Source organism: Silene latifolia, chromosome 8 (assembly GCF_048544455.1).
Source record: "Silene latifolia isolate original U9 population chromosome 8, ASM4854445v1, whole genome shotgun sequence".
Lineage (NCBI taxonomy): Eukaryota > Viridiplantae > Streptophyta > Magnoliopsida > Caryophyllales > Caryophyllaceae > Silene > Silene latifolia.
In genome coordinates, this window is record NC_133533.1 from 10,351,189 (window position 1) to 10,490,808 (window position 139,620).

Here is a 139,620-nt window from a genome sequence, read left to right on the forward strand (position 1 = left end):
GAATATGGAGATATGCAAAATATTTGGAGATTATTCTGTGATATCATATTGTTACATATATGTAAATTGTATATTTAGTTGACGTACTTGTAGGAGGAAAATAAGGATAGTCAAATATCTTGCTAACTGCATCTTCTATATAAGTAGGATGTATTACGTTGATTAATTGAATAAGAAAAATCATCTTCTTCTTCATATATGTACTGGTTTTTCTCATGGTATCGTGAGCCAGAGACAATTCTTCAAAAAAAAAAAAAAAAAAAATAACAAAAATCAAAACAACACAACGAAGATACAGAGAAATAGTGATTTCACCATGTCTGGTGAAGGGGCATTAATAGTGTCGAAGGAAAGTCCAAAGACTATTCCTATAACATCGCCACTGTATTTACATCCTTCCGAAAGTCCAAATTTGAATCTGACGCAAATTACTTTTGATGGTAATAATTATAATATGTGGGCTGCAGCCGTGAAAAACGGATTAGATGCAAAGAATGCAGAGAGTTCAAACCAGCAGTTCACAAATGAGGAGATAGCAAAATTGCGAACCTTATTGAACGGCAGTCCTGACGGTAATGAAAAATTACAAGGTATGAAGGTTACATTAGATGTCGAATGGTTGATTGACAGTGGGTGTTCACATCACATGACTGGAAAGAAAAATTTGTTAAAAAACATCAGGTATGAGGACCAATCTACTGTCAGTTTGCCTGATGGTAAGATAATGAAGGCTGACATCCATGGAGAAGTCGAATTGGGCAAGGACTTTGTCTTAAAAGACGTCTTATATGTGCCAACACTTGCTTGCGATCTCATTTCTGTTCAACAACTAATTAGTGAAAATAATTGCGTAGTAACTTTTTACAATGACCATTGTGAAATGCAGGACCGGACTACGAGGATGATGATTGGACGGGGTGAGCATAGGCAAGGGGTGTATTATTACAAGCCGGAAAAATCAGAGAAAGCAGGACGAATAGCCGTAAGCAAGGAAGGGAGTTTATGGCATAAGCGGCTTGGGCATCCTTCTAAGAGTATTTTATCACGCTTTTCTTCTTTAGTTGGACGTAATTTAAGTTGGGATTCCGATATTGTTTGTGATTCATGTTGTAGGGCGAAACAAACTCGCAGTGCTTTTCATTCCAATAATAATCGATGTGATGCTTTATTTGGTCTTATTCTTTGTGACATATGGGGGAAATATCGAATTGCTAGTTTAACCCGAGCACATTATTTTTTAACCATAGTCGATGACCATAGCAGGGCCGTTTGGGTTTATTTGATGAAAGATAAAAGTGAAGCTGGAGATTATATGAAAATTTTTCATCAAATGGTAAAAACCCAATTTGAGACTTGTGTTAAAATAATCCAAAGTGACAATGGGACGGAATTATTAGCCGGGTCTATGAAGCGCTATTATGAGGAAAATGGGATATTATTTCAAACTAGCAATACAGACACACCCCAACAAAATGGTAGGGTAGAAAGAAAACACCGTCATATACTTGAAAAAGCTCGGGCCTTACGTTTTGAAGGGGGGTTGCCTTTATGTTTTTGGGGCGAATGCATACTTACTGCTGCTTACCTTATAAATCGTACACCTACACCATTATTAGATGGGAAGACCCCGTATGAATTATTGTATCACAAGAAACCAAATTACGATCATGTTAAAATTTTTGGGTGCTTGTGTTACGTTCTAATAAAGACAAACCCGGGATAAATTTGGAGAACGGGGAAACGTTGTATTTTCTCGGGTACCCACATAGTAAGAAGGGATGGAAGGTGTATGATTTAAAGGAGAGACGGGTTTTTGTGTCACGAGATATTATTTTTTATGAACATGTGTTCCCTTATTTGCTGTCTAAAAATGGCGAAACTACACAACAAGGGGGAGAAGCATCCGTGCTGCAAAATCATCAAGATACTACCTTGTACACAGATGACTTTGAGCTAGAAGGAACCCCTGTTGTGAGGGGGAGAATTGCAGACAACATAGTGGCAGAGGACCCTGCCACGGCAGGAACACATGAAGCTGATACTTTTGAGGGTATTGGTGGCATACATGGAGCTGATACTTTTGAGGGTATTGGTGGCATTAGTGGAATTCCAAATGCTAGCACAGGAAATAATGAAAGCCTTGACAACAATATAAACAATAAAGAAATAGATCAATCCGTGACAAACGTGAATGACAGTGAGATGGAAGAAAGAATGGGTAGAGGTGCAAGAGAAAAGCGAGAACCCGCTTGGAAGAAAGATTATTATTGCAAGTCAACGCGAATAATACACCCAAAGTTACATGCTCATCCCGAACAAAGCAAATCCTCGTCGTCAGGTACGCGATATCCGTTAGTCAATTATGTTACTACTAATTGTTTCTCTAAATCACATAAAGCTTTTTTAGCACAAATTGATAAGCACAAAGAGCCTACTCATTATTATGAGGCGGCCAAAAGCTCGGAATGGCGAGAGGCGATGAGAAAAGAGATAGATGCCTTGGAGGGAAATGGTACTTGGAAAATAGTGAACTTGCCTGAGGGTAAGAAACCCATAGGGTGCAAATGGGTTTACAAAATCAAGTACCGCGCAAATGGAGAGATTGAGCGGTATAAAGCGAGACTTGTGGCACAAGGGTTCACTCAAATAGAAGGAATAGATTTCCATGAGACATATGCGCCGGTGGCAAAAATGACGAGTGTGAGATGTATGTTAGCGATTATGTAATGAAAGGATGGATCATTGAACAATTGGATGTAAATAATGCTTTTTTACACGGAGAACTGGAAGAAGAAGTTTACATGAAGATTCCGCAAGGTTTTGAAAGAAAAAGCGGGAACAAAGTATGCAAGTTGATGAAATCGATTTATGGGTTGAAACAAGCCTCACGTAATTGGTTCGCTAAGTTAACAATTGCCATGAAAAATTACGGGTTCGTGCAGTCATTGGCGGACTACTCTCTCTTCACACGTAATAAGGATGGAGTTTTCATTGGGGTGCTTGTTTATGTGGACGACATGATCGTGGTCGGTAACGATAAGAGAGCATGCGATAATTTTAAGTCTTTTTTGGATGCACAATTCGGCATTAAGGACTTGGGGAAACTCAAGTTCTTCTTGGGCATAGAAGTTGATCAGGGAGCTAATGGATTATTTTTGAATCAAAGAAAATATGCCATTAGTATAATAGAAGAAAGTGGTATGGCAGGGGCAAAAACTGCGTATACACCAATACAACAGAGACATAACTTGTCTTTAGCAAAGGGATACGTACTGAAAGATATTATGAAGTATCGGAGACTGGTCGGAAAATTGGTGTACTTAACAATTACAAGACCGGACCTTGTGTATGCGGTTCATGTTTTATCGCAATTTGTAAATGAACCAAGGAAGGAACATTGGGAAGCGGCATTACGAGTGGTGCGATATTTGAAAAGAAATCCGAGCAAAGGAATTATTTTCAAGAAAGAAGCGGATTATCAAGTAAAGGGATATTGTGACTCGGATCATGGAGCTTGTCCGATCACAAGGAGGTCGTTGAGTGGTTATTTTGTATCAATTGGAGGGTCACCAATATCTTGGAGGGCAAAGAAACAAGCAAGGGTGGCCATGTCAACGGCAGAGGCGGAATACCGAGCAATGGCGGGAGTAACTAGCGAACTGTTATGGATAAAATCATTCTTGGCTTCGTTGGGTGTCTTCCATACACAGCCAATGAAATTATATTGTGATAATGAGGCGGCACTTCATATTGCAAAAAATCCGGTGTTTCACGATCGAACAAAACATATCGAGATGGATTGTCACTTTGTGAGACAACATTTAATTTCGAATACAATAGAGACGTCTCACGTGCGTAGTAAAGAGCAAATAGCGGACTTATTCACAAAGGCGCTAGGGGGAGAAAGTTTCGATCACTTGCAGTACAAGTTGGGACTCGGCTTACCGAGTGCTCCAACTTGAGGGGGAGTGTTAAATTAAGAAAACAGAATATGGAGATATGCAAAATATTTGGAGATTATTCTGTGATATCATATTGTTACATATATGTAAATTGTATATTTAGTTGACGTACTTGTAGGAGGAAAATAAGGATAGTCAAATATCTTGCTAACTGCATCTTCTATATAAGTAGGATGTATTACGTTGATTAATTGAATAAGAAAAATCATCTTCTTCTTCATATATGTACTGGTTTTTCTCAGGAACTGACTCTCTTGACTCTCTCCAATAGCTCATCTGGTATCCCATGGTTCACCAACTGAGGAAAAATAAGTAAACATTGTCATATACTCATATATTCAAGTTAGTATCACTATACGATTTAATAAAATAAAATGACTCATTAAACTGTATGCAATTCTTATACTGTGAATATGTAACATGACATGAATGAACGTAGAAAATACCTGAAAAAATCCCCATTCTTCACAACCATTGTGGAGCTGAGCCATGGTAGCGGCCCTCTCTTCGCCGTTAAGCTTAGAAAAGTCGATAACCGGAACACCCATTGGATGAATTGAGTAGAGAATTGTTGTTGTTATGAAAAAAATGAGAAGAGTTAGAAAGTAAGGTGTATTTTGTGTTGTGTTTGTAAGAGTTATGTTGTAAGGTGTTATTTATAATGGAAATTTTCTTCCTTTGAAATGGGATTAATTAATAATTAATTAATTGACTTGTAATAACTAACTGAATGTTTTTGCTTAAATTAGTAGGTTTGATTAGCTAAAGTGTAAGGTAGTAGGGGCGGTGACACCTTTTTAATTCATTAATTATTAATTAAGCTAATTATTAGACATTAATTACATAAAGCAAATTAATGTCAATGTTGCAAGTATACGTTTACTTGCTTAACTATAATACAAGCATCCGAGTACTAGTACTAGTACTAATTACTCTGTTTCAACGCGAGATTTGCAATGATAAATATTTTTAATTATACAAGTTTTTGTTTGAGACGATATATTCGTATTAAATTTAAAACGAGTCAAGTTAGATAGATGAGATAAAAGTAAAATGTTGAGTGATCAGCAAAAAGTTTCTGTCATATACAAGTGGAGTGTTATTTGACTTGATATAATTAAAGACGAATATACTCATTTTAAGAGAGACTAATTATTTTAATTAAGTGCTTTCTTTACCAAACAAGTATTATTTGGTCAAAATTATGGTTGGAATAAACCAAATGAAAAGGGACGAGAAGAAGATAGGAACTTTCATTAGGTAAGGTGTAGCTTTAAAGGTGTGATTATTTGAAAATGATGGCTTGATTAAGTGAGGTTGTACCCAATTAGGAAGTGAGATCTTGGTGATTATCATCTTGAACTATTTTCAAACAAAAGTGGTTAAGATGATATAGATTGGGTTGTAGTTGGTATATTTTCTTTCAGTTGTTTTTCTTTACGGTCACAAATGATGACGACCCTAAATGTGACAACTTTAAGATAAAAAATAACCACTTATAAAATGTTATCTATCGAATAATGGTCACATTTTTCTCATTAAAATGGACATATTTTGATCCGTCACAATTTGTGACGAAAAAGAGCCCACAAATAAGAATTTGCAATTTTCTTAGGCTCTTATCGTCATTTTCGAGTATTGGTCTGGTTATTTTCGAGTATTGGTCAACCTATCGTCATTTTCGAGTTGAATTGGATGTTTTCAAGTTATTTAGGGATAACGATAAGTTTTCGATAATAAACATACGGGCCGTGTTGAATAAGTTCGGGTCAATTTGGGTTTCGGGTCAAATTCACCTCCTCGATTCAGGTGCGGGTCAGTTTGAGTTATTTGGGACGGGTCACTTTTGCCTGGTCTCTGCCTAAATACATGTTCCGGGTGTAATTCCGAAGCAGTTATTTGTTACCACTCGTGGCTTGTAGAATGACGTCTTTGGTTGAATCCTCCCCTTGGCCTCTCCTGAAACGATGAACAAACTGAGGGCTCGGCTTTGGCCGAGCGTACTCACTCCGACGCTCAAGTCGGTGAACTTAAAGGGATAAGTTACGTGTTACTTGGCTAAGTATATATTGTAGAGAGATAAGGAAGATATTGTGCAGTTATGAGGTATTTTGGTTAGATTTTCGGATCCTTTCCTCAATGAGGGTTGAGGAGTATTTATAGACTTTCACCTTTTGTCACGTAGTGGCCAAGTGGCCAAGTGGCTAGCAGGTGGAAAGACTGTCTTGCCCTCGGCCGAGGGACCGTGGCGGCGGAGGCCTGGTTGGTTCCATGCCGAGGGGCGGATATGAGTATCTTTGATATGCCTCTCGGTTGGCTAGTTCTTGAGACCGAGTAGTAAGTGACAGTGCCGGCGAGCTTACGCGGCTTAGTTATCATACTGTTTGACTTGCTTGTCTTTTAGCGTTGACCTTGGTCAAGATGTTGACTCGGTCAGCGGGTGCAGAATATGCCCCATCAATTTGCCCCCAGCGTAGTCTATGCCGTGGTATGGACCTTCGATGAGTGTTGAGCGTATTCTGCGCATGTTGAATTCCTTCATCGACGAGCTTCTTACTCGGCTTGATCATATTCAGGCCGTGCCGTATCGTATCCCCCCTCCACATGGTTGTGTAATGGACATCCAATGTGAAAAAGAAAACAGGTGCTGGCCGAGACCAAGGTTGGGAGTGTCGTTTGCTTCGATTGCCCCAGCCGGTCTTTGTCAAGCTTGGTTGATCGGTGGCGGCATTTGTGCAAGTGGATACCAAGGGGCGTGTTGAAGACGATTGGTAACTGTTGCATTGATTGACATTCAACTGTTGTGTCGATTGACCTTCCGTGGCTGCATGTCTGACACGTGTCTCAGCGTTGATTGGCTTCGTGGGCTTTGCTCTATAAATAGAGCAGTATGCCCCTTAAATTTCCGCACAAAGTTCATCACTTCAAAAAAATTTCTTCTTTCTCAGATTTTCAAAGGTTTCTTTCTCTTCGAATCTTCAGAGTTGTTACTTCGGCGTAGCACTTTTCCTTCAAGGTAAACAAACAAATTTTTCAACTCTTTCTTGTTAAGTATTTGCTGTTATGTCTTCTGCTGATGCCAGACCTAGTAACCCTGCGCCGGGGGGTTCCCCGTTGCGTCTTGATGAAGAGGAGGCGGCGCGCGTCGTCCCGATAAGATCCGGGGGCCCGGGTCTCCTTCTCGGAGGTTGATCCGAAAGTTTTGGAGGATTGGGAGGATGATGAAGGCGATGATGACTTTGATGATGACGGTGAGGAAAGGACTCCTTCGATGGGAGAGGCCGCATCTCTGGATCACGGCGAGGGCTGTACAACCTGGTATTGATCGTGCACGGACCGATAAATTCGTCGGTTGTTCGGTGAAACTCTTTTCGAGGGTCATTTCTCCTTCGGTGAGGGGTACAAAATTGTTATCCCCGAGGAGGGTCGAGCGATCTGTTGCCCTCCCCGGGCCATATCGGCGTATATATCGTGCACTGGAGTATGGGCTCGGTTTCCTTTGAATGAATACGTCACGACCATCGTCAAAGCTATGAACGTCGCTGTGGCTCAACTGCATCCGTTGGCCATTAGGACGATAGTTGGCTTCGTGTGGCTCTGTCTCTTTAAGGGGGAGGTCCCAACAGTTAACTTATTCCGCCGGCTTCATCATCTTGGCCAATCGATCCCGGTAAAGTGGGGTGGTACGGCGTGCGGACGGAGCGGGCTACGTTTCCGTGTCCAAGATTACTTCTTGTAAGGACTGGAAGCGGCGGTGGGTGTACATCCAAGTGTCGGAGGACTACCCATTGCCTCGGTCTTTCCAGAGCCTTGTTAACTTGCGGTGCGAGAACCGGGGAGAATATGAGAAATATATCTCCCGGGGTAAGCTTAAGATGGACGCTTTGAAGGTCTATCTTAACGCGGATGAGGAGCGGGCGATGCAGCTGTTCGATGCTGAGAAGGGATGGGTGCCCCCGACTCAGATTATTCTTCGGGATGAGTTTGCTTTGCCGCGTCGGCCTCATCCGGCCCTCAACCAGGTGAGTAGGGTCGGTGTGAGGCCCATCTTTCCCGTTATGCTCCTGTTTTTAGAGCTTTGTTTTACTTCTCTTATTTAACTCTTGTCTGGTTTCTTTGGACCGGTTTGCCAGGATTTGTCCGAGGGGGTCTTGAAGAGGTTGGGGCTTGATAAGGACGGGAAGGTCGTTCAGCGGCGTCCTAAGGCTGACTCCCGTGATCGTAGACTGGCTCCCAACGAACTTATGGACCAGCAACTGAAGGCATTGGATCCGGCGGTGGCTCAGGCGCGGGTAACTGGATGCGTGCCGAAAAGAAAACCAAAGGCAGCGTCTAGGTCAGCCACGGCGTCAATCCCAGCTCCCTCTTCGATCCCGGCGGTCCAGACAGAGCCGGTGGAGGTCGTCGATATTACCGATGAGGAGGTAACTGTTGCGAAGGGCCCTCCTCCTCCCAAGAAGAGAAAAGAGCCACTGCCTGCTTCCACCGTTGCCGGGGAAAAGGATGACTCGGCCGGCCCTCCATTTAAGAAGATCCAGACTGGTACGGATCTAACTTGTGGTTCAGACTTAGCTGGTTCATTAGGCATTCCCGATGACAGACTCTCTGACGTGTCAATGAATGTTGACATGGATGCTCTGTGTGAATTTTTTGTAGATCCGCCGTCGGCAGTCGCCGTTCTCACTGAGCGGCAATTAGAGAAGCGGCCTGAGAAGGCGGGTGATAGAAATGTCACCGCTGACTCCTTACTTCGGAAGGTTCCCCCCACCGAGCTTGTGGCAGAGGGCACGAGAATATACAAGAGGCTGGCGAAGTGGACTCAATTGGCCGGCTCCCATATTTTGGAGCAAGAAAAGGTCATGGCTCAAGCTGGGCCACTGATCGAACGGCTTAAGCTTGATCTTTCTGCTGCAAAGGGGGAAGCCGGGAAGGCTAAGCTGGACCTCCTTGCTGCACGAAAGCGTGAGGAGGAAGCTGAGAAACTGCTCTTGGCCGAGAGGGCCAAAGTTGAGGTTGCTGATGCCGCCGCCGCCAAGTTGCTGGAGGAGCGGGACAGGTATAAGGGCGGTTACGACGCCGTTGTTGCCAAGAGGGAAGAATGGAAGGATCTGTATTTGGCCCAGTCGGAGGCACATAGGGGCACAAGGGCTATCCTTGCCCAAAGGGAGAAAGACATTGAGATGCTCCAAACTGAGGTCATCCCTAACATGTGCGCCCAATTTCGGGACCAGGCCGAGGAAGCGACCAGGGAAGCAATCAAGAAGCTCGTTCCTGAAGGCTCCTTCCCGTGGCAAGAATTTGACCAGCTTCTGGATGAGATGGCCGATGCTGCGGAGAAAGCGGCTGCGGAGAAGGCGGAGGCGGCGAAGGCTGCTCAGATAGCTGAGGCCAATGCGGCCTACGATGCAAAGGTGAAGGAGGCCAAAGAGGAGGCTGAGAGGCTAAAGCGGCAACAAACCGAAGCCGCCAAGTCACCTCTCGGGTCACCCACCAAAAATGATCTTTGCGATGTCGCCGGCGGGCAGCAAAGAACAGAGCATAGGGAGACGGGCGGTCGTCACCAGGTTCCCCCGGCATCTCGGATAGTTTCAGCTGTTCGGGGGCCAATTATTAAGCCTATCCTCCCTGCCATCTTTTGGCGCTTCAAATTATATGTATGTAACCTTTTGTTCTCCTTTTCCTTGTTTTTTGTAAAACTTTGGTAGGTTGTGTTTTGGCTTATCCCTATGGGGACGGCCGTCGTCTGTATTCTCCTTGCTTGTAATCATTTTTAACAAATTTTGTTTATTGGCCCTCGGCTTGGCCGGGGCTTTGATCACAATCCTTCACTTGTCTTTTTACGTTATTAATTGAGCGCTTTTTCGTTTTTACCTTCGGCCTTACCGAGGCAGTTAGAATGCGTATCTCAACTGTGTTTAACGTTTTCTGAACATGTTGGCATGTTGGTCGCTTCCTTTTTCACTCTCGGTCAAGCCGAGGCGTCCGATTTGCGCTTCCCAACCGCCGCTGTGAACATGTTAGCGTATCGACCGTTGTGTCCCCTGCCAGGCCTTCGGTTGGCCGAGGCGGCTAGAGGTTACGGCTCGACAGCGTTCGTATCTGTAGACATATTGATCGCTTCCTCTGCCAGGCCTTCGGTTGGCCGAGGCGGCTAGAATTGCGTCTCAACTGTACTTATACGTTCCTAAGGCATGTTGGTCGCTTTCGCGAGTATCAACTGCGCAGGTAGTGACTGCCGTGACGTCTACTTCTTGGGGTGACTGCCCGGCTTGGGCCGTGGCGTCTACCTCGATATGACTACGGAGGGGATAAACACTTTGATGGAAAAATTGGAAGGTTCTTTATTAGATATAAACACGCGTTGGGGTGCCAACAATAGTTTTGGACACCTCCGCCGCTACACAAAGTATTTCCTTAGGTCGTCGGTGTTCCAATGGCTCATCAAAGGCACACCCTCCATGTCTGTCAGCCGGTATGTACCCGGCCTCATCTCTTCAACCACTTTGTAGGGACCCTCCCAGTTGGCCGTCAATTTACCATGAATATTTCCTTTGTTGGTGGCGGCGGAATTTCTTAGGACTAGATCCCCTACTTTTAAGTCCCTTTTGTGGACTCTTTGGTTGTAGGCTCTTCTCATCCGGTTTTGGTATACTGCCAAGTTGAGGCGTGCTGTATCTCGGCTTTCTTCGACCAGGTCTAGGGAGATTCTCAGACCTTCCTCATTTTCAACCGGGTCAAAGGTGGCCGTTCTGAATGTCGGCACCGTTGCTTCAATTGGTAGGACTGCTTCAGACTCGTAGACTAAGTGGAATGGATTGTACCCCGTTGCTTCTTTCTCCGTGGTCCGAAGGGACCACAGGACGCCGGGTAGTTCATCGGCCCATCTTCCCTTTAGGTCTTCAACTTTCTTCTTCAAACCGTTGAGGATCGTTTTTTTATTGGTCGCCTCCTTTGTCCGTTGCTCTGAGGGTGGCAGACGGAGGAGTATGCAAACTTGATGCCCAGCTCTTCTAACCAGTTCATTATCAGGTCACTCCAAAATTCTCGGTCGTGGTCAAACACCATGACTTGGGGTAACCCAAAACGAGTTATGACATTTTCCCAGATTACCTTTCTTACGGCCGCCGCCTTCGCGCAGTACCGCTGACTTCAATCCATTTGGTGAAGTAGTCAATGGCGACAATCAAGTACTTTCTTCCTCCGGATGCCGTTGGAAATGGCCCTAGTAGATCCATCCCCCATTGTGCAAAAGGAAGGGGATTAAGTACCGGTTGCAGGTCTCGGGAAGGTGCATGTATCACCGGAGCATGCATTTGACAGTTGTTGCACTTTTTGGTTTTGGCTCTGGAATCCTCAAGCATGGTGGGCCAGAAGTAGCCGGCTCGGAGAGCTTTGTGGGCTAGTGTTCTTGCCCCCATGTGATGACCACAGATGCCTTCGTGAATTTCTGTCAGTATTAGCTCCGCGTCGGCTGGGCCGACACATTTCAAGAGTGGCCTTATCACGGACCTCCTGTATAATTCTCCTTCAAACACCAAGTACCTTGCCGCGATCCTCTTTATCTTCTGCGAGAGATTGCGATCCGCCGGTAACTCATTTGTCAGTTTATACTTCATTATCGGAGTCATCCATGTCGTCTCGGCCTCTATGTCGCCTACCATGCAAAGTGTGTCAGTGATGCTCTTAGTATTCCTGATGTCCACTAGCACGGTTCGGCTGACATTCTTGATGGTTGAACTGGCAAGTTTTGAAAGAGCGTCGGCTCGGTTGTTCTCAGATCTGGGAACGCATTGGATTTGGAAAGATTTCAACTTTGCTGTGTCGGCTTTTACCCTTTCCAGGTATCTTACCATCCCGTCGTCCCGAGCCTCATACTCTCCTCTGATTTGGTTAGTAACCAATAGTGAGTCTGTCTTCAACACAATGTGTTCTGCTCCGGCGGCTCTAGCTAGCTCGACTCCAGTTATCACCGCCTCGTATTCGGATTCGTTGTTTGAGGCCGAGAAGGTAAATTTCAAGACGTACTCAAACTCGTCCCCGTTTGGGCTGATGATAAGGATGCCGGCGCCTGCGCTGTTCGTCGTGGAGGACCCGTCGGTGAATACTTCCCATACTCCGGGGTTTGGTTCTTCTTGATATGTGCACTCGGCCAGGAAGTCTGCAAGTGCCTGTCCCTTTATCGAGGGTCGCGGCTTGTATTGAATGCCGAAGTCGGATAGCTCTACCGCCCATTTGATAAGCCTACCAGATTGTTCGAATTTTTCTAATGCCTTCTTCAACGGCTGGTCGGTTAAGACCGTCACGGGATGTGCGTCGAAGTAAGGTTTCAGTTTCCTTGCGGCAACGACGACAGCAAAGGCTGCTTTCTCAATCAGCGGGTAATTTCTTTCGGCGGACAACAATGTATGGCTGACAAAGTAAATTGGTCTTCTTTGCTTGTTCTCTTCTTCGACGATCACGGATCGACCGTGGCCGAGGTAATCACTAGATATAGATATAGCGTCTCCCCAAAGATCGGCTGGACGGGGTCGGCTTAGTGTCGAAGGTGAGCTTTCGGTTGCACTGAAAGCCGTGCTCTGTTGCTCCCGGTTGAAGTCTTTATTCCCTTTTAGCACTGTAAAGAATGGAGTGCTCTTGTCGGCTGGCCGAGAGATGAAACGGGCAAGAGCTGCCATCCTCCCGGTCAGCGTCATTACTTCTTTTCGGTTCCTCGGCTCTGGTAGGTCCAGTATTGCTTAGACTTTTTCTGGATTTGCATCAATTCCCCTGGCACTGACAAGTACGCCGAGGAACTTGCCGACCCGGACACCGAAGTTGCACTTCTTTGGGTTTAGCTTCATCTTGTATTTCCTTAGTGAACAAAATGTCTCGTGTAAATCGGCTAGGTGCTCGCTGTCAGACTTGCTTTTTACAATAGCATCGTCAACATAAGCCTCAACGTTTCGTCCTTTCTGATTTTGGAACACTTTGTCCACCAGTCTTGTGTAAGTTGCGCCGGCGTTCTTCAACCCGAACGACATCATTTTATACATGAATGTTCCGTCTCTGGTGATGAATGCGCATTTAGGCATGTCTTCTTCGGCCATGAATACCTGATGATACCCTGAGAAGGCGTCCAGCAGGCTCAGCATAGTGTAGCCTGCCGTGGCGTCAATTATACTATCTATTCGAGGCAAAGGATAACAATCTTTGGGGCATGCTTTATTAAGATTGGTAAAATCTACACACATTCTCCATGCCCCCGATGATTTCCTCACCATTACAACGTTAGCTAACCACTCAGGATAAGTACAAGGCATGATAAAGCCCGCCGCTAGTAATTTATCTACCTCGGCCTTGATGGCCTCATCCTTCTCGGCTGAGGAGTTCCTCATCTTCTGCTTGACAGGGCGAGCGGTGGAGAGTACGTTCAGCTTGTGAACAATCACCTCCCGGCTCACGCCTGGCATCTCGGCCGCTGAGTAGGCGAAGACATCTTTATTCTTCCTCAGCAGGTCCAGGAGGTCGACTCTGAATTTTGGTTCCAGGTTGACACCGACAGTTACGGTGCGGCCTGGGTCAATCTCTACCTCCTCGGTCTCCGCTCCTTCGGCCATGCCGACGGTGGTATCCATGCGTTCGCCCTCCTGTTGCAAGGATGGACTCTTCCCCTTCTCTGATTTCTTTGCCACTTTGAAGGATTGCATGTTGCACCCTCTGGCAGATACTTGGACATTGACCACTTCGTCCTTCTCGTTCTTTGAGACGAGCTTATGCGCTTCCCCCCGGTCCGAGACATACATCAATGTCAGGGCCCGGATGGACATCACAGCGTCGGCCTCACTCAAAGTGACCCGGCCTATGAGAATGTTGTAGGCGGACGAGCCGTCAATGACCACAAACTCAGACATAACATTCTTGGCCGCACTCCCTTCGCCGAACCTCACCGGCAGCCTGATTGACCCCAGGGGTACCAGGCCGGCCCCAGAAAAGCTGTATAACGGGTTAGTGCAGGGGCTCAAGTCTTCAACCTTCAGACCGAGGTTGAGAAAGCATTCTCTGTACATGATGTTCGTGTAGGCGCCTGTGTCAATCAGGCACCTCTTCACCAGGTGGTTGGCTATGTCCAAGTGGACTACGAGTGGGTCGCTGTGCGGGGCGATGACTCCCTCGTAGTCCTTCTTCCCAATAGTTATATCGGGGATGCTGGAAGCGGGGGCTTTTGTTTTGGGCACAAAGTTGATGGCCTGATATAGTTCGTTCAGGTGCCGTTTGTGCCCATGAGCGGACCCACCGTTCTCGTTGCCTCCGATGACAACATGGATTACTCCTATCCGTTCAAAGACGGATTTCTTATTTGAGTCGCCGGCATTAGTCTTTTGGCCTCCGGCAACATATTTGCCGAGGCTCCCCTTCCGGATCAGCTCTTCAATGGCATTCTTCAGATGCCGGCAGTTGTCAGTTAAGTGACCGGTGTGGCCGTGGTACTCACGATCGGCTCGTGTCACCGTCCCCCCTCGCCTTGGGAGGCCTTTCCCACTTCTGACCCTCGTTTTTGCTCAGGGCGAAGACCTCGGCAGCAGATACGACCAAGGGGGTGTGATCATTGTACCGCTTTTGGTAGTACGGCCCTGAACTCCCCCCGGCCTTAACCGAGTTCTGTTTCCTGGCGGACTTGTCAGACCGTGACCTATTATTGTCACGGCGTCCTTCATCCGGGTTGTCCTCCCGGTGGCTCTTCCTTTCTGAGTGCTCGGCCTCGCTGGGGCCTACCCAGGTTTTGTGGTAGTCCTCCACCTTTATGGCCTGGTCGGCCAACTTCCTGGAAGAGTCTAGATTCAAGCCTCTGCACTTGATGAGCTCATTTTTTAAGTCCCCTCTGGGGAGGCCTTTCATCGGTCGGTCACGAAGGCGCCGATTCATTGCTCACTCACGAATCTGCTGAACCTTGGCGTCGAACCTCTTCACATAACTTCGGAGAGACTCGCCTCCCTCTGTTTGATAGTCCGGAGGTCCGACGTCCCGACGGCCCTTCTCTTATTGCAAGAGTACTGGGCCAAAAATATGTCCCTTAGGTCGCCATAACAGTATATCGACCCGTTGGGTAGCCCCTTGTACCAACTTTGTGCCATCCCATGTAGGGTCGTTGGGAAGACTCGGCACCAAACCTCATCAGGTTGCTCCCACACCGACATGTAAGACTCGAAAGCCTCGGCATGGTCGGTTGGGTCACTTTTTCCTTTGTATGACAGGGGCGGCAACTTTAGCTTAGTTGGCACCGGGACATCTAGGACATAGGCACTGAGGGGCTGTCTGACCACGTGTCGAATGACACGCGGCGATCGGCTCCTCGCATCCTTAGTCCGGCTCCCCTCCCCGTGGCGGGAAAGGGCTTCTTCTCCGACTCTGGTGAGTCGGGCTTCTTCTCCGACTCTGGTGAGTCGGGCTTCTTCTCCGACTCTTGTGAGTCGGACTTCTTTCACTCCCCTGGGGCAGGCCTCGTTGGTGCCGCGGCGACGCTGTCCTCCCGCGAGTGCGGGAAGGACTCAGGTCTACCACTGGCACTCTGGGTTCCCCCGGCGTCTTGACATGGTCAGCTTCCTCCAATGCTTCGTTCAAGTTTCTTGGAGTCACATTTTGGGCCCTGGTTTCCGGTGGGGGTGTCGTCGCTCTTGTCGTTGTGACAGTGTGAGTCGGCGTGCTACCCAATAGGTCCAGGAGTAGCTTTAGTTTAGCTGCATCAACCACGTGTCCCATGATGGTGACTTGGTCGGCGGGCAGCGGTGTATCTGGTATTGTTGGCATCCCGTACGCCGGTTGGATTACTCGGTCGGTGGGGGACTGCACAACCCCAGAATTGTGGACGGTATCATCTTGGTAGAATTCGGTTTCGTCAGTCACAATTGCTTCTGGCTGTTTCGACATCTTCTTAGCTTGTTGGGTGGGTTTTTTTTTGTGTTTTTTTTTTTTTTTTTTTTTGTAAGGGATTTAATTAGCTTTTAGTATGCCTTCCCCACAGACGGCGCCAATTGTTCAGGGTGTAATTCCGAAGCAGTTATTTGTTACCACTCGTGGCTTGTAGAATGACGTCTTTTGTTGAATCCTCCTCTTGGCCTCTCCTGAAACGATGAACAAACTGAGGGCTCGGCTTTGGCCGAGCGTACTCACTCCGACGCTCAAGTCAGTGAACTTAAAGGGATAAGTTACGTGTTACTTGGCTAAGTATATATTGTAGAGAGATAAGGAAGATATTACCAGATTATGAGGTATTTTGGTTAGATTTTCGGATCCTTTCCTCAATGAGGGTTGAGGAGTATTTATAGACTTTCACCTTTTGTCACGTAGTGGCCAAGTGGCCAAGTGGCTAGCAGGTGGAAAGTCTGTCTTGCCCTCGGCCGAGGGACCCGTGGCAGGCCGGCAGGCCTGGTTGGTTCAATGCCGAGGGGGCCGGATATGAGTATGCTGATATGCCTCTCGGTCGGCTAGTTGCCGAGACCGAGTAGTAAGTGACAGGCCGGCAGGCTTCTGTCGGCTTAGCTGTCCTTCTGTTTGACTTGCTTGTCTTTTAGCGTTGACCTTGGTCAAGATGTTGACTCGGTCAGCGGGTGCAGAATATGCCCCATCAATACAGAATTAAAGAATTAGAAGAATCTTTCCCTAAGGCTAGACCTGATAAATGGTTCAACCGGTTCGGGTTCGGACCGGGTCCATTATTCTCGGGTTGACATATATCGGGTCGGATTGGGTTCGGGCCATTCTTGTGTCGATTATTATAAAGTTATTTAGGGATAACAGTCAGTTTTCAACAATAAACATTTGGGTCAGGTCTTATAAGGTTCCAGTCAAGCTCGGATCCTCAATTCGGGTGTCGGGTCGAGTATTGGTCTGGCTATTCGGGTCGGACCAATTTTGCCAAGTCTTCTAAGGCCTTTTTTTTCGGACTTACTCAGTTCTTATAAGTTCAGTTCAGGTCCATTAAGTCCAATTTTGTTCATTTCAATTAAGTTTAGTTTAGTTTAGTTCAGATCAGGTTAGATCAGTTCAGTTTAGTACTTTAATTTATTTTCGGTCGACCATTATGTTGATCCAAAATAAATTAAGGCTTGAAAATCAAGAGTTGAGACACCCTATTTTTTTTTTTTACTTTTTAACTTATTTCAATGGCCTAAATATTAGGTGAAAAAACCTTGTCACTAATTGCTTATGATGTGCTTATAGTAAATCATGTCATCATTGTCCTTAAGTTATAACGACTTTCTTGAAATCGAAATCTTAGTCGACTGCAAACACTCATGACGTTGACCAAGACATTATGAATTTATTACTAATAAATTTTCATGCCCATATTTGACTTTGTACACATGAGGCTAAGCTTTTAAATGTAAACATGTTTAACTAATTTACAATAGTAAGCATGGTTTAAGGCTCAAGTATCTTCAAAAGTCCACTTCAACTCAATTTTTTTTTTTTTTTTTAATGATTGATCGACCTGACATTTCATCCTATTTTTTGTTACTTCCATTTTGTCAACTAATTATCTTGTGATTTTTTTAATCAATACCTCTCCTTTGTGACGTGTTACAAATTACGACGGAGAAAATATGACCATTTTATAATAAAAAGTAGTAATCATTATCAAATTCTTATATATCAGATAATTGTTACATTTTATTATAAAAAAAAGGTCATATTTTTCGTCACAATGTTGTGACACGTCTTAAATGAGAATTTGTGTTTTTTTAATAAGATTAATCTATGTTAATTTTGTGGAAATCAATTGGAACACTTGGCACCATAGATAGTCTTCCATGGTTCCATCTTTAGATTTTGACTGAGATTAAAATTGCTGAATGCTATGAGAGATTGTTGACCATGTGGCACCGTCATGGTGGACCCGTTTTACGTATATAATGGGTTAACTAACGTATTTGTACTCCGTACTTGAATATGTATAATTGTATATACATATGGAGTATAACACTATATCTATATAACACTAGTAATAGTTAGAGCTGGCCGTCAGCCCGGGCTGACCCGGCCCGTCTTAGCCCGTTATTTTATGCAGCCTGGCCTGAATCGGCCCGGCCCGGCCTTAGCCCATCGTTAATCCTGGCCCTGGCCCGGGTCCTGAAATTCCAGCCCGGCCCGGCCTTGGCCCGCCATTTTAGCAAAAATAAAAAATAAAAAAATAAAATGGTAAGGCCCGCCAGCCCGGCCCGGCCTTAGCCTGCCTCTGGTCCGGGTCAAGCATATCCCAGCCCGGCCGGGACAGGCCAAGCCCCTCCCTTCCCCCTGGCCTGGCCTGGGTTTGACCAGGAGAGCTCGGCCCGCCCCCTGGCCAGCCCGGCCCGGCTCTAGCCCGGCCCGAGTACAGGTCTAGTAATAGTAAATGACTTATATTAATAACGAAGTAAATGTAAACGAGTTATGTTAGATTTGTTTACGTTTACGTGTAACAATCGCAAATTAAAATTTAAATTTCAATAAACCCTTTTTAGCTATTTAGTAAGTGATGGTTAGATTTGATCTCTTCGATTATAGAAGGTTCGACACCTTTTTCAAAGTTTCAATAAAGTAAAAGTATGGAAGTTTGACCATCGGTACCACATCACAATACACCATGTATAATGAGTAATAACATATTCTTTTCTTTAGATTTCACTTCTTTTCAGTCTTTAAAAAAAAAAACTTCTTTTCAGTGGTAGGTTATGCCTTAATCAATAACATAGTAATTGATATGTACAAGTATAAGTATACCATACCATTCTTGCAAGAAAATATAACCATACCATAACTTGGGCATTAAAATATAGTTCATATACCGAGTAGGGTTTATAGTAGATTTAGTAAAAATGATTCGACCTAAGACCCAATTCAATCTGTATGATATGATCGAAACTAGATTTAACCTGAAAAGTACGACAAAAGGCCAGATTAACCCAAATGAAGGTGACCTGGTTCGGAAATAATGATTGTAACTCGAAATAATTAAAAATGATTGGTTTGAAACAAAAATCCATATAAAACCTAACCCGAATTTACCAAATGCAAACTCAAATAATCCGACTCGATGAAATGACTATGCTTAAGTTGATAATATGCATCTATCCGAAAATAACCAGATCCCAATTGACTTTACTCAAATAATTTACTTATCGACCGAGTCAACCCTAAAAGTAGATTAAAGATTTAAATTGTGTCCTTGGACAATGTTCCAACTGCCAACTAACATTTGACTAAACGATAACCGTTGTAATTAGTGGCATGAACTAGGGGAAAACAGAAACTAGAAGCCTATTGAATAATTGATTGTGATTCAAGAAAAGAGTACGGTTGAAATGTATTATATTATTAGTTGCAATAATAAAAATAATAGTAAAGGTAGCTTGTAAAGCATGGCCGTAAATAATGTCCAAAGACCAATACACGTAGTACACACTAATATTAGGGGCCAACAGTCAACCCTATGTACCTTATTATAATGCATTGATCAACTAATTATTATACAAACTATAGAATAAGTCGGTCTTACGCTGAGACGGTCTATTATTAAAATGAATAAATGATTAAACAAAATAACATGAAAGTTGTATCGTACAAGTGTTGTTAGCCGTGGGTGACGACCGTTAGCTGGCTATTTTTAGCATATCTGAGCTATGATGCTGGCAAAGCATTGGATATGTTTACTTAACCACCCTACATGCATCACTCTTTGCATGCATTATTTCTTTTTGGAATTTGTCTTTTTTTTGGTTGATTGTTGTAGATATATATAATTACAATAATACGTTCTCCGTCTTAATCATTTAGTTGATACCCTTATAAAAAAAAAATATATATACTTCTTTCTCATTGTATAATTTTTTCCCCAAATTAATCGTCAGATTTTTAAAACCGTATCTTAAGCTTAAATAATGATCAAGTTATCCTCGTTTTCTTTACATCAAGCCGATTAAGGGATATATTTGTTATTTTATCACCTTTCTAATTAAGAAAATCCAATGTAAATTAAATCATAAATAAGTTACCCTCTATCAATTTACATTGATTTATTTTCTTATATTTTTTTATTTCCTTAAGAGAAAATTATATAAGAAAAAAAAAATGTAAATTGATAGAGGGAGTAACAAATGAGTTATTTAGGAAAAGAAAAAAAATTGAGGGATATTTTTTTCTCTGTATTATTAGGTATATACGACATTAATAAGCTTAGCGCCAAAGTAGTAATTGAATATCGCTTAAATTTTTTTTTCATATAGAACTCGTAGGGATAAGATGATCTTCTCTATTTATTTATCTCCATTTCATTAGTTAATCATTTTCTCAAATAGCTTTATTAGAATAGAGATATGATTTTTCATACATCATTATCTATTACTTGAAATTGTGGCTGTTATATTATTGTTTTAAGATAAAATATGATTGTTAAAAGAAAATGAAAAGGAGAGGAATGAAAATGATCCAAACTAAAACTAGTAACAATAATCCTAATTAAATAAAGATGTGAATTTTGGCGAGTTATAAAGTGGAGGATAGTGATTCGTGTTTGAAATGACACCATATTTTTGTAGCATAAAATATACATACAATAGAAACTATTTTACTTTTGTTTGATTCAGTTACAATAGACATCATAAACTTTTTAAGCGCAACTAATGTAGAACTCCAAAAGTAAGTCATATGTACTTTGTACATTTTAATTTATCAATTAGGGTTACAAATTGGTATCTTATGAGGCGGTTCTACTCTAATGAACTTAAAATGGATTCACAAACTTAAAAAGCCGCCTTACATAAGAATTTATATTAGTGTTGTATATTTTGTGCCCTTTATTTTGCGTTTTTAAAACCTTTACTAGTAGTTTACTTCCTCTTCCTGTTCTATTCTAATGTTTCGTTTAACAAAAATAAATAAATAATTTCTTCCAATTTAAAATTTGTTATATCGGAATCTTAAATTTACTAAATATGTAGTTTTTTGATTATCTTTATTTGCACCACGCAATATTGATAATCTAAATATTTAAAAATGTGTATCCTTACACCTAATTTGACACTTTATTTTGATTGATCAAGTATAACTTTTCGATTTACAATCTTTCCTTTTGGTCCATTTTAATTTGTTATATAATGTTCATTACAATCACAATATGCATGGAGCACAACTTTCTTAACATGCATCTTCCATATTCTTCCTCCATATATTTTGAAGGGCTGAGATAATTAACAATAAGAGGTCACAACTCACAAGCTTATAATGAAAAAGTTTCCGTCACAAATTGTAATTTGTGGATAATTAATACATTAGTCAAATGAGTAGATAATTACATGTAGTAAACTTTCGAAAAATAATAAAAAATAGTAGTAGTTCGTGAAAAGGACGGATAAATGATGTATGGACCATGACATTACGACAAGTACACATGATCCTCAATTAAGTACGTAAGTACATACATACTCCCTAGACTTGTTTTTGATCCTCATCTTGTATTGATAGTGCTTTGCGAGAGACATTTTATCAGCTACCATGTGATATTCACAAAAAATGATATTAGAAAATTTAGGATTATACTTAAAATATGGATCGGAAATAGAATTACTTAGGTACACCGATTATATAATATTATCATATTCAATACCTAATAAGATGTCTCATTTTCATCTTTCATAGATCGATATACTTTAATTTCCTATTTAAGGAACTTGTGACATCTCACACAGTCACACTGTTCAGCTCAGCTCAATTCAATTTACTTCAATTCAGTTCAGCTTATTTCGCCTTTATTCATCTCAGCAAATTTCAATTCAGTTCAGATCAATTCTCAGTTTAGCTCCATTCAACTCAAAATAACAGGGCCTTATATATGTCGTACACTAACCTATCTAGTAACGGAGCTATTAGTTAAAGCTTGAGTGTCAAAAATATAAATAGAAAATATTAGAGAAGTTGAAAAACTATTAACTCGACAAAATTCACTAAAAACAAAAATCAACACTTTAGATTTTCGGAATTTTCTTTACTGGAGACGAGCAACCCTACTAACGTTCGCTTAAAATTATGTTTTATTTATCATGATCGTCTAGTACTACTAGATGCCTTAAATTTAGGGGTCAGACAAAATGATTGTACTAGGGGGGATGAACTGCAGCCATTTAGTTAGGGCATGGCTTTAGAAGTACACTCGTAACGTAAGTACAAATGAAGTTGTAAGATCTTGTATAGATTTGTTCATTAAACTAGGTAGCCATTTTTCCCAAACCAGGGTGTTTTAACTTTAGCAATTATGACTTGGTTAACTCCATAGCATCTTTGACAATGATCAGTTTGTTTCTCTTGTGACGAGCCATAAATTGTGATAAGAGAATATGTAACCATTTTATGAAAAAAGTTAATCATCTAGAAATTTTTATTTATTAGAAAATAATTATATTTTATTATAAAATAGTTATATTTCTCCATTACAAATGAAAATTTATGTTTATGTTAAATGATTATAGAGCTTTACTCGTAGATTAAGGACGTACTGTTTTATCAAATGATCATTACTTCTAGTCTAGAGGTAAATATATACATTTTAAAAAACCTAATTGAAATTTAATAATCATGATCAACTAACTCATCAGGTCATATATGCCTTATATCTAGGGGTCTGGTCAGACAATATAGTCTTAGGGGGAATGAACCGTACCGCAGCCTAAAAGCCTAAGATCTTGTAAAGATTTTGTCAATTAGCTCAATTATAAGTTACGAATTCTTATAATAATTTCTTTTAAAAGAAAATAAACTAGGTTAATAGAAATCAAAATTATAATATTCTCGCTCATGAATAAGAGCGGGAATTCTTATAATGTACTCCCTCCGTCCCGGTCATTTGTTGTCCTTTAGTTTTGGCACAAAGACCAAGGAAATGGAAGAAGGTCAATTACTAAATGACAAGTGGAATGAATTGAGTGTGAATGATCAAATTACTCATCAAATTCATTCTTAAAATAGAAAGGACAACAAATGACTGAGACACCTTAAAATAGAAAAGGACAACAAATGACCGGGACAGAGGGAGTAGTTGGTTATCTTCAATTAAAGGTGGTAATTGGTAAATGGGGAAATCAGGCCGGACATGAATCGAGTCAGTTTAGGTCAAGTTATTTTGAACATGTTATACATTTTGGATCAGGTCGGATCGGGTCATTTCAGGTTTCAGGTGACCTATTGTCGGGTCACATTGATTCAGGGATGATCGTATAGGCCATTTTGGGCGGTTCGTTTTCGGGTTAATGGCTAAAGCACTTTAGATTAAAAAATGTACGGAATATTTATTAGGTACAGTTCTAACTTCTAACCAATGAAACTTTATTTAGATATATACGGAGTATATAACATTAATATGACTTAGTACTTGTTGTTTCGGGTCATTTTTGGGCACTTCATGTCATTTTGGATTGGGACAATTACGGAGCTGGTTTTTTCTAGTCAGGTCAGTATTGAGTCAATTAAGATTCGGGCTGGGTCAATTCGGATTTTGGGTCATATTCGGACCAAGTAAGTTCAGGCCACTTTCGAATCTCAGGCCAGTCTTATAAACTCGGATAATTCAAATCGGGTCAGCTTTGACAAGTCTACTTTGAATGATTTGTGCCGGATACTTGTTGATGCGAGGAGAGGACTGCTTGTAAGGAAACGTGGGCTATAATTTCTGGGCTTATGGGCTGAATACTTGGGCCAAAAACACAAGTTAAATATATTTGGAAATGGACTGCTTACTTTTTCAGCCCTACACAAATTCTTTCATAAAAGATAAAACTACCCTTTTCGTATTCTTTCATGTGTTTTGGTTATCTTTTCCGTATCGGAACATTTATTTAAAAAAAAAAAAACTTGGCTATGTACATTTTCAGTAGGTGGATTATAGTCCGATGTATTACCACCAATTGCTTAGTTTTTGAGCATTATAATAAAGTTTTCGAGTTTTATTTTAAAGTTTATGAGTTCATTCAATTAGACATTAAGCTCAAAAAATTACAATATAACTCAAAAACATTACATATAAGCTCAGTTAAATTTGAGTTTTGACGGCAAAAAATTAAAATGTCACTTATAAACTTTAAAAAACTCAAAAAAAATATACATAAACTCAAAAACTAATGAGATATAAGGTAGTACATCCGATGTATGTTCCTAGTTCTCGTACATTTTTAAAAACACAAAAAAGTGATCTTCCCGTATGATTTTATAGATTTTAAAAGATTCCTCCCTTTAACCAACTGTCGGAAAATGAGTAACTTCTCGGTTTATATTTCCAGAGACTTCATCATTCCATTAACTTGGGAAATTATCAAGCTAGTAGACAGTAACCCATTCATCAAACCGTCTTCTAGAGGAAGATGACTTGCTTTCGATTCGTCAAGGATATTCTGAAAAAATCACATCCAAGATCGAAAACCGACATAAAAGCAGACTGATTTTAAGTAAATAACTATAAAACCCAAAAACTGCTAAAGTCTAAAGTCATGATAGATGATTAGTGAATATACTGACAACATCACAAGTTCACATTCCTAAATCCTACTCCTAAGAATCAGTACAAAGTGCTAACACCCATAATCTTCATTTCATTAATTACTAATAACATTAAAACTTAATCAAGCACCAAAATCTCGATGTCGGAGCTGTTGTTGCCATCTTCAGGATCAGCAGCATTGGGTTGATGCATATTCTCAAAAATAGGCTCACAGATGCTCTCAACCTCTTTCAGTTTATCCACAATCTTTGTCGCATCGAGGAACAAATGATTCCAATCTAGCCATTGAATCGTCTGCTCGATAACATCCCCGAGCTTCCTCTTTTCCTTTCTCCCAATCTTCATCTCATACCTTCTTAATCTCTCCTTCGTCTCCAACACATAGTCTTCCAACCTATTTTTGGCCTTAGCCGTCTTCTTGCGCTCCTGTTCTTCGTCTTTGTACTTCTTAGCATCGCTCATCATCTTATCGATTTCATTCCTTGACAACCGACCACTGTGATCAGTAATAGTGATTTGCTCCTTATTGCGCGACCCATGAAGTTGGGCTGACACAGTGAGGATGCCATCATCATCAATGTCGAAGCAGACATCAATTTTTGGTACTCTTTTTGGAGCTCGGGGAAGGGAGTACAGGCGAAATCTACCCAATAAATTGTTCTTTTTAGCAATTGTTTCCTCACCTTCATAAATCGTGATATCAACAGATGGTTGGTTGTCATACGTAGTTGTAAAGCCTCCTACCACATTTTTAGTTGGCAGCGTTGTGTTTCGAGGAACTATAATTCTAAAATCACCACAATGGAGCCCAACGCCAAGAGATAGCGGAGTCACATCAACAATCACGGAACTTAAGCTGAGACTTTTGCCGGCCAATATTGCTGCGTGAAAAGCAGCACCATAGGCAATGGCTTCATCCGGGTTAATGCTTTTGCAAAGTTCCTTTCCCTGAAAAAACACTTGTAACAATTTTTGAACTTTAGGTATCCGGGTTGACCCACCCACGAGAACAACGTCATGGACATCACTTATTTCCATCTTAGCATCACTTAAACACTTCTGGACAGCTAAGATACAATCTGAAAACAAGTCCTTGTTCATCTTTTCAAAACGAGCACGACTTATAGTGGAACAGAAATCAATTCCATCACAAAGGCAATCGATATCAACAACTGTTTCGACAGTTGAAGAAAGGAGTTTCTTAGCCTTCTCACAAGCAACTCTCAACCTACTCATAGCTTTAGGATTCCCAGTCACGTCTTTATTATGTTTCCTCTGAAATTCAGCTGCAAAGTGATCCACCAACCTGTTGTCGAAATCTCGCCCACCGAGATGGGTGTCTCCACTAACAGCTTTCACTTCGAAAGCATCCTTTCCAATGGAAACCAAAGATACATCAAATGTCCCACCACCTAGATCAAAAACCAACACGATTTTTGAGAGACAATCACCAGATTGAACCTTCTTGTCGAGACCATAAGCTATGGCCGCTGCAGTGGGCTCATTAATGATACGCAGGACATCAAGCCCTGCAATAGTGGCAGCATCTTTAGTGGCTTGACGCTGAGCATTGTTGAAGTAGGCAGGGACAGTGACAACTGCGTGTTTCACTGCAGAACCAATATACGCCTCTGCTATCTCTTTCATCTTGAAAAGTATCATTGAGGAAATTTCCTCAGGGGAGAATTGCTTTTCTTCACCTTTGTAACTGACCTCAATTAAAGGCTTCTTGTCGTCGTAGGAATCAGGAGTAGCGATCACTTTAAATGGCCAGAGCTTCATGTCATTCTGTACAGTTGTGTCATTGAATTTCTTGCCTATAAGCCTCTTTGCATCTGTGAATAGTTCAGTAATTGTAGCTGCCTATAATCAGGAGACTCAATGCAATTTGTAACAGGGTTCTCATCAACTAATTACAAAATCATTAACCACAGCATCAAAGATTTCTACCTATAATCAAGGAATGTTGTTTTGTACTCCGTATATATAGTTCTTATACGGAGTATTAGATTGTACATATCTTCGGTCAACTAGAAATAGTCTCTATGTGCACAGGGTATGGATGTGTAGCACACCCCCTACCTTGGAATCTGCGGGAACTTTTGAGTTACTGGGGTAATGTATTGTTATATGATAAAACTTGCACCAAGAATTTACATTTACCAAGTTCAATTTTTGCGTGAAATGAGGCACAAAGTTAGTGTGACTACAAAGGGAGCAGGGGGCAAGGAACCAAGACCAAAAATCCACAGTACCCGAGTTGTCACAAATCACAATCGTATCCATACAAACCAAAGAATAATGAGTTTTCAACGACAATACGCTATATGATATCATCCTACGAAACTGACTTAAGAAAGCATAAGTTATGGCGGTCAAAGCATAAACTTTGTATGTTATCCCTTTGTTACAATCATCTATTTCCCATTGCTTGAAATTTCCCTTGGAAAAAAAGCTAGTGAGTGCTTAATTCTAAGTCTTCCCTATGATACAATTAAAATCGCATAGACCGACTTGTATTTCACAAATTTAAGAACATAAACAAATTTTTCAAATCATTTTACTCGAATCCTTGATGATTTTTGACAAACAAAAGAACTCTGGAGAGATAGTTTCTCATTAAGTTATTGTCATACCCAATTACCCACTACTACCCCTGTATTTTTTTCGTACCCGTTATTATTGCTTGACTCAAAATGTTTAGATTTGCTCTATGTCATTATACAACAAGTACAATCTTACTCTACTTTTATAAACATGTGTGTCAAATTAACAATGAACATAACATCAACCCAAAACAACTACTCCTAGCTACTCCCTCCATCCCGGTCATTTGTTGTCCCATACTCCCATTCCACTTTAAGTAAGAAAACTAGATTGATCCTAGACTCCTAGAGGGTAGGACCAACCTATCTTATCATTTCGAATGAGTGAGGTGAGTTGAAGCCACCGGCTTTCAAGCCACCTGAAAAGAGATAAGTTGTCATATTCCACTTTGGGTGTCTTAGTCAATTATTGTCCTTTCTATTTAAGGATTGCATTTGATGAACAATATCTTTCACACACAATTTGGTCTACTTGTCAATCTTATAATTGGTCCCTCCTGTTTTCTTGGTCTTTGTGTCAAAACCAAAGGACAACAATTGACAGCTCACTAATTAACAGTAAATGAATATCTTTTTTACAAGCATTGATTCAACTCAGAGTGTGAAACCGTCTTATTCTATAATTTGTACTACTAATATGAACTAAGCACTCAAAGTAGATGAAATATAAAGATAGCATCTCAATTATTTGTTTACTTTTTGATTTCCAGCAAAAGGTATTTTAATAAAAGGTAAACAAATAATTGAGACGGAAGGAGTATATGAGTAGAACAATACCAAAGATAGTATTGGAGGCATTTGCCGAGGCTTGGTTTTTGGCGGCTTCACCAATAAGCCGCTCGTGTTGGTTGAATGCAACCCAAGACGGCGTCGTACGGTTACCTAAGTCGTTGATGATAATCTCGACTCGATTTTGCTCCGGTTGCCATACGCCTACACATGAGTATGTCGTCCCGAGATCTATTCCTATTGCCGACCAATGTTTTTCCCCTTTCTCTGCCATTTCTACTTCTCTTCCAATTTATTTCTCCTGGTTTATTACTGAGAAGCGAAAGATCTTTTGAGTATTTGGGCGGGGTTTCATCGGGGGTTAGTTCGGGTCGAGCCGGGTTGTTTTGGGTTTTGGGTGTTTTTTTGGATATGTCGGTCTGGTCATTTTCGAGTCAATCGGTCGGGTTATTTCAAGTTCGGGACAGTTTTTGGCCAATGATTAAGAGAGAGAAAAATACTCCCTCCTATTCACAATAAACCTCCATATTTCAATTTTCGTATATTCACAATAACCTCTCTATTTCCGGCCAAACAACTAAATTGGTAAAAAAAGTGAAGAGTAATCACCGGATTGGTAAAAAAACTATCAGTTAGTCTTGCTTGTGACGGGCTAATCCCGTCACAAGCTTGTGACCTCTCACAAAAAGGGAGAGGGGCACTCTCCATATGCTTCCGACTCACCTCTCAATGGGTATTTTGTGAGAGGAAACGGTATCCGTCTATGAGATTTTGTGAAAAACTATGGTTTATGACGAATTGTTAAAAACAATGTGGAATTAAGGCAAATTGGCCAAAAAAGTTATAACCATGTTTTGTTTAATATTCTTATAACTAAATTTGAACAAACTACCCTTGCTCAAATTAATGACCCAATTAAAACACTAATCGAAATCTTGTCAAATATGGCAATTTGAGACAACTCAGTTCCGATATAATCCAAACTACCCTTGCCAAATTAATGACGCAACTAAGGACGAGTCAGTTTGAGCCGTGTCGATTTCGGGGGTTTACAAGAATTCGGGTCTTGTCATTCGAAATTGGATCATTTTCGGGTCATCTATTATGAAGTTATTTATGAATAATAATCAGTTTATAACAATAAACATTTGGGTCGATTATATTGGGTCAGACAACTCGGTTTTCGAGTCATTTTTACCAGGTTAAGTACGAGTCATTTCAGTCAAAATCAATTATTTGGCTATACGTCAATTGAATAAAGGCCATTTTGGATTTCATCATTTTTAGGGTCAATTTATAACTTATAAGGATGGGAGAACGGAGAAGTATCTGATTTCGATCGAGTTTGGAGAAGGTTGGATTATTTCAAATTAGGGATCATAGTTGAGTTGCTAAAGACGAGTCTCGGATCAATTGTTTTGAATCGGACTACTTGCGCAAGGGTAGTTTTGTCAAATCTATTTGGAATAATGAAAAATTAAGCAAAAATGTAACTTTTTTGCCAAATTCGTCCCAATTCTTCATTCTTTTTACCAATTCGTCACATGTCATAGTTTTTTACCAATCTGGCCAATACCTTTCACTTTTTTTACCAATTTGGTTGTTTGGCCCCTATTTCCTTATTTGGTATTGTTTTCATTGACAAAATGACCAAATGACCCTTATAAAATGTTGATTATTACAACCCAACCCCTACTTACCCAATACAATTAAGATATTAACCCAACCCATAATTACCCCACACACTAAACTAACCCAGCCCAACCCCTCATTAACTCTAATCCCTTCCGTCATATATACCCTATTCCCCATCTAAAAACCCTAGACCATATCTCTCTCTTTCGCCATTGTTCTTCTCACAATCTGCATCTGTATATCTCTCTTCGTCTTCCAGAACCATATTCTGCCCTTAACCTCTTCTTATCTTCTCTCAAAACAACTCTTCCATCAATTTAATCGGTTTCATCTTCATCCTTCTCATCCTCGCATCAATCACCATTAATGGACTGTTTGTCCGATGAAGGTAAAGACGACGATTTGTGTTCCTTTTCTTCTAATCTGAGTTTACTTAACTTATATTTTGAGTATGGTCCTTTTTTATTTAATTACTCCGCAATTTCTGCTGATGATGATGTTGATCTGGGTGAGAGGGAGAAGAGATCTAATGTTGTTGATGATTCATGCGATATTAGCTCAGTTGATTATGCATGTTCTGCTTATGTTGTACCTGATTCACTTAGTGATTTAGATACTGTTGTACCTGATTCTTGCATGGAGGGTTCAATGGTTGAAGAAGATATTGAGGAGGAAAGAAGGAGGATGGCTTTGTATATTAAGGAAGAATCTGAGAAGAAGGTGGAGAGATGGAGTAGGATGCGTGAAACCTCAGGGTATAAACGGTGGTTTATTTAGGAGCTCTGTAAATATTGGCCTGCTTTTTGGGTTTTACTAGAAGATGAGGATGATCAGGGTGTGAACGATCAGGGTATTAGGTATAAGGGGTATTTTGATGATGATGATTCTTCTGATGCTGCCTAATCTCCTGATGATGATCCTTGCGTTGCTTAATTGAGGTTTATTTCTTATTCCCTGATTTACTTTTTGTTGCGTTTAAATGGACTTGTGATGATAAATTTTTGCACTTTGATTTCTGCTCAATATATTTGAACTACCCCAATGATTTTTTAATTGAGGGGATTTGATAGCCTACCAATATTGTTATACACGCATAACGCCACCACTTTTTATTGTGAAGAGGCTATGTATGGATAACAATCATGGGAGTAATGTTTATTATTGCTGAAAACTAAAAACCTCAAGTTTAATGCTTAAATCCACCATGCCATTAACTGATAAGAAGAAAAAGTTGTGCAAAGTTCATACTGATCAAATTGAAATTACAAATACTTGAAGACTATAACATGATCTTCGGTTATCTTCTGGTTTGACTTGATTGTTTCCAATTGTTTGATCTTTTTTTCATCTGCATAATATTTCCTGTCTTTTAGTTGCATCAAAATGTTTACTGATATTTTAGTTGCTGCAAAATGCTTCAAATCTTTGAGTTGCAAAATGTTGATATCTATAGCAAAAAGTTGATCAACTGCATCTACATCATTAACAACCTGAAATGTTAATATAAAAAATGTTTACTGATCTTTTAGTTGCTGCAAAATGCTTCAAATCTTTCAGTTGCAAAATGTTGACATCCATAGCTAAAAGTTGATCAACTACATGTACTTCATTTTCTACCTATAATATTCATCTTCATAACATGCACACATGTCTATAAAAACATCACCATAGCCTGCCTGTGCAGTAATGTTGCTGTTAGAACACATTGTGTTGATGATGCCAAGTCCCTTTGTTATTTGATTGTTTGCTCTTAGTTGAAATGATTAGTGATTGAAGCAATCAAATGGACTTTCAACAATGATTTAAGATGATCAAGATAATCAAGAAATTCAAGACAATGATATTTTCTAAGCCTTAGTCGAAAAATGTAAGAGTAAATGCAACATTCTCATTTAAGTCAAGTAATGGCAAAACCATGCAACAGTACGCTGTACTGTGGTTTCTGGTACTATCATATGGAGGAGGAATTTCGACCAAAATGTTTTAAGTGTTAAAACTTTGTAAACTTCAAACCTTAAACATTTGAATTTTCAAAAGCTTGAAAATAATCTGAAATTTTGGAGTCACAAGCCCACTTGACTAAGCCTCTAGATTTGTGCAAACACCTTTTACTAAAATGGTAAATAAGACTTGTCAAACTTCTAAAGTAAGAAAAGCTTTTTTCCATTTTGGTAAAATGTCACATGTTGAGTGTAGTAGCTTAAGTTTTCTGATTTCTTAAGCCCCAAGCCTATAGTCTAACACTTACCATCACTCAAGGCTATCATTTTAATATTTGATTTAATTTTTCTAAGTTGTACTTACCTAAGACTAAATCCACTATAAATAGAGTGTCTTAGTCACATTTATTTCTTAAGACTTCCAAAGCATTTATTGTAAAAACCTTGCAAATCATTTGTGCATTTAAAGCTTTGTTCTTCAAGTATTTGCAAAACGTTTTTCTGATTTTAAGTCTTCAAATTGTTTTCGAAAAAGCTGTAAAAACCTCCAAGTATCAGTTCGCTGTACTGTGACATAATGAGTTTGTTCCATGATTCTCGTGTTATATCTTCATCGTAATCTCCATGTTCATTCAGTGAACTCTTGAGATTCAAGATTCTGTAACACCTTGAGATAGAACCCATAAACTCTTGAAGCGGAGTAGCTTTAAGTTTGAGTGCAACCGGAGTAGGTTGGCGAGTTATTTTCATTGTAATGGGTTTAGTAAGTTTGAGTAAATTTCTAAACAAGCAATAAAATAACGGTTGGACGTAGGCCTCGGAGTAGAGGCTGAACCAATTTTTTAAAATGTCGTTTGTTTGTTCATTTACTTTTACGTTCTTCTACTTTGCTATTTCTCGCATGTACCTAATCAAGTTCTGTGTCACAGTCACCTATACTGTGACATAGAACTGCTGTACCTTCTTGTGAACTTACATTCAATTAAGTTTCTCAAGTCTTGTACTTCAATATTATTTACTTAAGTTAATCAATTAACCAAGTTAAGGATAAAATTTTTAAAAGGTACACCTAATTCACCCCCTCCCCCTCTTAGGTGTTAATCGTTCTTAACTCTTCAATTGCCAACAAGGTCAATTTCCCTTGTTGGTTCATTACTGCATCCATTGCCACTTGCTCCATTCTCTGTTTGTAATATACTGCTAAGTGAATTCACTAATTCACTTATACAGTTTGCATCACCAACATTCTAAACATACCTTATGCATTGTATGACTAAATTAATGTGAGCACTGAGATACTCAGACAATAAAGCAGTTGCTACTAGTTTTGACTTGTGCATATGTGGGACATGATAATCTATACCACCTTTCTTTTTCATTATTTCAAGCATACATGCTTGTAAGTGTTGTAACGTTATCCAAACATAATTAAGTTTTAGAACATCTTGTTCTTCAAATGCAATGACTGTGTTATGTATAAGTTCGTCCAACTTCAAAGATTTTTTTTGTTGGAGAGATTGAATAGACCTAAAAAATCCCAAATCTAAGACATTCAAGTCTGGTGAATTTGATGGTTGATATGCCATTTCAATGTTCCAACCATCTGCTGTAGTTGCTTTTTTTGAAATCTTGATCATCATTAGTAAAATGTGAACGAGCATTGTCTTATGCTTACTCAAATTAGAAGGCCACTTAGCCTTTATAGCAGATAACACACAATTAAGTACCTTGTCTTTGGTTACTTGTTTGTTTATTGACTCAATGTTTTTGGTTTCTAATGTGTCTGCTACTCTGTTTTTTGAGTTTCTCTTTGCTGGTACCTTTGAACAAATGGCCAAATACCTAACTTTCCTTGTAGTAGGTTTGGAAATATAAAACCATTTTTCATTTATGTGAACAATATTACTCTGATCTTTGAAAATGACTCGTTTAGTTAGTTCATGATATTGTAAATGGGAAAGACTGAAAATTAATCTAGTAAGGTTGTTTTTGTTTGAGTGAATTTGTGACACCCCTCGTTGAGGCAACAAAATATAACTAGTAAATCGTGGCGGAAACACGAGATTTTTAAAACTTTTAAGACTTCTAATGCAGTCCAACGCGAGGTATCACCAACACGATAAATAAGTTTAGATAGTTAAGTTTAAGTTTACAACACAAGTCAATTTATTGGGGAAAAGATATCTCACGAATTAACATAGTTCAAAAGTAGGTGAGTCTATTAAATGATAACTAAATAAGGTCCGAGGTAAGAACTCGCTAGCTCACACGGTCTTCCCCACTTAAGCTTCATCACCAACCTGTCATTCATAATAAATATGAAAGCCACAGTAAGTGGGGAGTAACTCAGGGTTCTCCCAGCCACAATATGTCAAAATACAAGTAATTAGAAATGTAATTAAACAAACAAGCATAAGAATAAATACTTACGGTAACAAGAGGATCATGATTAGTATACAAAATGCGATAAGAGTAGATGTGCATAAATGAGAGAAGAGTAATTAGGTCAAACGGTCAAATATTGACTCGACTCAAATGTAAGACAAATTACAAAGTATAGACTCAAACAAGACAACCCTATAGACCCCAACCTCTTGGTAGGACGACGATCATAATACGGTCCTAGTCTAAACCTGGCCAGACTCTCGGGATGGACGACACCCGATTCGACAAACGATACCAAATCGTATCCAAGACTCGAAATATGGTACACCTAACAGTGCCCGAAAGTCGAGTAACCTCAAATCGAAACCTTGTCACCTAACCGTGACCCCCGGTCCGAAGAGGCGGAAGGAAAAATAGCCCAACTCGGAAACAATGGCACCTAACCGTGACCCAATGTCCGAGGGCAAATAAATAAGGAATGTCGAGTAGTCTCACAATGTAAAACGTCACACTCGGGTCACTAATACGAGCAACAAAGGTTTCACAAACATAACGTAAACAATTCATGTGATGCATGTATAAAATATAAGAGTAAAACAATTATCAGGTGCGCTCTGCACGGTGGGCACCTGCTGCCGCCCACCGGCAGAGGATACATCTTGAAGATGAAACAAGGTAAAAATCTTTGAAATGTTTGTTCGGTAGGAGGCCATTGCCGCCCACCGGCAGGGAACACCTGCTATAGTCCATTTAGTTCAAAAAGGCACATTGTGTGTTCTCTGCCGGTTGACCGGCTGCCGGCCCACCGGCAGGGAACACACCCAGATATAAAAGACACCAAAATTGCATTGTCCTCGCTGCCGGTTGGTAGACCGGCTGCCGGTCCACCGGCAGGGACATACATTGAACTTAACAAAACACAAGGGGCTCTCTGCCGGTTGGTAGACCGGCTGCCGGTCCACCGGCAGAGATATACAAAGGCTAAATTCTTCTTTTTTTCAACTCAGGAATGCAAGGTCTCGCTGCCGGTTGGTAGGCCGGCTGTCGGCCCACCGGCAGGGACACACAGAGCACGAAAACACCAACAAACAACATCCAAAGTCTTCCAAATTCAACTATCTTTCATCTAATCATTTCATACTTCCCTAATATGATGAATACTCAGAAAATTACCACTTTCAAGATGTAACTAACATATGGGGTTGGTTATTAATCATTAAAATGAGGTTTAATCATGTAATTATGAGAGAATTCCTTTAAGACCATCTCATATTTCACCATATTACAACTAGGCATGAAATTACTCCTTAAACATGTGAGAATTATCATACAAGCATTCTACTCAACACCAAATCACCAAAGGGCATGAAAGACATCAAATTTAACATTCTTGTGAGTCTAATACTACACAATTCACACAATTTTAACATAAAAGTCGAGTAACCTATCACCGTTACCTTTTTGCACTTCAATCTTCTAAAGACTCGTCAATGATGTAGCTATCCTCCTCCGGGTTGTCCAATTTCTCCCCTAAACACAAAAATAAAGACATTAAGGCAAGAATCCACATCCTTGTAAGATGAGAATTTCGAAATAGAGGAAAAGATGGCAACTTTCTTACTTAGAAAGAAAGGAAATGAGAAAAGGAAGAGAATGGCGCGAAAAGGAACGAGATTGGTGAAGAATTGAGTGAGTTATGGTGATTTTAGGGTTGAGAGGAAAGGGTTTAACAATGGTGGTGTGTTTGTTGGGAATTTTCAGAAATTAGAAGTGAGGGAGATGAAGTTGTGAGGGTTTAGTTGAGGTTTGGTGTAGAGAAAAGAGAAGGAAAAAGGGCCATGAGTCAAGTTAAGCCCAATAACTCAAAATGAGTCGGTATCCACTAGAATTTCCGCCTCAAACCTATTATAATTCAAGACGGAGAATAATATTATTAGAATCTACACTATTATTACCGTTACACGGCTATGACGATATTTCATGAAAATAGCTTTAAATAATAATTATTTAATAAAAATTTCTTAAAAGTTTATTTAAAATATAAGGAAAGGGCGGGGTGTTACAATCATCCCACCTTTTTAAAAAGTTTCGCCCTCGAAACTTGAAACGAAAGGCATTACCTTAAGAAAACAAACTAGGGTACTTGACACGCATGGAAGCCTCCGGCTCCCAAGTCTCTTCTTCTACATCACCACACTTCCACAAAACCTTTACCAAGGGCACCACTTTGCTCCTTAGCTTCTTCTCCTTCTTATCCAAGATACGAATCGGTCTCTCCTCGAAAGAAAGACTAGGCTCAAGCTCGGGAACTCCATTTTGCAACACATGACTAGGGTCGCTAATGTATTTCCTAAGTTGAGACACGTGGAAAACATCATGAACTTTACCCAAACTCGGGGGCAAATCCAATCTATAAGCCACGGCACCAATCCTTTTTATCACTTCATACGGTCCAATGTACTTCGGACTCAACTTCCCTTTAACTCCGAACCTCTTTACTCCTTTCATCGGGGACACTTTCAAGAACACCTTATCTCCAACTTCAAACTCCAAGGGTCGACGGCGGACATCGGCATAAGATTTTTGTCGATCTTGGGCGGCTTTCATTCTTTCACGGATGAGCTTCACTTGATCAATCGTCTCAGCTAACTTGTCGGGTCCTAGATCACGAACATCACTTGTTTGGTCCCAACAAATCGAACTACGGCATTTCCTTCCATAAAGGGCTTCATAAGGGGCCATCTTGATAGAAGCATGATAACTATTGTTGTAAGAAAATTCCACCAAAGGTAAGCTCTTCTCCCAACTAGAATGGAAATCAAGGGCACAAGCACGCAACAAGTCTTCTAGAGTTTGAATCGTCCTCTCGGATTGTCCATCGGTAGCGGCATGAAAAGCGGTACTCATCAACAACTTGCTACCCAAAGCATCTTGCAAAGCTTTCCAAAATCTCGAACAAAAACGCGGGTCACGATCCGATACGATCTCCTTAGGAACGCCATGGTAACGAACGATCTCTTCAACATAAGCACTAGCAAGACGGTCTAAACTCCAAGTCTCTTTGATAGGGATGAACCTAGCACACTTGGTTAACCTATCCACAACAACCCATACGACATCTTTTCCACCAACTGTCTTAGGCAAGGCCATCACAAAATCTATGGAAATGGACTCCCATTTCCATAAAGGAACATCCAACGGTTGTAGCAATCCACCGGGTCTCTTATGCTCAATCTTCACTTGTTGACAAGTAAGACACCTTCCAACATATGACACAATGTCATTCTTCATGTTAGGCCACCAAAACTGAAGCTTCAAATCTTTATACATCTTGTCTCCTCCGGGGTGAATCGAATAAGGGGATAGATGAGCTTCATCTAGAACTCTCTTCCTCAAATCAACGGTATCGGGCACGTACATGCGTCCTCGGTAACGAAGGTAACCTCTTGCATCAATCTCACAATCCTTTGCTTTCCCTTCAAGAAGCTTGGCTTGAAAACTTTTAAAGGTAGCATCGTCCACAAGGCTATCAAGGATCTCACGGTGAAGAACGGGCTCGGCAATCATAGCACCAAGATAGTCAAAACCACTCTCCACAAGTTGCAAACTTAACTTTCGAAACTCGGCACAAAGGTCATCGGGGAGCACACGAATAGCACTCAAGGAATGAGTAGACTTCCTACTAAGGGCATAGGCAACCACATTTGCCTTTCCTTCATGATATAACAATTCCAAGTCATAATCATTCACCAACTCCAACCAACGTCGTTGCCTCATATTCAAATCCTTTTGGGTGAAGATATACTTCAAACTCTTATGATCGGTGTAGATACGGCAATGAACTCCGATGAGATAGTGTCTCCACATCTTCAAGGCATGAACAATGGCGGCTAACTCCAAATCATGAGTGGGATAGTTCACCTCATGAACTCTCAATTGTCGCGAAGCATAGGCAACAACTCTCCTATTTTGCATAAGAACACAACCCAAACCCATCTTAGAGGCGTCACAAAACACATCAAAATCAATTCCATCCTCGGGCAAGGTCAACACGGGAGCGGTAGTCAACCTCTTCTTCAATTCTTGGAATGCATCTTCACAAGCTTCGGTCCACACAAACTTGGTCTCTTTCTTCAAAAGTTGAGTCATCGGTCTAGCAAGCTTGGAAAAATCTTTCACAAAGCGACGGTAGTAACCCGCCAAACCCAAGAAACTACGGATCTCACCAACATCGGTTGGACTCTTCCACTCAATCACGGCTTCAATCTTCGAAGGGTCTACCATGACACCATCCTTGGATATAACATGGCCTAGAAAAGACACCTTAGACAACCAAAATTCACACTTGGAGAATTTGGCAAACCACTTTTGACGACGAAGGATCTCTAAAATGATACGAAGGTGATCGGCATGCTCTTCTTCGGACTTGGAATAGATGAGGATATCGTCAATAAAGACCACAACACACTTGTCTAAGAACTCACTGAAGGTCCGGTTCATTTGGTCCATGAAGATAGAAGGGGCATTGGTTAAACCAAAGGGCATCACCTTAAACTCGAAGTGTCCATATCTCGTGCTAAAGGCGGTCTTAGGGATGTCGGACTCACGAACGGGAATTTGATGATAACCGGATCTCAAATCAATCTTGGAGAAAGTAGAAGCACCTTTGAGTTGATCGAACAAATCTTCAATTCTCGGTAGAGGATACTTGTTCTTGACGGTGACACGGTTAAGCTCACGGTAATCAATGCAAAGTCTCATGGATCCATCTTTCTTCTTCACAAAGAGAACGGGAGCACCCCAAGGCGAGGCACTAGGTCTAATGAATCCTTTCTCGATCATTTCATCAAGTTGCTTTCTCAACTCCTTCAACTCGGTTGGCGCCATGCGGTACGGGGCTTTAGCAATCGGACCGGTTCCGGGTACAAGGTCGATAGAGAACTCAACATCACGCTCGGGAGGAATTCCGGGCAATTCTTCGGGGAAAGACATCGGGAACTCACAAACCACGGGCACTTCTTCAATCTTTGGTAAGGAAGGGGAGGTAGAAGTCACTACGCATAGAAAGATTTGGTAACCTTTCCTCTTCATGCTCATCAACTTCAAAGCGGAAATCAATTTCACACCTTCTTGGGAATGAACTCCTTTATAGGATACGCGGGTGCCTAGCGGACTCTTGAGGCAAATCTTTTGGTCTCGACACTCGAATCTTGCATCATACTTTGACAACCAATCCATACCCAAAATTACATCGAATTCCTCAAGGGGAAAACGAAGTAGGTTAGCGGGGAATAAGGTTTCCGAAATAGAAATAGGAATGTCGGAGAAAGTGAGGGAGCAAGAGAATATTTCTCCGGAAGGTAAGGATATAGAAGTTTCCTCACTAGGAATGGGCTCAAGAGCTAGTTTTTCCGAAAACTTGGAAGATAAAAAGATAGAGATGCGCCGGTATCAAATAAAATGAGGCAAGGTTGATCAAAAATTGAGAACATACCCGTAATGATATCGGGATGAGCGGCGGCTTCGGCTCGACTCATGACAAAGATAGTTCCTCTTGGCCTAGCATTTGGAGTAGGAGCATTCTTCTTCTCGGGGCAATCGGCAACACGATGTCCGGGCTTCTTACAATGAAAGCAAGTCAAGGGCTTGCCATAGCATCCAATTCCGGGGTATGCGGCTTGCCTACAATGGTAGCACTTACGGTCCTTCTCAAGTTCATTAGTTGGTGTGGGAGCTTGTCCTCTAGGTTCTTGAACTCTTGGTCCTTGTCCTCCATGGTCTTGTATCCTTGGCACAAACCTTCTCTTGTTGGCATAGTTGAAAGTAGAAGGCACAAATGGTCTCTTGCCATGAAAGTTAGAACGGTAAGAATGAGAAGAGGAGTGGGGCTTGGCTTCTTCTTCAATGGCCTTCAAAGAGCTTTCGGCCCAAATGGCATCATCATAGACTTCCACAAAGGTAGTTGAGTTCCTTCTCACCATGCTTTCCACCTTAGGATTCAACTTGTTCTTGTAGAAGTAGACACGATCCTCTTCATCTTTCACGAACTTGGAGGCATAATGAGCAAGCTCATTAAACTTGTTGGTGTAAGCTTGAATTGATAGCTTCCCTTGCTTGAAGTCCATGAACTCCTTCAATCTTTGTTGTTTGAGCTCCTTAGGGTAGAAGCGAGTCTCCACAAGTGACTTGAAGCGGGTCCAATCAAAGTTGGGGTCTTGAGTAGCGGTAGAACCGGTCAAAGTCCACCACCTATCGGCTTCCTTCACAAGAAAGTGAGAGGCTAATCTCACCTTGTCCTCCTCTCGGGCATCAAAGAGAGAGAAATTATTCTCCATATCGCGAAACCACTCCGAGAGAGCAACGGGATCCACTTCACCACCATAGGTCCTAGCCTTGTTCCTTGCTGGTTGACTTGCAATCCAAGCATAGCTTCCTTGACGGTTAGCTTCAGGTGTAGGAGGAGCGGGTTGAGCATTTTGTTGATTAGCAAGCACTTGAGTGAGGGCTTGCATGATGGCATTATCCACATTGGTTGGTCGTACCATCTTTTCTTGCACAAGAGCAAACAAGTTAGAACCTATCACAAACATGCACAAAAAGGCTACCAACTTAGGTCCTTAATTCTACCCATCTCTCATTCATTATTCAAGGTCAAGTAAGAAATTTAAGTTGGGGTACACGTGTGTGCGTCGGGAGCAATATATGCTCTGATACCAACTGTGACACCCCTCGTTGAGGCAACAAAATATAACTAGTAAATCGTGGCGGAAACACGAGATTTTTAAAACTTTTAAGACTTCTAATGAAGTCCAACGCGAGGTATCACCAACACGATAAATAAGTTTAGATAGTTATGTTTAAGTTTACAACACAGGTTAATTTATTGGGAAAAAGATATCTCACGAATTAACATAGTTCAAAAGTAGGTGAGTCTATTAAATGATAACTAAATAAAGTCCGAGGTAAGAACTCGCTAGCTCACACGGTCTTCCCCACTTAAGCTTCATCACCAACCTGTCATTCATAATAAATATGAAAGCCACAGTCAGTGGGGAGTAACTCAGGGTTCTCCCAGCCACAATATGTCAAAATACAAGTAATTAGAAATGTAATTAAACAAACAAGCATAAGAATAAATACTTACGGTAACAAGAGGATCATGATTAGTATACAAAATGCGATAAGAGTAGATGTGCATAAATGAGAGAAGAGTAATTAGGTCAAACGGTCAAATATTGACTCGACTCAAATGTAAGACAAATTACAAAGTATAGACTCAAACAAGACAACCCTATAGACTCCAACCTTTTGGTAGGACGACGATCATAATACGGTCCTAGTCTAAACCTGGCCAGACTCTCGGGATGGACGACACCCGATTCGACAAACGATACCAAATCGTATCCAAGACTCGAAATATGGTACACCTAACCGTGCCCGAAAGTCGAGTAACCTCAAATCGGAACCTTGTCACCTAACCGTGACCCCCGGTCCGAAGAGGCGGAAGGAAAAATAGCCCAACTCGGAAACAATGGCACCTAACCGTGACCCAATGTCCGAGGGCAAATAAATAAGGAATGTCGAGTAGTCTCACAATGTAAAACGTCACACTCGGATCACTAATACGAGCAACAAAGGTTGCACAAACATAACGTAAACAATTCATGTGATGCATGTATAAAATATAAGAGTAAAACAATTATCAGGTGCGCTCTGCCGGTGTGAGACCCGGCTGCCGCCCACCGCAGAGGATACATCTTTGAAGATGAAACAAGGTAAAAATCTTTTTGAAATGTGTGTTCTGCCGATAGACCGGCTGCCGCCCACCGGCAGTAGGAACACCGCTATAGTCCATTTAGTTCAAAAGGCACATTGTGTGTTCTCTGCCGGTTGACCCGCTTGCCCACCGGCAGGAACACACCCAGATATAAAAGACACCAAAATTGCATTGTCCTCGCTGCCGGTTGGTAGACCTTTCTGCCGGTCCACCGGGCAGGGACATACATTGAACTTAACAAAACACAAGGGCTCTCTCGGTTGGTAGGGACTTCGCTGCCGGCCCACCGGCAGAGACATACAAAGGCTAAATTCTTCTTTTTTTCAACTCAGGAATGCAAGGTCTCGCTGCCGGTTGGTAGGACTTGCCCACCTGCCCACCGGCAGGACACACGAGCATGAAAACACCAACAAACAACATCCAAAGTCTTCCAAATTCAACTATCTTTCATCTAATCATTTCATACTTCCCTAATATGATGAATACTCAGAAAATTACCACTTTCAAGATGTAATTAACATATGGGGTTGGTTATTAATCATTAAAATGAGGTTTAATCATGTAATTATGAGAGAATTCCTTTAAGACCATCTCATATTTCACCATATTACAACTAGGCATGAAATTACTCCTTAAACATGTGAGAATTATCATACAAGCATTCTACTCAACACCAAATCACCAAAGGGCATGAAAGACATCAAATTTAACATTCATGTGAGTCTAATACTACACAATTCACACAATTTTAACATAAAAGTCGAGTAACCCATCACCGTTACCTTTTTGCACTTCAATCTTCTAAAAACTCGTCAATGATGTAGCTATCCTCCTCTGGGTTGTCCAAGTTCTCCCCTAAACACAAAAATAAAGACATTAAGTCAAGAATCCACATCCTTGTAAGATGAGAATTTCGAAATAGAGGAAAAGATGGCAACTTTATTACTTAGAAAGAAAGGAAATGAGAAAAGGAAGAGAATGGCGCGAAAAGGAACGAGATTGGTGAAGAATTGAGTGAGTTATGGTGATTTTAGGGTTGAGAGGAAAGGGTTTAACAATGGTGGTGTGTTTGTTGGGAATTTTCAGAAATTAGAAGTGAGGGAGATGAAGTTGTGAGGGTTTAGTTGAGGTTTGGTGTAGAGAAAAGAGAAGGAAAAAGGGCCATGAGTCAAGTTAAGCCCAATAACTCAAAATGAGTCGGTATCCACTAGAATTTCCGCCTCAAACCTATTATAATTCAAGACGGAGAATAATATTATTAGAATCTACACTATTATTAACGTTACACGGCTATGACGATATTTCATGAAAATAGCTTTAAATAATAATTATTTAATAAAAATTTCTTAAAAGTTTATTTAAAATATAAGGAAAGGGCGGGGTGTTACAGAATTAGTATGTGAATTGATTTCCTTTGCTGTCAGCCATCTACTTACACTAGACTGACTCACCCCCAAGTTCCCTGCCAGTGTATGTTGTGTGCTCCTTTTTAGTAGATCAATGGATACGAGCTTCTCTTCAACTAACAACACACTCTTCTCTTTTTATGTGATCCTTGCTTCTTGCTGCATACATTCACTGGTATGCAATTTTTCCTCTGTTCCTTTGCTATATTCCACAAATCAGTGATAGTTTTCCTACCAACTGAAAACTGTACAACCAATTTCTACATTACTCCATACCCTGGTTTTCCATTTTGTTCCTTTGCTGTTTTGTAAAATTGATTCAATAATTTTTGATCTTTCTAAGTTGGTGAGACACATTTTGTTTATGATTCTGGTTTTATAGTTTGTTTTGAGTGTGAAAGTTGTTTTTTGGATGCTTGTTTATAAATGAACCCTATTAACTACACATCATTCTATTTATAGAAGAATGAACTTTGCACACTTTTGAATTATTGGTTTAGGCGTAAAAATGAAAATAGTGAAATTTTGGTGCCAATTTTCAAATATTGGTCATTTGAATTATGCATTATTGACTTGACAGTTTTGCTGATTTTTGGCTTAAAGGACAACTCCCATGGGCTAATCAAGAAAGCTAGAAAGAAATCAAGAAAAATCTAAAGTTCATCATTTCCTTTCTTCTTCATTTTGATCTAACAACTTCAGTTTTTTAACATTTTGATTTTTAGGTGGAGATAATGTAATTTATAATTAGTTAATGTAATTTTATTTATGTTTAATTGGAGGTCTGTCTCCATAATAGACTTTAATTATGTGTAATCTAAAACCATTTGTAATTTATTTGGAACACTATTTTTGCGTTATGATCAATACGATTTTCAGGGAAAAAAACCAGAAAAGTTTGTTTAAAATATGGAGGGAATCATTATAGACTATAGAAAAGGTGGGAAAAATTAACTCCTTAATGTATCCTCTTAATTTCTTTAATTTCAACACCCTTTCTAGTCTCTCCTATCAGATTCGACCCCCACAATAATTCTTTATCAATTTTCTATTGAATTCCTTAATTCTTGTGCCCTCCCTCGTTAGGGAGGTTTATCTTGAATATGGGGGAGTAGTAACTTAGTTTAATTACAATTTTTTTTTTAAAAGAAGGGAAATTCTCACTTGTACCCCTCAGGTATGGACTAATCCCACTTGTACCCTTTTTTTTCAGGAAAGCTCACTTGTACCCTTCAATTTCCTAGTTATTCTCACTTATACCCCTCAAGTATAAGTTAATTTCACTTGTACCTCTACTTTTAAGGAAATTCACACTCCAACATCCTAGTTACATAAAAATCGTGACCATAAATCCATAATATTAAGCGCCAACAATTAAGACGTGAAATGAATTCTCGCTTGTCATTATGAAGTGGGGGAAGAAGTGTTAAGTACCTTCAAGGCATTAAGTAAGATGTTAAAGGTTTTATAAACAATATGAAGAAACATATCTAATTGAAATATTTGTTTTCTCTTCAACAAACATCTTTTTTCCCTCAAATTCATTTTATATGACTCCACTTCATTTTCAACATTCATCTTTTAGCATTCTTCCCCACTTTATCCTCAACGTTTATCATTTACTATACTCAAGGGTATAAGTGAGAATAACTAGAAAGTTGGAGGGTACAAGTGGGCTTTCCTGAAAAGAAGGGGTATAAGTGAGATTAGTCAATACTAAAAGGGGTACAAGTGAGAATTTCCCAAAAAAAATATAATAATAATTACAATTTTTTATATTAAATATTAGGAATTGTCATATCAAGTACTATACACTTAGCCATCTACCTACTTCTTTTTTCTTTCACTGTGTCAACCACTTGCACCTTTACCCGGTTTATTTTCATATAAAATGATATGTATTCGACCCGTCGCAAGCTTACGACAAATATCCCCGTCACAAATGAGAATTTGTATACCTACAATTAGGGCTCTTCTCAAGATCTCTTGGCTATCAAATATAGGCTTCTTGGCAAGGGCAATTACCATGCTATTAACTAGAGGTGGATAACATGGCGGGCCAACCCAGCACAGCCCAGTCTCATGGGCCAGATTTTGGCAGCCCGGTCAGCACATGGCTCGGCCCGGCCCAGCCCGGCCAGCACTACGGGTCGTGCTAGTGTTGGGTTTTTTCATCCCAGCCCGGTTTCCAGCCCGTTTTTAAAAACAAAAAAGTAATCAGCCCGCCCCTATAGTGATGTGCCCGGGCTTGACCAAAACCAGCCCGGCCCGGCCCAGCCCAGTCCTATGGTAGTGTCGTGCCAGTGCTACTCTACCCCAGCCCAGCCCGCACCAGCCCGGCCCGCACCAGCCCAATGAGCACCCCTACTATTAACCAATTGAAACTTTATGATAATCTTCTTGAATCCCAAAGCGTGTTTTAAATTTAGTTTCAATTTAATTTAATTAATATTTTGCAACTTTTTTTTTTTTTTTTTTTTTACAAATCTCACCTTTTTGAGCAAGATTTAAGAATTAATACTCAAAAAAATGGAAGAAGATCCTTTTCATTTCTTTTTTTATCAATTTCTTGTCATTTTTAAGAATTGATACTCAAAAAAATCGACGCCCGTAGCAATCTGTTTTATCTTATCTATTCATATGGGTATTACTTAATCCGTTACATAGTTGTAACGAATATGTCCATCACAAAAGATACTCGCTGGATATATATCAAATATAAGTCACTTCATTGAAATTTACCTTTTTCGAGTCATGTGCCTTTCCATCATACTCATTGTTGTACAGAGGCGGCCCATAGGTAGAGCAATTCAGCTCTCCGCACCGGAGCCCATAAGAAAAAGAGCCACAAATTTTGAAGTCCAACCCGTTAATAGGTAGAAGAAAAAGAACCATAATCAATTTATCATTACTGGGCCCAAAACAACACACTAAATAAAAGCTTAACTTTAGTTATTTATTACTGGGCCCAAAACAACACATTAAGAGCCTATCTTTATATTTATTCTGCAAATTGTTTGTGCATTATATCAAATTCAATCTATCCTAAAGTCTCGGCTATTAACTCCCCCCCCCCCCCTTTTTTTTTACTCCATTTGTATTTATATGAATTTGTTTCAATTTCACTACCTTTTCTATTACAATAAATTATTATTATTTATTCTATATGTGTAATACTACGGTTTTATGACTCTCTGGGTACTCTATCGAGTAGGCCTTACTCTGTCGAGTAAGGGTGTGTTGCGTTTTAAAAATAGTTTCTGACCTGTTGGGTACTCGATCGAGTAACCTTGATACTGGATCGAGTAAGGGGGCACTCGATCGAGTACCTCAGCTACTCGATCGAGTAGCCGGTTTACGGGGGCTGTTTTCTCGGGTTTTGTTAATTATGCGATTAAGCTATATAACCTTTTTGGTAATCATTCTAAACACTTTTCTAAAACCTAAATTACTGTCAAAGAGAGAAAGCAAGTACGTTCATCTTCTTAATCGCATTGTTAGCAAATCCCGGAGTTTGGAAGGTCGGTTTTCATCGTTGGTTATACCGTTGAGATCCTTGCGTCGAGGGTAAGATCTATGTACCCTTTTTATTGTCTTTCTTTTAAGTTGGTTAAACCCTAATCTAGGGATGTGGGGGTTTTTGAGTAGTTTATGATTTGGTAGTAATTATGTGTATGTATGATAAGAGGAGGATTTGTAGAAGAGGCTTTTTGATACAACTGTAGAGACCGTATGATAGTTGTGCTTTCCAGGCAGGATTTCCTACTCAGTATTAGTCACATGATGTGTTGCTTGTGATTAGTGATTGTTGAATATTATCATACTCGTATTGAGACGGTTGTTGGTGTTGATTGTTGTATAGTAGTTGTGATTGATTGTATATGTCTGTGATTCTTTGGGGCGCGTCCCTGGCTGAGTGGAGTCACTTGCGGGAGTGGCTTCACGCCCATTATTCGCCTTCTGTGGAACCCGCCACAGAAGGGATGTGCACATTAAGGGATTTGAGTTTATCGCTCATTATGAGGAGCGGGGATTTGGTGGGTACGGCTGCGGTCCCCCACTGGCAGGGCTGGTCCAGTGGACAGTCGGTGATTGAGATTGATGGGACTGGTGTGATTGTGTGTGTGTGACGGTGTAAGGTATCCATTTATCGTATTGTTGATATGTATAAGTTGTGTGATTAGTACTGACCCCGGTTGTTGTTTTGTAAAACCTGCGGTGATCCATTCGGGGATGGTGAGCAGTAATTGAGCAGGTTTGAGTTGAGTACTGGGATAGCTGGGATGTGCCACCTGTAACACCCGCGAATTTTCCATTTTGACATTTATAATTTAATTAACCATTCTATGGTCTTATTTATATTGTAAATTATTTAATTTAATTAATTTCATTATTAAATATGATTTTTATAAGTATTATATTTTTAAAGCTTAAGTTATATAAAATAAATATTTTGGTCGGATAATAATGATAATAATAATAATAATATTTCCCGTCTTGAGTTGTAGTGGGCTTGAGACGTAATTTCTAGTAGAGACCGACTCAATTTGAGTTGTTGGGCTTTTTATAACTTATGGGCCTTTTCTCCTTCTCTTTTCTTTTCATAAAACCCTCACCTAACACCTCACAACTTCATCTCCTCTTCATTTTTTGAAATTCATCTTCAACAACCCTCACCATTTTTATACATCTATCTTACAAATCTTCAAAACACCATAATTTGCTCAATTCTTATCCGATTCAAGTGATTTTCGCGTCTATCTCTTCCTCTCATCGCCCTCCTTCTTTCTAGGTAAGAAAAGATCCGACTTTCCTCCATTATTGGGGCTGTCGAGCCATCCTCTATATGGTACCCTTTTTCTAGTTTCGATTTTTAGTCTTATTTGATGTTTTCTTATGTTTAGGAGAAAGTTTAGTTGACCCGGAAGTGGATTCTTGCTTGTGAGACGATTACAATAGAGATTAAGAGCAAAAAGGTAACGGTGATGGGTTACTCGACATTATGTCAAATTTGTGTGTTTATATGTTGTAGTTTGTTCATATGTATGTTAAAGTTTGAATCTTTTCTTGTTTCACATGTTTGTTGTTGAATGAGTTTGTATGAGAAACCATCTCATGGTTAGTTGAAGGAATTTCCAATCCTTTGGGTTACATGAATGTTTATATGGATGAATTAGTAAAGAAACCGTCTTATTCATGCTTAATAATTGTGTTTAATTATGTCACGAATTTGTTAGTTTGGAATTGTTTGAATTTGAATCGAACCTTGTGTCTTAATCCCTCTTTTAAGCTTTGATTTCACCCTTAATACTTGTATAAAGTTGCTTGGGTAATATATGGTGGAATTAGGATTGTATTGGCATGATAAAAAAATGATTTGGGGATGAAGGTGAGTTTGTTGTGTCGTGCAAATCAGCACCACGGCGCAGGCTGCGCACCTCGGCGCAGGCTGCGCACTCAGCCTGGACCAGTTTTCGTAAAATGGTCATAACTTCTTCGTTACTTGTTTGTTTGAGGCTTATGACCTACCGTTAGAACCGTAAGAGGATAAGCTATCACCTCCAACTGGTTTCACGTCATTATCATGTATAGAACTCAAGTTATGACCGTTTGAAGTTGACCCTTGTCGTAGTCGAGTACTAAACTTGTTGTTATAGATTGGGTTTTGAGTTTCTTGTTGGGTATGCATCTTAACTTTGGTTCTAATGCTTGTGTATGATGTGTTGAGACACTTTTATCATGGGAGTACTTGATATTTGTTATACTCTTGTACTTATGCATGCTTCACATGAATTATTTATGTTATGTTTATATAATCATTTTTACTCGTATTAGTGACCCCGTGTCATATGACATTCTATCGTGTTTATGTTCACATGATCATTGTTACTCGTATTTGTGACCGGAGTGTGACGGTTTACATTGTGTGACTACTCGACATTCCTTATTTATTTGCCCTCGGACATTGGGTCACGATTAGGTGCCATTGTTTCCGAGTTGGGCTATCTTCCTTCCGCCTCTTCGGACTTTGGGGTCCGGCTAGGTACCATGGTTCCGATTTGGGGTTACTCGACCTTGAGGCACGGCTAGGTGTCATGGATTGAGTCTTGGATACGATTTGGGATTGTATGTCGAATCGGGTGTCGTCCATCCCGAGAGTCGGCGATTTAGACTAGGACCGTATTATGAGCGTCGTCCTACCAGGAGGTTGGAGTCTAGGGGTTTGTCTTGTTTTGAGTCAATCCTTTGTAAATGTCTTGCTTGTTACGGTCATTGGCGTGTTCTTATATACGAGAGTGCGCGTCTTCTATGATTGTTTGTGAGAGTCTTGGTCCTATCGGATACTAGTGGTGAGATGCAAGCCCCTAGTTGCGATATGATCGCCGGGATTGATGTTCCCATCCGTTCTTATGGTGAGATGCAAGCCATAAGTATGAATGTGACATTAGTAGCCACGTCCCGTGCTATGGTTGTTAAGAGGTTTTCAAGTAATGGCTATTGGTTTCCATCCATGTATTTTCTATTCAATTGATCCGTTGTTTACCTTCTTCATATGATTCGATGTCTAATCTCATATCCATGTTTTGGGTTACCTTGAATGCATGTCTAATATAATGTACCATGCCTATCTCATTAAGAATGCAATGTGCCTATCTCATTATGATTATCGTTTATATTCCCTTGTTCATATTATTCAAGTATGATGCATGATCAATATGTGTAAATTAAGTGCTTGTTTACTTGTATTTTGACATATTGTGGCTGGGAGAACCCTGAGTTACTCCCCACTGACTGTGGCGTTCATGTTTACATGAATGACAGGTTCGTGATGCAGATTATGGGGAAGACGTGTGAGCTAGCGAGAACATTGACCCTTGGACCTTAGTTATAGTTGGCTTAGACTCACCTATCGTTAGACTTGTGTTTATTCGTGGGATATCTTTTCCCCAACACACTTGTTTTTAATTGTAAAACTTAATTATCTTTCTTTTCATTTTTGTTTTATCACTTATGGTGGATTTCGCACTTTAAACTTTTAAAAGGTTTTAAAAATCTCGTATTTTCCGCTTTAATTTTGATGCCCTATCGAGGGGTGTCACAGTTGGTATCAGAGCATATGTTTCTCCCGACGCACACACGTGTACCCCAAATTTAAATGTGAACTTGACCTTGAATAATGAATGAGAGATGGGTAGACTTAAGGACCTAAGGTGGTAGTCTGTAGTGTGTTTGCTCTTTGTTAGGTTCTAACATGTTTGTTGATTGTCCTTTAATAATTTGTGTGCCCTTGGATCAATAACCGTAAACTTACCAATGTAGTGATCAAGATTTGGTGCCTATTGCTGAGGATTGAAGATTTGTTCAACATTTGAAGAATGCTTCTACTTCCTCAAAGATGTTTCTCATTTCTTTGTGTATCTTGCCTTATTCTTTATCTCTTGGTGCTTATCCTTCTTCTAAACTCTCTTCTGTTTTGCTTGGAAGCTACTCCTATACCCCATAACTTGTTCCTTGTTCCTTGCTTATCCTCCCTTAACGCCTTTTGATAAAACTCTTTCTTTTGAGGAATGTTGACCTTGGTTGGAAATTTGACCTTTGAGGAGATTGTTTGTGGTTGACTCTTAATCCTGGTTTGGAGAGGATTTGATGTTGGAAAGACTTAGGTAGTGAGATGAGATATACTTAATGATTCTTAGACCTAAATCCTTGGTAAAGTGAGTATTCTTGATTGGTGGCATTATTTATGTTGTCAAGTGTGAGTTGCATTTGTTACTAAGGTTATAGAACTTGGCTTGTTGTTTATGGTTGAGATTTGAAAACCTTGGGAAGTGTAGTGAGACGTGCCTTGGGATACTAATGCTTAGTACTTGACTTAAAATGGATGAAACTGAATGGTGGATTTGAGGATGTAGGATTTATTAAGTAAGTCGAGTTTGTGAATGGCTTTCGTAATCACTTTAGATATGAGAGTTTGATAATGTACATGTGACCATATGAGAAATGCTAATTGTGGGATTATTAGTTGGTTTTAGTGAGTGATATTGATTACCACTTGAGGTATGGTATGAGAGTGAGACTAAGGTACATCGTTGGAATATTTTAGCATTTGTTTTAGTAACTAGAAAGGATAATGGTATGTTGATGACCATAATGGATTAGTGATGTGATTTGATATTAGCCCACCCTTGAGGGTTCTTGAGTTGAGAGAGACTTAGTATTGAGAAGTCTTTGTTAACCCTATGGTTTTAGGAACATTGAGGTTGTGTCGAGTGCTTGAGACAAGAGATGATGTTATACTTGAGTGGTAGATTTACTTTAGGGAAATCCTAATATGTGATAGGATAGGTGAACAACGAATCTAACCAATTCATCAACCCTTAAGCGAGCGTTTATTTTTACCTTGATCAGTCATAGAGGTGTAATCCTTTAAGAGAGACTTGCATATAAGGAATGAGATGAATTGCCTTGACCCTCGTTTTGGAATTTGGTCGTTTTGTTATGATGGTACAATATCCTAATAGGCGTGACCTTGTTAGAGAGAACCTTAAGTCTTAGAAAGTGTATGGTTTAAGCCCTAAAATCCCCCTCGTACCTTTAATCATCTTCCTTCCCTTCGTTCATACCTTGATTAGATTTATTTCTTAAGTATAAAAGTTTACTTGTCGTTTCCTTGCCTTGAATACCTATCTAATTCTAATATCTCTTACTGGTGTTAACTAGTTATCTTTATTATTTGACCCCTTTAATCTCACACCTCGTCATGTTCATGTATCCCCTTGAAATTTCCTATCATTTCTTGACCTAGTTATTGCTCTTGTTTCTTTAGTGGAGTGATGGCATTGTTGGCTACGTTGTAGAGTGAGTGAGATGCTCTTTGAGGATTCTTTGTGAACCTTGATTTCGTCAAAATTGGATTAGTGGAACCCGAGTTGAGTTGGGTAGGAAAAAAAAAAATTGTATGACAAACCTATTTACTTTTGGTTGGTGGTCTTTATGATTTGGGGAATGTGATCATCTATGCTTGTGAATTCGGGTGTGAATAAGATTTTGGTTTGGAGTGTTAGAAAGTATGAAGACCTTGAGATTTTGACCTTTGATTAAGGATTTTACCATAGTGAGAACTCCTAGTAGTCGATAGTTGGTTATGTGTGTAACTCTGTTAGTAGTTTTGATCTTTCGTGGAAATCGTTTATAGATGACTTATATTTGAGGGTTATGGAATCACAATTGTGGTGGAGTGACATGACCCACGGGATAGCATAGGAGTAAAGTGTGCAAGTATTTTGAGGAAATTCTTGGGAGTTATGTGGTTATGAGTTACCGTTCAGGATGACTTTGTTGTCCGAGATTTAAGTATCTAGTGTTTCCTTGTTGCCTAATTTCCCGTCCTCTTTGACCATAAGTGTTTCCGTTCATACCTCTCTTCCTCGTTTATGCTTGCTCCTCCTTTAGAATTTGATGTTCACCTATGAAACTCAATCTTTGATATCCTGATAGATTCGATTTCAACTCTTCTCCTAGGAAGTTCATCATATCTCTTTGTTGGTTAAGTTTGAACCCTCTTAGCGTATCTTGTTTTCATGATATCTAAGTTACTTTTCAATTCATAAAATTTCTAAACGTTTCAAACTACCATTTTTGGTTCGTCGTTAAAGGTTTATGTTACTTTTACTAAACCCTACCTATTTTAAGAGTTCAAAAATGAAAATTTGATTTAGTTATCCTTTTGTCCTACGAGTATAACTCCTTTTTATTGATTTTTAATTGCTAAACCCGAGTTACTTTTAACTTTGCTCAATTTCTAACTAGCTTTGGTCTACTTATGATTTCGTTGTCAAAAGTTTAATATTATATTTTCAGGAATTTGACTTCCTTTTTAATTTAGAAATGAAGCCTCTACTTCTATTTTGACCTTTGCAAAAGAAAATTTGAGTGAATTGCCTTCTCTTTTGATTTTGACGTTGATCGGATGTTAGAACTCGTTATTTGAAACGTTTAATAACTTGTTCTGCGCTTGTCGGCGAATGATTTTTGTTTTAAATTTGTCTTAGACTTGGAAAGTTAGCGTTCTTGTGTGCACGACAAGAGCAATTTCGTTCCATGAATGAGACTTATACCTTTGAAAACTCTTCATTAATGTTTTTGAAAGTATTTTGATTTTCGATTTATACAAATAATTTGCTTTTGACCATATCTTCGATTTGGAATGTGATGTTCTTGAATGCGCAACGAGAGCATTTTCGTCCCTTTGATGAGAATCTGGTTCTGTCGGAAAATTTTATTTGAGACTTCTGAAAGGATTTTGATTCTTACGATAAGTAACCTTTTAATGTTTTGGTTACCAATTTTAAAAGTTCAGTTTTATTTTTTTATAACCTTTCTTTTCTACCTTCAAGTTTCGAGGACGAAACTTTTTAAAAGATGGGGTGATTGTAACACCCGCGAATTTTCCATTTTGACATTTATAATTTAATTAACCATTCTATGGTCTTATTTATATTGTAAATTATTTAATTTAATTAATTTCATTATTAAATATGATTTTTATAAGTATTATATTTTTAAAGCTTAAGTTATATAAAATAAATATTTTGGTCGGATAATAATGATAATAATAATAATAATATTTCCCGTCTTGAGTTGTAGTGGGCTTGAGACGTAATTTCTAGTAGAGACCGACTCAATTTGAGTTGTTGGGCTTTTTATAACTTATGGGCCTTTTCTCCTTCTCTTTTCTTTTCATAAAACCCTCACCTAACACCTCACAACTTCATCTCCCTCTTCATTTTTCTGAAATTCATCTTCAACAACCCTCACCATTTTTATACATCTATCTTACAAATCTTCAAAACACCATAATTTGCTCAATTCTTATCCGATTCAAGTGATTTTCGCGTCTATCTCTTCCTCTCATCGCCCTCCTTCTTTCTAGGTAAGAAAAGATCCGACTTTCCTCCATTATTGGGGCTGTCGAGCCATCCTCTATATGGTACCCTTTTTCTAGTTTCGATTTTTAGTCTTATTTGATGTTTTCTTATGTTTAGGAGAAAGTTTAGTTGACCCGGAAGTGGATTCTTGCTTGTGAGACGATTACAATAGAGATTAAGAGCAAAAAGGTAACGGTGATGGGTTACTCGACATTATGTCAAATTTGTGTGTTTATATGTTGTAGTTTGTTCATATGTATGTTAAAGTTTGAATCTTTTCTTGTTTCACATGTTTGTTGTTGAATGAGTTTGTATGAGAAACCATCTCATGGTTAGTTGAAGGAATTTCCAATCCTTTGGGTTACATGAATGTTTATATGGATGAATTAGTAAAGAAACCGTCTTATTCATGCTTAATAATTGTGTTTAATTATGTCACGAATTTGTTAGTTTGGAATTGTTTGAATTTGAATCGAACCTTGTGTCTTAATCCCTCTTTTAAGCTTTGATTTCACCCTTAATACTTGTATAAAGTTGCTTGGGTAATATATGGTGGAATTAGGATTGTATTGGCATGATAAAAAAATGATTTGGGGATGAAGGTGAGTTTGTTGTGTCGTGCAAATCAGCACCACGGCGCAGGCTGCGCACCCCGCGCGCACCGGCTCAGCTGCGCACTCAGCCTGGACCAGTTTTCGTAAAATGGTCATAACTTCTTCGTTACTTGTTTGTTTGAGGCTTATGACCTACCGTTAGAACCGTAAGAGGATAAGCTATCACCTCCAACTGGTTTCACGTCATTATCATGTATAGAACTCAAGTTATGACCGTTTGAAGTTGACCCTTGTCGTAGTCGAGTACTAAACTTGTTGTTATAGATTGGGTTTTGAGTTTCTTGTTGGGTATGCATCTTAACTTTGGTTCTAATGCTTGTGTATGATGTGTTGAGACACTTTTATCATGGGAGTACTTGATATTTGTTATACTCTTGTACTTATGCATGCTTCACATGAATTATTTATGTTATGTTTATATAATCATTTTTACTCGTATTAGTGACCCCGTGTCATATGACATTCTATCGTGTTTATGTTCACATGATCATTGTTACTCGTATTTGTGACCGGAGTGTGACGGTTTACATTGTGTGACTACTCGACATTCCTTATTTATTTGCCCTCGGACATTGGGTCACGATTAGGTGCCATTGTTTCCGAGTTGGGCTATCTTCCTTCCGCCTCTTCGGACTTTGGGGTACGGCTAGGTACCATGGTTCCGATTTGGGGTTACTCGACCTTGAGGCACGGCTAGGTGTCATGGATTGAGTCTTGGATACGATTTGGGATTGTATGTCGAATCGGGTGTCGTCCATCCCGAGAGTCTGGCCAGATTTAGACTAGGACCGTATTATGAGCGTCGTCCTACCAGGAGGTTGGAGTCTAGGGGTTTGTCTTGTTTTGAGTCAATCCTTTGTAAATGTCTTGCTTGTTACGGTCATTGGCGTGTTCTTATATACGAGAGTGCGCGTCTTCTATGATTGTTTGTGAGAGTCTTGGTCCTATCGGATACTAGTGGTGAGATGCAAGCCCCTAGTTGCGATATGATCGCCGGGATTGATGTTCCCATCCGTTCTTATGGTGAGATGCAAGCCATAAGTATGAATGTGACATTAGTAGCCACGTCCCGTGCTATGGTTGTTAAGAGGTTTTCAAGTAATGGCTATTGGTTTCCATCCATGTATTTTCTATTCAATTGATCCGTTGTTTACCTTCTTCATATGATTCGATGTCTAATCTCATATCCATGTTTTGGGTTACCTTGAATGCATGTCTAATATAATGTACCATGCCTATCTCATTAAGAATGCAATGTGCCTATCTCATTATGATTATCGTTTATATTCCCTTGTTCATATTATTCAAGTATGATGCATGATCAATATGTGTAAATTAAGTGCTTGTTTACTTGTATTTTGACATATTGTGGCTGGGAGAACCCTGAGTTACTCCCCACTGACTGTGGCGTTCATGTTTACATGAATGACAGGTTCGTGATGCAGATTATGGGGAAGACGTGTGAGCTAGCGAGAACATTGACCCTTGGACCTTAGTTATAGTTGGCTTAGACTCACCTATCGTTAGACTTGTGTTTATTCGTGGGATATCTTTTCCCCAACACACTTGTTTTTAATTGTAAAACTTAATTATCTTTCTTTTCATTTTTGTTTTATCACTTATGGTGGATTTCGCACTTTAAACTTTTAAAAGGTTTTAAAAATCTCGTATTTTCCGCTTTAATTTTGATGCCCTATCGAGGGGTGTCACACCACCGTCTGACGATAGAAGTCTTCCGCTGTAGCTTTACTAGTTTTATAACTTTTCAGTTAACTCAGTAGACAGTTGGATTTGAGAACATGTATCGTATTTTGGTATTTGGTTTCAGTTGTAACCTTTCACTAAACTTATAGGAGTATTATTTAAAGTTGTTTCGTTATTGTCTTATGATTATCATGCCTCGGGTAACCGAGATGGTAGCGTCCTTATACCTGAGTGGTCCTGGTAAGGCACTTGGAGTATGGGGGTGTTACAATATGACTTTTGTTTCTTCTTATCTTTTTTTTTTTGGTTTTATAGTATCAGTTTTTTTTATAAATATTTCTATTTTTATTTCTTAGTTTTTTCGAGTGATGCATAATTCCATTATTTTCTCTCAGTTTCTTTGATTAATACATTTGATAAATTTACTCTGACTGACTTTGTTTTAGCGTCGCTATCTCAAATCTAATAGTGAAAATTACACTGAAAATTTACGGATTTTGTGTTACAATTTCGAGATCTTTCTCAAATTTAGCCATGTTTTAGTACATGCAAATGAAGAAGGGTCACTCCAACGAGTAGAGGGATTAATATTTAGCGGTTCTAATTAAGGGCCCCCAATGAATACTTCGAACAGGGCCACTGGAATTCATTGGCCGCCCCTGTTGTTGTACACTTTGTTTTAGCGTCGTCTATCATACTCATTGTCAACATTTTTTAATTGAAAACAAAATTGCTGTATCACGCCCCCTGTTTTACTTGTTACGCCCCCTACTTTTTTTCATTTATTTCTTTTTTGCCCTTGAACTTGAAAATTAATTTAACTAAAAATAAATATTGTTTTATGGTTATTAACTTCCAGAGACGGTTTTTTACATTAGTGTTGGATTATTGTTGTGTAGAACCTATTAAGGTTGCATTTTTGTCGTAAATATGCTGCGCTTTTTGGTAGTGACAATCGAAATAGTTTAGGAAAAAAAAAACAATAAACGATGGTGGGTGGGTAGTGTCATGTGAACTACATGACGGAGCCAGGGCCTTTAGCTTGTCATGTGACTTACATGAAGATACCATGGGTCCATGGCCATGTTATGTGGCCTGCACGACGGTGCCAGGGCCATGTCTTGTATTTCACATGACGGAGCCTGAGCCGTGTCTTGTAACCCTGACATAGAGGATGTTGGTTTTTTTTAACATGTATAATGTATTTGTTTTCTTTAATCGGTTTTGTTATTTAAATACATTAAAATAATTTATGTCGAGTGTTTTAAGAGGGACCGTCTGCATTACTAAATTAATTATAAAAATAGTCGTCAAAATACATTTGGAGAAAACAATATTTAAATTTTTCTAAAATTAATTTGAAAGTCCAAGGGTAAAATAGAAATAAATGAAAAAATAGGGGGCGTAACAAGTAAAACAGGTTTAAAAAGGAGATTTGTTATATCACGCCCCCTCTTTTACTTGTTACGCACCCTATTTTTTCATTAATTCCTATTTTGCCCTTAGACTATGTAATTAGTTAAGTAAACTATTTTTGGTTTTTTATTTTATGATTTTTGGAGACGGTTTTTTACAAAATTAAAATGGGAGACGGTTTAAAACGCAATTGCTAAATCCAACACATCATTTTACTCAATCCAACACATTTTGCCTATTTTTTCCACCATTACCCTTCATTAAAAAATAATAATAATAAACACCCAAATTCCCAATCTCGATTCCCGACAACCCCTTCCCATAACCCCAATCACCTTCCATCATCTCCGACCGCCTGCCCTCGACGCCGACTTCATGCCCTCTCGCCGTCAACTCCATCCCAACCCCGCCACCGTCTATCCAACAGCTTCATTGCGGCTGAAGGTAGATCGAATCATGATTGCTTCTGAGTCAAGGCAACGAACATGGTGGGCAGAGGGTGGTCGGCGCGGGCATGGGGCAGGGAGGGGCGATCGACGCTGGGATAGGGCGGTAAGGGGTGGTAGGGGTGAGGGAGGGAGAGGGGTTATTGGTTGTTTGTTGTCGTTGCTCGAGGTTTTTTTTTTTGATTTCTTCACGTGAGAGGGATAAATTAGGGTGAGAAATGAGAGGGATAAATTCGGAATAAGACGAAAAAAATGTGTAGGATTTAGTAAATTGGGTGCGGGATTTAGCACGTCCCTTTTAAAATTATTGTTTTATAGTTATTGGATTTTGGTAATGTTTTTTACAATAACAAATAATTGTATTATAGTAATTGATTTTCGTTGAACTTTTCAAATTTGATCTAATTACAGAAAATATAAGCAAATTAGATAAAATGGTTTAAATAATATTATTCGATAGACTAACTACAAAACATTTATGCCGCATAAACGAATATTATTCAACAAATACGCAAATAAGATTTAATACATTCATTCATCTTACAAAAAGTCGTCTATAAATTAGATTTAATTCATTCATTCAAGACGATTTAACTCATTCATTCAAGACGATTTTAAATCGTTACAAAAAATCGTCTTGAATGAATGAATGAAAAGATTATATCGTTTCAAAAATAATGATTACAAGATTTGAAAAATAAGATTAAATTTAACGGCACACATAACACGATTTTAAAAAAATACGAAAATTGGCCTCGTCATGTAGCCTACAAGACACAGCAAAGGACCCGTCGTGTGTATTACAAGACAAGGCCAAGGACCTGTCGTGTGAATTACAAGACACGGCCATGGCACTGTCGTGTGTCTTACAGGACATGGCCATGGACCCGTCATGTAAACCACATGACACACCCATGGTTCTGTCGTATAAATCACACGACATGGCCATGTCACCGTCTTGTAATTCACATGACACCACCATGGCTGCGTCTTGTAATTCAAAAGATAAGGCCACTTCTTTTTTTTTAGTGAATTTTTAAGTAAATGCAATAGTTGGTGGAAAATACGTATTTTTAAGACCGGGTACATATTAAATTAATTATTCTAAAAATCACCCCAAACTCAGTTACGACAAAGCGGTAATTAAATCAAAAATGAAAAGTTCAACTAAAATCATTTATTATAATACAATTATTAGTTATTGTAAAAGATATTACCAAAATCCAATAATTATAAAACAATAATTTAAAAAATGTCTCCGATTATAATTTTGTAAAAATCGTCTCGAAAACCATAAACTAAAAAATGAGAAATATTTTTTAGTTTAATTAATTACATAGTCCAAGGATACAATAGGAATAAATGAAAAAGTAGGGGCGTAACAAGTAAAACAGGGGGCGTGATATAACAATTTTGTGAAACGAGAAGTGATATTTCGCAATTAAAAAAAAAAATACCTTTCCAATGCATTTTCAAAAGGGCGCCATTTTCCATTGTGATCGATATCTGTCTAATAGATCACAATTTTCTTTTAAAATTAAAAATCACTCCCCCATTTATCTCCCTTCATCTTCTTCCACATCAAAACGCCAAAAACTAAGAACATATTCATCTTCGTCCATCATCAAAAAAAAAATAGTAACAAGAAAAACACTACCTAAAAGGAATACAAAAAACATTGAAGAAAGGGAGATTATGATCAAAGATAATTTTAGAACATGCATTTGATTTTATTATTTTCTTATGTTTAAAATCACCATGATAATAATAATAATAATAATAATAATAATATTAATATTGTTATATAGTTATTAATATTAATATTAATATTATTATTATTATTATTATTATTATTATTATAAGATGCGCGCAGCTTTCATTAAAATAAAAATAAAAGGTTTACATGAAATTGGTGGGGAGCCGAGAGACAATCTGGGCTCCCACACCCTTATTATTATTATTATTATAAAGGGATGTGCGCAGCTTTCATTAAAATAAAAATAAAAGTTTACATGAAATTGGTGGGGAGCCGAGAGACAATCTGGGCTCCCACACCCTTAGCAATAGCAAAGCTAAGTCTAGTAAAAATGTAAGCGGCCCCGAGCCCCCGCATCCTGAGATACCGAGAATTTCTGGATCCGCTTGAGCAAGGCAACAGCATCTGAACCCAGCTCCCCAAGTGAAGAGAAAGAGAAAGGTAGGAAACCATAACCCGCTATCGCGCACAAATCCCCATACTTAGCACACTTTCGCTGAGCAGCATCAGCGACAACCCGGCCCGGCACAAAATCTGCCAACCCAGTCCGAGTCAAAGGTGAAGAACCTGTCACTCTGTCAGGTCGACGCACACATCACGCCCCCTGTCCCAAGAATAAAGCAATAAATCCGCAGGACGAAGAGAGCCACCATGCCCATCAACCAAACCGATATCAACCTCCTTCCCGCGGTAATACGGATCTATAGCGGATGTCGAAAAGAGTGTCCGGACAAGGTTATGCCGATGTTTAACGCCCACGATCAAAGACAAGAAACAACGTGGTCCCCAAAAACATCACCAAAGCAAAAACCCGAGAGCAAGCGGGACAGGCCTAGATACCGTGAATAACGGAACACCCAGACGATACCCCAAAACACTACGGTAAGTCCTCCGTTCATAGTCCGCCCCAACCCGAGATAGGAACCGCACGTAACCAATCGGAGGAGTAAGAACCCTCACCGAGCGCCATAAAGCAAGTTGGCGTGGTGTCAAAGAGAAAACAGACTCTGAGGCAGCAGCAACCGTCGTGAAATAAATGTCTGCCAATTTCTTCATAAGTTTGGGGGCAACAATTTCACTAGGGTGACCTAATATACCAGAACATGTAGTCGCAGTAAACACTTGCGCGGCATCATCAAAAGCGGGGGCCGGCGGCTACAATACGGAAGGGCGAGGAGCTTAGCTCGCAAACCAAACCAGACGCAAGCGGGACGCAATAAAAGCATAAAATAAAACATCTCCCGCCGCATAGACACCAAGACCACCAAGATGAAAAGGGAATGTAGCAAGGCGCCACTGTCAATCCCCAAAACCCGGCCCCGACGCGGTGACAATACGTTCCAAGCTAGAACGAAGAGCGGCATCAAAAAGAAGATGGACAGACCCAAAAACACTAGGGGAACAAGTACGAAGGGAGAAGTAGAGCTTAAAAATACCAGTACAAGCTCGAAGAAGAAGCAACTCACATTGCGGGTCCTCAATCCTCGCAACCAAGTCCATTAGCTCAATGGTCTTAGTTACTCTCGTCGCCACAATCTCACTTTGCTAAAACCGGGACAAATCTTGTGAGTCCTCCCAAAGCGTAACAACTGCGCAATGGCCGAGAAATAGAAGTGGGGAAAACCCCGGGAAGCCGACTCCGTGGATCCTCAACAGGCCAAAAGACCTCCGTCTTGGAGACATTAAGATGTAATCCAAAACGAGGGCCATCCAACATAATCAAGTCCAAAACCTTCCCCACCTCCAAAGTATCACCCACGATGGTGCCATCATCTAAGTACCATGCCTGCAAAGTGAGGTCAAAAGTGTCCCGGATCTTGCAAACCAAGGGATGCAAAACCAACGAGAAAAGCAAAGGCCCCAACGGATCACCTGTGAACACCCCGACAAGACCACAAGCGGTGCTCCCCCATAAAAAAGGCGGGCGGGTGGAATAACAAAACTCCACCCAACGGGAGAGAGAGCGGCAACGACGGCGGACCTCTGAAGCATGGTCGAAGCGGTCAACAAGGTTGAACGCATTCTGGAAATCAACCAGCAGCATAGAAAGCCCCTCCTGAGTCCCCCGAGCCTCAATCAGTTTCATTAAGTTCAGTTAAATTCAGTTAAGTTAAGTTCAGTTCAGTTCAGTCCATTCAGTTCAGTTCAACTCAGCTCTAAAAAGCCAGAAAGAAAAGAGCCTAATTCACAAGTCGCTCATACAACTGTCCTACACAAAATCGACACCTTGTTTAAAATAGTTTATGACTCATGAGTAGTTTGTTGAGTAATTCTATGTTCCAAAAAAAATCTGGGTAATTCTGTTGCCTTTGTTCTTCCCCAATTCCCAATTTTTTAAAACCTAGATTACTAAAAAATACGATTATCTATGACAATCTCTAATTAATTATGTTGTTTCCTTAATATTAATTGTCCATTTGTCTTGTAATTGTTTCCACTTCTTGGTTTAACCTGAATCCCCAATTCATTAAACCCTAATTTAGTACTTCTGCAATTGTTTTAATTTTCCGATTTTAAGAATATATAATCAAGTAATGTACAGAGCAATTACATTTAAACAGCAATTAAGTTCAAGTAATAGCATCCAATGATCATTGTTCATTGTTCATTCTATTCCTGATGTTTATTTTTGAATTGTTCATTATTTCGGTGTTTTTTAGGTGTCATGTGGGTCATAATGGCATTTTCGAACTCGAGTCATAAGTTCCCAAACTCGTAACTTTACCAGCTAGCTTAGCTGAAACCGACATTTTGAAGTTAACAAATTAGTTTATGACTAGAAAATTTGTTGAAACTTTCTTGTTTATTGACATAAAGCTGTCAACTTCTATTAACATTTGCGTGTTTGTTTAATACTCTCTCGATCTCGTCACATTCTTTACATTCATTTGTGAGGACCGAGGAGTATTTAGTTAAAAGTAAAGAATCAGTTGAGACGGATGAAGTATATCGCTTGTCCTAGTAATTTTGCAGGAATTGTGTTAAGGAGATACTGACTGCAAGACTTTCTTGTGGAATAGTACTTTAAAGGGACTTGTATGTCCTTGCATATAAATTCTTATTGTCAGTCGATTATTTATTTTATCTGAAGATGCACTCAGTGTCGTAAAACCCGGACCTGCCACTGTGTTTAGCCAAGTAGCATTCAAACTGGTCTAACTGTTGCATTTTGTTTATAAGGAAACGGAAAGTTGCTGTTGATAAAGCTGCATCGCGAAGATATGGTCAAATTGTTAAGAATGCTCCAAGTATGACTTCTGTGTTCTATTACTGCACTGTCACAAGTTCACAACACAGGCATCTAATTTGAACTGTCTGAATTGTGGAAATTACGCAGAGAATAGTCTATACCAGAAAAACCTAGGTACCCTCCTATCGAATCTCGCAGCATAGTCATCCTTTACTAGTTTCTATAATTAATGCAACTAAAGGTAAAATACATGGGTTAACATGTATTGATCTATCTTTAGTTTCTGTAATTTAAATCTCATTTTATAAAAATCGATTTCATGTTCTGTAGGTCAAACTGCTGCTGCCATACCATCATACTCATACACATCAGAAATTTTACTGATTGCTGATATGCTATTAAAAAATAAAGCAGTAAGGTATCCAGGAAAGTTCAAAGAATTGACCAAATAACTAAATAAAACAAATTTATGTTATTTTTATTGTCAGGGTTGAATGCTATTGCATCTTCTGTACTTTTGACTGGCAATTAATTGATTTGATTACAGAATTATTTTCAGCTCTTCATAAAGCTCAATTATTTGCTTCGAACTCGTATCTCAAAACAAGGTGACTTGCCTCAGCAAGTACTGTTCAGACTCGTATGTCGAAAATTAGCATTCTGCTATACCTCTGAATCATTGAAAACAAGCTTTCTGTCAAGTTGTCTCTTATTGAGTCAATTAATAGGAATGTTTATTCATAAGTTGAAAAATACTATTCTGCTCTATCTTTTGATCTTTTGTTTCAAACGCGTTATTTCTGAAGACCAAGTTGGTATCATTGGCCAGTACTGTTCAGAGGGAGTAAGCTCTGATGAGGGAAATACTTATCAAACCAACCTTAATCTTCTACTATCCAATCTCACCTTGGAAGCAGCTACGACGAAATTCTACAACTCTTCTATTGGGTCGGGAAAGAACAGAATTGAAGGTATTTTCCTCTGCAATGGAGGCTACAAGGCACAGGTTTGCAGTACTTGCATAACAATTGCAGCGGGACAGATCCAGCAGAATTGTCCAAATGATGTGCAAGCGATAATTTGGTATGGCATATGCATGTTACGTTATTCAAATCGGTCCATCTTCTCCATTGAAGATGATTCAGTTTACCGGATCTTTGAGTATGGGCCGTCAGATTATAAACAGTTTGACCAGGAATTAAGAAGCTCGTTGACCGATCTCTCTAATAGGGTCACTGTGGATAACTCGCAACTGGCTTTTGAAAATGATATAGTTTTTGTACAAGAGTTCATTGGACTTGTAGCATATGTTGAGTGTACTCCTGATTTAAGGCGGTCTGACTGTAAGACGTGCCTGCAGACGGGTTTAAACAAGTTTAAGATGAACGGTGTACAAATAAGCACGGTTGTTTTACCAAGTTGCCGGTTAACGTACTTTTATCTGAATATGGGTGAAGGTAACAGAAGACCCTTGAAATTTTCTCCATTCTTAAAGGATAAGTCATTTTTATTATGCTCCCATCGTATTGATTCATATTCTAGGCATTTTACGACCTACGTTACCAAGACTTCGCTAGAAGTGTTGGGCATTGGGTGCGTGTTAGAGTGTCAGACATCAAATTCTCGTGGAATTTTTTTTTTTATGTTTTTGGCCTAGAGGCAAGTGTCTAATTACCGCCTTGTGTTTGAATGAGTATCTTGTACATATGTGACACACAGCCAAAGTAAAGTTTTCGAAGTACCATGGCTTACAACTAAACTTTCGGCTACTTTATCTAGTTAGGTTAAGGTTAACATAAGCACTCAGCAGCTTAGCTTTAATCTGAATTTAATCTTAAATGTAGGGAAAGGATTCAGCTCCTCTTCGATTGCTCTAACTACAGTTGCAGCTATAGCCGGGATATCTTTGATCTTGCATTTGTACCTGTACTTGAGGAAAGCCAAGAGAAGAGGAAAACCCACTGGTAAAGCAACTTCTTTAGATTTATACATATATATGGAATCTGATTCATTGTGGACTTATGGAGTATTTGGCTGCAGCTAGATATTATTCTTAGTTGAGTGAAATTCCGTCGATTAATTTTTCATATTTCCGACTTTAACTTGCCAATAACTTGTCATTCCATTGCCTACATTTTCGGATTGGTTTGTTTTCCAGGATTGGATGAAATGGAGAGCATGGAGAACCTTCATTTGCAGTATAACACAATCAAAGCTGCTGCAGACAACTTCGCGCCAGCTAATAAAATTGGTCAAGGTGGATTCGGAGTTGTTTACATGGTATGTACCAGTTACTCGTGTTCAAGGGACGAAGAGCATCATGCCATAAAATATAAATGGGTCTCATGTCAAAATATGCTAAAATTTTAAATGCAGTTGCAGTACCACGACGGATAAATTACATAGGTCTCATAATGAACTTTTTCCTGTGATTTACATCAGCCTACTGTTAATCACTATATATCGGAGTGTTTATAATTTAGAATTGGGGTATCGCTGTCGGGTTTGCTAATTTACTGAATTTCAGGGAACACTTCCAGATGGACAGGCAATAGCAGTTAAGAGGCTTGTTAGTCAGTCGGGACAAGGGATCAGGGAATTCAAGAGTGAAGCAAGCCTGGTCGCGAAGTTGCAGCATAAAAATCTTGTCAAACTCTTCGGATTTTGCTTGGATGGAGAAGAAAAACTACTTATTTATGAGTTTGTGGCAAATAAGAGTCTTGATCGCTATCTATATGGTATCATACTTCTTTTCATTAAATTTTGATAATTTTTTAGTGTGGCAGCTTGAAAGAAATTTCATTGGACTTTTGACTGCTTAATGTTTCGGGTTTAAAACTGCAGATTCAAAGAAAGGGGCCTACTTGAATTGGGAAACACGAAAGAAAGTTGTGATGGGAATTGCACGCGGACTTGTTTATCTCCATGAAGATTCTCGGTTTAGGATTATCCATCGGGATCTCAAACCTGGTAACATTTTGTTAGATGCTGATATGAACCCGAAAATTGCAGACTTCGGGATGGCAAAACTGTTTGGAAATGACCAGACTCAAGGAAATACTAGCAGAGTTGCAGGAACATTGTAAGTTAGTAGTTCCCTGCAAGGTTAAACTATGCACTTAATAAATGCCATGAGTTGCAATGACTTTTGTTGATGAATGCGACTTATAATTGACATGATGTAGCGGATATATGGCGCCAGAGTATGCAGCAACAGGGCACTTCTCTGTCAAGTCCGATGTTTTCAGTTTTGGTGTAATACTTTTGGAAGTTGTCAGCGGACGCAGGAATAGTGTCTCAATTATTGAAGAAGATGATGAAAACCTACTAAATTATGTAAGCTTATATCTTTTGAGTAATTAGTCCACGATAAACCAACACAGACTTGAGCGCGAGCAAGTAACATAACATAATATGCATTTGGTAATGAAAGTTTGTCGTTTAACCACACAGGCATGGAGGCTATGGAAAGAAGGCTCTATCATGGAATTGGCGGATCCAAATATTAAAGAAGCGTGTTCAACAACTGAGGTCACCAGGTACATCCACATTGGACTATTGAGCATCCAAGAAGACGCTACTAGAAGACCGACAATGGCGTCAATCGTGTCCATGATGAGCAACGAATCAATTGTTCTTCCTCCTGCTAAATCTCCTCCAGCTTTTCCTTATCGGAGAAACCAGTCCAAACGCTCAGATAATAGTAACGCGGTTTTCACAGCCGAGGTTTTTACTGATGTCAGTGTTAGGTAACTTGCACGGAGCGTGTCACATTGGTGGATATAGTCATATAGGTGTTAACGAATGTTGGAAACGACTCTTATTTGTACAAGAAATATATTCATGAGTGCTATAACTGATACATTTTGATTATCTGATCTGATATGAAGGATGTCATACCTTGTGAAATGATGAAACGATGTAACTCTATAACCCGACTCTACTTTTCAGATTTCTTAACTTTTGATTGAGCTTGTGTATGTTCCGGCAGCTGTAAACTGTAATAAGACTAAGCAGTACATTTGCGTGTTTGTTTTATACTCCCTTTGTCTCCTCGGATTCTTTACATTTTTTGTTCATTTGTGAGGACTGATCAGTATTTAATCAAAAGTAATGAATTAGTTGAGACGGATGAAGTATATCTCGCTAGTTGCGAATGGCAACTCTTTTTTGTTTCTTACAACTGCATGTTCTGGTAACTTTGCAGGAATTATGGTAGGGAAATACTGATGCAATGAATGAAGCTAAATCAGGCGAACGGATAATGCAGGAGTTTCTTATGGAATAGTACTCCAAACGGATGGGTAAGTATGTCTTTGCATATAAATTCGTCTTGTCGATTAATTAATCTGTCTTTCTTGTGGAATCGTTCTTCATTTCGTTCGTACTGTATGTAATTTATAAAAATTGGTTTCTTGTTCTGTTAGGCAAACTGCTGCCGTCATACAATCATACTCATAACATCAGAAATTACTGATTGCTGAATGCTGAATGCTAATATATTGTATTAGTCAACTTTATAGCAAGTCATCGTAATTTGTTATAAAAAATACAGTACTAAGTTATCCAGAAAAGTTCAAAGAATTGACCAAATAACTAAGCTAAATAAAACAACTGTTAGTCTCCCTTAACATTAAAACGGGTCAAATATTATACCACTTGAGCATGTACGACAAATCTTTTGCATTTTCTCATACATTCTGTTTTTTGTCTTATTCATACTACTTGATCTGTCTTGAGCTTAATACGGATAACCCGTCTTAAACCAAGAACCTGTGATAAAACAATTCATGTTAAACATGACACTGCAATTTTATGTTATTTTTATTGTCAGGGGTTGAATACATTGCATCTTTTGTGCTTTTGACTTCATATTCATCTTCCCCTTTTCAAAGCAGATGCATTAAGTAGCCTTCTGCTCTGCAGCTCAATCTTTATCTTCAGAATCGTTTTTTTCCGTGAAGACCGAGTTATTTACCTCAGCGGAACAGAATAATATGTCGAATATTAGCAATCTGCTCTACCTCTGAGTCTTTGAAATTAGCATTCTGCCTAGTTAGGTTTCTCTTATTGAGTCAGTGAGTAGGAATGTATACTCATATGTCGAAAATTAGGATTCTGGTCTACCTCTTACTCTTTTGCTTCAAATGTGTTGGGTTGTCTTAATTGATGATGACATATCCATTTGGGTCCTGCTATACGTCGTCGACAATTTACTAATTATCGTCGACAATTAATGTAAATTTCCAAGTTTGCCCTCCATAACATAACTCCATTTCCGTCTCACTAAAATGCAATTTCCGTCTCACTAAAACACAAGTCAATTTCCGTCTCACTAAAATCCTTCAAACAAAAAAAAAGACGGTTTTTCAAAAAAAAAAAAAGCGGGATTTGTAATTAACAACATGAACGAGAACTTAGCGATTATCGATTACCGCACCAAAAAATTAATCTAAGTCAGAAAATGATTTTTTTTTTTCAAAAAAAAAAAAATTTTCCAGACGAAAAACATTTTCGTCCAGACCAAGGTCCGGACAAAGAAAATTTTCGTCCGGACCATGGTCGGACAAAAATATTTTTCGTCGGACCCAGGTCAGGACGGAAAATATTTTCGTCAGACCAGTCAGGCGAAAAATATTTTCGTCCGAATTTTTTTTTTTTTTTTTTTTTTTTTTTTTTAAAATTTTTTTTTTTAATTTTTTTTTTTTTTTTTTTGGACGAAAATATTTTTAAATCGGACTGGAAATGCGGACGAAAATATTTTCCGTCGGTTTGGTCGGGACGAAAAATATTTTTATGCGGACCATGATCTGGACGAAAAATTTCTTTGTCCGGACCTTGGTCTGGACGAAAAATTTCTTCATCCAGGCCCTTTTTCAACAATTTTTTTTTTTATAAAAAAATTATTAATTTCCGTCTTAAATTAGTTTTGGGTGCGTGGATCGATAATCGCTAATTAAAATAAGTTTCAAAAAATTAAAAAATTAAAATAAAACGAACTATCCCCGAACGGGGTTTATTAGTAATTATTAATTATTTTTTTACGAAAACAAAACAAGACGGAAAAAATATAAGGGGGGTGTGAGGGTGGGGTAGTTTTGGAAGTTCATTAAAATTGTCGACGATAATTAGTAAATTGTCGACGACCTTTAGCAGGCAGGATCCATTTAACTTGTGCCTTCTTAGTTTACTATTTCAAGTTTAATCGATCAATTTGCAAGTCTTAATCAATCAAGGATCGTCAATCGTTTGCTACCCAAGATATAGAGTCGTTTGGTCAACCTATGTAAAAGATGAAAGAGTAAAATACATGTAATAGTGACAGCCAGGCATACCGTTACTTATAACGGGTAGTAGTATGCTTGACCATCTCGTTTGACCCGTCACACTTGAAGCAAATCTTTCATTTCAAATAGTTCATCCTTATCAAAATGAGATTTCATATTTCAGATTTCAAACTTGAAATATTTGGAAGGGTGGTCTTTAAAAAGGAGTTTGTAAAGAGTACTTCAAAACATTTCCTCTTTTATGATACACCTTTGCTTGTTTTCTTATGAAACTTTGTTTGGTTCTTTCTTCTATTAACAAGAGTTGTCTTCTTGCTAATGTTTTATCCTCTTTGTTTCTGAAAACACAAAGGCTTTTTAAGGATATTTATAAACTCTTTTTTCTCCTTTTTGCTTCTTAGAAAGAAGTCCTTTTGGTGCTAGTTTGGAAAGGTCAACACTTTTGTCTCATAACCAAAAGTCCTAACAACAAACCCTAGCAAGCATTCATTCGTTTTTCCCTCTATAAAAGGAGCACCATCCTTCACTTTGAAAGCAAGACTTTTACTTGAGAAATCAAAGCCTTTTCAAAATCAGTTTTAAGAACTCAAAGTTTCTAATTTGCAAAAATCTTCTAAAGTCTTCAAGTGTGTCAGTCGAAATCACTGTTATCTCATAGTATCATACTCTCAAATCTAGAAACGTTTGCAACAATAAGTTGTCCTTCTCAATTCTTTTAAGGAATCAGTTTAAGGAAACTTGGTTTGTAAACATTCTAGTTAGAGTGTAGAGTTCATAAGACGGAGTAGTCTTGGAACTTGAGTCGCAACCGGAGTAGGTTGTTGGTCCTTTTATTGTAAGTGTTTTAAGTGGTCGGAGTAGATAACTTCACTTATTAATAAAAGAAGATTGGACGTAGGCCTTTACAGTGTCGGCCGAGCCAATTCAAAATCGTTGTGTTGTTTTTCTCTTTGCTTTTAATTCCGCTGCAACTTATTTACTCGTTTTCATTTTAAGATTTTGTTAGCAACAATCCTGAATACTGTCACTCCTGGTCTTCTTTTTTTACTTCATAAACTAAGATCATCGAGTAATAGTCAGATCAACTGTCACCTTCAAACATCTCTTGTTTCTTCGAGCTTCCATGATACACATTTAATCATTTCTTTTAATTGATGTATCCATTCGCTCTTCACATTGTTCATCAACTTATCTTTAAACAATAAAGATTTAAGTTGAAATTTTAAAATAGTACCTAATTCGCCCCCTCCCCTCTTAGGTACTTAGAATCCATAACTCTTCAAAACGCGTTATCTAACTCCTATAAACTAAGTTAATATTTCACCCATTTGTTTCTTGTTACAGAGTAATTTTTTGTTCGTCTCTTTCATTTACTTGCATTGGTAAATGTAAACACGATAACACTAAATGTAAAAACTGAAATAATCTATGTGTGTTCGTAGGTATGGAAAAATTGGAGGGAGGGAACAATCTTAAACGTCGTTGACCCAAAAGTTGCATTGAGTACTTCATTGGAAACTGAAGTCAGTAGACACATACACATTGGGTTGTTATGCGTACAGAAGAACGTAGCTGATCGATCTAATATGTCCTCGATTATCATATGGTTGAGTACCGACTTTTCGCTGCCATTGCCTTCATTTCCAGGATACATCAGCGAAACATTTCAACTACCACATCAAGCACCCGACTCAGTTTGATCCACCCTCAACTCAAATATGTCTTCTACAATGAATGGAAACTCCGGGTCCATGATCCATCCCTTTTAATAAGGCTTCGCGAAAAATATGATTGTCGTGAATTAAACATGTTTTGACGGTTTTTTTAGCGCTAATGAAAGATAAAGCCTAGATTACATTTCCTTGATTAATTATCTTTTGAGAGTGTTTATAGGGCATCCCGTCCACTGAGGATGACCCATACGTCTAATAAAAGAGTGTATACAGATAACAGATTTTCAAAATATACATAGTATAAAAGGGAAGTCCTTTAAAGGTTTCCTATTGGCTCCCGCTTTCCAGGAAATTTACATACTTTTTATTCCAAACGTGGTCCACCATAATTCTAGGGGATTTAATTTCTGTCATTGTACATTCTTACTCCGTATTTGATAGGACTATGCATTACAATTACATATAAACTATTACACTATACAGAAAAATATATTCATATCAAAAAAAAAAATACAGAACCATATATTACGTAGTATACATTTCCCATAATATTAAAACATTACGAATAAAAATTACATTAAAAAATTATAAATATAATTTGATCTAAGTATCTAACTATCAACCTCCCGACTTCAAATAATCACCCTACAGACTGCAATTTTAACAGAGCACCTGAAATTTAATATTACGTGAAAAAAAAAACACCAGAATAAAGCAAAATAAATTAAACATTATAAAATAAACTAAAAGTAATTAGGTAAATACTGTAATTGATGTATCACTTCTATGTACACTTTTATAACTCCTTTCATGTTGTTTTGATACCGTTTTTGTGCCTATTATATCATTTATATGCATTTATTAGTGAAATGTCGATACTGCCGCTTCTTTATGTTTTAATGCAAAAATGACGCATTACGAGGTGAATCAAGTGGAGATGAGCATTGTGGTTATGGCATAGTGGAATACACGGGGCATGACACGAGAAACGAGGAGACTTGAAGACAAAAAGAGAAGTTCAGACGAAAATCAAGCTGCTGGACTTGATTCCTCGATCGAATAAAGAAGGGCTCGATCGAGCATCGATCCTCGATCGAGTATCTTGAGGCTCGATCGAGGATCCTCTCTGATGGTCTTATTTTCGTATTTTCTTAAAACACGTCTTGTTTGTAATATATATTCTAAACTCGTAGGGTTTATGTTTTTACGCTTTTATTACTTTAGGCTTTCATACTTTGTTCTTTAATCTTTACTCATTAATTACTAAGGTACTAATCGTTCTTCATAATTTATTATTCAAGTTTTATACTTTTAATTCATTACTGTTATTCCATGTTTTTGATTATGTTGTTATCCATCTTTATTGTTGTTGTTCAATTCACCATGAGTAGCTAATTTATTCATCTAGGATGAAGGGGATCTAGGTTGATTAGAAAGGGGATTATTAATTGATTGTTAGTAATATCGTTTAAACTATCGTTTGAATATTGTTCTTATTCTAGTTATATGATTTAAGTCCTGAGGCTATAATTAGTGTAGCGAATTAATGCTTTCACCGACATGGTTAGAATTAATATAGGCTGCGATAATCAGATAGATTGTGTTTAATATTAGCGATTGCATGTTAGACTTAATCTAAAGGACATAATAGAATTAATCAATCTTATGACCTTAGATAATTTGATTGACCTAATAATTGATTAAGATAAACCCCATATAATTGACCTAGTGAACCGGAATCCTAGACTCTTTGATATTATTCTTAATCATCTTTTAATTACTTTAAGATAAACCAAAACCTCCATAAAATTGTTACCTTTAAGACACTTTAAATATTAGCAAACTGAATATTACCGCCTCCCTGTTGATTCGATACCTGTCTTACCACTAGCTATTTTGTTAGTACTGAGATAGATTTACTTTGATTAGGTGATACGACTTTAGCCTTATCAAATTTGGCGTCGTTGCCGGGGAGACAACAATTTTCTTGTTTGTTTTTGTTTATTTTGTCTTTTTGTCTCAGGGAACCTAGTTCCTTGAGACCGTTCTCACACTTTTCTTGTTCGTTTCGTGTATGCCCAGGCCAACTAGGTCCGAGATTCTTCCAATAGATCCTGAGCCAGAGAAGACTTTTCGCTACAGACGAAAGTTTTAGAAAGAAGTGGGTCAAGTAGAAATCTTGAGTATACTTGACGTCGAGACGGAGCATTCTACTATTTCAGAAAATCAGTCCTTTGAAGAGGACGCCGCTTCTGACCTTGAAATTCCAGTTCTTGAGATTACCATCATGCCTACTTTATTAGCAAGTTATTCCGAGCCTACTTTGGCTTTAATCCCAAAAGGATTCAAGCTCCCTACCACAGATAATGGATCTTTTGAAATTCGTCATCTTACAACAATTTGGTGGAACGAAACTTATTTGGTGGGTTAGGTAGTGAAGACCCTACTAAACATATGCAGAAATTCGTTACTTATTGTTGTTCCATCCTTTTAACTGTTGGGGTGACACAAGATCAGGTGAAACATGTGCCCTTTCCTTTTTCTATAAAAGATGGTGTTGCGGAGTGGTTGCGAGATTTGGATATGGAGGATCAAGGAGTTACTGACTGGAATACTTTATCTCTTGCTTTCTACAAGAGGTACTTTCCATCACAGAAGACTAATGCATTGAGAAATCAGATTACCAGCTTCAAACAAACAGCTACTTAAGATTTGAATGAAGCATGGGTTCACTTCAAAAGATTAGTGCGTTCGGTTCCCCATCATGGTTTTGAAAAGTGATTTCTTTGGAACCAATTTTATAATGGGTTGTATGATGATCATCGTTCTGTGCTAGATTCCTCAGCTAATGGGAGGTTTCAGGACAACACTAATTCTGATGGCGCGTGGAAGTTTATTGAGTAGATTTCTATCCATACTGCTAAGTATGGAAATCCTTGGGGAAGTACACGTGGGAATGGTGGAGATAGCAATCTTGCGGGACAGTTAGAGGCTATTTCTGCCCAAATTGCTGAGATGAAGACTACCCAATCTTTAGGTAACAAGGAGATGGTTCATGCTATGAGTCAACAGGAGGAGTCTTGTGCTAGATGTGGTATGGATGGTCATAATGAAGCTGAGTGCTTGAGCACATTGGAGCAAGTTAATGCCTATCAGTCTTTCAGGCAAGGTACACCTTTCTCTAATTTTTACAATGAAAGAACGAAGGAGCATCCTTTCCTTCAATGGTCTAGTCACAATGTGCAAAATCCACAGCCGCAACAACCACAGAAAAATTCATATACTATTCCTCAAAACCGTGGTAACCAACCACAAGGAGGGTATCAAAGGCAGAATCAAGGAGGTCAGCAATTTAATAATCAATATCAACAACCTCCTCAACAACCTCCTCAACAAGCTCCAAATAATGAGATGGCGGAGTTGAGAAATCTCTTGCAACAAACTTTGTCAATGCAACAAAAGCAGACGACTCAAATTTCTGAGCTGATTGCCCATAATAAGATGTCCGATACCCAAGTGGCACAGACGGCGGTTGATAATTCTTCAAAACAGCCCGAAAATCTTCCTCCTCAAGGTAAGCAAGCTCATGAGCAAGCTAATGTCATTCAATTGAGGAGCGGTACCACATATCAAAATTCGGAATTGCCAAGTAATGAAGAAGAATTGCCCACTAATGAAGATGCGATACCATATATGCATCCTAAAGGATTGGGTAATTTGGAGCTAAGTGATGATGAAAAAAAGTTGACGAAACTGAAACACGAGACGAGAATAAAAGCGAGAAAAAGAAAAAAGACGGAATAATGCTAGTTCCTCGATCGAGTAGCCCTGGACTCGATCGAGGATCTTCTGTGCTCGATCGAGTGACATCAACGCTCGATCGAGGCACCCCCCGGACGGTGTTTCAAAAATTAATTCTAAAGCAAAGGAAGCCGAGCATATTACTATTGCACTACCTTTTCCGCATCGTCAACAAAAGTTTAAGCTGGACAAGCAGTTTGGAAGGTTTATGGAGGTAGTGAAAAACTTACAGGTAAGTGTTCCTTTTACTGAGTTGATCACTCAAGTGCCGGCTTATGCGAAGTTCATGAAAGAAATATTGACAAGGAAGAGGTTCTTTGATGAGGTGGAGACCATTGCTTTTACTCAAAAGTGCAACGCCGTGTTGCAAGCTAATTCACCACCTAAGCTTAAGGATCCAGGGAGTTTTTCTATTCCTTGTCATATCGGCCATCTTGCTATTAGTAAAGCTCTTTGTGATTTAGGAGCTAGGGTTAGTGTCATGCCTCATTCTATTTGTAAGAAACTAAATATGGGTCAAATGACTGTTACTAATATGACTTTGCAGATGGTCGATCGTTCTATTAAACACCCATTGAGTGTGTTGGAGGATGTTCCCATTCGAGTTGGGAAATTCTTCATTCCCGTTGACTTTGTTGTCTTAGATATGGCTGAGGACAACCAAATTCCTATCATCAGACCATTCCTTCACACAGCGGGGGTGGTTATAAATGTTAGGAGAGGGAGACTGACTTTAGCCGTGGGGGATGATACCATTGTTTTTAACTTAGAAAAAGCTTTAGAACATCCCATGATAGAAAATACTTGTCATAGTATTGATATTGTTGATTTTAATATTGATGAGTGTCTTGTTATGTGTTTAAACAGGGATCCTCTGGAGATTGCCCTTATTTCTGATTCAGCTGCTGAGACGGGTTCATGGAGTCAAGAAGTTGATGAGATTGAGAAGTTTCTAACTGGAGAGGAATGCCCACATCAAAAAGTATACAACTTACGTATCCCGTCTAAGGTTACCGAGGTAAAGAAACCTGAACTTAAACCCCTTCCCTCTCATCTTAAGTATGAATTTTTGGATGACTGTGAAATGAACCCAGTAATTTTCAATGCTAGCCTAACCGAAGGCCAAATTTCTGCTTTGTTGACTGTTTTGAAAACTCATAAAAAAGCCATTGGGTATAGCATTGATGATTTACAAGGCATTAGTCCTGACTTTTGTATGCATCGTATTCATTTGGAATAAGGCCACAAGCCTAGTGCACAGGGTCAGAGACGACTAAATCCTCCAATGCAGGAGGTGGTAAGGAAAGAGGTATAGAAATTACTTGATGCTGTCATTATTTTCTCTATATTTGATTCTAAGTGGGCCTGTCCTGTCCAAGTTGTACCAAAGAAGGGAGGTACTACAATAGTAAAGAATGATAAGAATGAATTAATTTCTACTAGACTTGTTACAAGTTGGAGGATGTGTATTGATTATAGGAAGTTGAACACAACTACTAAGAAAGACCATTTTCCACTTCCTTATATCGATCAAATGTTAGAGAGATGAGCATGTCATAGTTATTTATGTTACCTAGATGGCTACTCCGGTTTCTTTTAGATACCCATTCATCCTGACGATCAGGAAACGACTACTTTCACATGTCCATATGGTGTATTTGCTTATAGGAGGATGCCTTTTGGTTTGTGTAATGCTCAGCTACCTTTCAACGTTGTATGATGGCCATATTTTCTGATTACATAGAGTCTATTATGGAATTTTTTATGGATGATTTCAGTGTTTATAGCACTAATTTTGATGTTTGCTTGAGAAACTTGACCAAGGTTTTGCAGCGTTGTGAGGAAAGCAATCTTGTGCTCAACTGAGAGAAATGCCACTTCATGGTTACTGAAGGGGTGGTAGTTGGTCATTTGGTGTCAGGTAAAGGTATCCAAGTGAATAAAGCTAAGGTTGAGGTAATTGAGCAACTCCCGTATCCGGTTAATGTTAAAAGTGTGTGTAGTTTTCTTGGTCATGCAGGGTTCTATCCCCGCTTTATTAAGGATTTTTCAAAAATTGTTCAACCTCTAACTCAGCTGCTTCATAAAGATACACCTTTTGTGTTTACTGATGAGTGTGTTAAGTCTTTTGACAGGAATAGACAAGCTCTTATCTCAACTCTTATGATCCGATCTCCAAATTGGGGCCTACCTTTTGAGATTATGTGTGATGCCAGTGACTATGCAGTTGGAGATGTTTTGGGGCAAAGAAAAGATAATGTGTTGCATGCTATTTACTATGCAAGTAAGACTCTTCATGATGCGCAGATCAACTATGATACTACGGAGAATGAGCTTTTTGCAGTTGTCTATGCTTTAGACAAATTTAGAGCTTATCTTGTTGGTTCTAAAGTTATTGTTCATACTGACCATGCAGCATTAAAGTATCTTACTAAACAAGAAGTTAAACCACGACTTATTAGATGGATTTTATTATTGCAAGAATTTGATTTAGAAATTCGTGATAAGTCTGGTGCTGAGAATGTTGTTGCAGATCATTTGTCTCGTTTGAGATTTGCAGGAAGAGAGATTTTGCCTATTGATGACTCTTTTCCAGATGACCATCTTCTAGCCTTTGCTGCGAGCACTCCATGGTTTGCAGATTATGCTAATTACTTGGCTGGAGGTATTCTTCTTCTTGACTTGTCTTATCAACAGAAGAAGAGATTTATGCATGATGTGAAGCGGTATTTCTGCGATGATCCATACTTGTTCCAGGAGTGCGCATACGGTATTTATAGACGATGTATTCCATAGGGTGAGGTACATGCCATTCTCTCTCATTGTCACTCTTCTTTTTATGTTGGGTCATCAGGATCCTTCTAGGACATTTGATAAGGTAATGCAACCGGGTTTCTTTTGGCCTACTATCTTGAAAGAAGATGCTACTACTTTTGTCCGTTCTTGTGATGCATGTCAAAGAACAGGTAATATTTCGCAAAGGCACGACATGCCTCAAACTGGAATCTCAGAGGTGGAGATTTTTAATGTTTTGGGTATTGACTACCAAGGGCCATTCCCTACTTCTCATGGGAATCAATATATTTTAGTAGCTGTAGATTATGGTTCTAAATGGGTGAAGGCAATTGCCACCCCCACTTGTGATGCTAAATCTGTTGTTAAGTTGTTTCAGAAAATTATTTTTCCACGGTTTAGAGTGCCTCGCGCGGTGATTAGTGATGGAGGAAAGCATTTCAATGAACGTCATCTTAATTCATTATTGAAGGAATAAGGCGTTACACACCGTAAAGGATTGGCATATCATCCTCAAACTAGTGGACAAGTGGAGGTTTCCAACATAGAATTGAAACAAATCTTGGAGAAGGTAGTGAGCAAGAATAGAAAAGATTGGAGTCGGAAACTTGATGACACCTTATGGGCTTACCGTACTGCATACAAGACGCCGATTGGAGCATCACCTTACCGATTAGTCTATGGCAAATCTCGCCATTTACCTGTGGAGCTTGAGTACAACGCTATGTGGGCCATAAAGGAGCTAAATATGGATCCCTCACTGGCGGGTGAGAAAAGATTGATGCAGTTGAATGAGCTTGATGAGTTTCGACTGCATGTCTATGATAGTGCTCAAGTGTACAAGGAACGAACGAAGAAGTGGCATTACAAGCATATTTTGCAAAGAGAATTTCATGTTGGTGAAAAGGTATTACTATTTAATTCACGTTTGCGTTTGTTCCAAGGTAAGTTAAGGAGTAGATGGTCTGGACCGTTCACAGTTGTTGAGGTGAACAAATTTGGGTCAGTTACACTGTAAACTGACAAAGGTGAGACTTTCAAAGTGAATGGGCAACGATTGAAAATCTACTATGAAGGTGCCCATATTAGGGTAATAGAGGTCGTTGACCTCTTGCCATTGATTCCTCTTACTGATGAGGTATTACGGTCGTGCGGGACCGCTTAAACTTGCGCTACAGAGAGGCAACTCGGAAATTGCTTTGTAATATTTTGTAATTTAGGAATTTAAATTTCATTAATTGTATTTTAATTAAGTTATTTCATTGTTTTGAGTGATGTGAGGGAGATAATTTAATGTATTTCGAGGATTTTTGCAGCTTAAGACGGATTTCAAAACGGCACGTTGATTTACGTGTGAAGAAAAGGACGGAATCTGGTTCCTCGATCGAGTAAGTGGAGGCTCAATCGAGGAACTTACATGCTCGATCAACTGCATCATGGGCTCGATCAAGGAACCAAAAATTTAATTAGAAAATCAAATGTCGAAAGTTGGGTAGTCCGAATTTTGGTGCCTCGATCGAGGATGGCCAGGCTCGATCAAGGATGTATTCTGGACCGGGTTCCGCGTTTATGGAGCGGCTCTTTATTTCTTACTTTTCTCATATTCTTATTTGATCCCTTGTTATTTCCGTCTCAAACTCATTCATTCTCTCATTAACATTCAACTCTTCATCTCTTAATCTTCATATCATCATAAAATCTTCATCATATTTTGTGCTAAATTGCTTGCTAGTGATTTAAATCACTCCTCTTTGCTTATTTGTGTATTTCATTGCTCTTATTTACTCAAGTAAGTCCCGATTTTTGCTATTGTTGGTCCAAAAATTTGCTCTTTTATTGCTTAAATCTTGTGTTTATTGTCTTGAATCTTCCATTGCTTATATACAATTACTATTTCCGTGCTTATTAACCCTCTAATTGATGAATTAAATGCCTAATTTTGAAATTTGGGAATCAGGGTTCATAAAGTCCGGGTTGATTTTTAGCATTAAATTGGTTAGAAATTGTGTTTATTTGCTTGGAATCTTCACTTTTTGTTATATAATTGCAATTCTCTTGCCTTTTACATGGTTTATGTGTGATTTTTGGCCTCAAAATCGAATTTTTCGACTCATGTGGTCTTAAAAACGTGGACTATTTTGGCAATTAAATTGGTTAGTGATTGTACATACACTTGTCTTTTTACAAATATGTCGACTAGTGGACAAGGTAGCAAGAGGTCACGGGAGAGACGCGCTCTCGTTCGTCAGCCGGTGGTAGTAGAGTCTTCCGAGGAGGAAGAGGAGGAGCTTCTACTAATAGACGAGTTTTCTTTTGTTGAATTTCGGGATAAGTGATATAGGGATTTGTCGTCATTTCCCAATCAAAAACTATTTATAAAACCCAATTAAAAAGTAGTATTTAATCGGGGTCGAACACAAAGATGGCGGGGGTGTATACTTAGTCGTTTTAAGTCCTATTTTAGTCAAATAAAAGTAAGATTGATTAATTGTAAACTAAGATGCAAATAAGATATAAAATTAAGCTAAATGAAAATTGCTTCTAATCAAATGAATGAAAACTAAGGTCCTTGGGTTCACTTGGGTAACTCGAGGAAGAGAAGATTGTTAATAAGAAATGGGTAATGATAAAGGCCTATGATTGATCCTAATTTCTTAGTCAATCAGAGCTAACCAACAAGTATTTACTTAGTAAGAAAAAAAAACTCGTCTCGACCATGCCATATAGGCCTTCCATTGTCTTTTGACCTAGGATAGACTAAACATGATAATGAAAGACTCAAACTCTCATTTAAGCAATCCATCAAACATTTCATAGGCATGAGAGTAAGGTTTTACAAACAAGCTTACACTTAGTTGAGACAAACTCATCACAAACATGCATAAAGACTATCTAATAGCATAAGCACCAAGATGGATCAAATATGTCTAAGAAAGGCTCCAACTTTCATTTAAGCATCTCATTTAAACACTTCTAAAACCATCCAATAGCACAATGCACCAAGATAAGTCAAACATGCTAATAAAAGACTCAAACTTTCGTTTAAGCATTTCATCGAGCACTTCATATGCACAAGAGTAAGACCGATTAATTACCCAATTCAAAAGGTTAACAACCCAATTTCAATCCCCTTAATCACCCAAGATCCCCCATGACCTTAGACAAGACTACTCACACATACCTATAAGAGAGAAATTGAAAGATAAAGAAACAAGCATGAATAATACAATAAACATGGTTACTAATTCAAACAATAATTTAAATGAACAAGAAATGTAAATAAACTAAAGGAAATGAGATTAAGAAGAGAAATTATACCAAAAGACAATAACTTTGATTGAATTATGGAAGGATTCTACAATTCTCCACATACAACCCAAAATTACTAAATGTATACTAATGAGAAATGAAGAACTTGGATAAATTAAAGAGTAATTACATTAATTTTTAGTAAAGATTACAACTTGGCTAGAAGAAAATTAAAAGAGGAGAAATATTCTAACTAGGGTTCTAAAAATATTTGAGAGAAAGATGAACTAACTAGTCTAATTTCTAAGATAGAGTAAGATAATCTAAGGTGGTGAGTAATGTGTGATGTGTAGTGTTCCTTTTATACTAGGCTAATTCACTAGTAGAAAAAGTCCTATTGACATCGCCACATTGACATCACTTTTAGTTGAAACGATGTAAATGTTCATAAATAGCATCGGTTCTTTCAAAAACCGATATAAATTGGGCTGCAGTTTTTTATTTATCTCGGTTATTTTACAAAACGATGTAAAGAGATATTTTTTTCCATCAGTTTTAACAAAACCGATGTAAAAGCATTTCCCTTAACATCAATTTTTAACAAACGATGTAAAAACTGATATAGAAACATTCTCCTTAGCATTGGTTTAATATAAACCGTCTAAAAAAACTGCGTTTTAAGTTCCTTATCCCTAAACCTAAACCTAAACCTCTTTTTACCCGAGTGTTTTTTTAAGTTAAGGGAATGGTAGTTGGAGCGACCCTAACATTGAACACCCGCTGCAAATCAGATTACCCATCCTTGACAACCATCTTCGCCGCACCATCAACTTCGCTCCAACTACCATGAACCGCCACACTCGCCAACCACTATGGTCGTCTGATTTTGCTATATATCCTTCTTTGTCAGGTGCGTTTTCCCTCTTCTTTTTTTCTATTCGAATTTTTTGTTTTACTTCTTAGTTTCGAGAATTTATTAGGACTGGTGATTTATTCATTATAATTATGTCAAATTTTGGTTTAGGTTTTTGTATTGAGTTAGGGATTTCAGGTAGAATATAAATTAGGGTTAATTTATGGTATAGTTGGTGCGATAAATTTATGTAGAATTTGAATTAGGGTGAATTATAGTCTCATGCTAGTTTTTTTAGTATCCTTGCTTTGGTCCCTTAGTTTAATGCCATATTTTTCATCTGGATATTGATGCGGTCGTTTCTACACCAAAAATAAAATACCTAAATTACTGCTAACGAAGTCAGCGGCAAGTAGGGTCGATCTCCACAGGGAGGCGGTGTACTATCTATCTGTTTAATTCGGTCTGTCAAGGTGTCACAGAAATGGGGGATTTGAATTGATTTAACTATACTAATGATTGAGGGAAGGGGAATGAATAAACAGTAAGAGAAAGAAGTATGCTAAGAGTCGGTCCACCGTGGCAGCTATCAGATCTATTATATCAGGAATATTAAGGCGATTAGACTATTGATAAGAAGAGCTATGGTCGTCACCTTTCGGTCCTTAAACCGCCCTAGAGTGTAAATGTAAACTTAACTTTCGCCCTCGCTGCGATACCCTATTGTAATTAAGCAAGCCTTCCCTTCCAATCTTTCGATCTAGGTCGGGGTTAACTAGAATTATTGGTCTCCTGTATGTCACTCATTCGACCGGATAACAATTAAATTGCCTAATACAATTCCTACTGCAAGACTAATCTATTTAATACAGTTAAAGCATCGCTACCACGGCTTCCCTAATCCTAACATACTAGGGGGAATTAGTTACTCATGATAAAATAAACAAGAACAATAATAAAAGAAGAAATAAACATTAAAAGTGAATAAGGGAAGAAGAATTACTGAAATTAAAGGATCCGGAAATGAAGAAGAATAAGAGTAACAGTGTATAGAGAAAAGGGAGAAAAGCAATGTGATCCCCGGATTATTGGATGATTACAAATGACAACCTTTACTCCTATTTATAAGAAATTAGGAGTAAAGTTAAACCTAATGACGGAATATAACTAAAAAGCCCACGGTCAAGTAATATCCACTCGATCGACCACTTAAATCACTCGATCGAGTGAACTTCACTCGAGAACACTCGATCGACCTAGAATAGTGCTCGATCGAGTAAGGGCATATAGAGAACTGGTCGATCGACCATATAATCGCTCGATCGTTGTTTATTCATCCTAAAACCACTCGATCGACTTAAGAATGTCCTCGATCGAGTGATAATTAACTTCAGCAGCTTAGAATTCTTGTTAGTTCGCCTTGACTTGTCCTTTTAGCTCCCGGAACACTTCACGCATCTCAAGACAGCAACATTTCCCGCTCCAAATCATCTCTTCCTCCAAATGCATGCAAAATAGACGGTAAATGGCTTGATTTCACTCCTTTCGGGTCCATACCTGCAAATAAGACATAATAACCCAAAGTAGCATATTCGGGGCATTTCGTAGCATAAAATCACGATAAAAGCATAGAAATACGTGCATAAAATAGGCTAAAAAGACTATATAAAATGCACGTATCAAATCTCCCCAAACCAAACCTTTACTCGTCCTCGAGTAAACTCAAAACTATACGCTAATGGAACGGAAAAATAACTCAGAGCTAGCTACAAATGCCCACTTAAGCCAATTTAATGCAAGCAAACTAACACTTTAAGCAGAAAGTCAAATGCAAACGAGTTATAAGATGTTTATAAAAGTAGCTGAACCGTCGACCTTGCAAGACCTTTAATAATGGACTCTCACGGGTCACTCTTCTCTCATGAAGCAAAGGGTGAACATATATATGTAAGAGAGAAATAAGAAAAGTCGCTCACCTAGACTACGACCCACATAAACATGCATGCAACTAATATGATAGACAATTCTAGCTACCATACATACATTCCAACCAAACAAGGTCCGTCACAGCCGAGGGCTTACAAAAATATGGTAAAGTGAGGCAATGGGTAAGAAATGGCAAAACATTTATGGGAATGTGGAGGTATAGGTGATCAAGCTAGTACCTAAACAGAACCATATGGGAACATCCATTTCTCAACTCAATTATGGGATTAAGCACATGCCCTTCAATTGGCATAAAATCTCACCAAACCAAACCAAACATACTCCTCAAATAATGTAAGATAGAACATAGGAGCAGAAACCGTCTCAAACAACATCTATTTTTTTTCGAACTTTTTTTTTTTTTTTTTTCTTTCTATTTTTTTCGGTTTCTTGTTTTCTTATTTCTTTTCCGAATTCTTTTTTTTCTTTTTTTTTTTCTTTTCACGTCATTTTTTTCATCATCCTCCCCTCCTTCGTAAATTACCAACTCCAAGTCAACAGAATATGCGCCAAAATTTGATACAATAAAATATATACCGCAAAAACACATACTAAACTAGCTTGACAAGGCAGGCTAAATTTGGATGTAGCTAAGGGTCAACAGGCAAATTTGGCTAATGTGGAGTTAAATGGGTAAAAATGAAAGAAAGGGAATTTGTAAACACCTCCCTGCATGTGACACCAACCACTAACCCGAATGTACGACGGCAAAAAGCAATTGAATTTCATAAACGTGCAAATTGATGAACATGTTATGCAAGGAGTAACTACTCACAATCCTACATGAAACTGGTCATAAATGACACCAGTTTATAAGGCTCTAAATCTTAGAAATTATAAGTAGGTTGCCAAAATTTAAGGTCGAGTCTATTCGTTCAGCTAAAATTAAACATTAACTCGTAGATTATGCAAAAGACAAAGCTAAAAGGTAACAGTTCAATGCAAGGCTTAAGCAAAAAGACAATTATAGTGCAATTTCATCATAGAAATCTACCGTTCCGACTCAACCTATATGCTAAATTAAACGTGAATTTTTTTTTTGAATTTTAACTATTTTTCAATTTTTATGGAATTTTATGAATTTTAACAAAAATAAACAACAATGCAAACATAAATTAAACGTGATAACAGAAATGCATTAAAAACAACATGCAGACACAGATATGGATGCATAACCTCCCCAAACCAAACCGTACAATGCCCCCATTGTACCAAAACATGGAAAGGAAATGCAAACTGAAGGAGAAAAAGAGTAAAAGCGGAAGAACTCACAAAATGCGCGAATAAAGGGACCTCCCCAAACCGACCATGAAATGGGAGGTTGCTAAGGGCCCGGAAAACCGTCTCAGGAAGCTAATCCAAGTCAATAACACTCGATGGAAGTCGTACAGTGGCTGATCGAGTAAACTGGGCATCCAAAACTGCTCGATCGAAAGGTAACTAGGTCGATCGAGTGGTTCTCCTTTTGCAGGTGGTCGATCGAGTAGAGGAAATGCTCGATCGAATGGACTCTTCAGCAAAGGTGATCGATCGAGTAGGCAAAACCACTCGATCGAGTGATGCTCGATGAATTCCTGCAAAATGCAATTGAAACAACCCGCAACTAACCAAAACAAGCATACTGAGAAAGTTTTATGGTATAAAACCATTTATTACAACTTAAATGAAATAAAATCCAAAAATAGGATCGCCGGGTTGCCTCCCGGGTAGCGCTAGCTTCAGTCAGGTCCCAGCTCGACCTTCTTTTCTTCAAGCTCCTTTCAAACTAATCACAATCAAAACAGCTCAAAGCGCGCAGCAACCTGTCAAAAAGCTGCGCATGTGCTACACAAAAGAGTAAGTAGCACCAAAGTGGAACAGAGAAGTAGGAAATAAAAATATGTAAACATTTAAGTCTAACAAATTTCCTATGGGTGCTCCTAAATTTATCCACAAAATATAGGAGCGAGGGAGCAATTGTCAAATAAGTAGGGCTCCATTTCAGATTAACGAATTTACAATGATAAGGACGGTGAAAAATCGTTAAATTGTACGACCTACTGGGAAGGGGTAAAGCGTTGGGATGCGCAGCAAAAGTCAACTGAGGCAATTTACTATTAAAACAAACAATAAATAAATTACCGTTCAATACCTCAGGTTGATCACTCTCAATGACGGAATCATAGATAAAAGAATTCATTACCTCTTCCGTGCTAAGAGTGATTACCGACTCAGCTACCTCTTTGTCACCCTCCTCAGTGGAATTCATCCCGTAAATCTCAGCCTCAAGCGCATCTAACTCGGCTTTGAATAAAGGGGATTCACCATAACCGTTATCATCGTCAAAATCATCATCAAAATCAAGCCCAAATGACGAATTACAGCTCCCAATGGCCAAATTAGTCGATCGAGCAGAGTTATTACTCGATCGACCAATTTCTTCCCGCATTTCACTCGATCGAGTGCAAACATCACTCGATCGAGAACTATCCTCCTGCATGTCACTCGATCGAGAAGGGATATTACTCGATCGAGGACTGTCTTCTGGAAAATCACTCGATCGACCAATAATTGTCACTCGATCGAGTGATTCCTCCTGTACAGCGCTGAAATCTTCGCGTGGGGTAGTGAAATATGATAGGAACTCGTCGTCCGAGTCATAGAAGTCATCCTCATCATTGGGCAACACGGTTTCCTTAGGAGAAAAACCGCTCTCAGCAAGATAAACCTCTTCTTCTTGCATCTCAGCTGTTAACTGAGCTATTTGTGACTTCAGCGCAAGGATTCGAGTATCCATATCCCTATCACTCTCTTGTATTTGTGATACAAGCATTCTCATTAAATACGTCAGCTCCGCGACCTCTTCTCTCTCCATCTCAGCTGCTAATTGAGCAACTGCAGACTCGAGCTCATCAAATCGCGAGACATATTCTTGCACTTGGAATGCAAGTTCCTCCATCAAGAATTTCAGCTCCGCAAGGTCTTCTTCTTGTATATCAGGGGAATCTTGTTGCGGTGGCCATTGATAGGGCGGATGTGGCGGCACAACTACAACTGCATTGTGCTGTGCGAGAACCACATCTCCCGCCGTAAATCACCGTCTGTTCCATATAATGGGACATCGGTGATGGGTCAAAGGTACTCAAGCCTTCCCTTTGACTATCTTTCACCTAGAACTGTCTAGGTAGTACCTGTAAGGCCTATCAAAACAGCACTAAACAAAAGATTAAAACGGCCTCAAGGGAAAAATCCCCTGAGGCTAAAAACAGATAAAATTAAACAAATAAATAAATAGATTGCCTCCCCGGCAACGGCGCCAAAATTTGATGCGGTCGTTTCTACACCAAAAATAAAATACCTAAATTACTGCTAACGAAGTCAGCGGCAAGTAGGGTCGATCTCCACAGGGAGGCGGTGTACTATCTATCTGTTTAATTCGGTCTGTCAAGGTGTCACAGAAATGGGGGATTTGAATTGATTTAACTATACTAATGATTGAGGGAAGGGGAATGAATAAACAGTAAGAGAAAGAAGTATGCTAAGAGTCGGTCCACCGTGGCAGCTATCAGATCTATTATATCAGGAATATTAAGGCGATTAGACTATTGATAAGAAGAGCTATGGTCGTCACCTTTCGGTCCTTAAACCGCCCTAGAGTGTAAACAGCTTAACTTTCGCCCTCACTGCGATACCCTATTGTAATTAAGCAAGCCTTCCCTTCCAATCTTTCGATCTAGGTCGGGGTTAACTAGAATTATTGGTCTCCTGTATGTCACTCATTCGACCGGATAACAATTAAATTGCCTAATACAATTCCTACTGCAAGACTAATCTATTTAATACAGTTAAAGCATCGCTACCACGGCTTCCCTAATCCTAACATACTAGGGGGAATTAGTTACTCATGATAAAATAAACAAGAACAATAATAAAAGAAGAAATAAACATTAAAAGTGAATAAGGGAAGAAGAATTACTGAAATTAAAGGATCCGGAAATGAAGAAGAATAAGAGTAACAGTGTATAGAGAAAAGGGAGAAAAGCAATGTGATCCCCGGATTATTGGATGATTACAAATGACAACCTTTACTCCTATTTATAAGAAATTAGGAGTAAAGTTAAACCTAATGACGGAATATAACTAAAAAGCCCAGCCCGTCAGTAATATCCACTCGATCGACCACTTAAATCACTCGATCGAGTGAACTTCACTCAGGAACAGCTCGATCGACCTAGAATAGTGCTCGATCGAGTAAGGGCATATAGAGAACTGGTCGATCGACCATATAACTGCTCGATCGACTGTTTATTCATCCTAAAACCACTCGATCGACTTAAGAATGTCCTCGATCGAGTGATAATTAACTTCAGCAGCTTAGAATTCTTGTTAGTTCGCCTTGACTTGTCCTTTTAGCTCCCGGAACACTTCACGCATCTCAAGACAGCAACATTTCCCGCTCCAAATCATCTCTTCCTCCAAATGCATGCAAAATAGACGGTAAATGGCTTGATTTCACTCCTTTCGGGTCCATACCTGCAAATAAGACATAATAACCCAAAGTAGCATATTCGGGGCATTTCGTAGCATAAAACCACGATAAAAGCATAGAAATACGTGCATAAAATAGGCTAAAAAGACTATATAAAATGCACGTATCAGATATCAGGAGAAGGTACGGGGTATGATAATTTCCACAAGTGAAAGTGTGCCTCTTTCCGCTGGAAATAGTGTTTCTGTGCGCCTCTTTCCGATGTCCTCACTGCCATGTTTTTGGTGCATTCTTAAGGTAATTGTATGCCTTTTATATTCTGATTGTTTTTATTTCAGGAATGCTTCCATAGCAGCACTTCTTTAATTTCAAGTTTGGGTTTATGTCCCTCTCGCTTGTTCACCTATTTGGCTCTAATCATCATGCGTAACAAATCATCATACCTGATGAAACACACCCTGCCTCAAACAATGTTGTTACTTCAATATTTATTTTGCTACTTAATGATTGAGAACAAGGCATGAGTCTTGATTTAGTAATTAAGAGCACACAAGAGATATCTATTGATTTTTTATTTGAGTTTTATTAGAGCGCAAGTACTAATAATATGGTTAGCATGTAGGTAGAAGTACAGTAACTAGGCTACTTTATAAGTTAGGGAGGCTGCTCCAAAACTGTGTCGTTACTTCAGAATTTCCGTTAGAGAGCAATGAATAGTACCTTATGGAGTACTCTATAAGTTAGTGAAGGTGATTAATATTTAATAAGAATGTAATTGTGACTATCTAATTCCATTAGAAAACAGAGTGGCTTCTTTGCTTGAATTGAAATAAGCTTTTGTATTATTAGTTCTCTAAAATAAGTGGAACCCATAGTCTTGATCTTCAACCCCGAGAGTCTTTGTATAAAATTTTCTTTCTTTGTGTCTAAATTACACATAATCTTCTCTTTGTCTTACTTCTGATAGTGTAAGTTGTTATCAGTCAATAAGTTCAAGGATCTTTTTGCTAGCAATGATTCAATATAGTGCTTGACTTCTTTGACTATTCATAATAGATTAGAACCTCACTTACAGATCTTGATCATTTAACCCATTTGTGATCTGCAGTAAACTTGTGTTCTTGAGTTTGATGGTGCTTCAAAAGGAAACCCCCGACCGGCTTGTGCTGGAGCTGTGCTTCGAACTCTCAATGGAAATGTGGTATGGAGTTGCTTCCTATAACTTACAAGTTTTGCTCTCGTATGCACCATATTTTTTAGTTTCTTTAATTTCTCACGAAAGATGCTTATGTAGTTTTGTAAAATACGTCAAGGCTTAGTAACAGCTACCAACAATGCTGTTGATTATCAAGCTTTCATTTTGGGTTTAAAGAGAGCTCTTGAGATGAGTTATACAGGTATTCGAGCAAAGGGTGATAACAAGCTTGTCTGCATGCAGGTTCACTCTTCCGTCTTTTCAATTGCATTGCTCAATGAGATTAGCTCTTGGTTTCATAAGTTCAGTTTGGTCTCTTCTAGTACATTTATTTTCGTTTGACATACTGTGCAGATGTAATGTTGGCTACTTAACTCTTAATTTTGTACTATAAATTTTTGCAGGGTATATCAAGGACTTCTAAGTTAGTGATGCTATGTTACTTATAACTGCATTTGGTTTACACAAGGTTAAAGCTGTCACTTTTTTTATCTCATGTGTTTATCATTTTCTTCTAAAGATCAGGTTTAAGATAATCAAACTACCATTCTATAATGCTCAATGTGTATAGTGTGATTCACAAGGTTAAAACTGACACCTTAAGTTGTTGATCAGTTTTAATCTTATTGTTCAGAACAAATACATTTGTATGGAATATTGACTTGGCTATTTCACCTAGCACTACTCCGCCTTATATTCATTCCACCTGCTGCTATACTTTTATTGCCATTGCATGCCTCAGGTCATGACAATAGTTCTTTTTTTGTTATTGCAGATTTATAAATCTTTTTTCTTAAAAATGAAGTGTATAACATAGATAATATAAAGACAACTGCATGAGAGCATTTACTCGAGGCCTAGCAGGTGAGTAGCAGTAAGTTATTCTCTTGACAATAGTTCTCGTGTTTTGACCTCATTTCATGAACTCTTGGAATATCTTGTCTTCAATTTGTATTGAGAGATTATATTTGTTCTCCTTTTAGAGACCGGGGGTAATAAGATCTCAATTTATAAGAACATATGTGAAGATAACTAACTATTCAAATGAGTTAATATCTATTTGTGATTCTCAGAGCACAAATGGTATTGTAAGATATATATTTCTCAATAGTAATTTGTAGTATTGTATATATGCAGGCTCAAATAAACATTGATTTGTTTTTCAATTGCCCCGCCAAGTCATGAAGAGTTAAGGATGAAAACTTGACGCGGTGTTGCTAGTTAGGAGGAGCTCAAATATATGGAACAAATAAGGAGTATTACACTATTATATTAGTTTTAATTTCATTTTGTATCTTACTATCATTATTATCATTATTTAGTCAGAAGTATTCTACCGTATCTATTTATGTGTAAATCTAAGAATATTTATGTTCAAAACAATGTATATTCATAAATTATGGGTTTTGGAAATGTAATTTTTTTAATTAATTGAAGCTCTGATTTGAGACGTTTTCCCCCATTAAAAACGCCTCAAATGTAATTTTTTTTAATAAAAAAAAAATACCTATATACATCGGTTTAGTCCATAAATGATGTAAATAAGTTGATATTTACATCGGTTTTGCACCAAAACCGATGTAAATTAGATGCTATTAACATCGGTTTGACTTAGAAACCGATGTAATTTAAATGCTATTAACATCGGTTTTACCTAGTAAACGATGTAAATTATATACATTAACATCGGTTTTAGAACCGATGTTAAGTTAAAAATACTATATACGTCGCCCCCAGAAACATCGCCACAAAACCGATGTAAATGGGGCAAAATAACCGATGTCAATGGCACTTTTTGTACTAGTGATTGATACTACTAATAATAAACTAATAATAAGAATAATAATACTATTAAACTAATAATAATAATAATTCCTAATAACTAATACTACTGCTATCACCAAAGTCAATCGTGAAAACAAAAGCCAACAACATCGAACGATCAAAAACAGGGAAAAAGCAGAGCAGGGGACCCTGCCGGCCAGCCGGCCGCAGGCCAGCTGGTCACCGATAGCGAGACCATTGAATAAGGGGAAGAATTAAAGGAGGCGTGTGTGGGAGCCGGTACACCGGCAGAAGGGCCACCGGCATAGAGTAGCAAAAGTGACATGCGAGATTAAGATGTGGTGGTACGTGCCGGCGTGCCGGCTGCCGGTGATGGCACCGGTAGCGAGACATTGACAAAAAAAGAGCAAAATATGGTGTGTGGCTACCGGTAGGGGTAGTCGGATGCCGGTGAACCGGCATGGAGTAAAAAGGGTTGTTTGTATTGTTTGCGGATAAATGAAGGGGAAAATGTGACCTTGGCCGCTGCTGTGGTGGTCGGCGGCGGTGTTCGTCGGCGATAGGGGAGTGCTGGGCTGTCGTGGTTGTCGTGGGTAGCGGACAAGGTGGTCCATGGTGGCTGTTATGGTGGTGAGAAGATGGTGTAGAAGATGCTTGTTGTTTGTTGATGGTGATGGACAGGGGGTATAAGGGAGGTCGTGGTGGCTGTTGCGGTGGTTAATGGTGGTTATTGGAGAATGGGTTGTGAATTTGGAAGTGGGAGGATGTTATTGGTGGTGATGGGTAGCTCCCACGGTGGCTGAAGGTGGCTTTGGTGGTGGTTGAAAAATGGTCGCCTGAAATGGTTGTAATTGTATGTTTGTGGCTAGGGGGAAAGGTGGTGTCGTGGCGGCTGGTGTAGAGGCATACGGCGGTCATAGGTGGGTGTAATGTGATGGTGGATGTAGGGGGAGGTCATTAGTGGTGAGTGGTGGCTGCCACGGTGGCCGGAGGTGGTAGTAAAAGCTCAGCAAAGATCGCCTGAAATTAGCAGCTGCTCCTTTACTTAGTTTATTTTTCCATGATTTGGCCTATTTTCACCTCCGTCATTTCTTCTCATAATCCCGTCTTGCTCTTCCGCCTCACTTTCCCGTCTTGCCTGCACATTAAATTAATATAATAATAATAATCATACTAATATTATACATAAATACAATTAATTATTAATTATAAACTAATACGACTAATTATTATAAATTAGTAATTAAATGAGCTTATTAGACAATTAAGCACATAAAATCGAGTCGGAATTAGGTATAACTGCGGGGTAAAAAGCGACTAAAATACTATTCATCAAACCTCCCCACACTTAAACTTTACTCGTCCTCGAGTAAGCTCATTAAATAAACTAAGACCCTTAATATAAAAGAATAGCTAAACTAATAATATCCGATGAGAGACAATTAACGGGCCTTCTCCGTCCCTTCAACTCACATCAAAACACAATGAGGTATGCATTCCGGTGCAAGGCAAGTACGGGCTTGCGAAAAATTGGATACATCCTAACATGAAGCACACAACAAACAATGGATGCATCTACAAAAAAGCAAACCGTTTTCCTCATCTAAGCGGCAGTTTTTCTTCCAAAAATTGAACAAAGAGAGTCATTAGTGGATGATGTCGTCTCCGGGTCTTACCAAGGTGTCAACTCCCTAATTATAGCTCAAGTAACCAAAATTGACAACACGGGTTGCCTTAGAAACAAATTCTAGGCGGGAAAGGGGAAGTACTTCACTATACTCCCAAGAATGACACGACACACACAAGATTCGACTCCATATAAAACCTTTGACCAAAAGGAGACCAAAGCCCGACTCTCACGGGTTTCACTAGTCACTCAAATGAAAGAACGGGGTGATTTTTGTGACAAAAGTAGCCAAAATCACTCTCCTAACTCGACTTGCGAAGCATGCCCGCAATCTAATATGGTACTATATCCAATATCCACAAGAGAAATGTCAAATGATGCACATGCAAGAGACAATCGGGTTGTAATGGGGTTCGGGTTCGGTGAAAAGGGGTTGGTGCAAGCACCGTTTTAAGACATGTGGGGCTATCGGTTAAGTAGTCGTCACATCTAACCAATCCACTAAATTTGACCCATGCAAAAGAATTCTTCCACAAAATATGGCAAGATTGCCATTTCCAAAAATCATTCAATTATTTACAAAGCAAGACTCAATTGCAAATCCATCAACCCTTTATTAGATACAAACACGACATTCTTTTCTTTTTGTTTTTCACTTCATTTTTTTCTCTTTTCTATTTGATTTTCTTGGTTGCATTTTTTTTCTTTTCTTCTTTTTCTTGTAAACCTCTTAAATATGCAAAAATTGGTAAGCCAACAAGCTTCATTTCACTTTTGTGATATTTCAGTCCGTTCACCTCAATAAAAATCAAACTTCCTACCCAATTATACTCCTCAAAACAACTACAAAGGGGGGGACTCTCTCTAAATGGTTTCTCTCCCCTCTCTCTAAAAATACAAAAAAACCCTAACCCTCTTTGATCCGCCGTTTCCTCTGTCCACACACTCCGCCCTTCTTCCCCTACGCGATCGCCGGCGATGAGTCCTTCCCAAGGCCCTTCTCCGGCGATCCTTCACATCTCCTCCCCCGTTTGACCCATCTTTTGACCTTACCCCTTTTGTTTCTTTGTTCTTTCTGGCGGATCTCGGGTCAGTTGTTGGGCTGATCGGTTGTTGTCGCTGCTTCCTCGAGGTTCCTGCCCTTCCGACTCCTTGTCCTGTCACCGGATACCTTACATGCAACCCAGGGGTGATCCCCTTTTCCCCCCACCCCTGGTAAGTCATTTGTTGCTGGTTGTTAATCGGATTCTTAATTTCTTTCGAGTTCGTCTTGCTGGTTGGTAACCCAGCCGTGGTTTCTATTTTGATTTTGACCGGACTTTTCCTAGCCTCGGTCAGTTTTGTGACGGTGGTGTTGGGCTGTTTTGTGGTGTGTTTGTCGGGTCGGCTAGGGACCGAATGGTGATCCCCCCATTTCCCCCACCTTTCGGTCCTTAGTTCTTGTTGGGTTGGTCTATGAGCATAGCTCATCGGGTCTGTTTGGGATCGATAGGTGATCCCCCCATTTCCCCCGCCTTTTCGGTCCCTTCTTTCTTGTGTGTCTTTTGGGAGGAGTCGCTTGGTGAAATAGGGGTCCTTTTTTGGGTTTCTTGCAGCAACTGATCTGTCGCTTCTTTCCGGGGTTGTGTTTGTGGAGTCCGTTTTTTTGGGTTGGGGTGAGGTCATGGTGGATGGGTCTCCCTTTTGAGATGTGCCTCGTAGGGGAAGATTTGGGATTTTGGCTGTGTTGTTGGTCAGGTCGGATGCGATGGTTTCCGCTACTAGTTGATGCTTGTTTTCTGTTTACCTTATTTACAGTTTTTCCAAATAAAACCGTTTCCTAGCTTTATCTTCCTAGCTTTAGTTGGGTCAGTCTGTCTCATATTCAGTTACGGGTTAATAAAGACGTTTGTCACTTTATATCCGGTGGGTGTTGCGTCCATCTCCCTCCTCCGCCCTGGTGAGTTGGATTTTAGCAGTGATGTGCGGGTGGGTTTCGCCAGAAGACGCTGTTTTCTGGCTTCTTTTGACTGGGTTCTGGTTAATGGACTGCTTTGGGCCTTTCTTCTTTGCATGGTGGATTTCCTGATGTGTTGGTCTTTTGGTCAAAGGGTTCGATTTCTAAGGTGTAGGAGATTTATCTCCGCCGATGGCAGACTTCGTCGTCTCGCTCATCTCTATGTCTTTCTTCGTTCTTTTCGCAAGAGCGGAAGTGCACCTTGTCATTGTCACTCTGCGGCTCGTTGGCGTCGATGTCTTCTGGAAGTCAAGTGTGCCTTTGAAGCTGGTTCGGTTGTTCGTGGCCCTTCCTCCGCCCTTTCCCACCCTATGGTCGCGGATTTAGCTTATCTTAATGTAGTAGCTTTAGTTTTATTTAATATTTATGTCTTGCCTAGGTATGACTTTGTAGTGCTAGTCTTAGCTCTCGGGTTTCTGGTGCTACTTAGTCGAGTAGCTTACTTTGTTGCTGATAGAACATTGTAAGTTTTTCTCCTGTTGTTGTCAAAAAAAAAAAAAAACAACAACTACAAAGACGAACTACTCAACAAAGGTGAGATGTTTATGGAATGTAGTTATTTTATTGGCAAATGAAATGACAAGGCTTAGGCATAAATTGGGTAAACAAAAGGGAAAGATGATCAAATGGGTCAAAAATAAGCTTATTTGGCTATGAGAGGCTACTTTATTTGAACAAAATTGTCTCAACATGCACATCGACACTTCTACGGAATCAAGGAATGAGCACCGTACTTGTGCGTTTTGACATGACATACCACGTAAGAAGAACTACTCTCATGACCTAAACGGGACCAGTTTGATGGACCGGCCATATGGAGGCTCTATCCTCACATTTTAGTAGCTATGTCGGTCCTAGGTCAAGTCTCGGGTCCAATACGGTCTCACATGGTGGTCGCAACTCGGTTGTTAAGCTAGACTTCCGGATTTTTGCAAGCAAAAACCCTAACATGTGTCATCAAAAGGCACGAGCTATCAAGAGGGAAATGACACGGGCAAAACAAATTATCATCATTGGCAACATATGCCCTCCACATTTAGACCCTCTATGCCACTATTTACAAACACGATGCAAAGTGTATGGATGCAAACTACACATATGAACAAGCTATGTGAATGCAAGAGTGAACACATATATACATGTCTAAACTAAATGCATACAATATCTAGTCCTAACAACACACCAACAACACAAGCATATCCAAAACGGTTCCCAAAATGAACACCCACATAAAAAATCCCGTCCTCCTCCATGCTACTATATACAAAAAGAAAAGGAAGGAGAAAGGAGAAAGAATTGGAAGAATTTTACCAAGCGTCTTCTTCGATGATTCCTGTGTTGCCTATCAAAATGGTTAGGACAACTGCAATATATATAATATAAACAATGCAAAAATTTTGTAATTTTTGAAAATTTTCAATTTTTAGGGATTTTTGTAATTTTCTCAAATTAACAAGCAAGTATATACAAATATAAACAAATATTCACAAAGTGGATATTTCCGTCATTTCTTCTCAAATATAAGCAAGTATGATTTGGCCTATTTTCACCTCCGTCATTTATTCTCATAATCCCGTCTTGCTCTTCCGCCTCACTTTCCCGTCTTGCCTGCACATTAAATTAAATTAATAATAATAATCATACTAATATTATACATAAATACAATTAATTATTAATTATAAACTAATACGACTAATTATTATAAATTAGTAATTAAATGAGCTTATTAGACAATTAAGCACACAAAATCGAGTCGGAATTAGGTATAAATGCGGGGTAAAAAGCGACTAAAATACTATTCATCAATAAGGAGCAAAGGAATAAATTTGTGGAATTGATGACTACCAAAATAATGCTTCCAACTCGGTGTGTAGACCGTAAGATTTTGCGCACTTTCAAAATTGACGATGCCATGTATGCTATGTTCTTTGAGCTTAGGTTGCAGGGTCTCTTTCTTATGCATGAACTATCTTATCGTGCATTGACTCTTGAATTTCTTAGCTCATATGTCTATCTCCCAAAGCAACACTTGATTCGTTTTAGATTGCTAAATGTTGAACGGTCTTTGACTTTTGATCGGCTTTCTGAGATCCTGGGCATAGTTAAGCATTCTGATGGGGATTTATATAATGCTGCTGGCTTGTCTGTTGTTCGATATTTTTCCTTTGTTTACTGGTTTTGCGGATGCAGATGTTAATTCTATGGCTTTGCTTGATGTGAAGCATGTCTGCCTTAGGCTCTTTTTGAGGTACTTGAGTTATTTATTATTTGGGAGATATGACAGGAGTAAGGCCTCGTCCATAGAAGTGTTGATTTTGGCTAGTTACTTGAACCCCTATCAGGAGGAGCCCTTCCAGTTCTCTCCACCAGCCCTTGTTTGCCAAGCCTTAGACCGCATGACTGAAAAGTATGCGGATTTAGATTGCGGGGCCATTATTACTAGGATTGCACGCCTTTTGTGTGATTTTGAGGGAGATGCTCCTTATGAGCCTATGGAGGACCTTGAGCCTTTGGTAGATGATGATTATCTATGTTATGGCATCTCTTATATTGATATTATTAGTGGTAAAGACCATTATTGGAAGGTTAGGGATCGGTATTACATGCTATTGCCTAACCCTCAATTGCCAGAAATTGCACCTCTAGAGGAGAATGAGTCTAGGCAGTGACCTGCACCCGTTACTTATTTGATTCCAGATGAGCTTTTGGTTACTTTACCTGGTTCTAGCACTACCGCTACCACTAGAGGGCGCCATAGACAGCGCCGTAGACCTCTCACCCACTTGCCTGGCTCTTACCAGCCTCAGCCTTCTGCTTCTTCTGTTGCATCCACTTTCCACTATAGTTACCATTTCGACCCAGTCATTGAGAGGGAAGTGAGAGTTCATGAGGGTATCAACACCGCCTTGACATAGAGGCGTTTATAGGAGCAGATGGAGGCCACTATTATTTCTGGGGGAGGTCAGTACACTGGTACGACTCCGATCTTTTACACTACATCTGGTGATGAGAGTCGTGTTTTCCATCTCTACGGTGTTACTCCTGCGGAGTACGGGCAGTTTAGTAGGGAGTATGGTGCTCTGGATCGACCATTCTACACTCATATTCGTCCTCACCAGCCTACCAGTGTGTTTCCAAAGGATGCTGGTGTCCCTATTTATCAGAGAAGGCCATTTGGCCAGTTTGCAGCTTCTTCTTCTGCTGCAGCAGTTGTTCCTAGAGGTGGCCGTGCTAGAGGCCGTGGTAGACGAGGTGGTCGTTCTAGAGGCCATGGTGGCCGTGCTCCTGATCCTGAGTTGGAGGCTATGTTCGCAGAGATTGATGGATGTGATGAGGCCACCCTTGGTGGCAATGATGATGATGATGATGGAGCGTCGTAGTGACAGCTGGTCACTACATCCCTCACTTTCCAGCTGGTTTGGGGGAGCTTTTGCTACACAGCTGGTACTATCTTTCCTTGTATTTATTATTTTCCTCCTCCCTTTGTTAGTAGTGTCCTTTAGGTTGCTGGATTTTTGTGTGATTGTTATACTGTAGTCTGTAGGCGTCACAATGAGGACACTATGACATTTAGTTTTGGGAGAGAGTATTTATTTCTGTTGTGTGATTTACTTTCAGTTGTGTGTTTTATTTATGCTGTGTGTTTAAAATAAATAAAAAAATCCATAAAAATTGAAAAAATTATAAAATACTAAAACATGTTTTTATTTATTTTAGGTCGAGTCTTGGTGAATTGTTTAGCAATGATGATAATTTGCTTTGTCTTTGCATTTGAATCCCACTTAAGTTATCCATGTACATTCTTTTGACATGTTAGCTATGAAAAACAAAGCTCATAACTCAAGTCTTGATCGTCGCAATATGCCTTATGCCAAGTAAATTTGACTATATTATGTTGGTAAACCACTTAAATTTTTGAGGTCTGTAGAGCTTCCTAGGACAGGAACATTAATAAACTGGTCTCATTTGTTATTTAGGCTAAAAAGTGTGGTCTCCTTGTGGAATATGTAATATCAAACTGCATAAGGTGTGACATTAGTTTCTTAACTTTTTGCGTGTTCATATGTTTAAGTACATGAGAAAAGTCGATTCTTACCGTTCAAATAAACCATACATTACCTTATTTTGTTAGCCTGTTTGAACCTTGTAGCCATTTCATATCCTATTTCATAGCTACAATCTAGAATTTGCCTACCTTTTTCGGGACAGTCGCAGTTGCTTGAATCTTATGTTATTTTGGCTACTTTGGTTGGGATTGAGACTTTTATGTCATGTGGGTAGTAGCTTTAATTTTGTTAACAATTGTATTGATCTCCTATGTTGAAAGAAAAAAGAAGAGAATTATGAAGCAAAGAAAAGAAAGAAAGACAAAAAAAAGACAAAAAAAATATATATATGAAAATTCCGGAAAAAAAAAGAGAAAGGAAAAGGGGAAAAAAAAGAAAAAAGAATTGCTTCATTTAGTTTTATTAGGAGATCATAAGTGGTATTTACTAGAGTTTAATGCATTTTTGGAGAGTCATTCTTATATTCTCTCATATGTTGTCAAAGTTGAGATGATTTCTCTAGTTGGGATGGTTTATGTTTATTATCATTAGAATTGGTTATTGGTTTAGCGCTGCGACTACCGTCTTAACCTCACATATCCATACGTGTTTCGGTACAAACCACTTCTATACCCTTGCCCATTTGCCACCCTATTGTCCTTGATACATGTACTATGTCTTTATTGTGAATGCGTACTAGTTGGAGAAATTTCTATCACATTAGATTGCATGCATGTTTCATAAGTTGAGTGAGTGTCTTAATTCTTTCTATCTTACATATATCTCATCCCTTATGAGTGCATGAGTGAAACCGCGAGAATTCAACTAATTTGTCTTGCAAGATTGAAAATTATTTGGCTGAGTCTCGGTATCATGTCACATCTTGAGTTGAGCTGCGTTATTCTATTACCCGTGCCTTTGAATTTGTTTTATTGGCACAATTTTTGGTCATTACTTTGTTATAGATATGGATAGCTGGGATTTGTATGTGCCTTGACATTTGTTCTGAGTTATTCATTCACCATTTGTATGTTTATCTTTTGTATGGTTTGATTGCTTTGCTTAGGGACAAGCAAATGTTTGATTTGGGGGAGTTTGATGTATCACTTTTATATACACTTTTATAACTCTTTTCATGTTGTTTTGATACCGTTTTTGTGCCTATTATATCATTTATATGCCTTTATTAGTGAAATGTCGATACTGCCGCTTCTTTATGTTTTAATGCAGAAATGACGCATTACGAGGTGAATCAAGTGGAGCTGAGCATTGCGGTTATGGCATAGCGGAATACACGGGGCATGGCATGAGAAACGAGAAGACTTGAAGACAAAAAGAGAAGTTAAGACGAAAATCAAGCTGCTGGACTTGATTCCTCGATCGAGTAAAGAAGGGCTCGATCGAGCATCGTTCCTCGATCAAGTATCTTGAGGCTCGATCGAGGATCCTCTCTGATGGTCTTATTTCCGTATTTTCCTAAAACACGCCTTGTTTTTAATATATATTCTAAACTCGTAGGGTTTATGTTTTTACTTTTTTTATTACTTTTTGACGGCTGAATATACTTTAGGCTTTCATACTTTGTTCTTTAATCTTTCCTCATTAATTACTAAGGTACTAATCGTTCTTCATAATTTTTTATTCAAGTTTTATGCTTTTAATTCATGGGTTTTTTGTCAAACACATCCTTTAAAAAAAAAAAAATTCTTCCAAACACCACCTTTAAAAAAAAGTTTCTAAAACACAACCTTTAATAAAATTTTTGTTGTCAAACACGACTTTTTGGCTGAAGGACTTAACATTTTGCAATGGGGTAACTTTCAATCGATGTTTGGGATAGCAAACGATGTCGGTTTGAAGTGTTCTTGGACTCGTTGGAAAGGGGGAAATACAAGCTTTCCATGGGTTATCATCACGATGGTCAAAGGTGGCCTTATGTGGGGTCTATTACTGTGTAATGTAAGGCTGGTTGGATATCGGGTAGTCGGGGATTTTTAGTGAGTCTTTTAATGAGGTTATGATGCTTTGTTTGGTCTGAAATTTGGTATGTAGGTAGAGAAGAGTGTAAGGTGGATATTAGTTGTCCTATTTGTGGTGGTTGTTTATTACTAGTGGTGGTTCGAGGGGAGTTAATTTGGAGGTAAAAAAACATTCAAAAAAATGTCAAAGTAGGATTTTTTTGTGTGGGTAAATTCACTCACCTCAAACCACCACTTACAACAAACAACCGCAAAAAACAACACAACTATAACCTTCCTTACACTCCCTTCTATCTATATACCAAATTTCATACCAAATAAAATATCCTAACCACATTTAAAGACCCACGAAAAACCCTATGACCACTTGCTTTAAAGTTAGCATCTCCAACCAGCCTTACTTTACACATCAATAGACCCCACATAAGGCTACCTTTGACCATCGTATTGATAACCCCTGGAAAGCTTGTATTTCCACCTTTCCAACGAGTCCAAGAACACCTCAAACTGACATCGTTTGCTATCTCAAACATCGAATGAAAGTTACCCCATTGCAAAATGTTAAGTCTTTCGGCCAAAAAGTCGTGTTTGACAACAAAAAATTTATTAAGGGTTGTGTTTTACAAACTTTTTTTTAAAGGTGGTGTTTGGAAGATTTTTTTTTTAAAGTTGTGTTTGACAAAAAAACCTTTAATTCATTATTGTTATTCCATGTCTTTGATTATGTTGTTATCCATCTTTATTGTTGTTGTTCAATTCACCATGAGTAGCTAATTTATTCATCCAGGATGAAGGGGATCTAGGTTGATTAGAAAGGAGATTATTAATTGATTGTTAGTAATATCGTTTACATCATTTGATTATCGTTCTTATTCTAGTTATATGATTTAAGGCCTGAGTGTGACACCCTCATTTATTGCGGAAAAGTAAACACGTAATTCTAGAATAAAACTGCATGGATATGTTTGTAATAGGTTCATTTGGGTAAAAACCTGTAATTTTTAAAACCTGAACCTGTTATAAAGATATCCAAATTGGAAGGTGTCAAACATACAAGGTCTAACTAGAAGTTTCATAACCTAACCATCGCTAAAGTCGCGAATATCAAATTATACAACCAAATGTAAAGAGGGAGACATATGTCCCTAAAATGTATGTGACATAAAGAGGGTTTAAGGGTCACCATAAATAAAGCCAATCTAGGTCCCAAGGTTACTTTGCTCGCTAGCTCGTCCATGTACCCCATATATGCATCACCTACCTGTCATTCGCATTTTATACAAATACGAAAGCCACAGTCAGTGGGGAGTAACTCCGAGTTCTCCCAGCCACGAAATGTCATAATTAATATAACATGTAAACATAAGAATATGAATACGAATCACACAATGCCTTAGCATATAGATGCTAGACGACCGTGCTTATCATGTGAACAACAATATAACAACACATAGTCCTAGCATGTGAATACTAGACCGACTCATACTACACTATCATGTGAATCACATAACATCCAGGAATCCAAACTCTATCAACCATAGCCGGCTTGCATCTCACCTTCTATGATTCATAGAATCACCATACAAGAAAGGGCAATATATCAAAGACAGGCATAAGTTCTTAGCACCGTCAATAGTCACTCAGAACTCGAGTCTATACCACGAGGTAGGGAAGGTAATCGAACCGGTATCTTGGCTCAGCGGTTAATATTAATAAAACATGGCCAAGACACAACACAACCCTAGCCTAAAATCTGCGCAGACCTAGACATGCGGATACACACCACCGCACCCAAGACCCACAATTTTTCTAAAACAAAGTGAGTACCCTAAGGAGTCCACCAAAGGGTTGGCTAGTACTTAAGCTGACCACTTACTATCAAAATAAGTAACGAGGTCATGCCCCAACTTGGATATAAACCCACCAAGTCAGGAACACAAAGGCTATTAAGCAGTGAACATATACTCGTCAGAGACTATAAAGACCTATCTATGATGAAGGCCGAAATACTCACCTAGGACCTAAATAAAACCAATCTAGGTCCCAGCTTGAATATTTTAGCCCACACCACACAAGACAAATAGGACACCCACTTAACCATAAGAGGGCAAAGAATCCACTTACCCACATAAATGCTAACATTCTATCATGTGAAAGGCTATATAAATGTCTATTCAGCAGACAATCCAACAATATCCTCATTATCAATAATAATCCAAATTCCAGCTAACCGTTAATCTCATAATTCATGAGAACAAGCTAAAATGGCAAAGAGGCAGCAAGACTAAGCATAAGGCATCCAAAGCATCCAACAACCAACATGTGAAATGATAATTACAAATATCAAGGCATAACATAAAACCTCCAATAACAACTAATCTCACCTCAAACACAAACCCTCGACCCGAGTCCCGCGACGGGTCATCGGTCAAATCGAGGCTGACCGGTTTAAACCTAGTTTGACCAAACTCGTTCGGTCAATCTGGCCCAGCTCAGAGTCTTGGCCTACTTTGGCCCAAATTACAAAATTTATCACAATATTATTCTCATGCTATTTCTAATTTCTATCATGTGAAAAACGAAAGTAACACATTATCAATCACCTAAACACTTAACAAACAACAAACACCACATTAACTACTAATGTGACATTAATTCGTCGAGTAACTCGGAATAGTTACCTTAAGTTAGCAAAGAGACAAGCAATAAACTTGAGAAAGCTTCTAAAACCCAAAATTACTCTTCATCTTCAACCACATATGAGTCACCTAAAATAATTATGTGAAGGGACGATATTAACGAATTATCGTTATATAAAATATGAGACGGAAATTAATTTAAATCAAAACATGTAAATCATATTCATTAGCTACTGTCTTATGTTCATAAACCATTATGACCCTCCCTTTTGACAGGCATACCAAGAAAATTGTCACAACTTTTACGCCCTAGAAACAGTCCCATAAAGCACCATTTTATCCGTCCCAAAATCGAGCCCAACTCACTGTCACGCTCCTAAAACCGAGGCCAAAACAGCCCACACGGCCTCCATTTCAATCGTCCAAAACAAGTCTGAAGGCTGCACAAAACTGGTACCAAAACAGAGTTCAATCTATCCTAAACCAGTCCTAAACCGAGTCAAAACAGTCCCAAAAATGTCCCAAAGTACCTGCAAAGCGGACTCAAAAACAGTCCTAATTTACTGCACAATACCACAACTAAACAAGATCCCAAATAGCATCCCAAAACCATCCCTACATGTCAGTATACACCGTCTCAACTATCAAAGATACCAATTAGCACCCAAAACAATCCATACATGTCAGCATACACCGTCTTAAATATACCACTTACTAGCTAGCATCCCAAATGATCCCTAGAGGTCAGTATACACCGTCTCAATCATCTCCACATATCAGTATACACCGTCTCAACTATACAACTGACTAATTAACATCCATAAGGATCCCTATATATAATTATCCACCGTCTCAACTATAAAGTAGACTAGCCGACATTCGAAATAAACATATTTTACAAGTAATATTGAGTAACCTATCATTATTACCTTTTTCCGATTGAACTAACCATTTAAGACTAACAAATATTCTACCAGACCGTCTATTTTAGTACATACAACCGTCTTATAATAAATAAAGCTGAAAATATAAATGGGTTTGTAAAAATACATGGCGAAAATGAATTTTACTTACAACGGATTGACAGGAATGATGAGAGCAGCACTATGGAACGAAAATCATTGATAACGGATGACAAACGGAGCATCAGTATCAATTTAAAATAAAAAAAAATCAAAACAGAACGAAAAGAAGAAAAAGGAAGGGAGAAGAAAGAATGCTGCGTGAGAAATGAGGGAGCAGCTTGCCTGCCTGCTATTTATTATACGTACGTTTCTTCATCGTTAAGAAACTTCGATCGTTATTAAAACCGTTTCGAGTTAAATTTAACCGATTTAAGTAAAAGTTTTCGAGATAAAACATACTCAATAATAAATAAATTTAATGAATGAAAATAAAATAAACTCAGCTAGTTAACGGAAATAATACGATATCCGCTTGAATCGGAATTATTAGCGATTTTTACGAAACTAACGGATATTAATAAAAATTGCTAATTTAGTGAAATAAGTTCAAAATAGCTAATTGGACGGTTTTGTTCCCAAAATCCATCTCGGGTTTACTTAAAACAACTTTCATAAGGACTCGTAAAGAAACGGAAATTATTAAATAAATAAACTCGAACTAACTTCAATAAACTCGAACTAACTTTAAATAAACTTATTAATGATTATTAAAATTAACGTATCGAATTATGATGAAATTAATTAATTAGCTAAGCATATATATATAAATCGTTAAATGAAGTAATTAAATTCAAAATAGCAATTAAAATAATTTTATCCAACTTAATAAAATACGGGGTGTTACACTGAGTCTATAATTAGTGTAGCGAATTAATGCTTTCACCGATAGGGTTAGAATTAATATAGGCTGCGATAATCAGATAGATTGTGTTTAATATTAGCGATTGCATGTTAGACTTAATCTAAATGACATAATAGAATTAATCAATCTTATGACCTTAGATAGTTTGATTGACCTAACAATTGATTAAGATAAACCCTATATAATTGACCCAGTGAACCGGAATCCTAGACTCTTTAATATTATTGTTAATCATCTTTTAATTACTTTAAGACAAACCAAAACCCCCCCATAAAATTGTTACTTTTAAGACACTCTAAATATTAGCAAACTGAATATTACCGCCTCCCTGTGGATTCGATACATGTCTTACCACTAGCTATTTTGTTAGTACTGAGATAGATTTACTTTGATTAGGTGATGCGACTTTAGCCTTATCAAATTTGATGCCGTTGCCGGGGAGGCAACAATTTTCTTGTTTGTTTTTGTTTATTTTGTCTTTTTGTCTAAGGGAACTAGTTCCTTGAGGCCGTTCTCACACTTTTCTTGTTAGTTTCGTGTATGCCGAGGTCAACTAGGTCCGAGATTAATTCCCTTTTATCAAAATCACACGATAAATTCAATTTATCATATAAAAAAACGTAAAAATGGTTATGTTTTTACGAAAAACACAAAATAAAATTTTACAAAAAATTAATAAATAAATTAGCATAAATCAGATAAAAAAATCAAAAATACTTTACGAAAATCAAACAATTTATTATTTTTATATAAAATCACAAAAAATTGTTAATTGTTTTTTTTTTTCCAAAAAATCATGCCGAATTAGTTACGTATGTAAAAAAAATGGTTTTAGTATGTTATATGTTTACGCATTGGTATAGCTGTTGCCTGTTGGTATATAATGATATTTTGGTGAGATTTGGGGTTTTATTGCACCTTATGTGAAACTTATGGGGCCAAATGACTACAATTAAAAGCTGTGGGGGTTAATTTTACAATTGCACAAAGTTGTGGGAGTTAATCACTACTCCCCCAAAACTATACACTATACATAACAATATATTCATACAAAAAAGGTAACATTTCAATATAATACTCCTCATATATATTGGAAAAGTGTTGCCTTAGGTTTCGATGGAAGGGAGTAATAATTACATATTCCCTCCATTCAACTCCACTTTGCATGTTTCTCTTTTGCACACTATTCACAAGCGGACATTCAACTTCAATTTTCTCTCGATACATAAGTTAAAATATATTCATGTGGGCTTATTTGATTCGTCTTTAAGAGTACATTAAAAATATCTAACTTTTATAATTTTTGCAAATACATTGCGAAAGATATTTACCGCGTAAAAGTCGCGTTGACAAATGTGATAAAACAAACGTGTAAAGTGGAGTTGAATGGAGGGAGTATATTATAATTTAAGTTTATTATCGAATAACCCAACAAAGAAATTTTATACAAAGAAACCAAGAGTATTTGTAATACATTTAGATTATTTATATTCATTATAACAAAACTCTTGAATACCCTTTTACTTAGTATAACAATTGAACAATTAATCATGTGGAATTTTATCTACACAACTTTGAAACTTTAACAATGTATGTATGTCGTTGTTATACAACGCATCGTTCAAATATTAATAAAAAAACATTACAAGTAAGTGTAAACGGACATAAACTATTGCAAAACATTACAGGTAAGTGCACATGTATAAAACTAGTGTTGCTTAATTCAATCAGTTATTCCACCCCATAAAGTTAGAGAGAGAAAAAAAGGGTTTTCTCTATAGGGTTCTCTCATCTCCAAGTCGTCTCAAAGGTTGAGAGTGTAGATCAATACCCGTTGTGGATACACTAGACATTCTGTCATTTTAAAGTTAATTGTTAATCTGTCTCAAATCTAGGTATGTGATTTTATCCCTTTTGTTTACATTAGTTTGAATGCAATAGGTCCTTAAAGGATCAGATGATTATTATTTCCGCTGCGCATACCGATCCTTCAAGATGGTGTTAGAAGGGTTGATAGAAGCCTGGTTGATAACACCTTCGCAAATAAGGCGATGGGTTCGGGTAAAAGCGACACAAGACGGTGTCGTTCGGTTACCTAAGTTGTTAGTGATGATGATCTCAACACGATCATGTTGCCATACTGCGACACATGAATATGTGGTTCCGAGATCGATTTCTATTGTCGGATGCTGATTTTCCAGCCATTTTTTGTTTTAGAGAAAATATAGTGAAGGAAGTTGAAGTGTATGAGAGCATCTCCAATGGTTGGCAGCATCTCCAATGGTTGACAAAAAGGACTTGTTTGCAATTCTAAGAAGTTGCAAGCTAGTAGCTCAACCATTGAAGTTATCCATGTAGACTAGCTTTGCTCAAACAATTTTAAAATAGTAGCTCCATAAAAGAAATATGACCAATAGAAAAATAGTGATCCAATTAATAAAGATTTAATTTTAATTAAAAATTTGGAAATTGAATAAATAAATAGAGAAATGTGTTAAGTGGGCCCAATTAAGGTACTTGTAAATTAGCTAAATTATTGGAGTATATTAGCGTATTAGTAATAAAGTTCTTCTTTTGTCATGTCATATTTTAGTAATTTCAATGTTTGAGAACTTTTGTTTACAATAGATCACATTTATATAAAGTTCTTAAATTGAAAATAGATTATATGTAATTGGACTTTCACAATTTTCAAAGTCATATTTATTGGTCACCAAATTCCAATATGTAACAAACTGAGTTCTTATTTTAGAACTTGGTTCTTCATTTTAAGAACATTTTTTAGTTGCAATAGAGAAACTTTATAATTTGGAGTTTTTATTAAAGACCTCAAAAATAAGAACCACTATTATTATTCAATTAGTCTTGCTGAAGACGGGTCGGAGCAAGTGACGGATAATGTCACTCACAAAATGGATAGGGGGGACAAGGTGGGGGCACCCTCATGTGCTTCCCTCTCTCCTCTATTTGGGTCATTTGTGAAGGAAAATGGTATCCGTCACTCCAAAGTAACGGATACGTGCCGTCACAAATGAGATTTTGTGATTATTATTACTCTTATAGCTTAAAATTGTTATAGCTTAAAATTGTTATAGCTTATAAAAATAAGGTGGTAAAGGTAAGAGATGCTATGAGAGAAGCCAAAGAGAGTGGTGGAATTGAGAAGATAAATCGTTTTGAATTTGAAGGGAAACATATCAACTATCAGTCACTTCGTTCAAGTTTGGGCCCTTTTCGAGTTACGTGCCTCTCCCATCATTGCCACTAGCCAGATCACTAAACAATTATGCATAACGCACTGTTTAGTTTCGTCCAATTCCATCACACACTCTTTTTCAACCAAGTTCTGATTGAAGGCAGCACATATTCTTATTTGTAATGGATAATATTCGTTATAATATTGTGAATTATTCAAAATAAGTCATTTATTACTATCAAATATGATGAATACGGAGTATGCAATAACATGATTGCTTTTTTTTTTTTTGAAATAAACCCCAAAGTGGGTTTATAAACTTTCATTCAAATCAAGTTTGGCTAATCTAACAATACAACTCGGAAAAGCCGCATTGTTAAAGAACTCGCTACCCCCTATTGAGCATCGGTGTGCCAATTCATGCGCTACTCTATTACCATTCCTACGAACTAAAGACCAGGAAATAAAACGAAAGTGATTACAATACGAAATGATCTCGCTAATAACTCTATAAAAGTCGCTACGGCCGCTATCCTTCCGTTTGAGAGCATCCACAACCTCTTTGCAGTCACCCTCCATGATGACTTCTCGCACCCCTTCCCGAATCGCCAGCTGCACACCCACCAACATTGCCTCAGCCTCCGCAAGTCTCGGCTCATACGCTTCCCTTCGCCGCTCCGCCCAGCCCCAACTAAGCTGACCCACACTATCCCTGCAAACCACTCCAAGCCCAGTTCCCCCACCCTCTTTTACCCCCGCATCGACATTGATTTTCCATATGTCTCCTTCCGGTGCACTCCATCCTTCCTTCTCCCCCATGGCTCGTTTTTCCTCAACCCCAGCCACACTAGCACCCCCACCCCTACAGCCAACCACACTATCCAACTCCCTCAACAGTTCGCTCACCCTCCTAACCCCCTTCTCCACCCTCACATCTTGATTTTCGAAGACCCATTTGTTCCGCAGCTCCCAGATTGCCCAAACACCGACCATAAACGTAACAATCTCCCTTTCATCGAGCTCCCTTAAGGTATCCTCCACCCACTCCCTCACCCTCTCGTACCCCCTGCTTGGTCGAACCTCCAGTTTTAACCCATCCCACAACCCATTCACCCACCCACAGCCCCTAGCAAGGTGGAGACAAGTCTCCATCTCGCAACAACAAACCGGACATACCGCATCGAAATGCTTCATCCAGGATGCTATATTGTGTTTTGTAGCAATCACGTCATTACAAAACTGCCAGAAAAAGATCTTGATCCGTGGTAGCACATTGGTCCCCCAAACCCGCTTCCATAGCCACTTCTCCCTTGTGTGGTCCGATGGTCCCACCATCAATTCACTCCCACCTGTAAGCGCCTTATATGCCGAACGAACCGTGTACTCACCATTCTTTTCCAAGTCCCAAAGCCAGTCATCCTCTACATTAGGCCTCCCTACTCTAGAGTTCAAGATGCATTCTTGCTCGAATGGGAGAAAAAGAGACCGTACCTTATGCGTGTTCCAGGAGCAACCATCCGCACTCCTAAGTTCAGCCACCACCATATTTGCATCTGCCATGCCACGTGGGGAGATGACCTTCCTCGAGTTCGAACCTATCAGCCATGGATCCCCCCAAACCTTCGTGCTTAAGCCATTACCAACACGTCTCCGCAACCCACACAACAACACTTCTTTAGCCTCGAAAATCCCTCTCCATGTATAACTTGGATTCGTACCAATAACTGACTGCATAAACGACCTATTGGGAAAATATTTACCGCCAAGCACCCTTACCATCAGGCAATCCCGAACCGTTAGCATTCTCCACGCCTGTTTTCCTAGCATTGCGAGATTAAATTCATGAAAATCGCGAAACCCCAGCCCTCCTAGATGTTTGGGTTGGCATAGTTTTTTCCATGCAATCCAAGGAATTTTTCTTTTTCCATTATCCGAACCCCACCAAAAACGTGATACCAAGGAACGGAGTTCGTCACAAAAATTTCCAGGTAGCTTGATGACGCTCATCGCATATGTAGGGATCGATTGGGCCACAGCCTTTATCAGTACCTCCCTACCCGCCTTCGACAAAAGCATACCTTTCCATCCTTGTAATTTCCTACATAACTTGTCACGAATAACCCGAGCAATTACTTGTTTCGAATGTCCCACCACCGTCGGGAGCCCTAAATATTTATCCTGTCCCTCCACGATCCGCACACCCAAGAGGTTAGCAATGTGAAGCTGTCTATCCGGCTTGGTACTACGACTAAAAGAAACGGTCGTCTTGGACAAATTGACCAGCTGCCCCGAAATACCTTCATAATTAGCAAGAATTTCCTTCACCTTTTGAGCCTCCCCCTCCCTAGCCCGAACAAATAAAATGCTGTCATCTGCAAACAGAAGATGAGAGACCTCTGGAGCTCCACTCGCAACCCGAATACCCCGTATAGTTCCACGTTCAACCGCCCTCCTAATCAGCCCCGAAAGGACCTCGGCACATAAAATAAAAAGATAAGGCGATAGAGGATCCCCTTGGCGAAGTCCCCGGCTAGGTCTAAACTCTTCTGTCACCGTCCCATTCACCTTTATAGTAAAAGACACAGACGAAATGCATTTCATCACATTCCTCGTCCAGCCGTCTGCAAAACCCATGCAATTAAGAACTCGCTCTAGGAAGACCCATTCGACTCTATCATAAGCTTTCGCCATATCCAGTTTCAGAGCCATGTGACCGTCTCCTTGTCTAGTATTCTTCATATGATGAAACATTTCAAAGGCTACAAGAATATTATCAGTGATAAGACGACCTGGGGTAAAAGCGGACTGGTTCTCAGATACAATGTCCCCAAGAAATTGCTTCAGTCGATTGGCCAAGACCTTAGACACCAGCTTATACACAACATTACACAAGCTGATGGGGCGGAAGTCAACGATTTTATCGGGCGCCTTTTTCTTTGGAATAAGAACAATTTGAGTTTTATTAAGTCCTGGGGGCATGGGTGCACCACGCAAAATATTCAAGACCGATTTCACAACTAAAAGACCTACTATATGCCAGTAAGTTTGATAAAAAAGACCATTCATACCATCGGGGCCGGGAGCCTTAAGAGGATTCATTTGGCCTAAAGCAGCAAGAACCTCTCCTTCGTTGTAATCGGCTTGTAGAATAGCATTCATACTCCCCGTCACACGATCAGCTACTACCGCAAACAGGTCCTCCTGTAATGAAGGTCCTCCAGTCGAAAACAGGCCCTCAAAGTAGGCCTTAGCAACACCCGCGACAGCAACAGTCCCTACGTGCTCAGTTCCATCGTCATCAATAAGCTTAGCTATGTGGTTTTTCTGTTTTCGCTGGCCTGCTTTCTTGTGGAAGAATTTAGTATTCCGATCTCCTTCTTGTAGCCATAAAGCTCGGGATCTCTGCCGCCAGAAAAGCTCCTCTTGGTGAAGCAAACGAGCACTATCTTTTACCAGCTGTTTACGTTCCTTTATAGCTCTTGCGGACCTGCTACCTTCATTAATACGGCTTAATCTATCTCTTTTAGTACGTAAATCCCGAACAATTTTTCCGATACTAATTCCTTTCCACTTTTGCAACTCTTCAGCACAATCAGAAATAGTCTCCATCAAATCTCCGATACCTTCATTCCACGCCCTCTGAATTGCATCCTCACACCCGGTTTCCCCCACCCAAATCTGTTCAAAGCGGAATAACTTACCCCCTCTCCCTTCATGCTCGGTCCTCCCCTTCAACGAGAGCTGAATCGGGGCGTGGTCCGACCACTCCCTCACAAGATGAGCCAGCTTAGCTCTCGGAAACAACTCGAACCATTTCTCATTTCCCATAGCCCGGTCGATACGCGACTGCCTGTTGTACTCCTCCTCCTGCCCGTTATCATATGTAAAGTCATATCCATCAAAAGCGACATCTCGTAACCCACAATCATCCACCGCCTCACGGAAATTATTCATTTGCCATTTAGGGCGAGTACCCCCTTTCATCTCAGTTGCGTATAAAATTTCATTAAAATCGCCAATGCATAACCATGGAATATCCCCGTTATCTGCCCCCAACATCCTTAGCAGCTCCCATGATAAATGTCGATCATTAACCGACGGCCAGCCGTAAAAGCCGGTCACCCTCCACGTGCCCTCATTTCCCTTAATATCAAATTCCATATAATGAATAGAAGCAGAACGAAACGAACAACTAATCTCCTTATGCCATAAAAAAGCCAAGCCACCCGATCTCCCGACACTATCCACCTCCATCCCGTCATAGTCTACCAAACCAGCTTTAATTCTCCTAAACTCTACACTACTCAGCTTCGTCTCACAAAGGAATATCAGAGACGGAGCTTCCCTACGGACAAGATTACGAAGGCCGCCTACTGCATCGGGGTTGCCCAGCCCCCTGCAGTTAAGGCTCAAGAGTTTCATGATGCCGGGCGGGGTTGAGCTCTCTCAACCTCCGCCTCAGGTATAAAAGCACCCCTGCTTGGTTTTGTTTTTTTCGCCTCCGTCACCATCTCCTGCCCATCCTCATCTCGTCCCCGTTTCTCCCCACTGTGCTCCAGCTCCATCCTATTTCCGAACACTCTTGCCTCTCCTGTCAGTCTTCTCCATGTACGGCTCCTTGCATGACCATCTCCCTCCTCCCTTCCCGACATTTCCTCATCAGTCCCCCCCCATTCCCTTGTCGTGCATACTAGCAGCTATGGATTCAACCACTACCCCACTCTCCCCTCTACCAAACTGAGAAACGGTATCTTCCACAACAATTTGCCCAATCTCCTCCCTTCCCCGTGTCCTTATGTGGTCCCCAGTTCCCCCACCCTTAGGGAATAACTCAGGGTTAGTACTGACAGCGGGTTGACCAACCTGAGTTTGCTCCTCCGCCAAGCCATCACCTCTCTTCCCCTTATGCTTCAGAGCAATCTGTTGGAGTTTGGAAATCATATTAGCAATTACCTCATCCTCTTCCTTCCTCTTCGCTTCAGCTTCAAACACACTCGTTAAGGACCTCGCTTTCTCCCTATTTGGTTCAGCTACCGTTTTAAGCACCTTCCATGGAGAAGCCCTAAGGGTCTCATCAAAACGCAATTCCCCTTCTTCATATGGCCCCTCGTCGCAGTCCTTCTCACCATGTCCAAGAATCCCGCATCCATAGCAATAGATGGGTAGTCTTTCATACTTAACCTTGAATTCCTCCACACGCCCCGATTGAAGACAGATAGAGACATTTGGTTTTAAAGGTCGACGTACATCATGAACAATTCTTAACCGAACAGCTCGCTCCATTTCAGGGAAAGGCGCTTCATCAACACTAATAAATGTGCCCAGTTGAGCTCCTAATCTCCTCCCGTTCTCCTTATTAGTACGTCCCCTTAAAGGTAGGTCGTAAACCCTAGCCCATAGCGGAGCTAAATGCAATGGGACATCCGTCATCTTCCCGTCCAAATTTGGTTCGCTAAAACACCATATGAATTTGTCGAAGTGCCACGGTTGTCCATCGATGATCTTCAATTTATCCTTCTCGTACTGAAATCTAAAGGTGAACGTTTTTTCCTTCGCATCCAACAGTTTTCCCACGATCGTGCCCTTCGAAGACCATAACCTAATCATGGATTCAACTGCCGCCTTTGCGTTAATGGCTTTAGATGACCAGATTTTCCCGATAAGAATGTGATTAGACTCCCCGACTACCTCCTCTCCATCCCCTACATCCCAAACAAAAGTATCACTCTCCCCTACAATCTCCTTACCAGGTCGATGGCTACTATCGCCCCTTCCTTCGAAAGCCATATAAAGAAACAACAAAACTACCAACAGAAAGAAAAAGAGAGAAAACAAAATAGAGAAAACGAACCCTTACAGTCAGGCCGTAAGGATGGATCTTCACAAGCAAGGATGACGCAGAGACAAACCCTAGACGGACTCCCTCATAGAAACCCTAGAGAAGACTCATTTTTTTATTTACCAAGTTTCCTTGGGTTGTTTTGTCGTGATTGAGGAGATTTTAATAACATGATTGCTTTTGATATTGAATGAATTGAGTTATAAACTTGTGATCCACAGCTTGAGATACAGGGAGTATATATAGTAGAGAGCAACGGCCTAGCTAACTAATGTAACAACCTTATACTGACTGATAGCTGTACACTAGTAACCGCCTAACTAACTCTAACTACTTTTCTTATACTCTAACTGACTTGCTTATATATCAATACACCCCCCTCAAGCTGGACTTGGGTTGAACACGAGACCTAGCTTGAGAGATAAGAACTTGTGTTGATCTGCTCCAATTGGTTTTGTCATGATGTCTGCAACTTGCAAACCAGAACGAACATGTTGAGTGAGCAAAAACTCCTCTTGTTGTTTATCCCAAACATAATGACAATCTATGCTTAAATGCTTGGTCTTCTCGTGAAAAACAGGGTTCTGAGCAATATATTATGCTGCCTTGTTATCACAATAAAGAGGAATTGGTTTAGGGGTAATAATTCTCATATCAGCAAGAAGTGCATTCAACCAGACTAATTCTGAGGAAGTATATGACATACTCCTGTATTCTGACTCTGCTGTACTTTTGCTAACCGTCTTCTGCTTTTTAGTCTTCCATGACACAAAGGAATTGCCTAAGAACACGCAGTAACCACTAAGGGACCTGCAACTGTATGCACACTAACCCCAATCTGCATCAGTGTACGCACAAAGACTGAGATCAGATTGTGCACTATACATTAATCCAGTATTGATAGTTCCCTTGAGATACTTGAGAACATGCATAGCAGCCTGCATATGTGGTTCTCTTGGCTGACTCAAAAATTGACTTAAGTGCTGCACAGAGTAGGACAAGTCAGGCCTAGACATATTCAGATACAACAACCGCCCAATAAATCTTCTGTACTGCTCAGGTTCTTCCAACACAGTGCCTTGATCAATAGAAAGCTTCGGTCCTCTGGGCATAGGGAATGAAGTTGGGGCACAATTTTCCATGTTCAGATCAGACAAAATATCCAATATATACTTCCTTTGATTAACCATAATACCTGTCTGATTCCTAGAAATTTCGAGACCCAAAAAATATCTCATGAAACCTAGATCCTTGATAGAAAAGGCTGCATCTAAACCTTCCTTAATGGCCACTATCTCAGAGTCAGAAGTACCAGTGATAATCAGATCATCAACATATACCAGAATAAGAAGAAAAGACTGTGTTGCTGGATTAAATCTTATAAATAAAGAATATCTTGCCTAGATTAGACAAATCCAATGTTGACCAAATGCTTAGATATCTCTTTATTTCACTGCCTTGATGCTTGCTTTAAGCCATAGAGGGACCTTCTCAGTCTGCAAACATGCCCTGGATTGACTTTGTACCCTTCCGGTGGCTTCATATAAACTTCCTCATCCAAAAACCCATGCAAGAATGCATTATTTATGTCTAATTGATGCAAATTCCAACTTCTTGCAGCAGCTACAGCTAACAAAGTTCGTATTGTTGTGAACTTTGCTACAGGAGAAAAAGTATCAGTATAGTCTTTATCCTTTACTTGACTATACCCTTTGGCCACTAATCTGGCTTTAAACCTCTCTATACTTCCATATTGCTTGTATTTTATCTTGAAAATCCATTTGGAACCAATGGCTTTGTGTCCTTCTGGTAATGGAACAATATCCTAAGTCTTGTTGTCTTCTAGGACGTGAATTTCTTTATCTATTGCTGCAACCCATCTTTGATCTTGACTTGCTTGCTTGAATGTGTATGGTTCAGGCTCTTGAATGACATTGCTTAGGGAATGAATATAATCTGGAGCAAAATCTTGTATCTGATTCAACATTATAGTGCTAAAAACCTCAGCATGGGCCGCATTTGCTGTTTTGAGATTGCATTGATAATCCTGAAACCTAGGTGGAATGACCCTAGGCCTAGTAGACTTTTTAATTTCCTCTGAATGAGGAACTTGCCTCTGCCTACTATTTCTTCTACCTGGTGCAATGGTAGAATTAGGAATGTTTCCTGCAACAGAAGTCTGAGGTGCCTCATTGCTAGTGGACTGAGTTACTTCAGAATTCCTGTCATTGTTAGTGGAAGAAATATGAACCAATATACTAGATGTTGCTGGATTTACCAGGTCAACATCAACCTGACTATCAGCAGGCAAGGTCTTAAAAGGAAACTTATCCTCTTGAAAGACTACATCTCTGCTTACAAACGTTTTATGTGTCAATAGATCATACCATCTAAAGCCTTTTTTATTGTGTGGATAGCCAATAAAAATGCAATGTCTTGCACGAGTACCCAATTTATCTTTATAAGTTGGAGGCATAGTAGAATAACAACTACAACCAAACACTTTTAAGTCATCATATTTAGGTTTGACCTTGAATAACAACTCGTAAGGGATCTTCCAAGACAAAACAGATGAAGGCATAAGATTAACTAGATGAGTTGCAGTCAAAATACAATCCCCTCAAAACTTTATAGGTAAGCCAGAGTGTATTTTGATTGCCCTAGCACTATCAAGCAAATGCCTATGTTTTATCTCTACACGCCCATTTTGTTTAGGAGTTCCTATAACACTGGTCTGATGTAATAAACCCTTGGACTTAAACAATGTACCACATACTTGATCCAGAAACTCAGTACCATTATCACTTCGTATAACCTTTAATTTAGCATCAAATTGAGCCTCAATGTAATCAAAGAAATTTTTAATTAATTCAGGCACCTGATCTTTAGTTTGAAAAAGAATTGTCCAAGTATTTCTAGAATAATCATCAAGTATAGTAAGAAAGGAACGAGCCCCTGATAAGGAGGGTGTCTTATAAGGACCCCAAACATCCATGTGAAGCAAGGCAAAACAAGAAGAAGCTATAGAGTAACTGATAGGAAATGGCAACCTATGATGTTTAGCCAAAATGCAAGTATCACAAGAAACTTTCTGTTTATTATTAGATATGGCACTGGGTATAATGTTTCTTAGCTTTGCATATCCAATATGACCAAGTCTGTTATGAACTATCTGAGTATTTACATTAGTAGTAGAAATGTTATTAGCAACATTAGGAAAAAAACTGACAGCCTGTTCATTATGTGATTCAGTTATTACATTCAATACTACATCCTTGATAACAAACTTTATTATACTACTAAAATCCTGATATCTGTATAGGTTCCTACTCTTCTTCCCACTGCCACAGTTTTCTTACTTGAATGGTCATGAAAAACACATTTTTTTGAAAAAATCCACAGTAGACAAACAGTTGTTATCAATGAGTTTGCTAACTGAAAGCAAATTTTGTTTGAAATCAGGAATTAACATTACTTTATCTAAAACAATATCATCATTCAACTTAATATCTCCTAACAAGTAAACAAGCTTGATAGTCCCATCAGGCAGTCCAACAGAAACAGGTTTCTTTAGCTTTCTGACATTATGCAACAACTTAACATTAAAAGTAATATGATCAGATGCTCATGTATCTATGATCCAGTCATGCATATATGAATTACTATTAATAGAATTAACTTGAGAGGCAGACATTATACCTGCAAAATTAGCAGTAGATGGACCTGCCTGATTTTCTGACAACCTCTTCATGACTTGATCAATAACAGAAGTAACCAACCCATCCAATGTACCAGCATCAAATGATGTAGACCCTCCTTGTGACTTGTAAGCAGCTTTGACTTGATCTTCAACAAGCTCATCCAGTGGGGAGTCTTCATCACAGAGCTCAATATTATTCGCTGACTTCTTGAAACTGTTGGGTTTCTTGGGATACTTGTTACTGGACACCTTACCCTTTCCTTTGTTATTCTTGTCAGCAGGAAAACCAATCAACCTATAGCATTTCTCAATTTTATGCCCTAACTTTCTACATTAAGCACATTCTTGAATCCTGAAACAATCTTCCAAATTATGATTGGTCATGTCACAATGACTACAATACTTCTTGCTTTTACTGGTAGATGCTTTCTTGTGCCCTTCAACTTGCTTGTATGAGGCATATACAGTAGTCTCAGTAAGAACCTCAACTGATTCAGTAACTTGCTTTTGCTTCTCAATCTTCTGAAGCATTCCCAGTGCTTTGTTGATGGATGGCAGTGGATCCAAAAACAAAATCTGAGTACCAATGTTATCATACCCACCATTGAGACCCATCAGAAATTATATGAGCTTACTGTTGTTTTCCCTTTCCTGCATCCTTTTGAATAAAGAACATGTACAAGAGTTGCACTTCCCACAAGAACAACTTGGTAGAGGATCCAAGCTATCTAAATTCTCCCAACTTGACTTAAGCTTGCTGTAATACTCCATCAGAGAATAATTTCCGTGACTGATATCTCCCATATCCTTAGTAAGTTGGTAATCTCGATGGAATTTGCCTGACCATATCGTTCATACAATTTTGACCAAAGTTGTCGTGCAGATGTGACATACTTCAAATTATCTCTGGTGGTTTTATCCAAGGAATTCAAGATCCAGCGAATCTATTGTCTGTACTTCTTGTGAGTGGTTGCAGGTTTGGGGTTTGAATCATCAAGAAAAGACTCCTTATTCTTAGACGCCAATGCCATCAGAACTTCCTGCTTCCATCCCAGAAAGTCAGCACCATCAAAAAGAAATGTTGTAAGATGAGAAGTAGGTTGATCAACAATTGACAGAAAAAGTGGATTATCATAGAAATCATAACCAGATGAATCAGTGGGAGTTGATTTAGGCATCGTGATTCTTGATGTTGAAGATTAGAGAAGGCGTATGAAAGATTTGAAGACGAATTTCTGAAAAAGATAAGAAATTATGATGAATGTATGAATACAATGTTGAAGATATGAAGAATTGATGATGAAGAAGATGAAGATATGAAGGAATTGATAATGAAGATATGAAGGAATTGATGATGAAGATATGAAGAAATTTATGCGGAAGCTTATGAATTAACCAGAATCGATTAGGTGTCTGATACCATATCAAATATGATGAATTTGCAATAACATGATTACTTTTTATATTGAATGAATTGAATTATAAACTTGTGATCCACAGCTTGAGATACAAGGAGTATATATAGTAGCAGTTCATAGACTATATATCTGAGGTAGTACCTCTTATTGTTTATTTTCTGAGTATTATTTAAAAGTTTTTGAGTTCTGTTTTAGTATAAAGTTTTTGAGCACATTTACTAAAACATTACACTAAAAAAATATAATATTGCTCAAAAACTATATTTATAAAAACGTAATATGCTCAGAAAAAATGTGTATATGCTCAAAAACTACGCATCTGAGGTACTACCTCAGATGCGTAATCCTTTTTCTCTATATAGTAGAGAGCAATGACCTAGCTAACTAATGTAACAATCTTACACTGACTGATAGTTGTACACTAGTAACCGCCTAACTAACTCTAACTACTTTTCTTATACTCTAACTGACTTGCTTATATAATCAATAATTACTTCTTAAACACTTTGATTTTATTTTAGCCATTTATATATGTGATATTTAACCCATCACTAAAAAACTTACGTATAACACAAATAATAATATCTCATTGATACTTTTTGTCTGAGCTAACAACAAATTTAACTCCTCATAATCTTAAAAAAAAAACATAAACATATTACCTCTTATTCTAAATAACCCTCCATATTTTCTTTCCATCTATTCACAATACCTTTCCTACTTCTATTTTGGGAAAATATTTGTGTGGTCCAAATTTAATTATCACAAATTCTTAAGAGATGGAGTAGTTTGTTTCCATCTACTCAGTATAAGAGGGAGTATATACTTCCCTCTTAAATAAGAATAATTTGTGTTGTTTCTATATACACGTTCATTTTCCTATTTTCGACCAATTTGTTCTCTCCATCACCCGTTTTATTTGTTTGTCTTTAATTTTGGTATAAAGATCAAGAAAAAATAAGGGAGTTATTATGATTATTTTTAATGGATGAAAAGTAGATAATTATGTTGATCAAATTACAATTAAAAAATCATTGTGATATCAAAAATTAAACTAATGAAAGAAACATCGTGAAAGTGATATAGGTAAACAAATAATCATTAAGGCCATGTTTTTTCCGGTTGATAAGAGTTGAACTAAACTGAATAGAGCTAAACCGTGTCAAGATAAGAGTTAATTTGTCAAGAATTGAGTTAAACTAAAATGCCAGAAAGAACAGGTTGCTAAAACTCTCTCTCTCTTCCTCTCTTCTCTCTAAAAAACCCTAACCTTTATCAAACAAATCTTGGGCTTCCATCGACTATTGATCGATGGTAAGCCCCCCAAAAAGATTTATTTATCAATTTTTAGTATGAAACTTTATGAATTAATCAATAAAAGTCTCCCTTTTGGTGAGATCCGTTTGTCTCTATTTTCAGAGTTTTTTCAGTCCTTGTTTTTCTAGGTTTTAGTTCTATTGGGGGTCGCTCCTTATATGGTGAAGATGCAGAAGATCAGTTTCGTAATATATCGTTATATGGTATTACATATGTTGTCGATATGTTGGTTGCACTCAATTTGGTCAGATGAAATCGTCTCTCGTCAAGGCTCAAGATCCTATGATCCTCTTGTGAAAAGCTGTTTGCGGCGATATGATAGAGGACGTGCTTTGGAGCAATTCAAATTTACAGATCTTTCTTTGAAAAAGATTTTATTTTATTTGGTTTTAGTCGAGTTGTATCCGTTCAAATTTGACACATGTTGTAGATGTCGTGTGATTATTTATTAATGAATTGATCTTTTCTTTAAAAAAAATGTCAGAACGAACATAGCCTAAATAGACAGATGAGTGATAATGACGTTTTTAAGGCAAATCAAATGTACATAAATTGCCATGGGATAAATTGCAATTCCTTTGTACAATCAACCAATATTTTCGACCCTCTCAGTTCCGGTCATTTTTTTACCCTTGATTTTGGCACAAATACCAAGGAAAGAGGATAGAATCAATTATTAGATAACAAGTGGACCAAGGTCCTGTTTGGTAAACGACATATTGGCAATTTTTAGCATATTAAAGAGTTTTAGCATGTTTGACAAGTCAATATGCTGATTTTAGCGTTTGATAAATAGCATATTTAAATAGCATATTTGGGGTCAATATGATATTTTACAACATGCAGCTTACTCCAACATATTGGTTAGCATATTCTGAACTAGGAAATTTTACTACATTTACAAAAAAACTAACAATCTACTAATGGTAATCTGCATGTTACCAAACACTCAAATTAATTATACTAATTATAATATGCTAGTCAAACCTTCTGTTAAAATATGGCATTCATAATTTGCCTCTGCAATCTGCTTAAACTAAAATTAATCCGCCGTTTACCAAACATGGCCCAAACCCAATGTAGATGACCAATATCAAAGACATTTCTAAAATAGAAAGTTAAAAATTAACCAAGACACCAAACAATAAAATAGGTAAATAAATAACGAGATGAAGGGAATAATTTACAAGAACGGATTTCAAAATAATGTGACATATTATTTCAAAAAAATTCAAGTACTTATATGCAAGTAACCAAACCGACCCCTAAATATGAGTTTGTCTTAGGGTTTTTTTGTCAAACACAACCTTTAAAAAACTTTTTTTCCAAACACCACCTTTAGAAAAAAAGTTTGTCAAACACAACCTTTAATAATTTTTTTTTGTCAAACACGACATTTTGGCCAAAGTGGGGTAAATTGATGTATAAAGTAAGGCTGATCACATGGGGTTGATGTAAGTAAAAGTAGGATGTTTCCGTTGGTCAATTCACTCCTATTGAACCACCGCTGCAACCAACGACCACCACAAACAACACAACTACGATATACCCTGCATTCCCTTCAACCTACATACCAAAATTCAGACCAAACAAAACATCATAACTCCATTAAAAGACCCTCGAAGACCCCTCTAACAACCCGTTGTAAACCCAAACTTCTAACATTTTCCCTGACCACCCTTAGTTTACGCACCAATCGCCCCCACATAAAGCAACCTTTGGCTACCTTGTTGACAACTCCTAGAAAGTATGTACTCCCACCTTTCCAACGAGTACAATAACACCTCAAACCGACCTCATTTGCTATCTCAAATATAGACTAAAAGTCATCACATTGCAAGAGGTCAGGAAGTTGTCAGAATCCGGCCAAAAAGTCATGTTTGACAAACAAAAAATTACTAAAGGTTGTGCTTGACAAACTCTTTTTTTGAAAGGTGGTATTTGGAAAAAAAAAAGTTTTTTAAATGCTGTTTTTGACGAAAAACCCTTAAATCTTACAAAACTTTAAAACATAGTAGGGGCAAATCTGGAAAGACAGTCTACGGAGTACTAAATCCCGCCTAAAACATTTGAGATTATTCTTTCACATAATCAAACCTATCCAAAACTCCACCCTTTCAGTTCCCAAATAAAACCTTGGAAATATTTGCCTCATTAATTCATCATCATCCTTAGTAGATTTGAATCGACGCACAAATGGCGGAAAAAGGAGAAAATAATTGGCCAGCAATAGGAATCGATCTCGGAACAACATACTCATGTTTAGGTGTATGGCAACCGGAGCAAGGTCGAGTCGATATCATTACCAACGACTTAGGAAACCGGACGACGCCGTCTTGGATTGCATTCAACCAACACGAGCGGCTTATCGGTGAAGCCGCCAAAAATCAAGTCGCCGTTAATGCCTCTAATACTATCTTTGGTTTGTTCTCATTCTTTTTTCAATGCTTTCAGTGACGGAACTAGGGGTCTAGCATGGTAGTTGAATACGACGCCGTCTTCGGTTGCATTCAACCAACATGATGGTTGATTTTATTTACTTCTCCGACTATTCATACTATTGAGTGAGCTTTTAGATGAAATACTCCCTCCGTTCGAATCATTTGATTACATTTGTAAGGGGTATTTTAAATTTTAATCAAAAGTAAATAAATGATTGGAAAAAAAGTTTTTTTTTTTTTTTTTTTTTTTTTTTTTTTTTTGCAAGTAAGGGAAATGACCTTCCTTTCAAACCTTATTGGATCCGCCTAGTCAGAACTATGACGAGTGTCTTTACACCAGAGATCATAAGGAGATGTGGTTTGGGCTAAAAAAGTTCTCTTTTGTTAGACTGGATATGTTTATAAAGTCATTGAATGATTTTCATTTTTATTTAGAAGTTTAAATCACAAAATAATGATTGATAAGTAAGTGCATTAAAAAGAAGAAATATATGTAGGCCATACTCCCTTTATTTCAATCATTTATTTATCTTTAATTAAAATAACTTTCACAAAGAATAAAAAAAAATAGACAAATGTTTGGAGGCGGAGGGAGTACAAATCTAATGTGCTATCTATAAATTGTTTTCGGAGGTGGAGGGAGTTTTGGGGGTGGGTGGGGTGAGCACAACAGGGGTTGGATCGCCAGCGACAAGGTTGGAATGGTGGTGCCCGATGCGTGGTACTTCCTCCGTTCCGATCATATGTTTACACTTCCTTTATTTTGTGAGGGGAAATAAAGGAAGTGTAAACATACGATCGGAACGGAGGGAGTATTTCTTAAATGAAAAATCACTAATACTTGTGTACGATAGTTTTACACAAATATATTAGTATAAAACCACAAGTTAATTGATTTAAATTAAATAAATCCTTAAAATAACTATTTAAAGTAAGTTATTTATTGGGTTTACATGTAAAACTGTTTTATATGAGACTCTCGTTTTCAACCCAATTGAAGGAACTGTGCATAGTTGTCACATTTACCCTGTCATATGCCAAACACAAAATCTCATTTGTGACGGCAATATCCGTCATAAGCTTGTGACGGGATTAGCCCGTCACAAGCAAGACGCTTTGCCAAAACCTCCAAAGCACTGAGGTGTTTAGTACATAATCGTCTGATTATTTATTCTTTTAGCCGTATTAGCTATGTAAAACTGAGAGTTACGCATCCATAGCTGTATTTTAACGATTCTGCTGTTGCTTACACGCTCTCTGGATTTATTTGCTGAAGGAGTTATTATATCTGTTTTGTAGGAGTATTTCACATTTTCGTTAACTGTTCCTAGCTTATGAAACGACTATGTTTCGTTACTTTAATTGTTTGCGTAGACTACTGAACTATAGATTCACAATTACTGAATTATATACAGATTCAAAGAGGCTTATCGGCAAGAAATTCAGTGACACTAGTGTACAGAATGATATGAAGGTCTGGCCATTCAAAGTGATCGCCACTCCTGATTCCGACTACGGAAAGAATCCTTTGATTGTGGTCACTTACAAAGGTGAAGATAAGCAATTCTCTCCTGAGGAAATCTCATCGATGTTACTTTCCAAGATGAAGGAGATAGCCGAGGCGTATCTTGGTTCTGAAGTAAAACATGCTGTTGTCACTGTCCCTGCCTACTTCAACAATGCTCAACGTCAAGCCACTAAAGATGCTGCCACCATTGCCGGGCTTAATGTCTTGCGCATCATCAACGAGCCCACAGCAGCCGCTATAGCTTATGGTCTCAACCATTCTGTTGATGGTGCCTCGAAAAACGTCTTGGTTTTTGATCTTGGTGGAGGGACCTTTGATGTTTCATTGGTTACCATTGGAAATGATGCCTTTGAAGTGAAAGCTGTTAGTGGAGATACCCATCTCGGTGGGCAAGACTTCGACAACAGAATGGTGAATCATTTTGCTGCTGAATTTCAAAGGAAACATAATAAAGACATGACTGGAAATCCGAGAGCTATTAGTAGGCTAAGAGCTGCCTGTGAAAAGGCAAAGCGACTGCTTTCTTCGACTGTTGAGACAGTTATTGATATCGATTGCCTTTTTGATGGACTTGATTTCTCTTCCACCATAACTCGTGCTCGCTTTGAAAAAATGAACATGGACTTATTTTCAGACTGTATCACCCCTGTCCAAACTTGTTTAAACGATGCTAAGATGGAGAAGAGCGATGTTCATGACGTTGTTCTAGTGGGTGGGTCAACCCGGATACCTAAGGTACAACAATTGTTGCAAGATTTTTTCGAGGGAAAGGAAGTTTGCAAAAGCATTAACCCAGATGAAGCTATTGCTGTTGGAGCTGCTTTTCATGCGGCTGCATTGGCTGGTATGAGTATTGGTAGAAATTCTGTTATTGTTGACGTGGCTCCGCTATCTCTTGGGATTGAGACCGAATCCGGTGGTTTTAGTGTTATTATTCCTCGAAACACAACTTTACCTACGAACATGGTCAGAGGCTTTCAAACTGCGTATGACAACCAAGCAAGTGTTGATATCGCAGTATACGAAGGGGAGGAGCCAGTTGCTAAAGAGAACAACTTATTGGGTGAATTTCGTTTGTACAACATTCCTCCAGCTCCGAGAGGAGTCCAAAAGACGGATGTTTGTTTCAATATTGATGTAGATGGTATTCTGACTGTGTCGGCCCAACTTCGTGGGTCGGACAATAAGGAGCAAATCACTATTACCAATCACAGTGGGCGGTTACCAAAAAAAGAAATCGAAAAGATGAAATCTGATGCTAAGAAGTACAAAGACGAAGAAGAAGAGCGCAAAAAGGCGTCCAAGGCCAAAAATAGGCTGGAGAGTTATGTACTTGAGTCAAAGGGAAGACTTAGAAGTTGTGGGATGAAGATAGGGAGAAAGGAGAAGAGGAAGTTGGGGGATGCTATCGAGCAGGCGACTAAATGGCTTGACTGGAATCACTTGTTGTTTGATACGGCTAAGATCGACGACAAAATGAAGGAGGTTGAGAGCATATGCGAGCCTATTTTCGAGAATATGCATCAAGGCAATGCTGCTGATCTTGTTGATGACAATTCTAGAGTGAAAATTGAAATTGTGGAGCTTGATTAAACTTCAATTAGCCTTTCACTTCTATGTGGTTTGTACTGTTGTGTTTGGATCTTTTGTTAGTTTTGCAAACATCAGCTGTCTAAGTTGGCCACTAAAATGTCTTACCGATGATTGTATTTTGCATTCCCGTCTTATTCAAACTAACAATGATCAAACTTCATACTCCATGAGAACAAAATATTCACTCATTAACAACATTCAAGATAACAATGACCAAAATTACAGATCTTTTCATTTTAATTTGTGTTAAGATGATAATAGTAATAATAATAATACTAATAATAATATGCCCTAAGTTCTAGACAGCATAAAACCCTAAGAACACAATACATAACTTTATTCTTTTCCGTCAAACCTTCAATGACATCATCGTCGTTTTTTCCCTGCATTGTTTGATCACTTAGGACACCATCAATTATGACACCATCAAATATTGTGCCGTAAACCATTTTTTTTCACAAAAATGTTGTTTTTATAAGAGTAAATTAAAAATTACTCCCTTTTAAAATCCTTTTTTCTAAAATTACTCCCTTATATAATTTTTTTCTAAAATTACTCCCTTAATATGCATTTTTATCAAAAATTGCTTCAAAACTTCAATTTAGGTGACTTATTACTTCTGTTTTTGAACTTATTTTCCATTGTTATATGTTTCAAAGCATAAATTGGCTAAGACACAAACGAAAGAAGTTCATAAAATGACGGAATAAATAACTTAAGTTGGTGTTTTGAAGCAATTTTTGATAAAAGTACATTTTAAGGGAGTAATTTTAGGAAAAAATTATATAAGGGAGTAATTTTAAAAAACTGGATTTTAAAAGGGAGTAATTTTTAATTTACTCTTTTTATAATGTTCCTACTGTAATTTTTGTAAAGATTTTAAGATTGAAATGATAGAAAATAGAGAGGAAATGGATGGAAATTGCTTAGTCATGCATGGAAGATGATAGTGGTGATGTAGAGGAAGTGGGCGTACACAGAAGAAAGAAAGAGAAATCAGAAGCATTTAATGCATTGTCTATTGAATACTAATAATTGACATTAAATTAATCCGCAAGTACACTGTACACAAATGCTATTATTCTAATGTTTAAAGTACGGTGCAACCGTGCAATAACCGACTCAACCAACTGTTTGTTCTCCATTCATGTAATGGACCCGATATCACTTTGACACAATATGGTATATATTTGACTCATCGCAAGCTTGCGACGGATATCTCCGTCACAAATGAGAATTTGTGTTTTTTTTATTAATGTATACGCCGTACTCTATACTACATACACATCATATGAAATTGTGCACTACACTTGCCGGCTTGTCGAAGCATCTTAACGGATTTTTGTCTAATGTAGTACGTTGCTACTCTGATTAAAGGTCACATTCAGGAGCGTTGTAACAAATTCAAGGCCTTCAATGCCAGAAAGAACAAGGGAAAAACAAAGGTGACTGGTCTTCCCAGAACCGCTAACAATACTTACACATCCTGTGCAGATCAAGATGAAGACTATATTGATGTTACACCTCTTGATGATCATTCTGCCTTGGTTCCTCACCCCACTGGAAAGTCAAATGCTGATCAAGTTCATCCAGAATTGGTGCAGAATATTGTGGATTCAGTCATGGCAAAGGTTCTCAAGGTTATTTCTGATAAGTCAGTAGCTGAAGTTACTCCTCTGCAATCTTCTGTTCATTCTATTTCTGTTAATTTGAATTGGATAATTGATACATGTGCATCAGATCATATGGTTACTAATACGGAGTATTAGCTTACTGTCTGATGTAAAGAATTTGTTTAAGCCTGTTCATATGTCTTTACCTGATGGTTCAGTTAAGATAGTTCACAAGGCAGGTACAGTCAGATTGACATCTAAAATTACTTTAGGTAGTGTTTGGAAAAACGGAATTGATTTCATTTTCAGGATTTCAATTGTAGAAATTGAAATGTTTGAATTCAATTTCAAATCCAATTCCAAAATTGCGTTTGGGAAACCCGTGGAATTGGAATTGGAATTGAATTTGGGCGAGACGGATATGGGTCGAGACCATTGGATGTTTTATATTTGAAAAAATTAAATATTGCCTCGAAAAATATTTGCGATCGGAAAAAATATCATAAATAAAAATATTATGACGAAATTTGCGTCACGAAATAAAACGTAAGAAGTCATGGAATTGAAATGACTAGTATATGGTAGGTATTTGAAAACCCCAAATTTTAACTAGCTTGGAATTGATAAGGAATTGAGTCAATTCCTATTCCAATTCCAAATTCTAGGAGTTCCCAAACATTTGAAATGTCTTAATTACGGAATTCTATTCCAATTCAAGGTTCCCAACATACCATATGGTAATTTTTTTACAAATACCTCTAAATTTAAGGTAACGGTGTCGGGGGATCACATTACGATTCGGAAGTGGAGGCAACGATCGTGTGAACCGTTCTTTGAATGGGGTGTGGAATCGAGGCAACCTTGAGTGTCTGTTTGTTCCCCCTGGATTGGTGCTTGCATCAGAAGGCAACAGTGTCTGTGACTGTTGCCTAACGTCATTGATTGGAGCCTCCTCATCCTCAAATACAAAGTCTTTTCTCACAAGACCTATCTCAAATTCGTCATCTTCATCATCTTCATCATCTTCTCCGTCGTTTTGTACCTGTCCAAGAATGCTAGATTCATCAAATATGACATGGACACTTTCTTCAATTAGCATGGTTCGTTTGTTATAAACTTTATAGGCCTTGCTATGGTCGGAATAACCAATAAAAACCGCTTCATCACTACGTGGATCAAATTTACCCAAGTTGTCTTTACCATTGTTGTGAACAAAGCATTTGCTCCCAAAGCATCTAAAATATGAGATATTGGGTTTTCTACCACGTAAAATTTCATAGGGTGTTTTATTGATTATGCTTCTTATCATGACTCGATTATGAATATAGCAAGCGGTGTTTACCGCTTCGCCCAAAAGTCTCTAGGCAATTTACTACACAACAACATGGTTCTAGCCATACTTTCAAGGGTCCTATTCATTCGTTCGACCACTCCATTTTGTTGTGGTGTTCTAGGAGCCGAAAAATTATGGTCTACACCATTGTCATTACAATAAGCGCTAAATGATGAATTTTCGAATTCGGTTCCATGATCGATTCTTATGGAAACAAGTTTGAAATCAAGTTTGTTTTGAATCTTTTTCAACCAAATTAAAAACTCATCAAATGCCTCACTCTTGGAACTCAAGAAAAGTGCCCAAACAAACCTAGAATAATCATCAACAATGACACACACATAACGACTACCTCCTCTACTTCTAGTTCTCATTGGACCACATAAGTCGATATGCAAAAGTTGTAATGGGCGAAGAGTACTCACGATTCTTTTAGACTTAAATGAACTTCTAACATGTTTACATCTAGCACATTCATCACATACTTTATCAAACTCAAATTTCATGTTAGGAAATCCTTCTACCAAGTCAAGTCTTTTAAGAGTGTGAAGAGTTTTAGCACTAACATGTCCAAACCTTTTGTGCCACAACCAAGGATCATTTTTCATTACACTCATGCATGACATGGTATGACCGGACAACGTGTTTAAGTCGGTTAAGTAAACATCTTTGACACGTCTCCCTTCGAGAATAATTTCATGAGTTGTGGCATCAATTATTCGACACAAATTAGAACTAAATTCCACAATATTACCTTTATCACAAAGTTGAGAAATGCTAAGGAGATTATGTTTCAAACCTTTGACAAGCCGCACATTGTCGACACAAAGTAACGATGACTTACCGACCTTTCCAATGCCTATTATTTCACCTTTCTTGTCGTCGCCAAAAGTTACCTTGCCACCATCATAAGCTTCTAGTGAGAGGAATTGGCTTCTATCTCCCGTCATATGACGAGAACATCCACTATCCAAGTACCAATTGCGGCCGCCTCTCACCAAGCCCTACACAAGATTAGACTTTGAGTTTAGGAACCCAAATAAATTTGGGTCCCTTTTTATCCTTTGCATTTCGCAACAAATCTTTTCTAATCCAAACTTGTTTTACAACCTTAATATTTTTATTAATGTCATTATGTCTTTTCTTGCAAGCATTAAAGACATGACCGGTTTTACCACAATAGTTGCAAATGATGTACTCGGGAAGACCAACATATTTCCTTCTTCTAAAGTCGGTTTGAGTTGGATCCGGTTTTCGAGGCAATGGATCGATGACTGTTCCATTTGAAACCAAGACCGGCGGTTTTATCACATCTCTTGGACTGGTTAGTGAGGAAATTTAAGACATTTTGACTTCCTTCCCAATTTTTAGACACATTCTTAGCTTCAACAAGTTCTCCTTTTAATTCTTCGACTTTAAAGGTGAGATACTTGTTTCTTTCTTTAGAGTTTTCTAACTCTTTCTTCATCAAAACGTACTCGGATTTCAATTCCATGAAACTTTCAGATTTTTGTTGAACATTAAGCTTAAGACTCGATATGCAACTATCTAAATGAACAATTTTTGATCTAGATGAGCTACATTCGGGAGATTCATTTTGAATTTTGACAAGTTTTTCATGAAGTATTCTAATCTCCCTCTTGTAGGCATCTAGGTTGACTTTGAGACACTCATTCTCTTTAGATAAATTAGTGACTAGTTCATTTGACACTTCCTTGACATTGTCGAGAGGCTTGATCGAGACACTGTTGTTTTAAGTTCTTCTATCTCATCAACTAAGTCATCAATTACACCTTTAGATATGGATTGTTCATTTAGAAGTTCATCACGTTCTTTAGTTATCATGGACATCTGTAAAATCAGAGTGGTATTGACATTCTCAAGATCAGAAACATCATTGGGGTTCGACCTAAGACACTTTAGTTCGTTTGACAACTCCTTGTTCAATTTATTTACTCTTTTCACTTCATCAGAGGCAACAATTGACTGTCTGTCTTTGCCTTAAGTTCACTTTTAAGATGAAAGTTTTCTTGAGCAATTTCTTCTATTTCATCTTGCATGAGATCCAATTTTTCAGTTTGTGAACGACACTTATCAAAGAGTTTGTCAAGAAGCTTACATACTTTTTCTTTGGAGTAAGTCCTAGCTTTGGCTTTTAGAAGTTTTACCTCATTGTCGGAATCGGAGTCGGAATCGTCGGGGTGAGCCATAAGACATCTAAGATGCTCGGTTTTAGAGGGTTTTGAGACTTTGTCCTTGAGACGACTTGTAAGACACATTTTAGCCTCTAATTCCTCCTCGATGATTTCATCGTCTCTGAGTCGGACATTCCCCATATGGCGGACATGACTCGGTTTTTGTAGTCCTTTTTAGCCTTATCTTGCTTATCTTTGGACTTAATCTCATCCCACTTAGGACATTCTTTAATTTGATGTGATTTGTCACCACATTTAAAGCATCCAATAGTGGTGGAGGGTCTTTTCTTTGGAAAGCGTTTTTTTCGTGTAGTTATTGTTGAACTTCTTGTGTCCATGACCATTCACCATTCCAACTAAGTTCCTAGAGAACAAAGCAAACTCATCTTCTTCTTCATCCTCATCATCAATTGAAGAGGATGCTAAAGCAAGACTCTTTCCCCTTGAGGATTCACTAGAGTGCTTATCGAGATTGAACTCGTGAGCCATTAGTGATCCCATTAGTTCATGAAGAGATAGAGTGGATAGGTCTTTGGCCTCCTCTATGGCGGTAACCTTAGGTTGCCATTTAGTGGTAAGACTACGAAGAATTTTTCGAATGGTGTCCTCGGACTCGAAATTTCTTCCTAGGCTTTTTAGTTCATTTATAATAACTAAAAGCGAGATGAAAAACTATTTATGGACTCGTCCTTTGACATGTGAAACATCTCATATTGTTGCATGAGAAGGTCAATACGGTGTTTTCTAACTTGAGACGTCCCTTCATAGGCAAGAACAAGGGAATCCCAAATTAATTTAGCCGTAGGACATCCAGAAATTCGACTTACTTCGGCCTCACCAACACACCGTTGAAGAATCGACATCGCTTTCGAGTTTTTTCTCGGCCAATTTAAAATCGTTTTCATTGTAATCTTTCTCATCTTTGACCTTAGTAAAACCCGTAAGGATGTCGGTTTCCTCAATAGTAAGAGGTCCGTTCTCGATGATTTTCCAACATTGATAATCAATACTTTTGATGTAGTGCTCCATTTTGAGCTTCCACCACCCAAAATTCTCTCCAGAAAGACCGGGATCTTGGAGTGTTTTGAGGAATCCATTTCCCAAGATTTAAACGCTAAGGAGATTATCCTTGATCAAGAGCACGAGGCTCTGATACCAATTGAAGAGTTTAGGATTCAAGTACCTAAGAGGGGGAGGGGGTGAATTAGGTACTATTTTAAAAATTTCAACTTAATCTTTATTGAATTAAAGCAAGTTGATTGATAATGTGAAGAACAAAAGGATACATCAAGTAATATTGATTCATTAAGAGTGTATCACGATGTTTAAGAAGATTGCAAGAAGGCAACGGTTGATCCGATGTTGCTTGTATGTCTTAGCTCATAAGAGAAGGCTATCGACCAAAAGCAACAAAGATGTCGATTGTTGTTAAATAAAACGTGGATTAACAATCGAGTAATGAAAATGCAGCGGAAATAAAAGTAACGAGAGATCAACACGATATTTTTGAATTGGTTCGGCCAACACTCTAAGGGCCTACGTCCAATCTTCTTTTATTAATAAGTGAAGTGATCTACTCCGACTACTTAAACACTTACAATAAAAGGACCAACAACCTACTCCGGTTGCGACACAAGTCTCAAGACTACTCCGTCTAGAAACTTAAGACTCTTACAGAATGATTACAAAGATCAAGCTTCCTCAAACTGATTCTATGAAAGAATTGATAAGGACAACTTATAGATCAATCGATTCTAGGCAAGAGAAAGTAATACTTAAGGCAACGGTAGTGAAGATCTGTTGCCATCGGAAGACTTAGAATTATTTTGCAAAGGAAGTAAAAACTTTGAGTTCTTAAAAACAAGTTTGCAAAACACTTTGAAATTCTCTGGGAAAAGTCTTAAGGAAATGTAGAAGAGGAGTGCTCCTTTTATAGAGAAGCAAACTAGGGTTTAGAGGTCAAGACATGAGGTAGAAAACAAATAATTTTGACTTAACCAAGTTTGCACAAAATGGAGCATTCTTCCAAAGGTTAAATAAGAAAAGGAGCTTTGTTACTATCTTGAAAGGGCCTTTGAAAATCAGTCAAGGTAAGATGGACAATCAAGTGAGGACATTTTAGAGAAACAAATTTGGAAAGAAACAAGTTCTTCTTTCTAAAAGTCATGATAAAAAATATTGCCACTTTGAGTTAAGACCTTTTGAAAGATGCCAATAGAATATCCTTTTCTTAAACAATAACCTTTTACAAGATTCAAATATCATAAATTTGTATTTCAAAATAGAAGTTAGTATTTTCGAAATATGAATATTTTGAAAATGAAGACCTCTTCCAAGTGTGTAGATACCCGTATCCGTCGATATTGGAATTTATAGAGAACCCGACAAACACCCGATGATGATAGGACACATGTATTCTTTAGTTGTCATTGTCATTATTTGGGCTCGTTTTACGAGGTAGAATGGGCGTCGTCGATGAAGTAATTTTTTAATTTAAATGATATTTAAATTAATGTTTTTTAGTGAGTTCATTTTATTAATTTAAATGATATTTAAATTAAAGCCTTTTAAAGTGATTTCAATTTAATTTATTTTGAATTTTATTTTATTGAAAATAAAATAAGTATTTGATTTGAAAAATCATTTTATGAGTATATTTGATTTGAAAAGTCATTTATTTTAATGGGTTAATTGATTTGAAAAATCGATTTTTAAAGCGAGGAACTCGTTTTGCATCGTGTGTTTTGAGCTCAATTTTAGCTCGGTTTTTAAGCCCGTTTCCTTTGCGAATTGGCACGAATCTCGAGTACACTAACCCACCTATACCAATACCCATCAACCCATGTTCGAACCCCCTCACTAGCAGCCCAAATCCTCGTCCCAAACAGGCCACAAGCAGCCCGCATAAAACCGAACCCCTGCCCTGTTTTGCAGCTCAATTCGCGAGCCCAAACCCGCTCCAAACACTACCAAGACCCGTACCCATTAACCCTAACCCATACCCTGGTATCCTACCCATATTATCCTAGCTTAATCACCAAGAAATCCCCCAAAACGAACCCTAGAAACCCCTCCCAAAGCTGCTGGACAGCAGCTATTCCCATTGAGCCCGATTTGCCTCCCCTCCCTTTTAACCTATTTTAACTCCCTATAAATACCACCCCTTCACCATACAATCATTCCTCTAAGTTCTCCATACATCCAACCATCACATAGAAGCTTTAAACCTCAGAAACAAACCCTAAACATCCTCCAAAACCCCTAAACAAAACCGACACACAAACTGAAACTGTTTGTGTGTCTCCTTCGAAAACCCTTTCGTTCCTCCATCAAATCACCATAAAAATTTGAGTTTCTTGTTCCTAATTAACCATATAACGTCCATACACACATTAGATAGAGAATTACGAGCCAAATTGCCCTTGAGAGTACACGAAATCCCTCGAAAAACAGAGTGAAATAACACTCTGTTTTCGTGTTTTTTCCTTGTCTGTCCAGTTCTGTTTGTGCTCGTTTTTCGTGCCCAATAACCCAAAACGAGCAGGGGTTGCTTTAAGATCCTTGTTCTCCTCTCTTTCTAGTTTTTAAAACATCTTTCGGATTGAATTTTCGTCGTGAAACGAGGGAGATATCACTGTTTTAAAACTGCTGTCCAGAAACTTTCCAAAACGCGTGTTGCTTTGTTACTTCGTCGACGACGGCCTCTCGAGATAAAACCTACCTTCGATTACGACCCAAGACGGTGTCAACGATACATGTAGGTTGAGGGTGCATCAAATCCCCTTCTCTTCTCTTTTTATTTCGTTTTTTTATGCCCTTTTTTATTGTCTTCTTTTGTTTGTTTTTGTTTGTTTTTTCCGATTGTTTTAAATTAACTATGAAACTAGTTAGTCCGAGTATGAGTTAAAGTACCACTATGAACACCCGCGTTGACTTGAGATGGGAAAAGAAACCGCTCCTTCTGTCGGTCGTACACCCCCGTCTCATTTACATATCCTCGTGTTCAAGGTAGGGCATAAATAAAACAAGTTATCTAACTTCGATCTTCGCTTTCGACCCTCTTCTTGTTTCGCCAAATCGATGGACCTTAGGACCCGTTGCATGTTAGTTTAACTTCTGATTGTTAACCTATGACGTAATTAGATGACTTTAAATCAGTTTAATAATCTAATTAGACACTTTAGGTGGCTTCGACGTAAGTTATAAAATCAATCGACGATTTCTGTAAATAATTGAATGCATCTATCTCTTTCACCTAATTTCTCGCTAGTATAAGAGTGCGTGATTAGCACCTTCTTATTGACACTCGATGAGTTAAATTAATTAGCGAATTTGATCTAATTAGACCCTTTGGGCCGTGTAGAATGCACCCTCATGCGACAATCAATCAACATCGTTTTTAACTCGCTTTCTAACTTGTTTTCGATCCCTTTTCGCAATCATTCGATCTAACCAATGAATCTAACTTAGGAACTAGGTTGGCTTTGTCTTAGCCGTTGGTTGGGCCGTGGTTGAGCCGTGGTTGGCCGTGTGTTTGGCCTTTCCTATTTCGTTTGTTTTCGCATCATTCGTTCTTCATTTTGTTTTGTCACTTGTAATTAATTTATGTTTCTTTGAGTCACGTTTTGTAATTTGTTTGTAATTAGTTCTCCTTTTTTGAGTCAAAACCCTTTCAAAACCTTAGTCTTGTTTGGTTAGACGGTTGTTCCCAATGCTTGTAGAGGCGTAGTAAACCGCGTGTTGTCTAAAGCAACATGGCCCGGTTTATGCTAATGCATGCTTTGGTGCGTAGCCCTATGTCTAATTCGATGAGATTAAGCGCGAGCACGCAATACGAGGATGACCCAAGGACCGTGGGTCATGTGAGCCGTGGGCCACCCTCATGTGCACGGTTTTCAAGGTCAATTGGCCGTGTGTTTTGTGTCGTGTATTGTTTCGTTTGTAGCAATTGTAATTAGATCGAGTTGTAATTTATTTATTGTTGTGTCGGCATGAAATGCCTGGTTTGTAATAGGTAGATCCCAACGGCTCCCCCATTCCCCCTTAAGCCTTGTTTGCTTTGTTTGTATGTTGTTTAGATTAATCAACCCACATGCTAAATTACAACTTTGACAAAGTTAGTTTAGTTGCATCTAAAACGACATAGAAATTGTTGTCACATGATAGGGTTAAAACAACGTTTGCATTACATACATCGCAGTAGCTATGACCTTGTTTGAAATCCGACACTTGACTTAGTAGAGGCCGTTATCGACGGGCGGGGTTGGGTGTCCTTATGGGCTTCCCAACACGTACCCTCACCCCTTACTCAAGATCTATGGTTTGTGGATCCGTCTGAATACCATTGGATTACGAGAGTCATTCAAATCGAGTGATATAGGGTACAAGTCTTTATCTTTAATCACTCGTAGTCGATTGGCTTTATGCTTTTCGATGAAAGGTGTAAAGTTGACTTGAACGGTTCCAAGTTCCCAAAAAACTTGGTGGCGACTCTAATTTGTCTTAATTCGATTCGAAAGAACCTCGAGTCGATTAGGCCGGGTGTGGATCCCTCGGACGCAGTTCCCGAGGGCCTTGTCCTGATTTGGCGACTCTACTGGGAAAAGAGGACTAGTTACACTTTGTGTTTCTAGGGTCTTTTCCTCCGAGGTGAAACTTGAAAAGAAAGTGTTGGAAAGTAAAACATTACTCATAGTGCTACGATTCATGCATAAACCCTTAAGGACTTGCCCGGGCCGTCCCAGCGTTTCTTCGTGATGCGTGGGGGCGACGTCCCACTATGCCGGAAGCGCACATTGCTCGCTTCCACTTCGCCTCGCGCGGTTCTTGGGAATGGGGACGATCTTCTAGGTACTTTACCTTAAGACACCTCGCTTTATAAGACCGCAAAAGGATGGAGGGCATAGACCTTCTTGTAGAAGACTTGCCGAGACTTAGAGATGTCTAAGAGCATACATCCTTATAACATGAGAATGACAATGTGCAATATGTTTTCCCGAGTCCTTTTTTCGAAAATTCCAAGTCCTTTTCAAAACCGAACTTTTGAACAACTTACTTTCAAACCTAGCATGATTTTTCAAAACGCGGAATGCTGCCCAAATAGGAATAGAATTTCGGCCCAAAACAAGCTTTTATAGCCGGCATGCTGCCCATTTCAAATCTCTTTTTTCAAATCAATCATTCGTTTTCCAAAATCAATCCCAAATGTTTCTCGAACCTCAACCAAGCATGAAATGCGTCGAGTCGTGTCCGGGTCCTGGCCGTGTTAGGCTAGACGTTTTTTTTTCATTCCAAGAGTCTAGAACACGACCTTGTTGGGTCACCCAAGCTCACCTCTTGGGCTTTGAGTCATGTTGGTCGACCTTTTGGTCTAGAATAGTCCACAAAAAACGTCCAAGCTAGGCCTTATGGACGTTTCACTCGAACCCCTGGGCTATGTTAGCCCAATCACGGGTTTAGTCACACCAAGTCCAGTTTAGAATCGAGCTATGACAGCTTGAGTCATGTCGTTTTGTCGAGTCTAAAATGAACCGATGTCTAAATCAAACCGTGAGTTGAACCTTTGGTTAGTCAATCTCAAGTCAAGTCTTTGTTCAAGTCAAGTTAGGGTCGTGTCCTTAAGTGTGCAGGGGCTCTTACTTTAAATATTGACTCAGTACGGGGTTTTCTTGTAGAAAGGCCGCCAAAAACCCGACGTCAAGCAATGGAAGATCTTTGTTAACAAGCTTATCGAGGCCGTGAACCTCATGATGACCCGAATGGATGCAATTGAATCTAAACTGGGTGAAGATTCCCTCCACCATCGATCGATCCGGAAAAACGGTTCAAGTTCATCAAGACCGTTTGAAACTCTCCTGGGGAAGAACATCCACTATGAGAATGCTAGGGCCTATGCCCTAGTTCAGGATAAGTTGCCCACGAACATGGTACTCACTGACATCCCAAAGTTCAAGGGCACCAAGACCCGATCCACCATGTTAAGGCCTATAAAGGGTACTTAGCATCGAAGGGAGTACCTGCTGACATGCTCTCTGAAATTTTCGCTCAATCTCTCGGATGAACACCGAAGGCGTGGTTCTACAATCTGGACCTTAAGAACTTCCCCACTTTCGAAGATATTACGGTGGAGTTCTAAGCACTATGCTTTGACAATGTCGAGATTCAAACCAACATAAGAACATTGGAGGTGATGACACGGAAAGAAAAAGAAGGCTTTACTGAATTCCTTGCAAGATGGCGCAATGAAAGCGTGAAATTAGCCAAGAAGCCTGATGAAGTTGAAATGGTAGATAAGTTCGTGAAGAATTTACGACCTGTTTACCGTAATGCTCTGAAATACCAGAATTTTGGTTCTTTCAAAGAATTGATAAGGATCGGGATAAAGGTAGAGGACGATGTCCGAATTGCTGAAGCTGAGAAGCCAAAAGGATACCAAGGGGCCTCATCGTCTAAAGGCAAGGCCCAAGCAACGACCCATATTGATGAAGCCATCAATCTCTTAGAAGGGCAATCGAAGAAGTCGCAGCGCCAAACACCTAGGGCATTCACCGATATCGGATGCACTTATACATACGCTCTCCAAAGGCTCATAGCCCAAGGAAAGCTGAAGCCTATTGGTCCAACTCCGGACCCTCCCGCTGATCAACAAGGTAAATGGTATAAACCAAATGCCTACTGTGCCTTTCATCAAGGGAAAGGCCATGATACTGAAAGGTGCTATCGACTGAAGCACGAAATCCAAGACATGATTGAGAACGGAACGCTCCCGATCCCAGCTGTTAAACCCAATAACATCACCAATCCATTTGGCGATCACGCCAACTTTGTTTCTGTCAAAGACAATGTCGATTACTCCTATCTTATCCGCCCATGTCACTTGAAAGGGGTGTTTATCGGGAAGATATTTGTGGATTGCTTTGAATTCTTGCCAAACCCGAAGAATGAAATTCAAGTCGGGAGTCTCGCTCTAGAATGTACTCCTCTCATTAACGAAGTTAATAAAAGACAATTCGATTCACTAACCTTCATCACTGGCGTAGATCCTCAGAGGACTACCTCGGGATGGAGGCAGACCATCAAAGGGATCAAGGACAAGAGCCGAGCATCTAAGCGGACAGCTGAACAAGAGAAAGCTCAAGACCAGATTTGAAAATTATGAGTCGGGATCTGTTTTCTTATTTTAGTCGAGTCGAGTCTAGGACTTTCTTTTCCTGAATTTGAGTCGTTTGTTCCGCGATGTCCTAGGGTGTGTC

At 38.8% G+C, this 139,620-nt stretch overlaps 4 protein-coding genes and 4 long non-coding RNA genes across 11 annotated transcripts in view; 6 read left to right on the forward strand and 2 right to left on the reverse strand.

Annotated features, from left to right (window-relative positions):
* Positions 1 to 4,582, reverse strand: part of LOC141594642 (1-aminocyclopropane-1-carboxylate oxidase 5) — a 6,914-nt gene extending 2,332 nt beyond the window's left edge. The window contains 3 exon segments of the mRNA XM_074414646.1: positions 88 to 240; positions 4,209 to 4,260; positions 4,409 to 4,582. Coding sequence (XP_074270747.1) covers positions 88 to 240; positions 4,209 to 4,260; positions 4,409 to 4,510 — 307 coding nt within the window. The 5' untranslated portion in view covers positions 4,511 to 4,582.
* On the forward strand, positions 168 to 1,176 carry LOC141596362 (uncharacterized). Its single transcript, XR_012522454.1, has 2 exons — positions 168 to 590; positions 887 to 1,176. It is a non-coding gene; the product is annotated as an uncharacterized LOC141596362 (long non-coding RNA).
* Positions 4,583 to 24,434: 19,852 nt separating the features above from the next.
* On the reverse strand, positions 24,435 to 28,182 carry LOC141596363 (heat shock 70 kDa protein 18-like). 2 transcript variants are annotated; one of them, XM_074416493.1, is made up of 2 exons: positions 27,843 to 28,182; positions 24,435 to 26,294 (listed from the first exon to the last, which is right to left on the reverse strand). In XM_074416493.1, exons 1-2 carry the CDS (start codon positions 28,066 to 28,068, stop codon positions 24,577 to 24,579), a joined length of 1,944 nt encoding a protein of 647 aa, XP_074272594.1. In that variant the 5' UTR covers positions 28,069 to 28,182; the 3' UTR covers positions 24,435 to 24,576. The 2 variants fall into 2 exon arrangements, with proteins under 2 accessions (XP_074272594.1, XP_074272595.1); XM_074416494.1 differs by having other exon boundaries at positions 24,435 to 26,322; positions 27,843 to 28,126.
* A 19,412-nt stretch (positions 28,183 to 47,594) lies between these two features.
* Positions 47,595 to 49,956, forward strand: LOC141594095 (uncharacterized). Its single transcript, XR_012522003.1, has 3 exons — positions 47,595 to 47,729; positions 47,842 to 47,913; positions 49,760 to 49,956. It is a non-coding gene; the product is annotated as an uncharacterized LOC141594095 (long non-coding RNA).
* Positions 49,957 to 53,616: 3,660 nt separating this feature from the next.
* On the forward strand, positions 53,617 to 56,217 carry LOC141594096 (uncharacterized). The gene is made up of 3 exons (XR_012522004.1): positions 53,617 to 53,870; positions 53,983 to 54,054; positions 55,912 to 56,217. It is a non-coding gene; the product is annotated as an uncharacterized LOC141594096 (long non-coding RNA).
* A 7,325-nt stretch (positions 56,218 to 63,542) lies between these two features.
* Positions 63,543 to 66,862, forward strand: LOC141594097 (putative cysteine-rich receptor-like protein kinase 20). Its single transcript, XM_074414293.1, has 7 exons — positions 63,543 to 64,448; positions 64,836 to 64,955; positions 65,150 to 65,271; positions 65,519 to 65,729; positions 65,836 to 66,073; positions 66,177 to 66,327; positions 66,445 to 66,862. Exons 1-7 carry the CDS (start codon positions 63,722 to 63,724, stop codon positions 66,742 to 66,744), a joined length of 1,869 nt encoding a protein of 622 aa, XP_074270394.1. The 5' UTR covers positions 63,543 to 63,721; the 3' UTR covers positions 66,745 to 66,862.
* Positions 66,863 to 81,512: 14,650 nt separating this feature from the next.
* Positions 81,513 to 90,670, forward strand: LOC141594098 (uncharacterized). 3 transcript variants are annotated; one of them, XR_012522006.1, is made up of 5 exons: positions 81,513 to 81,704; positions 88,279 to 88,398; positions 89,210 to 89,765; positions 90,072 to 90,160; positions 90,434 to 90,670. It is a non-coding gene; the product is annotated as an uncharacterized LOC141594098 (long non-coding RNA). The 3 variants fall into 3 exon arrangements; XR_012522007.1 differs by having other exon boundaries at positions 89,210 to 89,539; positions 89,701 to 90,160; XR_012522005.1 differs by having other exon boundaries at positions 89,210 to 90,160.
* A 32,103-nt stretch (positions 90,671 to 122,773) lies between these two features.
* LOC141594099 (heat shock cognate 70 kDa protein-like) lies at positions 122,774 to 126,233 on the forward strand. The gene is made up of 2 exons (XM_074414294.1): positions 122,774 to 123,087; positions 124,522 to 126,233. Exons 1-2 carry the CDS (start codon positions 122,862 to 122,864, stop codon positions 126,225 to 126,227), a joined length of 1,932 nt encoding a protein of 643 aa, XP_074270395.1. The 5' UTR covers positions 122,774 to 122,861; the 3' UTR covers positions 126,228 to 126,233.
* The last annotated feature ends 13,387 nt before the right edge of the window (positions 126,234 to 139,620 follow it).

What these genes read in the sequence shown, in the direction of transcription:
- LOC141596363 (XM_074416493.1), bottom strand. Translation starts at nt 28,068, where the DNA reads ATGGCAGAGAAAGGGGAAAAACATTGGTCGGCAATAGGAATAGATCTC. An exon ending in TGCCTCCAATACTATCTTTG is followed by an intron (nt 26,295 to 27,842) that starts GTATTGTTCTAC and finishes AACTATTCACAG; the next exon opens with ATGCAAAGAGGCTTATAGGC.
- LOC141594097 (XM_074414293.1), top strand. Translation starts at nt 63,722, where the DNA reads ATGTTTATTCATAAGTTGAAAAATACTATTCTGCTCTATCTTTTGATC. An exon ending in TTATCTGAATATGGGTGAAG is followed by an intron (nt 64,449 to 64,835) that starts GTAACAGAAGAC and finishes TCTTAAATGTAG; the next exon opens with GGAAAGGATTCAGCTCCTCT. An exon ending in GAGAAGAGGAAAACCCACTG is followed by an intron (nt 64,956 to 65,149) that starts GTAAAGCAACTT and finishes TTTGTTTTCCAG; the next exon opens with GATTGGATGAAATGGAGAGC.
- LOC141594099 (XM_074414294.1), top strand. Translation starts at nt 122,862, where the DNA reads ATGGCGGAAAAAGGAGAAAATAATTGGCCAGCAATAGGAATCGATCTC. An exon ending in TGCCTCTAATACTATCTTTG is followed by an intron (nt 123,088 to 124,521) that starts GTTTGTTCTCAT and finishes AATTATATACAG; the next exon opens with ATTCAAAGAGGCTTATCGGC.